Below are 121896 nucleotides of genomic sequence, written 5' to 3'. Positions count from 1 at the left end.
AGCTGCTGGCAAAGGTAAGACGTGGACATCTTACCTGGAGTTCACCTCTTTCGCTTGGTAACTTTTTCTTGGGACAAGACGCAAGAGGACTCTTTTCTGTTCTCAGACGTTTGTCTAAATAAAGATCTCTCAAATTTATTTTTGTGGTGGGATTCCTAAGCAGACAAGAAGAAAAGTCACTCTCCCACCGAGCAGCTGCCCAGCTCCCACCAGGTTTTGCTCTGGGGCAGCAGCTACGGGCACAGAAAGCAAGCCGGTGAGTGTCTCCAAGCAGGTCCGCCGGACTGCTGGGAACCAGGGCTTGGTACACGCTCCCCAAACCTGGAGGACTGGTGCTGATTTCAAAGTTTCCAGGTGGAGGAAGAGAAAGTGGATCTGCAGAGAGTAAGGGGAGAGGGAGAAGCCCCTCTCCCCCACTGCCCACGGGGGCGCCATGGGTAACATCTGCCTGAGGCTCCGGACGTACCTGGAGCCCTGTCTCCCCTGCTTGTCTCAGGAGGCAGACAAGTCGGTGGTGATTCAGAACCCGTGGACTGTCTGCCCCCCCGATCCTCCCCGGCCGCCGCATCCGGAGCCCGAGAGAAGCCAGGGCCAGTACTTTGTGGCTCTGTTTGATTACCAGGCTCGGACCGCAGAGGACCTGAGCTTCCGCGCGGGCGACAAGCTCCAAGTCTTGGACACATCGCACGAGGGTTGGTGGCTTGCCAGGCACTTGGAGAAAAGGGCAGACGGCTCCGACCAGCAGCTGCAGGGCTATATTCCTTCTAACTATGTGGCTGAGGACAGGAGCCTCCAGGCAGAGCCGTAAGTAGTACACACATTTTATTTCTCAGCTCTCTGAGGGCGGGTAATGAGGTTTCCTTCTTACCTATCTGCAAACCCACTAATTTTCAAAGAGCTGCCTGGAAAGTATAAGGAAGTACTGGCAAGAATCTTCTAATTGAAACACACCTCCCCTGCTGGGTGAGAGTGAAACTGGAAGGTAACTGTTGAAATGACTTCTATTAACAGTTTGTATACCCACAAGCCCTGGGTGCATTTTCATCAACATAAACGAATGGTGCATTTAATGATCTATCTTTTCTTTGGCTGTAAAATAAGTCATGCCTCACTTTAACATAGAACTGCATCTCATTTGCAGGTATATCATAGATCTTCCTTAAACTACACTTGCAAATCTAAAGTCCAGCTCTCTCTGTTTTTAAACTTTTGGAAGCATCAACTCCAGTTCTGATAGGCACACACAGGGGTAACTAATGTAGAAGGTCACATTTAGAAGATGCTACATTTTCCCAGTGAAATCATGACTGGATATTTTTCTTTGAGTCCCAGATATGGAGTTATGCTACCCAAATTATGATATCTTTTGGGTTTTATTATGATTAGAAACTAGCCAGCTACAGATGTTTTGGAAGTTTTAACAAGAAAAATAATGACATTATTTCTCCAGAGAAGGAGATTAAGACTTTACCCTGATATTTGAATAAATCCTATGAGTTATAGTGGAACCAAGGAAGAAAACTTTATGTACTTATGCACGTATCCATCCGTCCATCCATCCATCCATGCAAGTGTCAGGTGGAGTAGTGGCATGGGGGGAGAAGGGGCAAGGTTATGCTAGTGGTAGTTGAATATAAAGTAGATAAAGCAAGGTCTTGACACCATTGTCATACTTGGGGTCTGGTGTGCTGAGAAGCAGGCTGACTGCTACTTACCCTAAACTTCTTGCTGCCTGGTTGCAGTGAAACCTAAGACTGGGAATGTCTCTCAGGACTCATTTTATAGAGTGGGTCCTTAGTAGAGGAACCTCTGGGGATTCACTCATTTTCTCATGTGTTTTTTCTTTTGATGTGAGCTGCAGCATCCCTTACTGGCCCAGGTAATAAAATTGTAGGAAGAGCCATGGTGCATTGTTGCTGATTTCCAAACTCAAATTCAAATACAAAAGGGGGTTGGGGGGCTTTTGAGATTCTTTCCAATGCCAAGGGCCTGTAAATGTTAGGAAGTGTCTTATTTTACACCTAGATAGAAATCTCTTCCATTCCTATACACTAACAATGAAAAATCTGAAAGAGAAATTAAGGAAACACTCCCATTTACCATTGCAACAAAAAGAATAAAATACCTAGGAATAAACCTACCCAAGGAGACAAAAGACCTGTATGCAGAAAACTGTAAGACACTGATGAAAGAAATTAAAGATGATACCAACAGATGGAGAGATATACCATGTTCTTGGATTGGAAGAATCAACATTGTGAAAATGACTATACTACCCAAAGCAATCTGCAGATTCAATGCAATCCCTATCAAACTACCAATGACATTTTTCACAGAACTAGAACAAAATATTTCACAATTTGTATGGAAACACAAAAGACCCGGAATAGCCAAAGCAATCTTGAGAAAGAAAAATGGAGCTGGAGGAATCAGGCTCCCTGACTTCAGACTATACTATAAAGCTACAGTAATCAAGACAGTATGGTACTGGCACAAAAACAGAAATATAGATTAATGGAACAGGATAGACAGCCCAGAGATAAACCCACACACATATGGTCATCTTATCTTTGATAAAGGAGACAAGGATATACAATGGAGAAAAGACAGACCTTCAATAAGTGGTGCTGGGAAAACTGGACAGCTACATGTAAAAGAATGAAATTAGAACACTCCCTACACCATACACAGAAATAAACTCAAAATAGATTAAAGACCTAAATGTAAGGCAAGACACTATAAAACTGTTAGAGGAAAACATAGGCAGAGAACTCTATGACATAAATCACAGCAAGATCCTTTTTGACCCACCTCCTAGAGAAATGGAAATAAACACAAAAGTAAACAAATGGGACCTAATGAAACTTAAAAGCTTTTGCACAGCAAAGGAAAACATAAAGAAGACGAAAAGACAACCCTCACAATGGGAGAAAATATTTGCAAATGAAGCAACTGACAAAGGATTAACCTCCAGAATTTACAAGCAGCTCATGCAACTCAATATCAAAATAACAAACAACCCAATCCAAAAATGGGCAGAAGACCTAAATAGACATTTCTCCAAAGAAGATATACAGACTGCCAACAAACACATGAAAGGATGCTCAACATCACTAACCATTAGAGAAATGCAAATCAAAAGTACAGTGAGACATCACCTCACACCAGTCAGAATGGGCATTATCAAAAAAATCTAGAAACAATAAATGCTCGAGAGAGTGTGGAGAAAAGGGAACCCTCTTGCACTGTTGGTGGGAATGTAAATTGATACAGCCACTATGGAGAACAGTATGGAGTTTCCTTAAGAAACTAAAAACAGAACTAGCATAGTACCCAGCAATCCCACTACTGGGCATATACCCTGAGAAAACCATAATTCAAAAAGAGTCATGTACCACAATGTTCATTGCAGCTCTATTTACAATAGCCAGGACATGGAAGCAACCTATGTGTCCATCGACAGATGAATGGATAAAGAAGGTGTGGCACATATATGCAATGGAATATTACTCAGCCATAAAACAAAACAAAATTGAGTTATTTGTAGTGAGGTGGATGGACCTAGAGTCTGTCATACAGAGTGAAATAAGTCAGAAAGAGTAAAACAAATAACATATCCTAACACATATATATGGAATCTAAAAAAAAAAAAAAAAAGGTTCTGAAGAACCTAGGGGCAGGACAGGAATAAAGAGGCAGATGTAGAGAGTAGACTTGAGGACACGGGGAGGGGGAAGGGTAAGGTGGGACGAAGTGAGAGAGTGGCATTGACATATATACACTACCAAATGTAAAATAGATAGCTAGTGGGAAGCTGCCGCATGGCACAGGGAGATCAGCTCGGTGCTTTGTCACCACCTAGAGGGGTGGGATGGGGAGGGTGGGAGGGAGACGCAAGAGGGAGGGGATATGGGGATACACGTATATGTATAGCTGATTCACTTTGTTATGCAGCAGAAACTAACATAACATTGTAAAGCAATTATACTCCAGTAAAGATGTTAAAAAAAAAAAAAAAAAAGAGAATCCGATCTTGTTTTTGTCCTGATCCGTCGTGGTCACAGAGTGGCCTTTTCTGATGTTGGTATTCTGTGACGTTGTTTGTGTTCAAGAGGAGAACACCCAGGCCTAGTCGTAAGTGCCAGGCAAACTCCTGGACTCTAGGGTCTGCTTTTCTCTTTTTCAGCCAGCATAATACAGATGCTGCTAAATGCTGTAGAGTCACACAACTGTCTGTGATGTAGCATGCACTTAAAAATAATATCTTGGGCTTCCCTGGTGGTGCCGTGGTTGAGAGTCCGCCTGCCGATGCAGGGGACACGGGTTCGTGCCCCGGTCCGGGAGGATCCCACATGTCGTGGAGCAGCTGGGCCTGTGAGCCATGGCCGCTGAGCCTGCGCGTCCTGAGCCTGTGCTTCTCAACGGGAGAGGCCACAACAGTGAGAGGCCCGTGTACCGCAAAAAAAAAAAAAAAAAAAAAACTTAATGGATGAATGAGGAAACAAATACGTGGCTGAATGTATGCAGACGTAGAAGAGACAAGTCCTGCTTTGGGGAGAATCACACCTTTCTTTCTTTCAGGGTTCAGCTCTCATGACCCCCTTCCAGCCAGCCTCTGGAGCTTGTACTTTTATCGTATAATGGCTAGTTGTACAACTTCTCTCTTTCATATAAGACTGTGAAGTCTTTGAGGGCAGGATACTTGTGTTTCCTGTATCATGCCTGGAAAACTATTTAAGGCAGTGCTTGTGCTCCAGCGAATTTATAATCTCAGGAGGTGAGACTCTCTATTTCCTCTTGAAGTTGTAGATTCTGTGTAGTAGAAGCACTGTCCCATTCAGTTTTACTCAATGCTTATTGACGGGACAATTCAGTACAAATTGTTGAACATGGCAGAAGGGAAGTAAAAGTATATTCAGGGAATGGGAAGTTGTACAGTTTAGTTGAAGCATTTACGGAGAGAGCAATGAGAAATCTGGAAAAAGAGGTTGGGACTAGGTTTTGGAAAAGACCATGTGTGCCACGTTAAAGAGTTTGGGTTTTGTCTGATAGGAAATAGATGGAACTAAGAACTTTGAAAAGGCAGTGATGATGTGAGAATGGAATGGAGAAGAGAGAGGCTAGGCAGGAGTAGGGAAGTTGTACCAAATGTCTCCAGCATGAGGTTGTCAGGGTTTAATTTCTAATTGTGGTACTGTTAAAAAAAAAAGAAGAGTAGGAATATGAATAATCTCATGAATGAAAAATCGAGAGGACTTAGGGGAAGGGAAATAATTAGCACTTTTAAGTACCTTTGATGTGCTGAGCACACAAAACCATATATATGAGCTAATTTAATCTTTATAATAGCCCTGCAAGGCAGGTTTTCTTATCACTGTTTTTAGGATGAGAAAATTGAAGCTTAAATTTAAATAAATCCAAGAGCATTCTTATCTGGTAAATAGTTGAGGCAAAACTACAAATTAGATGTAGAAGAGAAAGAGAGAGAATTAAAAATGTTATTTGGGACCATGTGAAATAGTAAGAGAAATATACATTTCATAAAGTACTTCTTATTAGGGGGTGTGGTTGAAACAGAAAAGCTGACAACACATTCGCTTTTAGGCATGTTGAATGTGAAGTACTAATAAGTCATCTCAATGACAATGTCCAGGAGAAATGTAGAAATACAAAACTGTGGGCAAAAAGAAAAGTCTATTCTGTGAAGATAGATTTTTGAAGGCATTCACACCGAGGTGTTATAGATATTACAGGAATATAAGAACTGCAGGGCATTGTAGGCTTTGCAAGGATTATGAGAACCATAGTGTGAGACTTTAAGAAACAGAAGGGGCCAAAGATTAACTCTTTAGAAATTCCCGTCATTTATGTGAGTAGATGCAGTGAGTAGATTGTAGTAACGGCCCGGTTTTTTATACCTCCTTACTACACACCCTCGGGTAGTCTCCTCCCACACAAAATCTCGTTGACCACGGAACTTGCTTTGGCCAATGGGACGATAGTAAACGTGACAAAAATAGAGATTGAAAAGGGCTTGCATGTTGGGGCTTGCTTTCTTATTGCTCTTGGAGTTCTGTAACTACTATGAAAAAACTCAAGCAAACCTCCTGGAGGAGGGAAGACCATGTGAAGAGAAACCCTATTTTGTCCCAGCTGACTTACCAGCTGAGTGGAGACTCATGAGCCCAGCTAAGGTCAGTGGAGCCCATCCCAAATTGCGCACCTTTAGATTCCTGAGTTAACCAAACACAGTCAGTTCTTCATATCTATAGGTTTTGTATCTGTGTATTCAGCTAAATGTGATAAAAACTAGTTGGAAAAAAAAATCCAAAAAGTTCCAAAAAGTGAAACTTGAATTCACCACATGTTGGCAATGGTTTACATAGCATTTATGTTGTATTAGGTATTATAAGTAATCGAGAGATGATTTAAAGTATCTTTAAGGGATGTGCATAGGTTATATGCAAATAGTACACCATTTTATATAGGGGCCTTGAGCCTCCACAGATATCAGTATCCTGGAACCAATCCCCCTCAGATAAGGATGGAAGACTGTAGTTGTTATGAAGCAAAACCTAACTCATACAGGGAAGAAGAGCCCCTGAAGGAAACAATGAACATCTTTCTCAAAATAAGAAGATAAAATGTCAAGAAGGATGTTTAAGTCAAATGCTAAACAAAGGTCAGAGTAATGAGGAAGAGGTAAAGACCATTAGATTTGCTGGAAGATTACTGGTGACACTAAAAAGCAGTTTTATAATGTAAATACAGATGATGTCATTCAGTAAAGAGAGTGAGCGAGTTATAACAAGGAACTTCATGCTGTGTCTGGGACTCTGAACTGGGAGGTTTAGGCTGGGTTGAGCCATAGAAAAAGTATTGTATGATAGGGCTCTACACGTGGGACTTGGGTCCATCCTGAGAACCTGAGCTGAGGAAAAGCAAAATTAAAAGAGGCAGTGGAACTTAGCTGCCTCCGTCTCTGAGCAGAGTATGCAGGGTCCTAAGGACTATGTCTGTTTGGTTGGGATTTACCAAAAATTTCACCTTCTCTAGGGCATCAAAGTTGGTAGCTTTTAAACATCCTCTGATAAGTTTAGATATTTAGATTTAGAAGTTGGGGCAGAGTGAGGATAAGTCAAGGGTTTATCTTTAGTGAAGTTGGGCCTTCCCAAAATTGTTGGCAAAATTAAAGAATTTTTCTCTTGAGTGCTATCCTCCCCAGTTTTGGGGTCATGTGGAAAGACTGAGCTTAGTTCAAGGTCTTAAAGTACAGGCAGCAAATATATGTAACTTTTAAAGAAGATTGTCTGTGAAGGTAAGCCCTGTTGTCTTCTATGATATACTATAGTTATAAGATATTCCTCGCTTTAACTTCAGGCTATTATCATGCAGAGAATACAATGATGTTTCAGATAAAAACAATAGAAGAGTGACTCAATATCTTGTATCTGTGTTAGGCAGTAGTTTATAGGAATCAGGCACATATTGGTGTTGATGCTGAATCACTCTGAACTCTGTACTACCTCTTATTAAAAGCCTCACTTTAAAAAGCAGTAGTTTAGGAAAATGGAAAGTCATGCTATTAATTTAGCAGGTCCTGGTAAAATGGTAGAAAACAAAATAGTTACATGATAATTAATGGAGATCAAAGGATCCCAATAGACGATTTTTCTCTTATGATAATTTTGGTGCTTACTGAAACCCCTGATATCTTTTAAGGCATAATTGTCCATTTTCTGAAAATTTTAATGTTAGAAAATATTCTAGTTTACCGATGGTTTTTTAAAAACAACAACTTTATTTTTTAAAAAAACATGTTTGATAAATACAAAACAATATGTGCAACTTTAAGGTAAGATTTAAAGCATGATGATTAATGAACATCCATTTAACCAGCTAGCCTATGACCTAGACTATAACTAACAATGAGCCTATGAGTTCTTCCCCTCCCCCATCTCTATAGTAAAACCTTTTCCTAGGCAATGTTGATAGCAATTCAATTTCTAATAGCGAAAGGCTGGAATCAACCCAAATGTCCATTAATAGGAGAGGGATAAATTGTGGTTTATTTATTCAATGAAATATTATACAATAGTGAAAACGATGAAGTGAGTGGCATGCAACAGCATGGGTATGTTTTTGAAATATGTTGAGTGGAAAGTAAATTTCAAGAGATGGCATATAATATGATTCTAGTTTATGAAGTCTGCAAATAAAACCAAATAATATATTGTTTAGGCATGTATATTAGTAAACTATAAAATAAAGTAGGGGAATGATAAACAGCTATTTGATTTATTTATCTGAGTATTGTAGATTCTATGCTTCTGTTGAACATTTAAAGAAATGATTAAAAGAATGATTTTCATGATTCAATCATGAAAAGTAAAGGTAACAAATATTCTGGCCAAAAGTTCAAATGTAGATATTGTGATTGATCAGATATTGTTTATGACTCTGCCCTCCTCACAATACTATTTTCACTGAATTATCCTTTAATATTATCCTCCTAATATAAGAAAGACATAAAAAATTATAGCTTTGGGGACTTCCCTGGTGGCACAGTGGTTAAGAATCTACCCGCCAATGCAGGAGACATGGGTTCGAGCCCTGGTCCGGGAATATCCCACATGCCGCGGAGCAACTAAGCCCGTGAGCAACTACTGAGCCTGCGCTCTAGAGCCCGTGCTTTGCAACAAGAGAAGCCACTGCAATGAGAAGCCCGCACACCTCAAAGAAGAGCAGCCCCCGCTCGCAACAACTAGAAAAAGCCCGTGCACAGCAACGAAGACCCAACGCAGCCAAAAATAAATAAATAAATTTATTAAAAAAAACACAAAAACATAGCTTTTGCAATTACTGTTGTCATTATCCACTCTGACTTTTAAGATACTCCTTCCCCAAATTCCAGTGACAAGAATTCTTAACCTTAGACCATGGACTCCTAAAGGTTACAGAGAGGGGCTTGAGACAGTCTATGAGCCCTCTGAAATTGCATATAAAATTTGTGTGATGTATATTTGTGCATTTTTTAGGATAAGGGGTTATAGGTTTTATGATATTCTAAAAGGAATGGTGTTTAAAAAGTGTAAGAACCTGTTGTAAAATTAGCATAGGCAAAGTTTGTTTGTTTCTCTTGAAAAATTGATTTACTTCCTTATAGCAGATAATAAATCCTTAATTTATTATACATCACATTTTTATTCTTAGCTACGAGGAAGCTCAGAGTCCAGTTAAATGCTTGTTCACAATAACTGTATTTGACCTTAATTCTGGTTTATTTTCTTCCTTCTCTCTTTATTTTTTTGAATTCTTTTTTATTTCTATTTTCTAGAACATAATATTGAGTTTTGTAGGGGTCTGTTGTTATAACCTACTTTAATACGTAAATACTGATGATTAGGCTAGACATGTTTTATGTTTTAGGATCTTAAATTATAAATAAAAATAATTTTATATCTCTATATACTAATTAAAGCGTACTTAAAAAAATTGTCTTTCTGAGCTTTGTTGAGCGACTAGTTCTAAGCCAAACTGACAGCTTGTTTGATTGAATACAATTAAAGACTGTTGGCCAAAAACCTACCTCGCTACTCCCTTATTTCGCTCCCACTTTGCTTTTCTGGCTCTAACACTGGTTGGTGCTGTTTCCCCTGCCTCTTACTTGTTTGTTTCATTTCTTTTCAATTTCAACCAAGGGCACACATCTTTGTGTGCTGGAGAATTTGATACAACCTCCCGCCATTTCTCCTTGTTTCCGGGGTTGCAGTCAGCTTGTGTTTGTGCACATGTGTAGGATTCATTCTGGTTATCTCTTGATCTGCAGAGTGAGGCAGAAAAGTGCCCTCACTAGGGGCTTCAGCCCTGTGTAAGACCCACATGCATTAGAGGAGAAACACACAAGGAGCCAAGAAAAAAAAAATAGAGACAAAGGGAAGGAAGGGACATAGTAGTTTAAAATGTCGGTAAAAAAGGCAGATGAATTTTTAATAAACATCAGAAAAGGAGATGTAAGGAACAAACCGAAGATCCCATAAGCTAAAATAAAATAAAATAAAATAAAATAAAGTAAAGCTAATGTTTAAGGAATACAAAGCGAGAGTATGTGAGAAATTAGAATAGGAAAGAGGATTGAGGAGCAGACAGACAATGTGGCTTGGTTTGTAGTTGAGGGAAGACTAGGTAAGGATACTTAGCATTTCCATGCTAAGAATGGAAGTATGTCAGACAAATGTGTTCGGTAGGGAAGTTCATGATTCTAGGCTTATAATATTTAACTGTATTAAAATAAATATCCCTGGAGCTTTTGCTTTTGTGTTACATAAGCATTTATACTAAGGAGACTATAGCCAACGTAACTTTTCAAAGGCAGACTTTCTTTTGGGTCCATCCATAGTGAAGAAAATAAAATGCTAATCATTGTCACTGAAAGTGAGTTAAACCCTTTTCTTCCCTCATTCTGTACCCTCTTTCTACCACCCAAAAGATATGTTATATTTTAGGGTTCATCATCTTTCACAATGTAAAAAGAAAAGAACCCACAAAAATATGCGTATTCATCATACAGAGAATGAAACCAAGTGACTTCATGGACCTAACAATGAATTGGCCTCCTGCCTGGACTGTGGGCAATTTGGACGAAAGCAAATTGATAGGGATATAAGAAGTCTTTTACATTCACTAATGGAAAATTGGCTGTATAGGCAAAGTGGTAAAACAGAAGACTTCTGTAGGGAATTAGAGGAAGTTAACAGCCTTGCTTGCTCCCACTGGTTGAGAAGGTCTCACAAAGAAAGTACTCCATTAGGGCAAACAAGAAGGATTTATTATTTGCTGATTTAATTGTCAAAGAAATACTATGTTCATAATAGTAAAACCAACTGTTGTTCTGCTGACATGTTCACATGTAGACTATGAAATCTCTTTTTGAGAAAATAAAAGAATAGATAGCTGAACATTTATCAGGGAAGGTTTACATAAGCTTCTGCACAGTTCCAATGATGACTTTTCCTAGGACAGAGGTCACTTACTTTGCTTACCTTATCTATACATTTACATTTGCAGTTAAGAAGACTAATATTTTTCTTGTAAAGCTATTTCATTTATTTAATGCACAAAATACTATTTTTTTCCTTTTCAAAGGAACATTTTCAGTTTGACTTTGAAATTAATTTAATAGAAGCTAATCTTCTTCAAATGCAAAGAAAGAACATCTCCCAGGAATCTTTGCTTAACAGTTCTAGGAAGATAAAATATTTCAAAAAGCATTTCATTTTAACATTCTAAGTGCATTGTTGCAGCTGACAGAGATCACCGAACATGCTTAGTGGTTTAGTTTTGTATAGGGGTTGTTATGAGAAAAATGATGGAAAGTAACAAGTGTCAAACAATCACTGAGCATGTTCTTCTCTACTGTAAATAGAAACCACAGAAACAGACATTCACCCTGCTCACTATTTATTTGTGAGAATTTGTTGCAACACAAAAATTCATTACCTGTTAGCTTAGCCACTAATATTGAAAAAAGAAAATCAGTACAGTGGAGTATTAAGGAAAACCTTTAATAATAGCTTGATTAAGAGGTCAATGAGTTGGAAAGCTTGATTTTAACGAGTGGCTACACAATTTACATGACAATTTCTCTTGCTTCTACCTTTTTCAATTCAGTCATTTTGTTACATTTAGTTCAAATGTATTGACTATCATGCACAATACTTTGTTAATCAAATATGTTAGCAGATTATAACTTTGAAACAGAATTTTTCAATCAATGTTATTAGGTGAAAAGTTTCTGGTAGTAAGTATTTGGTGGGTGCATAGGAGTGAATAACGGCTGAGGGGGCATATTGAAAAAGAATTAGCAAGTTTAGAATGTGCCTGAATCTTAAGCATTCTGTAGGTTCAACTGAAATTGAATCTATGGATACTCACTTCTTATAAAAATTCTTGACCTCTCTTAAGGTCACCACTATAATTTAAATTCCAGTTAGTAAAGAATTAGATTATTTTTCAGAAATAATTTCCTCTTGGAAAGCTATGCAGCAGCTAGCAAATAAAATCAACATTCTTAACTCTTAAAAACAACCCTTAACTCCTCTCCCCCTCGGGCTATTGCACATAATCTCTTCTCTACAGCAAACCTTTGAAAAAGTTGCCTTTACTTGGGGTCTTTTTCATTTTTTTTTTCCCTCTATCTCTCTCTCAACCACACTCCTTCTTTAAATGTTTTTACTATATAAATTTTCCAACATTTACAAAACTGTAGAAAACAGTACTCCGTGTCTCATCACTCAACTTCCACAAATATCCTTATACTCCTTTTTCCCACCTCTACTCCCACCCCACCATGGGTTATTTTGAAGCAAATCCTAGACATCATATAATTCTATCTGTAAATTCATTTGTAAGTATCTCTAAAATACATGAAATACTCTTAAACAAACAAACAAACATAGAGTATAATGATCACTCCTAAATATATAAAGTAACCCTAATATCATCAAATATCTGGTCAGTGTGAAACTTCCCATAGTTTTATAAACCTTTTCTTAATATTTGATTTGAATCTAAATTTTTGTGGATTTATTTTGTGATTTGTTTGTGGATCCAAGTAAAGCCCATACATTACAGTTGGTTTATTTGTACCTTTTAATCTCTCTTAACTTGGATTCCTCTTCTATGTTCATCCTTGGTACATTCCTTGAAATGTATTTCCTTTGCTTCCCAAGCTGGATTTTGTGGACTGATTCTCTCTTGAATTGACTGCAATTAGACTTTATCACTCCAGGAAGCTGCTCTTATTAAAGATCACCAAGAAACTCCACATTGCAAAATCCATTAGTCAGTTCTTAGTCTTCATCTTAGTTATCTTACCAATACTATAATATTTAACACACTTGATAACTCCACCATCCTTAATACACTTCTTTTAATTGATCTCCAGGATACCCAGTCACCTGGTTTACTCCCGCATAACTGAGACATTTGAGCTGGCACCCTCTCTTCTCCCAGACCATTAAATATCGGAGTGCCCAGTCCTCTGACCTTGATCCTCTTCTCTATCTGGCCTCATTTTCTTGGTCATCTCGTTCAACTTGAGACATGTATACTTGACATCACTATATCCTAATGGAAGTTTCCAAATTCCAGACATTTCCAACACTTCCAAAACTGAGCTCCTACATTCCTCCTATGAACCTGTCCCACTGTCTTCCCCAGCTCTGTCAATAGCAACTATGCCTCCATTTGCTCAGGCCAAATATCTTGGAATCACCAACTGCCATTTTCCTTTCAGACCTCACTTCTCATCAGTCAGAACATCATTTTGCCTCTATCCTCAATAAATATCCACAAATCAGTACCTTACCAGCCCCTGCCATTGTCTGGTCCAACTCATCTTGATCTTTCAATCTGGCTTAGTGTGATAGCATCCTAACTGGCCTCTCTGATTTGACTGTTGCCTTAAAATATAATCTATACCCAACCCAGTAGGCAGAGTGACTCTGTTAAAATGCCAAAAAATTAAAATTACTTCTCTGCTTGAAACTCTCCAGCAGCTTCCTGTCTCACTCAGAGCTAACTCCCAAGTCTCCTTGCAGTGACCCCCCCCCCCATTTCTACCATTACCTCTCTGACTTCACTCCTCATTTCTTTCCCTTCTACCTCTGCCACATGACTTTTTTGTGGGGGAGGGGGAGTGTGGATCTAGCTGAAAATGATTTTGTAAAATTTTGTTTAGAGTCTGGAATTTGAATTATTATTGCTCATTAAACTTGTAAGACATAGGGAGAAATAAAGAACTTTGTAGGTGTTCTCATAGATGCAATAACTTGCTCTACCCTGAACCGTTGATATACAAGGTGTGGCCAAATTACTCCTAAATCATTAATTTTGATATTAAGGGAGAAGAAGTCTTTCTTGGTCCATGAATATGTACATTCATCCTAAGAATATTGGAGAACATAACCAGTTTCAGGTCTATTGATCGGGTATGAAAGACTATTATTTTCACTTAGATTTTGGAATTGAAGAGTGGCCTTTTAATTAGCTTGTGCTGATGTTTCATCTGTGTTTGGCATTTCAAACTGATTCTCTTTAATAAGGGACAGCCTATATGCCACTGTATAGTTTTGAGAACACAGTCCTTCTTGCTCATTGATGCTGAGGGCAAAAGGGGAAAATCTGGGAGTTGAACAAATTGGTCTCTTGTACTAACATCAGCAAAAGGCTGTGTTATTACTAAACAGGTATTTAGATTTCAGTCCCAGGCATTTTAAGATCCTTGACATTGCATTTGCTTTTCTCTTATTTATGTCTTTATAGGAGAATTTTTCTTAATGAATTCAATGCAATGTATGCACATCTAAAAATAGCTCTAAACACAAAAATAATGAGTAATTCTGTTGTCATCATGTAAAATTACCTTCTGCATCTCAAATGTTTCTCCTTCCCGTAAGAAATTAAACACAAACATGAAAATATAAATAAATATGTTCTTGCTGTAATGCTACTTGACATTTTAACTATAATTAAAAGGATTTCGAATATTAACCAACATTAATTAACAATGTAAAGTGCCTTAAGCATGAAGTGTAATAACAATGCTGAGTAGATTAGGCACATTCATCAGTACACTTCGTGCTTATTAAAGATTTGTTTTTGAATGCTGCATTATTAAACAGGTTTATTATGCCTACTATATGAATCTTGAGTTTCTGCTATATTTGTTCTGTAGATATTACTCCTTCCTGAGGCTGTTGTGGTGTTGAGGACAGGCTCCATGGTCTGAGTATGCAGGGTGAGAGGCTGATTGGAGGTGTGGTTCTGGGAGAAGCAAAGCTGCCTTCTGTTTTTGATTTTGGTTATGCTAGTATTTTATTTTTCTTAAGTCCCAAAGTGCACGGGGGAGTTGAGGGGGGAAGCAGAAAGGAGGGAGAAGAATACCTCAGGAATCCCACAAAATGCTATTTCTTTTGGTGTGGTATGCCTGGCTCTCTATGATATTGCTAACTTACTTCCAGTGAATCCAAGAACTTAGCAAAAAAGCATTCCCCCAGGTGGTGCTATTTGTGGATTCTGTTCACTTATAATGTCTATGCTGGTAGTTTTCATTCAAGCAGCTTGTGGCTAGAATGGCTTTGTGCCTTAGCCACCCAACCTCTCATGACATTATGTTGCACAGTCCCTGCCTTGGACACTTTTTATGAATATTATAATGATTTTCAGTTTTCCTTTCTTGTAGATACTGGCAGGCTTCTCCCTCGACCCCTGATCCTACCTCTGAATAGTTCTTTTTGACCAGTGTCTCTAACTACCCTGACTCACTCCTGTACATTAGCATTAAACGAAAAAAAAAAAACCCTCAAAAGTTCTTGTTTCACTTTGAAGTTTTCTTCTAATTTTTGAAAATCTTAATCTTTTTAATCATATTTTTTCTTCTTTAAGCCATTAACATTTTTTTGTTTACTGAATCTGTTGTAGACCTATAATACTGGATTAAAAATCTTCTGTTTTCTCTTTTAATTTCAAGTACTTCTTGCTTTATGTTATTTTGATTTATAATATTTTATACATATTAACATATTTTAATTTTTAATTATGATTATCAATTACAATGACCTTTTTATTCTGATGCTTTCAAAAACCTCCAAAGTCTACTTCTTCTAAATTAATATTGTTTTTTCAAGATTAAAAAAATTAAGTGGGGCTTCCCTGGTGGTGCAGTGGTTGAGAGTCCGCCTGCCGATGCAGGGCACATGGGTTAGTGCCCCGGTCTGGGAAGATCCCACATGCCGCGGAGCGGCTGGGCCCATGAGCCTGCGCATCCGGAGCCTGTGCTCCCCAAGGGGAGAGGCCCACGTACCGCAAAAAAAAAAAAAAAAAATTAAGTGGATAAGCGTCTATCTAACAATCTACTGTTATTATTTCTGTATCTTTTTACCTTTGGTGCCCCAAATAGTAAAACATGCAGTTATATTTGGTCTTTTAAACCAGTCTTAAATTCTATGACTTGATGGACCATTTAGGCTGCTTATATCCATTATTCATTATATAATATTCATTTGCTTACATAATATTTATTGTTATAAGTATTGTCATTTATCATCCTATTTGACACTTTAAAAATTATAGCTCCTTGTCTCTTTTCTATCGAGGGTCTTTCTTTGGGACTGTTTTTATTTTGCTCTACTAATATGACGGATGGAAGTTATTTCATCTTAAAGAGTAGAAGTGTTTAAACAGTGCTAGATGATTTAAACATGTTTTCTTATTAGTCCTTTCATCATGTAATTAGTAATTATCTTTGACACATCAGTCAGTTTAGGATGGTCCATGGCCAACTCTTTAAGGCCTGATCCTAACCCTGTGGGAGCACATCACTGTACATAAAGCAAACACGATGGCTGTGTCCAATACTTTTTGAGATTTATTATGAACTCCTTATCATCTCTTCCCTACTCCATACCCTTTTTTCTTGCCCCATATTGCTACCTTTCTCTGTTTCTCCAGGTCCCAAGTCATGGCATCCTTTACTTACAGGCTGCATTTCCCTTCTTCTGGTAAATCATTTTTGAGGATTATCTCTTTAATAGCTCACCTTTTGTCTTCTCAAGATCTTTCCTTTTCTGATTGTTCTTGTGGGAAGAGTAGCCAGTTTTCTCTAACTTGAATCCCTAAGAACTTGGCTCCTTGAAGGACCCATTATTCACATACCTGACCCTTTTTCATCAGTGAAAACAAATCTTTATCTATCTATCTATCATCTATTGTTTTCTTATGGTAACTGATGTTTGATCTACTCTGGCCCCTTTATTGTCCCTATTATGCTATGACCATGAATGTGGGAACTACTTAAACGACAACAGCGACGACATCAAATTTCTGGGCACTATTACTCTAGGTGCATCTCTTCTTCAGTCACTTAGAATTTCCTTACTAATTAGTATGTCTTGTTTGTCATCTCACTGACTTCAAACATTTTACTGGAAAACTGGGGCACAGGAACTGGTGCCCTGTGGGTTTTTCTCTGTCATCTTTCTAGAAGTGGATGTTTATCTCCTCCGTGTTCTTTTTCTTTATCTTTTTTTTTTTTTACTTTATCAATATATGTTATTTTTGCTTGCTGTTCAAATTTGGTTCCTTGAAAAGAGTAGCAGCTCAATTTCAACTAATAATTTGGATACCTTTAAATATATCACACAGTTGATATTTTGACGTTTGTGCCACAGTAATTTATGATTGCTACAACCATTAATGCCTGCAGCATAGATAAAATAAACCTCAGTTTCTTCTTTCTAGGTCTTTTATTTATTAAACAAGAAAGCATATTAAATTATAGGCAAGTGGGATAACTGATTCTACTCTGAGCTTTAAGAGACTGGGCAATTTATAAACATCAGTTTTATTTATTTATTTTATTTTTTTAACATCTTTATTGGAGTATAATTGCTTTACAATGGTGTGTTAGTTTCTGCTTTATAACAAAGTGAATCAGTTATACATATACATAAGTTCCCATATCTCTTCCCTCTTGCGTCTCCCTCCCTCCCACCCTCCCTATCCCACCCCTCTAGGTGGTCACAAACCACCGAGCTGATCTCCCTGTGCTATGCGGCTGCTTCCCACTAGCTATTTATTTTACGTTTGGTAGTGTATAATCAGTTTTATTTTAATTGAAGTAGAGTTGATGCTGTGCCAATCTCTGCTGTACAGCAAAGTGACTCAGTTATACACCTAGAGACATTTTTTTAAAATATTCTTTTCCATTATGGTTTCTCCCAGAAGATTGTATGTAGTTCCCTGTGCTGTATAGTAGGACCTTGTTGTTTATCCATTCTAAATGTAATAGTTGTAAACATCAGTTTTTAAGTTAAACATTTTATTTTGAGATAATGGTAGGTTCACATGGCATTGATAGAAATAATACAGAGAGATTCAGTATATCGTTTCCCCTCTTTTCCCTAATGGTAATATCCTTCAAAACTATACTGCAATATCAGAACCAAAATATTGATATCGATGTAGTCAAGATTCAGGCAGTTCCATCACCACAAGAATCCCTCTTCTTACTCTTTTGTAGTCAGCCACTGCCCTGCTTCTCACCACCCCACTCCTGTTCCCTCCAGCTCCTGGCCCCGTCCCCTGAAAACTACTAATCTCCATTTCTTTAGTTTTATTTCAAGAATGTTACATAAATGGAATTATACATTTTGAGATTGGATTTTTTTCCCACCCAGTGTAGTGCCCTGGCAATTCATGTAGGTTGTTGTGGGTATCAGTAGTTTGTTCCTTTTCATTGCTGAATAGTATTCCATGATGTGGATGCACACAGTTTGTTTAACCATTCACCCACTGAAGAGCATTTGAGTTATTTACATGTTTTGGGTATTATAAGTAAAGCTTCTATAAATATTCTTACTCAGGTTTTTGTGTGAACATAAGTTTTCATTCCTCTAGGATGAATGCACAAGAGTACAATTGCTAAGCATATGGTAGTTGCATTTCAGTTTTATAAAAATTAGTCAAACCGTTATCCAGAGTGGCTGCAGCATTTTATATTCCCACCAGCAATGTATGAGTGATCCAGCTGCTCTGCATCCTTACCAACATTTAGTATTGTCATTTTTTATTTTAGCCATTCTGATAAGGGGTAATGATATCTTTTGATTTTAATTTGCATTTCCCTAGTGGCTAATGATATTGAAGATCTTTTTATGTGTTTATTTGCCCTTTGTATGTCCTCTTCCATGAAGTGTCTCTTTATGTCTTTTGCTCATTTTCTTAAAGGATTTTTTTTTCTACTGTTGAGTTTTAAGAATTCTTTATATATTCTAGACACTAACCCTTTGTCATATATGTGGTTTGCATATAATATACATATTTTCTTTCAGTCTGTAGGTTGTCTTTTTATCTCCTTAATGGGATCTTTCACAGAGCAAAAGTTTTTAATTTTGCTGAGGTTCATTTTATCATGTTTCCCTATTATGTATCATACTTCTGGTGAAAAGTTTAAGATCTCTTTGCATAGCCCTAGATTCTGAAGATTTTTTTTTATTTTACATTAGTGCATTTTAATTGGAGACTTACTTGCTGCACTCTTCTGAAGTGAAATCAGTAGTCTTGATTCCAAAGTCAAAAACTATGTAAATGAATAAATGTATGAATTAGCCATAGTCTATATCGCTGGAGTCTTTAAAAAATATTTTTGATGGTTTTAGCATTGTGAAGAAACACAAAGTGCCTCTACTCTAGGTACTGTCATGAAGGAAGAAGAGCATGGAATGATAGGACTCCTGCTCTCTGTGCCTTATAGAGTTATTGGTAGATTACCAGAATAAGAGGCATCCAATAGAAATGTTGAGAAGGAAGCTAAGGTCAGAGATCATGCAGCATGTAAAGCATATTCATTTCCAGAGAGTAAATGGCAGACTTTGGACTCAAGCATAAACCGAGAACTTTTAGCTTGTTCTCCTAAGTGTGTTTACTGTCCTGTATTACAGAATCAATGTAACATGACTCATAACAATAAAAGATTATAACCCATGAAAGGTTAGTAATAGGTGAGAACATTGCTGAAAAATAGACTATCAGAGAAAGATATAATCACATACCTTGGGTGTTTGGGCCTTCTAATAAGTCTGGTCTTTTAAAAAGGTCAAAATTATAAGGGTGTGGCTTCAAGCTTTATTATTTCTGAAAAGGGCTTGATTACTTTGAAAATATGTTCAAGGTTCAGGCAGAAGTTCACAATGCTTTCATCAGTAGTGGTAGTTTCCTTTTAGAACTGAAAATTAAAATAATTTTTTACAGTTAAATAAGCGTAGAGTTCATATATAGATTTTAAGATGAAGTTTATAGTCATTTTTCAAATAAAAGTGAAAGCAAACAATGTATTTTTGTTTAATTCTTGGTCTTAATATTTCCTTCCTAAAAAAACTAGCTAACCAGAAGCATAGCTTTGTATGACATATTGAAGATTAGATATTTACTTTCTTGACTTCAGGCTTTGAGCACCAGTTAGTCCCCTGAAAATGTGAGTATGTCTATACTGTCATAATCAAAGAAGCAGTGGCAGCCTATGTGGTATCATTTGACAGAGGTTATGAGGCTGCACTAATCCCAGCTTCTCCTTTTCATGGAGCCTGGAATTTTTGCTGCCCTTTGAGTTAAAGCCTTCTATGCAGAAGATCTTTTTTAAAAAGGTAAATATCTTACCAGGGAAGTAGATATTAATATCCTCAAGAGACTCACATTTCCATACCCCATCCCTTACCTGAGAATAGAATCCTAAAGAAGCAGAAGCCAGGACAGTTATATTCATATGGGGCATCTAAAAAGGGAGGGTGGACATTTGTAGGTGCCCAAGGCAGCACAGATACATTTTATTAAAGGGAGATTTCTGAGGAGGTCAAGCTTTCCAAGTGAATCTTTTTTGCAAATGCCAACCTACTTATTTTCAAGTATAACTAAGGAAATACTGGCATTATAAAAACTACATAGTATGTTTTTTTTAAAAAGTAAGTTTTATGAAGTACAGATTACACACAGCAAAATGCATGGATCCTAAACTTACATTTCGAAGAAGTTTGATAACTGTATACATACGCCCATATAAACGACACAACAATTAAGGTGTAGAACATTCCCATTACCTCAGAAAGTTCCCTCACTGTCCTTTTCCAGACACTCCCTCTTCCCTTGCCCCTGGACAAACACTGTTGTGATTTCTTAGTTTTGCCCATTCTGGCACTTCACATAAGTGCAGTCCTACATTTATTTTTTTGTGTCTTGCTTCTTTTGCTCAATATAATGGTTTTGGGACTCAACCATGTTGTTGTATTACCATTAGTTTGATTTTTAGTGTTAAGTCCTAGTTCATTGTATGCTGTACCACGATTTGCCTTTTCATTTTCGCTTTGATGGATATTTGGGCTGTTTCCCATTTTTGCCCATCATGAGTAAAACTGCTATCAGTATTTTTTTCTTTTTGCGGTACGCGGGCCTCTCACTGTTGTGGCCTCTCCCGTTGCAGAGCACAGGCTCCGGACGCGCAGGCTCAGCGGCCATGGCTCACAGACCTAGCCGCGCGGCATGTGGGATCTTCCCGGACCGGGGCACGAACCCGTGTTCCCTGCATCGGCAGGCGGACTCTCAACCACTGCGCCACCAGGGAAGCCCTGCTATCAGTATTTTTGTGCAAGTCTATCTGTGGACATGATTTCATTTTTCTTAAGTAAATACCCAAGAGTGGAATGGCTGTGTCATAGGGTCAATGTATGGGTAACTTTATAAGATATTGCCAAATAGTTCTTCAAAGTGTTGTACTATTTTACATTCTTACAACAACATATGAGGGATGCTTTGTATCTTGCCAGTGTTTGATATTCTTGGTCTTTTTAATGTTAGCCCTTCTACTGGGTATAAATATCTCACTGTGGTTTAAATTTGCACTTCCTTAATGACTAATGAACTTGAGCACCGTTTCCTGTGGGTGTTGGCTAGTCTTATACCTCCTTTTGTGAAGTGTCTGTCCAAGTCTTTTGCCCATTTTTAAACCCAATATCTGGGCCTACTTGGAGTTAATTTCTATTGACTGCATTTTTTTCTTGAGTGTGGATCACACTTTCCTGTTTCTTTGCAATCTAATTTTTGGTTGAATACAGGACATTCTTGCAGCTACTCTAGATTCTGTCACATTCTTCTGAGAATTAGTGGCATTCTATCTTAGTAGATAGTTAAACTTACTGGGCTTTAGCTGCACACTTTGCCTCTTACAAGGTATATAACTACTTGTATCTCTATCCTGTTCTTATTTCACCATTGACTGTGATGTTAGGTTAGGTTATGTAGTTTTTATTTTTAGTCCATTAACATGGTCAGTTGCATTGAATTTTAAATATAAATCAACTTTCTTTATCCCCAAGTGGGAATAAGCCCCACTTGATTTGTGAGAGATAGATATATATATATTTGGATCTAATTTACTAATATATTTTAAAGGTTTTGCATCTGGGCTAATGAGAGATATTTATCTGTAGTTTTCTTTTCTTGCAGTATCTGATTTTGATATCACAGTAATTCTGGCTTTATAAAATAAATTGGAAAATATCCTTTCTTCTTGTATTTTCTGAAATGGTTTGTATGTAAGATTGATATTATTTCTTCCTTAAATTTTGGTAGAATTCACCTGTAAAGCCTCGAGGACATGAAGTTTACTTTGTGGGAAGGTTTTAAATTATGAATACCATTTCTTTAATGAATGTAAGGTTATTAAAAGTTTATATTTCTCCTTGTGTTAGTTGGGTAAGACGTATTTATCAAGGGACATGTCTATTTCATCCAAGTTGTCAGATTTATTGACATATAATTGTTAACAGTAGTCCGTTATTGTTATTTTAATGTCTGTGGGAATCTGTGATGGTCCCTTTAACTGCAGATGTTGATAATTTGTTTTTTCCTTGAACAATATTGCTAGAGGTTTATACCTTTTATTAATCTTTGAAAAAAATCAATTTTTGTCTTGTGGATTTTTTTCTATTTTTTGTTTTTTCCACTGTTGTTTTTATTATTTCTTTCCACTGTCTCTTAGGTTCAATTTGTTCTTCTTTTTTCTATTATTTTTAAAGGGGCTCTCTGGCACGGTTTTGAAAAAGCACTAGGAAGATATGTATACGTTTGCTTAGAAAATTTATGTTAGACAGTTTTGCAATCTTATTTTTGTTATCAGGGATTTCTTTTCAAGTGACATGATTACTGCTGTAATTTAATTTCAGTTAATTACATACAATGGACATGAAGATTATAGGCGGCATAGAGAAATTATAAGGCAGAAAAATCCTTGTTTTTCATTTGTCAAATCAAACTCCTAAAAATAGCACTTTAATTTGAAAGTAGAAGTATAGTTATATATTTTAGGCAATATACAGCACTAGTCCTTTTTTTTTTTCATAGTCTCTGCCTTATCAGCCACTATATGTGAAATTTTTTCTGCACCATTGACATATTGATCATACATGTCAATTATGAAACACTTCACAATACATTTCTCTTAAAATGTGTTTCTCCAATTATCTGACATCAAAATGATGTATGATATGGTTAGGTATTGTAAATGTTTTGACTTTTTTTTCTTTTTATACTGATCTACATGTATGTTTTTCCAATTATAGTGTAAATTTGTAAAAGCAAGCATAGTCTCAGAGTAGGCCTCAGTAAATGTTTATTTATTTTAATGTTTTTCCTTTAGATATTTCTCAGCATTTAAAACATTTTAAAATTTATTTTTTTAGTTTCTAAAGAATATAAAGAATCTGATTTTAAAAGTTAGTTGATTATAAAATATCATTTTAAAAAACAACATAAAACCATTGAAATTTTTGTAGTTCTTTTTTTTTTACTCCAATTTTCCCACCAAATATTGGAAACCCTGTGTTGAGTAAGTCTATTGGTGCCATTTTTCCAATAGCATTTGCTCACTTCGTGTCTCTGTGTCACATTTTTGTAATTCATGCTGCATTTCAAACTTTATTGTTATTAATACATTATTACAGTGATCTGTGATCAGTGATCTTTGATGTTACTATTGTAATTGTTGGGGGCTCCACGTACCACATATAAAACAGAGAACTTGATAAACGTTGTGTGTGTTCTGACTACTCCACCAACCGGCTGTTCCCTCATTTCTCTCCCTCTCCTCCAACAAGCATCCCTATTCCTTGAGACACAACTATATTGAAGTTAGGCCAGTTAATAACCCCATAATAACCTCTATGTGTTCAAGTGAAAGGAAGAGTTGCATGTCTCTTGCTTTAAATAAAAAGCTAGAAATGATTAAGCTCAGTGAGGAAGGCATGTTGAAAGCCAAGATAGTCTGAAAGCTGGGCCTCTTGTGCCAGTTAGCCAAATTGTGAACAGAGAGAAAAAGTTCTTGAAGGGAATTAAAAGTACTGCTTCAGTGAACACACAAATGATAAGAAAGCAAAACCACCTTACTGTTCATATGGAGAAAGTTTTAGTGGTCTAGACAGAGATCAAACCAGCCACAACATTTCCTTAAACCAAAGCCTAATCCAGAGCAAAGTTCTAACTCTCTTCAGTTCTACGAAGACTGAGAGAGGTGAGGAAGCTGCAGAAGAAAACTTTGAAGCTAATACAGGTTGATTCATGAGGCTTAAAGAAAGAAGCCATCTCCATAACCTAAAAATGCAAGGGGAAGCAGCAAGTGCTGATGTAGAAGCTGTAGCAAGTTGTCCAGAAGATGTAGCTAAGATAATTAATGAAGGTGGCTGCACTAAACAAGAAATTTTCAATGAAGATTAAGTAGTCTTAGGTGGGAAGAAGATGCCATCTAGGACTTTCATAGCTAGATAGGAGAAATGGTTTGAAAGGATGGGCTGACTCTCTTGTTAGGTAGGGGCTAATGTAGCTGGTGACTTTAAGTTGAAGCCAGCGCTCATTTTCCATTCCAAATATCCTAGGGCCCTTAAGAAGTATGCTAAATCTACTCTGCCTGTGCTTTATAAGTGAAACAACAAAGCCTGGATGACAGCACATCTGTTTCCAACATGGTTTACAGAATATTTAAAGCTCACTTTAGAGACCTGCTGCTCAGAAAAAAAAGATTGTTTTCAAAATATTACTGCTCATTGACAATGCACCTGGTCACCCAAGAGCTCTGATGGAGATGTACAATGAGATTTCATTTTGTTTTCATGTCTGCTAATACAACATCAATTCTGCAGCCCATGGATCAAGGAGTAATTTCTACTTTCAAGTCTTATTATTTAAGAACTACATTTCATAGGGCAATAGCTGCCGTAGACAGTGGTTCCTCTGATGGATCTGGGCACAGTAAACTGAAAACCTGGAAAGGATTCACCATTTTAGATGCCGTCAAGAACATTTGTGATTCATGGGAAGAGATCAAGATATCAACATTAAAGGAGTTGGAAAGAAGTTGATTCCAACCCTCATAGATGACTTTGAGGGGTTCAAGGCTTCAGTGGAGGAAGGAACTGCAGATGTGGTAGAAATAACAAGAGAACCAGAATTAGAAGTGGGGCCTGAAGGTGTGATTTAATTGCTACAATCTCATGATAAAACATTAATGGATGAGGAGTTGCTTCCTAAGGATGAGCAAAGAAAGTGGAATCTACTTCTGGTGAGGATGCTATAAAGATTGTTGAAATGACAACAAAAGATTTGGAGTATTACATAAACCTAGTTGATAAAGCAGCAGCAGAATTTGAGAGGGTTGACTCCAAATTTGAAAGCAATTCTGTGGGTAAAATGCTATCAAACAGCATTGCATGCTACAGAGAAATCGTTCATGAAAGGAAGAGTCCATCGATGCGGCAAACTTCACTGTTGTCTTATGTTAAGAAATTGCTACAACTGCCCCAACCTTCAGTAACCACCACCCTGATCAGTCAGCAGCAATTAACATGGGAGCAAGACTCTCGCCTAGCAAAAAGATTACAACTCACTGAAGGCTCAGATGATGGTTAGGATTTTAAATCAATAAAGTATTTTTTAATTAAGGTATTACATTGTTTTTGTACACATAATGCTATCGCATACTTAATATGCTACAATGTGTAAACATAACTTTTATATGTACTGGGAAACCAAAAAATTCATGTGACTCGCTTTATTATTGTGATATTCACTTTATTTCAGTGGTCTGGAACCAAACCCTCAATATCTCCAAGGTATGCCTGTGCTACAAGAAATAAGATTTAAAAAATGTTGGTAATTATTAAAGTTGGCTATTGGGTAAAAGTGGGTCATTAAACTATTCTCTGCACTTTGGACTGTGTTTGAAAATTACTATAATGCAAAGTTTAAAAATGTTATGAGTACGTACATGGAAACTAAAGGAGGTGGGAAACGTGTCTTGTCATTGAGATTTTCTGTCTAAGAAAATATTTCTGAACATAGGTGGATCTAGGTTTCATGGGCCTATAGCTCATATAGTCTGGAAGGGGAGGTTCTCTTTAAAAAAAGAATTCAAAAATTATGTAGACAAAATTTGGTAAGAAGGGGAATATTTATCAAGAACAGAAGGTGAAATCACTACAAATTATTTAAAGTAGCTGACAAATAATAAACATTATAACTATAGTAAGATATTAATGTACTACACTCTCTATAAAGTTTTCCCCTGCTTTTTTTTAACTTCATTTTCTTTGATTGGCTCTTCATGTGAAAATGATTTTGTAATATCATTTTCTATAGAAAGAATAAGTGATAATTTGGTTTTATTTTTGAGATGTTTAATCAATTTTTTGGTTGATAGTGTAGAAAAGCTGCTTTAAGCTTCATAATTCATTATTTGCAATCTCATCTATAATTTTAGGATTGTTTTACTTATTTAAATATGTATTTGAATCTTATTTTGCTTTCCATTTTCAAGTTTTGATCCTTATGCAACCGAGTCTACCTCTGAACAACAAACAGGAATTAGTGTTTAACTTTAAAAAAGTATACTCTGTTATTCTGTGGGAACATTTTTTTAAAAGATTTTTTTGATGTGGACCATTTTTAAAGTCTTTCATTGAATTTGTTACAATATTTTTTCTGTTTTCTGTTTTGGTTTTTTGGCCGCAAGCCATGTGGCATCTTAGTTCCCTGACCAGGTATCGAACCTGCACACCCTGCATTGGAAGACAAAGTCTCAACCACTAGACCACCAGGGGAGTCCCTGTGGGAACATTTTTAATAAGTTGGCTCTTAGTAAGTCAAAACTATTGAAAGTGAACAATACTTTGTGTTGTATATAATATTTTTTTAGGCAGAATGTCAAAGAAAATGAAGGGTAAATATCCTCATATGATTTTCTTTTTTTTTTGGTGGGAAATCAGTGAAGTTGAAGGGAAATTTAAAAAATGCAAAAAGTATATGATTTGTTACAATAGTCCAAAGCAATGGTTCACTCTGTTTAGCATTCTCTCTGGGAGATAGCTAAAAGAGAACTTATCTATTCACAATGAAAGGGATGTGTCCCCAAACATCCTGTTTTCTACTAAGACCACCTTGTGGGGCAGTTTTCTAAGAATTTAGGTAAAATTTTTTAAATGTCTTTTTATAATAGTTTCAACCTGATGCTCCTCTTTATGCAACCGTTTCTTTATATTTCTGACCCACTCTGTAGAGTAAAATTTTGATTTGAGGACAAGTCCACATTTCCTACTCCACATTCTGCACAGTTTTAGAGAGGTCATACCTAACTGCTTTGGACATCTACCAACACACTGGCACTGGTTGCTCTCTGCATGACCTGATCAGGTTATGCAATTTCTCCCGGCTCTAGTTTCCTCCTCCACAAAATGGGGATAGTGAAGTGCCTGCTCTGACGACCCCAAGATTTGCCGTGAGAATGAGTGCCCTGACGTAGGTGATGACACTGTGAATTGTGAAGTGAAATCCAAATGTTATCCTTATGGTGATTGTTGTTATTGTCACCTTTTTTATAGGACTGTGATCATCTGATTGGCTATGAGGATATTCATGACTGATAAAATCTGACTTATTCTTTTGCTCTCTGTTCCAAACCTTCAGACAATTCTCACTATAATAATGATCTATTTTTTGAAGTTATTTGGTCAGCTTTAACTTTGTAAGACTCACTTTAACTTGGTAAGACTCATATCCCCAAATAATAATTTGTTCATTCATTCATGGTATTTATTGAGAGTATATATATTTATTTATTTATTTATTTTGAGGTACGCGGGCCTCTCACTGCTGTGGCCTCTCCCGTTGCGGAGCACAGGCTCTGGACGCGCAGGCTCAGTGGCCATGGCTCACGGGCCCAGCCGCTCCGCGGCATGTGGGATCTTCCTGGACCGGGGCACGAACCCGTGTCCCCTGCATCGGCAGGCGGACTTATTGAGAGTATATTCAATACCAGGTGTTGTGCTAGGCTCTGAGCATTGCAATGATGACCAGAAAGATAGGGTTTTGCTCTCTTGGCACTTACAAGTATTGTAAGGAGACAAGGATTTCCTAACCCAAGAGGCTTGAGCTGCAATCCAAAGGAGGAGTAGGAATTAAATGAGAAGGAGGTGTCTCATATAATAAATCTACTATCACTCAGTGTCGCCAAAACCTGCCCCTCATTCTTATTGAGGGCCCCAATCCTGAAGCTCTAGGGTATTCCTGTCCTGTGCTCTCATTCCAACAGCAAGACTTTTCAAATGTGTAAGATTTAAAAATGTCTTTTCTGGGACACAACTGGCAGGTCAGAGTTTAGTGTACTCTGTATTTCACTGAGTTCTTCAATTAATCCCAGGCCAAGAAGTTAGCATAGTGTTTTAGTAGCTGGAAAAGTCTTTGTATCATCCAAATTATGAAATGATACCTTATTGAATTGCAATTGGCTAATTAGTAAGGTGGCCATCCACGCAGGGCATATTTCAGCTTCTTAGAACACATACTTGTGTACAAATAGCTTATGTGCTATTTATAAGTAATATTTACATTGTGTATCATTGGAGTTTATCCCCTTATGAAGATACTTTGAGACAGCAAATATTTTAACCTAATTCAAGAAATTCATTATTTTAATAAAGTTGCATTATTTAAAGCATAAATTGTAACTGGACGAAACTTTGCCCCTTCACCCTTATGCTTGGGTGTGTCTTTGTCAGCAAGAGAATGCATAACTACATCGCCACCCTCTGATATGGGCTATGGTGTGAGAGATGCTCTGCCTAAGGATTTGATGTGCTGAAAAAAATTCTATTTTCAAAACTCTGACTGTTGGTGCTGATGAGAATCAAGACCTGGAGTGGATGGGCCTTTATAGGACAGAATAATTTAATGTCTATTGGAGTATCCAGAAGGAGGCCCAGAACCAAATTGCTTTGCATACAAAAGCAGAGGGTATTTTGTTGTAAAAGCAGGTGGCCCTGGACCTGAGGGAAAAGAGGTGATGGGAAATTTTCTCCTCAGGGGAGAGGATATAAATTTCTAAGAACAGAGATTTCTGACACGTTTGAACTTGTTTTCTATTCTAGATTGTACTCAAATCTTTGCTCTTCACAAATTTTGCATAAAGTTTGGACTGAATTTATAACTTGTTGGATGGGTTGAAAATGAGAGAGTGAAGTCCAGTGTGGGGCAGAGTAGACCCGAGAGAACAAAGGTTTGGGGTCGATGATACAGACATAAGAGAAAGGCTTTCCACTCAGAAAACAGGGCTGTACTTCTCAGACCATGGTACCTGGTTCCAAGCCTCTGAATTGTGGGCTGGGCTTTGGAACCTGCAGCATCCTGAACTCCACCTCAGGCCTGGGGACATTTGCCTTGTACACATTCTTCCTGGCATTCTTAGGCAAACTGGGGTTGGAAACAGGCCCTGGAGGAAGTTAAGTGGCCCTGGCGTGTGTGTGGCAGGTGAGGGACAGTTTTGCTTTTCTCAGCAACCTTTCCTCATAACAGTTCCCAGGAGTGAAGCTTTAATATACTTGTGCAACTGTCTTTTCCTCTAACTCTGAGCAAAAACAAGCAGAAAACCAATTTTCACGTTCAGAAAAATCCTCCAGGACTGGCAGAGCCTTCCTTTTGTTTCCTGACAAATAGCTTGTTGACACTGAAAACAAAAGGTGTATTTTCTGCCGCTGCTTCTGGCTTTCCTTTTGACAAGAACCAGCTGATTTGTGGACGTGTTCAGCTTCTACCATTTCAAAGTCCAGTGGGTGGCATTTACATAGGTTATAAACTTCGGTTATTTATGCTACAATTATTATTGGTAATTATTAATGATATCATCTTTAGTGGGTAGCTGGGTGCACAGGGTCAAATTATTAAAAAAGAAAAAAACTGTTTTTTCTGAACTTTAGTGAACTCTTTGTCTCACTCTTTGTCTGCTTGGGAACACCTGCTTCATTTAAACCCCTAAAAAGGCAGTGAAATTAGTGCACATCTGTGATGGTAGCTGCAGGCATACACACACACACACACACTTACACATCCATATCCACATATATGTGTGTGTCTCTGTGCCACATATGGATAAAGATTAGTAGAGATTTTGTTTTTCATTGTATGTTTGCCAAATGTGAAAGACAATTTCATTTAAACATTTTGATTTTTATATGGATTTAAGAGATATCTATGAACAAATCCTACATTATTCTATTAGAATCAAAAATATTATTTCTGTTCTGTGTATAGTTATTTTTCATAAAATGGTGCTCTTGCCTTTAAACAGATTGCTCACTTTTCTTTGGCTAACGAGCCATTGCTTCCAAGAAGACCCTTGGAAGATACTCATAGCTCCTGGTGTTTTGCATTTCCATAAACATCAGTGATAGAAATGAGTGGAATTGATGGACACTGTTTATTCCTTAATTAGAAAAAAAAACTGCTGATAGATCTTGGCCAAACTGCAGTTGAAAAACCTGGATATTGGCTTCAATCCTAGAGTGGATTATAATCCTCACTCATTTACTTCTCTCAAAGATTCAGTTCAGTTTTTCTCCACAGCTCTATTTATTCCGATTACTTTGACTTTAGGAACACACAGGAAAACCCTCTGGAATTACTGCCGCCTACTAAGAGTGATTTTAAAAATGCACTCTCCCTCTTCCTTCTTTTGCTTCTTTTTTCTTTCTCCTTTGCACTTTTCACCTTCGAACACACTATATAGTTACTCATTTATTTTGTTTATTGCTGTCTTTCCCCATTAGTACGTGAGCTCCACAGAGGCAGCACTTTTTGTTTCTTTCATCGACTGCTGTAATTCTACCAATTAGAACTGTGCCTGGCGCAGTGTAGGTGCTTGAATGAATGGTTGCAATTGTTGAATGAAAAATGAATGAGTGAATGAATTTTATGGTGGTAGACTCTGGTTATAGCTTTGTCACCAGCTCTTGTGTGAACCTGGAAAAAACACTTAGCCTTACTGAGGAAGATGAGTATTTTCTGTCACAGGCATCACTGAGAATTTAATGAAATGATGGATTCTTTTCCCAGAAAAGTGCATGTACTCTTTCAAACACATTTACAGTGAGTTTCAAAGATTTACCCATGGGCCCAGATAAAAATTTCTTTCCAGCTCTAAACTTCTGATCAACTCTCCTGTGTTCCTCCCACAGAAGAATTCTTCCTTGTTCCCACCCTCCATACTGTCATCTCTTAAATTTATTGTTTAAATAATTTTTAAAGAACAAGTCAAAATTTTCTATCATTTTTGCTGGTGTGCCCCAAACTTAATATTCTCTACCATGCTAAATCTTAAATGCAATATCTTATCCTCGTAATGAACTTTTTGAATTTTGCTGAAGATCTACTTCTTCCATGGAGTTAGTAGTTTCCACATGGAATTACCTATAAACATCAAAGAAATGGTTTTCTTGTTTCTTCCTTTAATGGACCCTTCTCCCCCACTGTTGCCCACCCAACCAATCTGCTCACAGACACCTTGTTGGTTCTTTACTTGTGCACATGCCCTTGCCCTTCATTTCTTTGGATTTCTCATCTTTTCCAAATCCGTATTCACTTAAGAAAATACACTTAAAGTGTATTTTCTTTAAGAAGGCTTCCATAGTTGACTCACTGTTAGTTGTTCATATCTCTGGCGGTACACCCTTGGTGATTAAATGTTCTTTTTGTTTTATCACTTTCTTTTTGAGTTATTACTCAGTTAAAAAGGTCTTTTATCCCTCCCTTGATACTCTAAGATTCTCAAAGGAAAGGAAATACACCCTTCTTTTCCTCTTTTGCTTTTTCACCTGTTCTCCATATAGGTATTATGAAGTAAATATTACTGATATATTTCAGCTTATAAAGCACATAGAAAATTATATCAATATTACCCTGTAGGGTAATAAGAAGCTTAAGATATTTTAAAGATGTTTACTATCTTTTATTTGGATAAAGGATTTAATGAAAGTAAGGGATGACACAGTGCATCCTTTAGTGTTAAAATGATAAGTGCCACGGCTGAAACGTGGACGTGAACCTCTGGTTTTGCTGGTGTCTGTTCTAATAGTGGGCACCTGTGCTGTATCAGTCATAAAATACTTTGAATATCACCTCCGATATTGGCAAAAAAGAAGACAGATACTCCTCATTTTTTCTTTTTGTATGAGAAACCTGTATCCAGTAAATGCAGACTGGGCTGCAAGTCCAAAGCATAGCATTATTAACCCATCCAGAGCAGGTGCACACAGGGACTGCCAGCTGATTAGAGTCAAATGTTTGGTCTTGTTTATTCCATGAAAGTAGTTCCCAAAGAACAAGTTATTTTGTAGCTTTTTAAAGGATACTCAGTGGCTTAAATAAAGTGGGATGAGATAATATCATTCATGACACCAGAAATTAAAATTCTTTAAAGTTAAGTGAATTTAAAAGTTCCTTTTATTTTTGTCTTGGAGTGAGAAAGGAAATGATTCATGGAAGTAGATAACTATTTTTTTGGTAGGAAACTAAGTGGGGCTGTCACTCTGAAATTAGTGACCCATATAACTATTAAAAAGAAACGCTACTACCCCAAAGCTTATTGATATAAGGAATCTGAATGAACATTTGTGGTGTTTTGTGAAGTAAAGCATTTCCCTAGGAATTATAAAATCAACTGCATATACTTTCTTTGGATGGGACAAAGGTAGAAACTATTTAATGGTTAATGCTTTCAACTCTAACCCATATTCCTCTAGTTTCTAGGACAAACATTATCACAAATGTTGTACAAAAACAAAGCAGACAGATTAAAATTTACACTTTTATCTCAGGCTTAATGATTGGAAATACCATAATGTATGTGCACATCTTGTTTTTTATTTTAAAAGAGACATCAATATTAGCTTTTACTTCCTTTTACACAGTCGGGAATTGTTGTGAAGCAAAAACACTGCCTTGAAATTAAATGCCCATCTGAACTTTGCTGTATTCTTTGTAAACCTTTTGTGAGGAATTGCATACTTTTGATGACTAGACTCAGGGAAGTGGATTCAGGTTACAATCAGATTCTTTCATAAACACACGGTACACACCTTCCTCAGTGGGGAAAGTACCAATTAGTTCACCTTACTTCCTCCCTAAGAAAATTCCTTCAAAAGTCCCCTTTTGTGATGACTATAAAGGTGAATAATAGCAACAAAAAAGCTTTATCAAATGACCCACGCAAGGAATTTCCTGTTTCCTCTGTGACTGCAAGTCGTACTTCAGATACTGGATGTGACATTGTCAGTTTATCACACACGGTTTTCATGTGTGCAGACCTGACATGCTTGGGTTTTGGAGAACAGAAGAGTCAGCCTCATTTTTGGTCTCTACATTCATGTGGAAGTGTTTTTCCTCTTTGGGAGAAGAGAGCGGTCAGATTGGAATCTGTGGTCTGAGGCCAATTAACATTCGAATCTGTGCTGCAACTGGCCCAGAGCAGATAAGGCTTCTCTCTTAAGTGCTTTACCCTCCATGCACTGTGGCAAGCGCAGATAAAAGGTTACGTGAAAACACACGTGTTATCTAAAGTCCAACATTCAGTATAAACCAAAAGACTATATAAGATGCCCACATTGAGGTACAATGTGTTAACTGTTCATCAACAAGTATTTATTTAACTGCTCCAAAAGGCATATGTGGTGTTATCAGGCTCAGTCTCTGTGCCAGGAAAGTCTGCAGCCTCAGGTGAACACAGGGAATAACCTAAAAATAAAAAGTAAAACTGTGCAGCACTAGCTTTTGTGTACTCCATTCCAAACCAGAGGGGTAGAGGCTGAGAACTGTGGGAATCGTGGGTAGGCAGGTTTAAGTAATGCTACCACCGACAGCGGTGAGAGGATGTGTTTAGCTGGAGCACAGTTGATGTAGGGAAGATAAGATTGAAGAAATGGATGGCATCTAGATGGAGGTGGGCTTGGAATTCCAGGTTAATAAAGATTTTCGTCCATAAGCAAAGGGAACCCTTAAAACTTTTTTTTTTTTTTTTTGCCGTACGCAGGCCTCTCACTGTTGTGGCCTCTCCCGTTGCGGAGCACAGGCTCCGGTCGCGCAGGCTCAGCGGCCATGTCTAACGGGCCCAGCCACTCTGCGGCATGGCATGTGGGATCTTCCCAGATCGGGGCACGGACCTGTGTCCCTTGCATCGGCAGGCAGACTCTCAACCACTGCGCCACCTTAAGGGGAAGCCCACCTTAAAACTTTTTTAATGTGTATGTACCAGTGAGATGTAGCAGGTCATATTTTCAGATGATTAATCTAGTGGTGGCGGTGTAAGCAAGGGGGAGAGAGACTGAGGTGATGTACATACAACTTGTAGCAACAGTGCCTGGCTCCTTGTGTGTGATCTGGAAGTGAAAGCTATTAAGATTAAAGATAAGAGATAGCAAAATATTACCAGAGTCCAAATAGTGATGATGCATTGGACAAAGTTTGTGGTGGGGGAAATGGAAAGGAAGGAAAGAATAAGAAAATACACGGAGCAGTATTATTATTATTATTATTTTGTCCTTATCATGGTAGGGGAGCGGGGAAAAGTGACAGTGTTCATTTACTGCAAGCCAAGGGGGATGCTGAGCCTAAGGAGATTTTTATAGAGGGGAAGGGACATGATTACCTGGACCATAAGGAACTTCGATAGAGGCTTTCCTGGCAATGTTGCTGAAACACAGATCAATGCAGGTGAGCCATATAGAACTTCCATAGCTCGAGGGGTCATGATTCCAAGCCTTACATTTAGGTACCATAAATGGCTAAATGTGATTATGAGCGTACCCTGCAAACTGTAGTTATTTTGCAAAAATGTTAGTGTCACTGATCCTCCCAAACCACATTGGTGAGGACAACAGGTGGGTTTATCCCTGATAACGTGTGTAACTGTGATGACAACAATAAAAACACCCCTAGCCTGCATTCCACCAGGGGAGGCGCCCAGGGCACTTTCCCCATGGTGGCTATGGGTCAAGTTTATCTACCCACTTTCCCACATGGAAGATCCATGTGTTTTTCTGGGACTGGTTTTAGGAGTTTATTTTTTTAGGGTCTGTCTACTGTGGTTTAAGGCCAGCTGTCCTGGATTTTAGGGAGACATTGGGGAAAGAAATTGTTTGTTAAATTTTGTAAACCTTAGCCAGCAGTTACTAAGGATGGGTTTTCCCTTTTAAAAAATGTAGGAGGAAATTACCTCTATCTGATTGGAATTATGAGTGTCCTACTGCATGCCAGTCAGTGAGGCAGCAGAGTGGATAGAATAAGACTCCAGTAAATGAAATGAGGAAACATTCGTGGAGATACCACATCTATTAACAGGTTGATTTCCCTCAATTTTGATTGATATCTATATTATTTAAATGTTTTTTTCTTTAGGAAAAATGTAATACATACACACAATCAAAAAATAAACTGTACAGAACAGTGTTGGGTAACCTTCCACAAATGTTTTATAAATATTCAAGAGTGTGTATAAACACATCCTGCTTTTCTTTTCTTTACTTAATTTATTTATTGTTTTATACAGCAGGTTCTTATTAGTCATCCATTTTATACACGTCAGTGTATACATGTCAATCCCAATCTCCCAATTCATCACACCACCACCCCCCCGCCCCCCCGCTGCTTTCCCTGCTTGGTGTCCATACGTCTGTTCTCTACATCTGTGTCTCAATTTCTGCCCTGAAAACCGGTTCATCTGTACCATTTTTCTAGGTTCCACATATATGTGTTAATATGCGATATTTGTTTTTCTCTTTCTGACTTACTTCACTCTGTATGACAATCTCTAGATCCATCCACGTCTCTACAAATGACCCAGTTTCGTTCCTTTTTATGGCTGAGTAAAACTCCATTGTATATATGTACGACATCTTCTCTACCCATTCGTCTGTCGATGGGCATTTAGGTTGCTTCCATGACCTGGCTATTGTAAATAGTGCTGCAATGAACGTTGGGGTGCATGTGTCTTTTTGAATTATGGTGTTCTCTGGGTATATGCCAAGTAGTGGGATTGCTGGGTTACAGGGTAATTCTATTTTTAGTTTTTTAAGGAACCTCCATAAAGTTCTCCATAGTGGCTGTATCAATTTACATTCCCACCAACAGTGGAAGAGGGTGCCCTTTTCTCCACACCCTCTCCAGCGTTTGTTGTTTGTAGATTTTCTGATGATGCCCATTCTAACTACTGTGAGGTGATACCTCATTGTAGTTTTGATTTGCATTTCTCTAATAATTAGTGATGTTGAGCAGCTTTTCATGTACTTCTTGGCCATCTGTATGTCTTCTTTGGAGAAATGTCTATTTAGGTCTTCTGCCCATTTTTGGATTGGGTTGTTTGTTTCTTTAATATTGAGCTGCATGAGCTATTTATATATTTTGGAGATTAATCCATTGTCCGTTGATTCGTTTGCAAATATTTTGTCCCATTCTGAGGGTTATCTTTTCGTCTTGCTTATGGTTTCCTTCGCTGTGCAAAAGCTTTTAAGTTTCATTAGGTCCCATTTGTTTATTTTTGTTTTTATTTCCATTACTCTAGGAGGTGGATCAAAAAAGATCTTGCTGTGATTTATGTCAAAGAGTGTTCTTCCTAGGTTTTCCTCTAAGAGTTTTATAGTGTCCGGTCTTATATTTAGGTCTCTAATCCATTTTGAGTTTATTTTTGTGTATGGTGTTAGGGTGTGTTCTAATTTTATTCTTTTACATGTAGCTGTCCAGTTTTCCCAGCACCACTTATTGAAGAGACTGTCTTTTCTCCATTGTATATCCTTGCCTCCTTTGTCATAGATTAGTTGACCATAGATGCGTGGGTTTATCTCTGGGCTTTCTATCTTGTTCCATTGATCTATATTTCTGTTTTTGTGCCAGTACCATATTGTCTTGATTATTATAGCTTTGTAGTATAGTCTGAAGTCAGGGAGTCTGATTCTTCCAGCTCCTTTTTTTTCCCTCAAGACTGCTTTGGCTATTCGGGGTCTTTTGTGTCTCCATACAAATTTTAAGATTTTTTGTTCTATTTCTGTAAAAACTGCCATTGGTAATTTGATAGGGATTGCATTGAATCTGTAGATTGCTTTGCATAGTATAGTCATTTTCACAACATTGATTCTTCCAATCCAAGAACATGGTATATCTCTCCATCTCTTGCTATCATCTTTAATTTTTTTATCAGTATCTTATAGTTTTCTGCATGCAGGTCTTTTGTCTCCCTAGGTAGGTTTATTCCTAGGTATTTTATTCTTTTTGTTGCAATGGTAAATGGGCATGCTTCCTTAATTTCTCTTTCAGATTTTTCATTGTTAATGTATAGGAATGGAAGAGATTTCTGTGCATTAATTTTGTATCCTGCAACGTTACCAGATTCATTGATTAGCTCTAGTAGTTTTCTGCTGGCATCTTTAGGATTCTCTATGTATAGTATCATGTCATCTGCAAACAGTGACAGTTTTACTTCTTCTTCTCCAATTTGTATTCCTTTTATTTCTTTTTCTTCTCTGATTGCCATGGCTAGGACTTCCAAATCTATGTTGAATAATAGTGGTGAGGGTGGATATCCTTGTCTTTTTCCTGATCTTAGAGGAAATGCTTTCAGTTTTTTACCATTGAGAATGATGTTTGCTGTGGGTTTGTCATATATGGCCTTTATTATGTTGAGGTAGGTTCCCTCTATGCCCACTTTCTGGAGAATTTTTATCATAAATAGGTGTTGAATTTTGTCAGAAGCTTTTTTTGCATCTATTGAGATGATCATATGGTTTTGATTCTTCAATTTGTTAATATGGTGTATCACATTGATTGATTTGTGTATACTGAAGAATCCTTGCATCCCTGGGATAAATCCCACTTGATCATGGCATATGATCCTTTTAATGTGTTGTTGGATTCTGTTTGCTAGTACTCTTTTTTTTGTTTTTTGGCTGCCTTCGGTCTTCGTTGCTGCGCGCGGGCTTCTCTCTAGTTGCGGCGAACAGGGGCTACTCTTCGTTGCGGTGCACGGGCTTCTCATTGCGGTGGCTTCTCTTGTTGTGGAGCACGGGCTCTAGGCACGCAGGCTTCAGTAGTTGCAGCACGCAGGCTCAGTAGTTGTGGCCCATGGGCTTAGTTGCTCCGCAGCATGTGGGATCTTCCCGGATCAGGGCTCAAACCTGTGTCCCCTGCACTGGCAGGCAGATTCTTAACCACTGCGCCACCAGGGAAGCCCTGTTTGCTAGTATTTTGTTAAGGATTTTTGCATCTATATTCATTAGTGATATTGGTCTATAATTTTCTTTTTTAGTAGTACCTTTTCTGGTTTTGGTATCAGGGTGATGGTGGCATCATAGAATGAGTTTGGGAGTGTTCCCTCCTCTGCATGTTTTTGGAAGAGTCTGAGAAGGATGGGTGTTAGCTCTTCTCTAAATGTTTGATAGAATACACCTGTGAAGCCATCTGGTCCTGGACTTTTGTTTGTTGGAAGATTTTTTTTTTTTTTTTTTTTTGTGGTACGTGGGCCTCTCACTGTTGTGGCCCCTCCCGTTGCAGAGCACAGGCTCCGGACGCTCAGGCCCAGCGGCCATGGCTCACGGGCCCAGCCGCTCCGCGGCATGTGGGATCCTCCCAGACCGGGGCACGAACCCGTGTCCCCTGCATCGGCAGGCGGACTCCCAACCACTGCGCCACCAGGGAAGCCCTGTTGGAAGATTTTTAATCACAGTTTCAATTTCATTACTTGTGATTGGTCTGTTCATATTTTCTATTTCTTCCTGGTTCAGCCTTGGAAGGTTATACCTCTCTAAGAATTTGTCCATTTCTTCCAGGTTGTCCATTTTATTGGCATAGAGTGCTTAGGATGTTTTGTATTTCTGCAGTGTCTGTTGTAACTTTTCCTTTTTCATTTCTACTTTTATTGATTTGAGTCCTCTCCCTCTTTTTCTTGATGAGTCTGGCTAATGGTTTGGCAATTTTGTTTATCTTCTCAAAGAACCAGTATTTAGTTTTATTGATCTTTGCTATTGTTTTCTTTGTTTCAATTTCTTTTGTTTCTGCTCTGATCTTTATGATTTCTTTCCTTCTGCTAACTTTGGGTTTTGTTTGTTCTTCTTTCTCTAGTTCCTTTAGGTGTAAGGTTAGATTGTTTAGTTCACATTTTTCTTGTTTCTTGAGATAGGCTTGTATAGCTATAAACTTCCTTCTTAGAACTGCTTTTGCTGCATCCCATAGATTTTGGACCGTTGTGTTTTCATTGTCATTTGTCTCTAGATATTTCTTGATTTCCTCTCTGGTTTCTTCAGTGATCTCTTGGTTATTTAGTAACGTATTGTTTGGGCTCCATGTGTTTGTGTTTTTTACATTTTTTTCCCCGTAGTTCATTTCTAATCTCATAGCGTTGTGGTCAGAAAAGATGCTTGGTAAGATTTCAGTTTTCTTAAATTTACTAAGGCTTGATTTGTGACCCAAGATGTGATCTATCCTGGAGAATGTTCTGTGCACACTTGAGAAGAAAGTGTAATCTGCTCTTTTTGGATGGAATGTCCTATAAATATCAACTAAATCTATCTGGTCTATTGTGTCATTTAAGCTTGTGTTTCCTTATTAATTTTCTGTTTGGATGATCTGTCCATTGGTGTAAGTGAGGTGTTAAAGTCCCCCACTATTATTGTGTTACTGTCCATTTCCTCTTTTTTTTTTTTTTTTTTTGCGGTACGTGGGCCTCTCACTGCTGTGGCCTCTCCCGTTGCGGAGCACAGGCTCTGGACGTACAGGCTCAGCGGCCATGGCTCACAGGCCCAGCCGCTCTGTGGCATGTGGGATCTTCCCAGACCAGGGCACAAACCCGTGTCCCCTGCATCGGCAGGCAGACTCTCAACCACTGTGCCACCAGGGAAGCCCCATTTCCTCTTTTATAGCTGTTAGCAGTTGCCTTATGTATTGAGGTGCTCCTATGTGGGGTGCATATATATATATATATAATTGTTATATCTTCTTCTTGGATTGATCCCTTGATCATTATGTAGTGTCCTTCCTTGCCTCTTGTAACATTCTTTATTTTAAAGTCTATTTTATCTATGAGTATTGCTACTCCAGCTTTCTTTTGATTTCCATTTGCATGGAATATCTTTTTCTGTCCCCTTGCTTTCAGTCTGTGTGTGTCCCTAGGTCTGAAGTGGGTCTCTTGTAGACAGCATATATATGAGTCTTGTTTTTGTATCCATTCAGCAAGCCTGTGTCTTTTGGTTGGAGCATTTAATCCATTCACGTTTAAGGTAATTATCGATATGTATGTTCCTATGACCATTTTCTTAATTGTTTTGGGTTTGTTTTTGTAGGTCCTTCTCTTCTCTTGTGTTTCTCATTTAGAGAAGTTTTTTTAGCATTTGTTGTAGAGCTGGTTTGCTGGTGCTCAATTCTCTTAGCTTTTGCTTTTCTGTAAAGCTTTTGATTTCTCCTTCGAATCTGAATGAGATCCTTGCCAGGTAGAGTAATCTTTGTTGTAGGTTCTTCCCTTTCATCACTTTAAGTATCATGCCGCTCCCTTCTGGTTTGTAGAGTTTCTGCTGAGAAATCAGCTGTTAACCTTATGGGAGTTCCCTTGTATGTGATTTATCGTTTTTCCCTTGCTGCTTTCAATAATTTTTCTTTGTCTTTAACTTTTGCCAATTTGATTACTATGTGTCTCGGCATGTTTCTCCTTGGGTTTATCCTGTATGGGACTCTCTGAGCTTCCTGGACTTGGGTGGCTATTTCCTTTCCCATGTTAAGGAAGTTTTTGACTATAATCTCTTCAAATATTTTCTCGGGTCCTTTCTCTCTCTCTTCTCCTTCTGGAACCCCTATAATGCGAATGTTATTGTGTTTAATGTTGTCCCAGAGGTCTCTTAGGCTGTCTTTATTTCTTTGCATACTTTTTTCTTTATTCTGTTCTGCAGCAGTGAATTCCACCATTCTGTCTTCCAGGTCACTTATCCATTCTTCTGCCTCAGTTATTTTGCTATTGATTCCTTCTAGTGTATTTTTCATTTCAGTTATTATATTGTTCATCTCTGTTTGTTCTTTAATTCTTCTAGATCTTTGTTAAACATTTCTTGCATCTTCTCGATCTTTGCCTCCTTTCTTTTTCCAAGGTCCTGGATCATCTTCACTATCATTATTCTGAATTATTTTTCTGGAAGGTTGCCTATGTCTACCGCATTTACTTGTTTTGGGGGGTTTTATCTTGTTCCTTCATCTGATACAAAGCCCTCTGCCTTTTCATCTTGTCTATCTTTCTGTGAATGTGGTTTTTGTTCCACAGGCTGCAGGATTGTAGTTCTTGCTTCTGGTGTTTGCCCTCTGGTGGATCTATATTATTTAAATGTTGATATTCAGTAACACTGCATAAATTCTCATTTTTGTTTTTAAAAGACACATTGTGACTTTTTTTGTAAAATAACGTCCAGTTAATCACCTTATAGCTTTCGTTAGCCTTTTTGCTTTAGTAAAATGGTCTACTGCCACCTGGTGGCAGCATGACCTAGTCAAGACTGGGCAGGCAGAACAGCAAAGTTAGTACAAATGCAGTTAGAGAAGTGAGTTCATGTTCACATATTCACTCATGTTCTGTCTTTACCTCAAATCCATCGTGTCTAAAACCAAATATATAATTTCTCCCTTAAATCAGTTCTCTTAAAATAGGTGCTATTTATTAAGTGTGAATGTGGCCAGGCATCAAGCACTTTACACACATTATTTTTCTTCATCTCAAAAGAAGCCTACAGGGTAATGATTATTAGTCCCACTTACAAGTGAGGAAATCCAGGGATAACTTTCCCAGTGAGATGCTGTAACTCTTACTTGTTGTTACACTCTGCCTTCTGATGTGCTGCTGAGTACATTGTCCTCCAGTCATGCAGATTTGAAACCCTGGTGTCATGTTTGATCTTCCATCTGTTTCACTGCTCATCTATAATCACCCATCCCATATTCCTTTGAGATTTTTCTTGTAACTATCAATTCTAGCTGCCAAAATCTCTAGTCCAGATCTTTATGACATGTAGGTTTTTGTAGCATATACCTGATTGACTTCTTTCATTTTTTTGTGTATAAATAAATTGTGAAATGATATAACTACATCTTATCGTAAACATCCAATTATAGAGAAGAATGCAGAGTAAAAAGTGAAAGTCTTTTGTCATCTCTCCCTAATCTCTGGAGAAGTAAGCACATATAATTTTTGGTTTGTTGGTTTTTAAAATATAAATAAAACTATAATATTCCTAATACTCTGCAATTTACCCTTTTTCATTCAGCAGTATGTCTTGCAGATCTTTCTGTGTCCATGCTACAGAATTTACACACCATAGACACTCAAATGTTTGCAGAATGAATCTTAGATTTCAATTACATACTCCTTTCATCTAAAACAGGCAGTGTACTTTTTGCTCCATTTTCACCTAACTGAAGCATTTTTCTCCAAAGTTGTAGGTTATTATGGATCTCCTCTCCTTTTTGGTTATTCTTAATCAAGATCTCTTTCATGGCAGGTATGGCATAGTAATAAAGATTATTTTCATTAAATATCAATAAAATGTGTATGTGAGAGTGTGTGTAGTATCATTTTATTGGATAATTTTTACATGTAAGTGCCAAATCTAACTTATTTTCAGATGTCTTGTGTAAATTTCCAACTTCTTTACTATTTCTGTACCTCAGTAGTTCTCAGTCTTTGGTGTGCATAAGATTTACTGGGGAACTAATTATTAAAACCCAGATTTCCGGGCCCTACCTTCAGAGTTTCTGATTCACTTGGTATGACGTGAAGCCTGCAAATTTCCAACAAGTTTCCGTGTGATGCTGTTGCTGATCCACATTTCGAGGATCACGATCTATAAGACTCTCCCCTGATGCTTTCTGCCTCCTAGGATATCCTGATCTCTTCTCAGCACTCACTGTTTACTGCACATAAGAACTACAGCTTAAAGAGAGCGTTGAAAATGGCTGTGGCCTGTGGACAACGAGGCTTGGGGTGTACGTGCCCTTCCAGAGTGGGACCAGCAGGGACTCTAAAGAAAGAACTGAGGAGAATGACAGTTCTGCCCATGGCTCAAACCACAAATTAAGGAACGGTTTTCACCTGTGCAGAGGGTGGACCGAACTATCGGTTGCCCACTAGTCTGTACAGCAGCACATGCTCTAGCGATCACAGTCTATAGCAGACGCGTCATCTTTGAGTATGAAAGATGGCATTATAATGCCACTACATCCAGAAAACAACGATTTATTTTCTTCACTTCTTGATGGCAGCTCAGCCAAGTAAAATTCCAGGTATTAAGTGAGCTGATGCATCCATTCAAATAGTTACATGTATTTCATTCTTATTATCAATTCATTACTGGTGTGATTTGCCTTGTAAAGTGATAGTACAAGAATCGAGAATTCGGGGGAGTGGGGGGGTGGTGTGATGCATTGGGCAATTGGGATTGACATGTATACACTGATGTGTATAAAGTAGATGACTAATAAGAACCTGCTGTAAAAATAAATAAATTAAATTTAATTTAAAAAAAAAGAATCCAGAATTGGTGAGACAGAAGAGAATTTAAGGAAAAAAATTCATCACACAGTTCCTCTCTACAAATGTAGTAAAATTATTATATCTTTAATCATTTGATTTACAAAACCTGCTTGCTTATACATATATTAGGCAGAGAAAAGACATCATTTTATAAACTTGATTATCCAAAATACAAATGTAATGTATATATGTAAAGCTTATCTAATGGAGTATTTATTCTTTAGAATTATGAGATATATGAGATATAATTGTACTTCTAAGAATTTAATCTGTTAGATAAATTGTAATTCTTGTAAAGGTTTACATATTTATATTTGGACCAAACATTTTAATGATGCTGCATAATTAATGCACTAGAAATCAGGAAAATGCATGGGGTTGATAAGTATATTCGATCCATGTTGCTCCTTTGCTTGAAATATTTGTGTGAAGAAATTTTGCCATTGCTGGAAATGGAGTCTAAAAAAAAATTGCCTGAGTATTTTAACTATTAGCTTTCACTAAGCATGCTATCCATAATAATATCTAATGTTTTTCATGTGTTTGTTTAAACTTTATATAAATAGTATTATAAAGGTATGTATCATTCTTCAACTTCCTTTTGTCCCTCAACAATTTATTTGGTTTAACTGCCAGATAGTATTCCATTTTATATCCATAATTAAGTTTACTTATTCCCCTACAATGGGCCTTTAGGTTGTTTCCAACTTTCCATGCTAGAATTCTTCAGTGAATGTGCTTGTCATATATTTCCTTGAGCACACAGAGTATACAATCTAGAAGTGAAATTAAGTAGCATACAAATATTCAGCTTTACTAGATATTGCCAAATGTTCTCTGAATTAGTTGTATCAAATTGCATTGCCACTAGTATTATGTAAAGGTTCTTGTTTCATGTTTTTTCCAGTGCCTGAAAATGAGAGTTTTAAATTTTGTCCAGCCTGAAAAGTGTGAAAGTGCATTTCATTTTTTAATATTTAATATTCTTAATATTTCTAATTACTGGCAATAGACAGAGGCTGCACTTCTTTCCTTATTTTTATTAGTTATTGGGTTTTTCTTTTCTGTCATCTATCCAGTTATATACTGTGTCAGTTTTTCTACTGTGTTGTCTTTTTTTTTAGTGATTATAGGTCTCTATATAACCTGAATACTAATCTTATCCTTGTTTATATGCTCTGCAAATACCTCCTCCAGGTCTGTGGCTTATAGTTTAATTTTATTTCATGGTAATCTTGGTGTTGCAAGTTTTTAATTATGGTGTAATAAATATTATTAATCTTTTCCCTTAAGGCTCGTATGTCTTCTTTTTCTTTTTGTCTTGTGGAAGAAAACTTCCTTAGTCTAATAGTCTCAGAAAGTTTTAGAATGTGCCTTTTACATTAGGTTTTTTTGTTTTTTTGTTTTTTTTTCCGGTACGTGGGCCTCTCACTGTTGTGGCCTCTCCCCTTGCGGAGCACAGGCTCCAGACGCGCAGGCTCAGCGGCCATGGCTCACGGGCCAGCCGCTCTGCAGCATGTGGGATCTTCCCGGACCAGGGCACGAACCCGTGTCCCCTGCATTGGCAGGCGGACTCTCAACCACTGCGCCACCAGGGAAGCCCTTACGTTAGGTTTTTAATCTATGTAAAATTGTTGTGTATGCTATAGGTAGCAGCAATTAATTTTTTTATATGGATTATGATTGGTACCAGCATCATTTATTGAGTAACCCATCCTTTCATCACTAATTTGTATGTTTGGGTCTGTTTGAGTTTTTTATTATGTTCCATTATTCTATTGATATTTACTTATTTCTGCAATAGTGGAAAACGTACGTTTCTATTTTTCTGTGAATTCATTCCATGGCCACCTTGGAATGTTTCCAAGCCTTTTAAAATTTCATTTGGACAAACAATAGCCTATGGACATTAATTTGGTTCCTGATATTGAATCAATATGGTAGTCATTAGTGTAGTCTACCAAATGTTTCCAGTTTTCTGCCTTCAGGGAAATAATAGGATTGCATTTTCTACTCTCTTTGGATTTAGTATGAACATACAACGTATTTCTCAGTAGGCTCATTCTTGAGCAGAAGCTTTAAATAGAAACTCCAGGAACCAGCCTGTGATTTGCCACATTTTCCAATCCAGCCTGCCTAGTCAATCGTGGAAGCATGACGATGGAAATTCTTTGGTGGACATAGAGATGGACATGGCACTGATGACCTTCAGTGGACGTGCAGTTGAGTGAAAAACAAATCTTTGTTGTCTTAAACCACTGAGGTTTTTGGAGTTGTTCATTGTTCCAACATAATCTGGCATTTCCTGGATAATATAGTTAATATTGTGTAATTTGCAATTTGACGATTGGGAAAATGGTAAACAAACATCTTACTTTTGTTAGAAGGTAATTATATTTTAATGTCTCTTTTTTTTCAATTTCTTCCCCTCTTCCTTCCAATTGTGTCACCCTTAGTGCACTCATATTCCCCCATACCCATGACCTGTCAAACCAATTGGAACCAATTTTTGAGGGCCTCTCCCAGCCTGCAATTTCTCACCTGGCCTGTATTTCTTCCCTCAAGCCTACATTTCTTCTCTTTGAGTGTTTACATTTTTAAAAATGATGCCTAGAAAGATAAATGTTTTACCTGAAGTCTTTAATGATAAAGATCGACGTTATGACCCTAGAGTGAAAGGTCATTAATGCAAAGCTGGCTGTCTCAGTTTCCTCTTATTATCACATTAGTGTCTGCTGACTTGATATATGTTTTAAACTGGTTCTGATATTAAAATCCATAATTCTTTGTTGGGGTTGATCACATTCACATTTACTGACTCTTTTAGTTCTGGAATGTTAAGGATAAGAGTGTAAAGATGAGAAGTGGAGGGGACACTAAGAAGATACATCCCAGGCAGAAGTATCTTTTTCACATAATCTCTCCACCGATGAAAATTTCCTTTTAAACATGCAAAACCATCTTATATTATGGGGGTCAGGGGAGTTGGGCAGTGATGGAGGGGAGAAAGATGGGAATTAAAACCCAGAGAACTACATTTTTACTGTTCACACTTTGATGTGAAATATATGAATCCCTGGATTGGAATGTTTGCCTCCTAACACCTAGAAGGTGTTAGGAGAGGCAGTGGACAGTCTGAAGGTGATGTGAATAGCTTTAGAGCGTGCAACATGGCAAACTTACCGTGTGGTGGGCCTGCCCTAGAAGCTTTGGATTTGACAGGAGAACACAGGGTTTCTCAGACAGAATGCAGGTGTGAGAAGACATGTGGTAGCAGAGGCATCAGCTAAATTCCTATTTTGTAATATATTAAAGACTCCTGGTGAGTGTTGCAGACATCCAGAAAAATCATGTCAAGTATCAAAAACTACCGTTTATACCTGTTATAATTTCACTAAAGAGTATAAGCCCTTCTGATATTGGAACTTTCTTGCCAAACTTCTTGCTCCTTAAAAAAAATGAATGTTGACTGGTTAATTAAAGTTTATATCTCTCTCTTTTTAGGTGGTTCTTTGGAGCAATCAAGAGGGCAGATGCTGAAAAACAACTATTATATTCAGAAAATCAGACAGGTGCTTTTCTAATCAGAGAAAGTGAAAGTCAGAAAGGCAACTTCTCCCTTTCAGGTATGGGCATTGTTCTGTGTGATTTAAATGTGGACTTGAGAGTCTGTAGTCATGAACCTTCTGTGTGAACATGGACATGTTAATTTTAAATTTGCCTTATCTGTTATCTTCACAATAGTACCAAAATTAAATCTATTGAACTACTCAAGAGTAATGTAAAAATTAGCAAAACAATTTCTGTCTGTGGCTAGATGTGACTATAAATGTTTCAAATACACACACTCTAGGTATGAGATGAAAAATATATGGATCTGCCTGTGTTTTCTCACTTTTGCATTATCTAGGAGCCTGTCCATTTAGGGAAATGATAAGCAAGAAGCAAAGTCTAAACTGTTGTCAAAATTGATCTTTCCATAATACCCATTTTTTTTTTCTTTTTGCATTTCATTTGTCTTTGCCTGGTAAATAGAAAATGAATTGAAATGCTGAATGCAAATGTGCTTAATTAACCAATGACATGTAACATTTGGTCAAATGTAGTTTTCCAGCTGAGAGTCAAGTGCATGTTTACAATACCCTAGGAAAGAAAAAGCACAGGAGACCTGAGAATTATCTTTAAGTGTTACAGGTGCTTCTATATTAGGTAGTCATTAGTTAGCCAAAAACTAGATTAAATGTTTTTGATTCTAGCATTAAAAATATAGAAGTAGAATATTTCCATGAGGAAAACAAAGAAAAAGTAGAATTAACTGAGTCATATCTTTGAATAATTCCCAGGCTACAGTGACTATGCTGAACACTTTCTTAGTAGAATATTATGGAGCAAAACAGCTTTACAGGCTTAGAACAAAATTACAAGGATATTGGCTGTTATGTGCCGAGAATACTGTAATGCTTGCTTATGGGTTTAGCAAGCTTTGTAGGCCCTACTTGGAGACTAGCATAACATTATAGATTCCTTTTCAATGAAGTCAGACCATTTAGAGTCTTTCAAACAAATTATCTGATTGCTGTGTATTCACTAGGGGACAAAGTAAATGCAGACCATTATGTCCTACTGAAAGGATAATTTTCTTATTAGCCAGAAGGAGGACTATACAGGAGAAAAATGGAAAGAAAAGGGTCTTCGATATAATCTGCATTAAAATGAACAAACAAGTGTACAGCCCAATTGCTGACTGTTGATTACCACGAAGGATCTTCAGGTATACCAGTCATGGATTTATTTCTCAGGGCAGTTGTCTCCTAATCAGTCGGAATTGATGGTCTTCAATTTTGCTGACAGCTATGCTGCTAAAGGAAGGCAAATAATATCCCTTTTCTACCTCTGTCTTTCCCACGTGAGTTTTCCTTAGAAGTATTGTCTTTATTCCTCAGGCGACAGTGGCTTGCAGCTGTCAGAGAAGCGCTTCATGAGGGGGGCATGATTTATTGATGCTGCGGCAGGCTGCCGAGAAACAGCAGCCCAAGGTTGGGGTGGGTGCTAATTGGCTTGTTGTGATCCTTGCCTGGCTGTCAGCTCTTGTGAGGTCTGAGTAGAGAGTTGGGGAGAGAGTTAGGGCTATGACACCTCTCATAACGGCAAGACACTAATTAGCTGTGAATTACAGCAGTGCTTTTGGATATTATGTATTATACGTGGTAGCCAGAGAATCCATCTTCATTAGATGCGTGACAGGTAGTTTTAGGGGCTTTACTGTTATTTGTCATTGGTAGAGAATTGTTTTTCTGATGAAAAATATAAAATTCTGACTGCATGTCAACTAGTTTGGCTATTTCTTGACTTCAGTCAATTACTTTAAAGGAAATTATTATTGTTATTGCCATTAATATAAATTTGATGTTTGGCATTCCATAAGCATTTATATTGTTGCTTAAAGTACACTTTCGGAAAAATACACCTTGAGGGATAAAACTGAATTTCAGGCGAGTTTTTTCAGAAAGGATTTTGCATTGCACATTGTAATTTTACTTTAGGCAGCTCTGCATAGGAAAGTCTCTAGAGTAGTAGAGGGAATTCCAGATTCATCCTCAGCGAAAGCTTTTTAAGAGCGAATGATAATAGATTGAAGATAGTTGAAAAATGACAGGACATGAGGCAAAAAAGTTCATCAGCAGTGTTCAGGGTGATGCATCTAGTAGCTGATATCATTTATATACTGTCTATTTCTTGAACAAATATTTGAGTGCCTAGTCTGTGCCAGGCTTCTGCTAGGTCTAGGGCAGCAAGGAGAGTGAGGCACAGTCCCTGGCCCCAGTCTCCAGGAGGGTGATAACACAGCTGTCTAGTGAGACAAGAGGGGGCAGGGGCCAAGTCTCAGAGAGGAGTTAGGAAGGTTTCACAGAGGAGGCAGCACTTGTGTTCAGTGTGTGTCACAAGGTAGCCGCGTGGGAAGGTTTATTCCCGGCAAAGCAAATGCACAGAGTGGAGGGTAGGGAGTGGGGAGGACAGTGCAGGTGTGTGTGTGTGTGTGCACGTGTGTGTAGATGGGGAGCAGAGGTGGAGGAGAGGAGGAATGGCCAAAAATGAGTCTGGAAAGGAAAGTTGGAACTAGACTGTTCAGGGCCTTGTATACCATGCTGAGGAATTTGGAGCTCTTTCTACAGGTCCAAATATAGAGGGAAGTTTTAGGCAGAAAGTGACTCGGTCTGACCTTTGATGACAGAGTGGAGAACAGAACGGATGAAAGATTTATAGGTAATAGTCTGGGGAGAAGTGACGGGGCAAACACAGAGGCGTCACTTGCTGCTGTCTGAAATCACAGGTGTGAGACAGAAGTCAGTCAGCGTTCCGCGGAGTAGGGCCAGGGAACCTACACTCAGCTGGCTGCACTAATGCTCCTCAGTCCCCAGAAGCCTCACGGCCCCTCTGTTGCTCTCCTTTTTTTATGGGGCAAGTGTGGGAATGGCCTTAGGACTCTCGATAGCAGTCTTTGCTTTGGTGCTAAGAAGTGAGTTTGGACATCAACTATTTGCAGGGTGGTTTGAAAAGCCCAGCACCTCTGGACTTTGGCACCATGCGAAATTGCAGCTTCTCTTTTGTAGAAAAGGAAACCATAGGGCCTGTTGGCAGTTGAATTCAGCTGCAGTCCTTCTTGCTGGCCATAGGGGGCGATGGTGGGACAAGCCCAGTGGACCCATTACCATGCCATCTAGAAAGAGCTCCTGGGGCTCTTTGCTAGAGAGTCTTGTTTATCTCCACAGGTGATGGCTTGATCCAGGGCAGTTTTGGCAAATAGAGGGTAGGGCATGGAGGTGAGAAATATTTAGAAGATAGAGCCAACAGGAATTGGTAGTTGATCAGAAATGGGGTAAAATAAGAGAGAATGCAGAATCTAGGATGACTTGCAGATCTCTGACTTGAGTGATTGGGAGATAGTGGTCAATTGAGCCAAGATGAGGTCCATGGGAGGAGATACTTACAGGAAGAGAGAAGAGGGGACCAGAGGAATTAAGTTCAGAGGTGTTTGAAGTAATTGCAGGAGGACATACAAGGGGCCATTATCTCTTTTTTGACTTTTGTCTGCTGATTTTGAGCTGAGAACTCACTGTGATACATCTCCATTACAGTGAACATGTAGGTCCCATGGAACGTGCAGAACTTTTATAATAGTACTTTGTGATTGCTATGAAGTCTGTTCTTGAGAATATAGGTAGGTCTCTGTAGCAACATAATTTAATTTTAAAATAAATATACTAGAATTTTTAGAACCAAATAAATGTTTTATCCTTCAAAAGAATAGACTGCTGTTCAAAGTATTGCACAAATGGTAGAACTCCCTTTACAGAAAGGATATCACTTTATGTTAAAGTCCTTAGCTGGGCAATTATATGTTCATTAAGTGCAGCTTTGATACTTGGAATTGACCAGAATTATCTGAAGCCACTTTCCGAATAATATGGATGATTAACCCGAGCGAAACCATGGACTTGTAGCTTTGTAAATATTTCTGCATGCCTTATAAGTTAATTCTGAAGGCAATTCAAAAAGTAATGAGAATAACAGCAGCTTCATTAGGGAAGATGTGTATCTGTTCATGTTGACCTTGTGTGTATCCTTCATGTTGAATTTACATATTCAAAGAGTCTTTTATATTTATGAGTAACTCTTTCACTGTAGGTAAAAGTGTGCTCCTCAAACTAGGTTATACAGTCCTTGAGCCGAAGCAACATACTTTTATTGCTTCTGTTTCATGCTTCTTCTCTATCTCCATAGTTTCTAGTACAGTTTGTAAAGACAGTAGATGCTCAAACACTCACCTCTTTACCCTGTCATCTACCAAGAGCAAAGATAAGCAAGGCCATTGTCATATTCTTAAACCTCTGAAGTCTGGACCATGTAAGATCACAAATAATCCTCTTCATTGCTGTGTTTCAGACTTATTTTAGAAAGACAATTTCTCACCTTAACAGGTTAGTTGTTTCCAGGTGACAAGACTTTTGTAGAGGAGACAAGATTGGAAAAGGATGTCACTTGCATTGTGGCCCTGTCTCTCTCCGCCTGGCACAGGGTTCAGACCCAAACTCACTTTCCACCAGCCACTGAGATACCATTATTGCTCCCAAACTTTTTTAAGACCTGCTGATTCATTCTAATCTGATGCTGACCAATGGCAAAAGGCTGTGTGTTTCATTGTCAGTCCTCTGAGCCTCCATGTATTCTTCATTTAAAATTAATGTGGACATAGTGGCCATAAGAGTGTGTCAGGAATTCTATTACTATTAACCATGGATGTAAATACAATTGTATATACCAAGGAGGGGCAAGTATTAAGTGGTTGGAAAAAATTGCCCCTTGAATTTATTATGCAATGAAATGTCTATGGATTCTGGGAGCATTTTGATATTGGTTAGAGATGATGTTTTGCTTTTTAAAAAATACACAAGCTGCAGAAAGAAATTTTTGTTAATAACTCCAGTACCTCATATAAAATGTATTGAATTTTAAACATGTCGGTGCCATCTTAGAAAATGCCTTTTAATTAAAGTCATAATTTAGTTGTGTTCAACTTAATTACAAATGTAATTGCCTATAATAGCAAGTGACTTTTTGGGTCAGTTATCGTATATTCTGCCTTTTCTTAATGTTACTACTGATAAATTATATTCAGATGTTTTAAATACTCTATAAAGTTAAATTAACATTTTATTATGTAGTACATATATCTGTGTTTGTGTGTGTACACAAACATACACACACAGATGCACAGGCAAAGAACTTTTTTCTCCAGGGCCCTGCTCATGGAGAAATCTTCTATTTTATTGAAAATCCATGGCTAGCACTTCTAGAAGTTGCAGTATTCTTTAGGGTGCTTGCATTGTTTTTTCTTTTGTTTCTCTGTGAACACCACATGTTGACTCATCTAAGTTTTCTCTTCTCTTCTGCTTACCTTATTTTGTTTATTAAAAATATCTTTTCTGTATGAGTAGTTTGAGCTGTTTGGAGGCAAAAGCACAACAAAGAGCTGATGCATATTATTGCCCTTTGAATGTAACTGTATAGTAATCAATTCCAGATATTAAATAAATGAGAAGTTGATAAGTCATGTGGAGGTTGGTGAAATTGCTACCTTTTCATACTTCATGACATATTCCATTCTCTTAGTTTTTTTCATTTTATTGGCTGCCAAATTAAATTGATCCTTTATTTACATTTTGTCCAATGTTGTACTTCAGATGAAGATAGCAGCTAGCTAACAATCATTTAAGTTAGCATCCCCTTGAAGAGAAATTCAAGAATATACATAAGAGATACAGAATCAGAGTGGCCCTGTAAACTGAGTCTATCAATCAGTGATTTGTTAGACTCTAGGTAAATATTCTCCCAACTTCAGTGTGAATACAGGTGAACTGACATATAGGAGCAGACTTTGACTTTTGCATCGGTCAGGGCTAGTCATAAAGAAGGTGCGAGGATGCTTTGACCCCTGCTCAGTGTGTGCCCCTATCTTAGAAAGGCAGGACATGCAGATACCAGGAAACCAGGTAACCACTGTTTTGGAACCGACTTAGTGATTTTGGTCTTCCCTGGGCATCTGTGCATAGCCTCCCCCCACCCTGCCTTTTCTACATCCAGGTGGAACAGAAGCTTCCAGCACAGTAAATGTTACAAGGGCAGAAGATGACAGATGATGACTGTGTGTTGCAAATTAGGTGACGTTAACCTTAAAGAAAGAAGGAAATAAGAACTCTGTTCTCCTGTGATTGTGTTTTTCATACATTCTTCTGGTTAAACAAACAACTCAGCATTGCTGCCTTAGTTTGGGCTGCTATAACAAAATACCACAGACTGGGTGGCTTAAACAACAAATATTTATTTCTCACAGTTCTGGAGTCTGCAAGTCCTAGATCAAGGTGCCAGCAGATTTGATATCGGTGAGGGCTCTCTTCCTGATCTGCCTTCTTGTTGTATCCTCACATGGCAGAGAGAGAGAGAGAAAGAGCGCTCTGGTCTCTTTCTCTTCTTATATGGGCACTAATCCCATGATGAGGATTTCACCCCCATGACCTCATCTTAATTACCTCCCAAAGACCCACCTCTTAATGCCATCACATGGGAGATTAGGGCTTCAACATATGAATTTGAAGGGAAAACATTCAGTCCATACCAATTACAAAGGACTGGATTCTATTTCTTATGGCAGGCATGCCAAGTGAGTAGGAGAATATCCACCATTCCTCCAGCAAAGCCACAGGAGCTGAACATTTGCTAGACATCGGAAGTATGTTTAGAGGCTTGGTGTGTTAGCAGCCCTGCTGTGCGTGTGCTAAGAGAAGGAAATGTACACTCACCTAAGTGGATGGAAAGGAGGACCAGTTGCATATGTTTTTCTCCTGAGCATCAAATTTCTTTGCATTCAAGGATGAGTATAATAAAAACAAAAGCCATGAGATTCTGGATGCTCAATAACAAAACTTTCCAACTTATGTTCTAGAACAGGAATTCTTTGGTAAGTCAAAAGCGTTCCATAGGACAGAGGGTTCAGGAGTTAAATACATTTGAAGAACACCTCATATTATATCTTCTCTGCCCTGACTCAACAAAAGCACATTAAAGTCTCAGAAGTCCTACAGCTAAGAAAGTTAGCTTTTCAACCCAGAGTTTTCCAAATTACTTGATCATAGAACCATTTCTTCTTCTCTCATACATGATTTGGGAAAAAATAATTGTATAACAGATGATAAACAATAACCTGAAGATGTAGAGAAAACTCATTTTTGAGACATATTCACTAAAAGGAACAGAAGAAAAAAATTGAAAGCATTTGATTTGAAACTATAAAATACAAGAAAACACAAACTCTATAAAATTAGGCATCAAAAGGGGCATGAAAAGGCAATAGATGGGAGATAGGCAGCAGAAAAATTGTCACTTTAGGGATGTAAAGAGCAGACTTGAGATGCTCTCTAGAGAGAGAAGAGAAATCAATGAAAATATGTAAGGGTAGATCATGCACAAACAGGAGACATTTCTTTGACATTTACTAGAATAATTAAATGGAAGCAACAGCTAAATATGTAGCAGAAGAACACTTTCCTGAGTTAAAAAAAAATCTGTGCTTGTAGATTAAAAGTACTCCTAGTTGTTCTAAGTAGCATAAATGAGAAGATACATACCTAGGGTATCTTTTCAAAATACTTTAATATCAGGCATAAAAGAAAAATTCTCTGAGCATCCAGGAAAAAAAAAAAATTACAAAACAATTCCACACCATTAAATACCAAAACTCAATATAAACATATAGAGTCTTTGTTTCTCCCTAACTTTATTGATAAAGTTGAAAAGATAACTATGTCCTTTCACCAAAATTCATCAATTGTTAACACATGGTGACACTTTCCATCATTCACATATCTATATATGTCTCATATATGTAACATATATGTAAGTTGCAGGTATTATGTCACTTCACCTTTAAAAGCTTTAGTATTAGTATGTATGTCCCAGGAATAAGGACCCTCTCTTACATTATTACAACCCCATTATTAACCCCCCAAATTTTCACACTAATGCAATAATATTATCTACCATAGAGTACATACTCAAATGTCTCCAAATGTCCTTGCTAGCCCTTTGTTTATTTATTTGCTTTTTGATACAATAAAGGATTATGCATTGCATTTGGCTCTGTACATAAAAAGTCAATTTTCAAAAATATTGGCAAGAATATTTTGAATTATTTTTTAACCATTCATGTATTCATTGATTCATTCATTCACCCGTTCATCATAGAACTTTCATTTGTGTTTGCTATATGGCATAATTGTGTAAACAGCTAAGCAGTTCACACTGTACATGCACTTGATTATTATGCATATAAGGCACTAATATGCAAAGTGCTTTAAGAATCCAGAAAAGAGAACAGTTAATTTCTGAAAGGGATTAAAAAAGGAGGGCATTACAGGGAAATGAGACAACAGTCAACACTATACCAAATAGTGAGTAAGAGTAAATGGGAAATAGCATGCATAAAACTTATTTTTCTCTTTAGATAATGTTCATTCTTAAGAATCTTTCTTCCTTTGAAAAATCAGGTGATGCTCCTTAGATTAAAAATAAATCATTTTCTGTGATGCACTTTTGAACCCTTTAAAAAATAAAATGGAGATCTGTAAATTGTTCATCCATTGCCACCAGTATGCTTTAATAACTAACAAGGTGCTAGATTGTATGTATTATAAGTGCAATCATGATAAATTCAATGTGGGTTATATTTTTGGATAGCAAGACATTGCCAGACCTGAGGTACCCGACCAGTTCTCTCTGGGTCTTGGGCTTTGATAATATATAAATTTAATGATCTCAAACCGGGAAAAGGGGGAAGGATTAAAAGCAGAGTTGAGCAGTGGAATACAAAAGGAGGCATAGATAAGGAAGAACATTTGAGGCATGGTGCTGAATTTTGGGTTGAACAGAAAACTAAGACATCTCCGCTCTGGAAATGAAAGTCAGAGACCAGCAGGCCTTCCAATTCCTCCTCCTTACCACCAGGCTTGAGCAATTTAGTCCTTTTTATACTTCAGGGAAATAATAACTAAATAAACGTTTATATTTCAAGGTTACCTGATTCTTAAAGTATCTAAGCAATTTCTTTTTGTTACTCTAAGTGGCAAATACGTGTTATTGAAAAAAAATTGTAAAATTAAGCTTAACCAGAATATTTCACATGGTGTTTATACAAACAGGGACATTGTCTGCAATGCTGAATGCTATATGTGTACCTTTATTTTAAAACCAAAACACCATACTGGCTTCTGCTTTCTGCTCCCCACTCTACAACTGCAGCTACCGAGGGCTTTCAGTCAAACATGTGCCCCCTCTTGTGGCGTGTCAAGAAATAGCATGCCATCATGGAAACAATACAGTAGTTTAGATTGTCTGTTTTCATGACCCATTAATTTATAGGAAGGGGAAGAATATCTGATTTTAGTTGAAAAGAAGTTTATAATTTTAAAATACCTCTAGCAACTTGCACTGTAAATATTAAAAACATCTGACTGGCAGTAATCTTACTTTATTAATGTCAAAAAATTGACCAGGGTTTACATTTTTCTTAATGATTCAGGTATCTAGTTTCTTTGTAGTGAAAGTTACATAAGATGTGTTCATAATGTAAAAAGTGAATGAAATAAATACAGTCCAATTTAATAAAAGAGTAGCTCTAATTTTAAGCTGTGTATTTAAAATGATATATGTATATTAGCTACTTTCTATTTGTCAGCATTGCATCTATCATGAAGTCATTTCTAATGCATTTTAGAAATGTGCTTTGCATTAAGCTATTAGGCGCTTTGGCACAGGGATTACAATTTAAGAAAGTATTCTGTTGTCTTAAAAGCCTATGCATGGCAGAGACTAAATTTATTTCCTTATTTGTTTCAGCAGGGCAGGGACTTTCCTTAAATCCTCTCTCATAGCTATCTCCCTTTCACCTGCAGATGCTTTAAAAACGGTTTTGCTAGAAATAAAATATGCAGGAAGCAAAAACATAAAAGGAAAGAAGCAAAAATTATTTTCCTATTTTCATATAATTTTAGTAAGCATCATTTTCTGTGTATCCCTTATGTGTATAATCCTGAACAAAATGATGATCCAGGCCTTAAAGAACTTGGGATTCATTCATTCATTCATCAAATACTTATCTAATGCATACTATGTGCAGTTGGTATTCAGAAGGCTGGGCTACAGTGGTAAACAAGACAGTCCCTGACCTCATGAAGTGTATATTCTAGTTGGCAGTGGAGGGGAGATGCCAACTAAATAGAAAAGACACACTCGTATAGGAAAGATATCTACTTATTTGTTGTGTCTCTGGTTTTTACAAGACTAAGCAAATAGTGGAAATCAAGGAAAGCATTTTGATTTTCTTTATTTTTTTTTTATTTATTTTTTGGCTGCATTGGGTCGTCTTTGCTACGCACGGGCTTTCTCTACTTGCGACGAGCGGGGACTACTCTTCGTTGAGGTGCGCAGCCTTCTTTCTCACTGTGGTGTCTTCTCTTGTTGTGGAGCACGGGGTCTAGGTGCACGGGCTTCAGTAGTTGTGGCACTCGGGCTCAGTAGTTGTGGTTCATGGGCTCTAGAGCACAGGCTCAGTAGTTGTGGCGCACAGGCTTTGTTGCTCCGTGACATGTGGGATCTTCCTGGACCAGGGATCGAACCTGTGTCCCCTTCATTGGCAGGCAGATTCTTACCCAATGCGCCACCAGAGAAGTCCCACACTTTAATTTTCTATACAGACTAATGATAGGTTGGAGTAGAAATGAGGATTGCTTTCTTACATTGGAAATTTGAGAGAAATCTGGAAGCAGAATATTATGCTAAGATGATCTCGGTTGGGAAGATGAGGTCATCAGAGTGTCAGTTGGATTCTCCCATTAAACAGTAATAAACTCTGCAGCCTGGGTATGGCACTCTCCTTGGAAGGGCGAGGGGGGAAGGGGAGGACGTACTGTTCAGACTCTTTAAAGCTTCTGCTAGGATGTGCCATATATTGTGTTTGCCCACACTCCAAAGCAAGTCACAAAGCTGCATCCTAAGTTCATGTGATGCGGAATGATGCTCCACCTATTGCAAGCCATTGCAAAGGCCAAGAGAGAATGATTCACTGACCTCATGTCTCATATACAAGTAAATGCAATCAAAGGGCTCAAAATCCGGTAGGAGAGGTACAGTATAAATTACAGGAGCAATACTGTGAATGAATTCAATAGCAGAAGTCGATGTGCAGTGGGATATGAAGGGCCAAGTGAGCTGCTCTGCTTGCTTGAGTCTAGGGGCTTAATGGAGGAGGAGACGCCTGAAATGGGCCTTGAAAAATGAACTTGTCTGTAGCACATAAATAGAGTGACATCGTAGTTGGAGTAAATAGTCTGTGCAAATGCACAGAAACAGAAAACACCATGGTGCATTCAGGAAACTACAAGATAAGTGTTTAAACGTTGAGGGTAGGGTGCAGGAGAGAATTCCGTTAAGGCGTGTGAACTTTAGGCAATGGGGTGCCCTTGAAGAGCTTTAGAAAGGAGAATAACAAATTCAGATTGTGCTTTAGAAGATGACTCTGGTGACTGTGGAAGCTGGATAGTGATGCAGGACACAGGGAAAACAGTGAGCTTACTGCAGTGGTCCAGAAGAGGGACTTTAAGGGGCACGCCACAAGGTGATGGCAGTGGAGAGTACGGGCTGACAGGACATAATGCTCGGTCAGAGATGAGAAGTCAGGGAGAGAGAGGATTCGGCGTGACCCTCAAATCTCTAGCTTTACTGTCTGGGTTTCAGGATGGCAGTGCCATTCACTGAGACAGAATATTCAAGCTGGGGAGGAAACTTGGGGAATAAGATAATGTGAATTAAGATTTTGACTTGGTACATTTGAGGTGCTGGCAGGAGTTGAGTGAGCAGCTTAGCAGAGAGAGACTGGGGGGTCATTACACATTCAGTACAGTCATCAGAAGCCAAATGTCTGCAATATTACTAAGAATGGTTGTGAGAGCTGATATGCTGGCCCAGGTGAGAACCAGTATAGAAGGAGAAGATGGAGGCAGAGAAGCCTGAGAACCAGTAAGAATAAGAAAAGGAGAATCACTGTGTTAGATGGAGGAATGTTCAACCTGTGTTTCCCTTTAAAGGTGTCAGTTGCAGAAATAGACCTTCTCTGCAGCATTATCCTCATCTCAAGATTAAATAGTACCAATAAGCCTCCTTGCTCCCGGAGCTGTGAGCAGTGTCTTGTGAGAGTTGCCTAAAAATACTTGCTGTTTGGCAATAGAAGGAGACAGTTGGTGGAGGGATTAAGAATGTGGTGTGGGATTCAGAGTCTCGTTCCCTGGTTTTGACTCACAGAATGAATGTTTACCTGCTTTGTATCCAGGGGAAAAGTACTTAATCTCCCTCGACTTTAGTTTCTCCTCTGTAAAATGATGAAAATAATATCCATATCCCTTAGGGTTGGTATGAGAATTAAATAAAATACTTCACAAAAAAGCACTTAGCACAGGGCTTGCTTAAGGCAGGCACTCAATAAAAATCCAGTTGCCTTTATGTTTATGTGTCAAGAACACTACCTTTTGCACAGAAAGATGGAGGTGTTGGCCCACCTTGCATTGGAACGTGTGCTTTGAACTGTTTTTCTGGGGTAGTGATGAATCATCCTGAGTACCCACGGTTGTTTACCTGGTTCACCCCTGAACTAGTGAGAGTCATTAGGAAGATGGTTGGCCAGCCTTCAAAGTGTAGCCTGTGACTAGGAGATGGTTTGTCTTTATATGAAGTGTTACCTGAACATGACCTGAACTGTGTAGGCCGGAAGTTATGACAAATGAAACCAAATCTAAACAGACTTATGTAAACTTTGTCTAATACTTGTCTGAAATAAATAACAGGAATATATCTTATATCAAGGGTCCTCATTTAATATGAAGAAATTTCCAAGAATGAGAGCTCTCTGCTTTTGGAAACGTGAAGGAATAATGAGCAAACTACCAAAAGCTGTCTTGCATATGTAAAAACAATGAAAAAATGGAAGGACACAGTATTCTGCTGTGAAAATCAATTAGCTAATACACGAGAAGGTCCTTTGTATTTTCACAAGAAGATAAAAATTGATTTCAAGGTATTTCAATTATCATCCATTACATATCTCCAGGACTTTCATGTTCACTCTGTTTAGCATGTCTCCTCATTACCGAAATGGGGTGCAGAGAAGAAGAGAGATTCAGGGACTGAGTTCTCCTTCATAATAGAAAAGGCTTCCCAAGAGTTTGGGGAGAGTTTGATAGGGACAGGAAAGATGGCATTCTAAAAGTCCTAAAACATTCTCCTGAGAAATTAGTAAATTATTACTTGAAAAAAAAGAAAACAACTAAACAAAACAGGAAACAAGAAATAAACAGTTAAAGGTTTCTACTATTTCTACTGTCATTCACAGGACACCCTAGAAGACTAGACTTGGATTCCAACCCTGCGAACAAATAGTAGTTTATTTTGAAACTCTAGACTCATCAGTAAAAGAGGAATTTAGACTAAATCATCTTTAAAATTTCTTGTCATTCATATATCATATTCTCCTTCCGTTGATAGAATAGTAGGACTTGCAAAAACTGTCTAGTCTCATATTGCTCTTTCTGAGATCTCTTATAATTTGAAACTTCTAAGGGGAGCATCAAACCTCCCATGAACAGAAGAGAGAACCAGCCTATTCTGGTGTTGGACAGTTCATTTCATTAGAAATTCTTTCTTATGTTTAGTAGATGTGCCATTTTATTTGATTATTTATCACTTCATTTGTGAATGTGTTTATTTACTTCTATGAAAGGATTTAAGTTGGCTTACATTGCTGAAACACAGTGCAAAATACAGCTAAACATAAAAAAGGCAAATCAATGAAAAAGAACAGAGAAATAGATCTTGCTGAGCCTCAAATGGGAGAAAAGTATCACAGTTTAGAAATCAGTTTAGCTGGGAGTTCTCTGGCAGTTAAGGCAGAAAGGGAACCATATTGTGCTTCTCACTGGGTTATGTAAGAAGAGATGCACTATATTTTAAGTGTTAAGTTCAAAGAGAAATGAGTTCATGGGGGTCTTTATATAAAGAATATCAAGTATCATTATAGTCAGTGTCTTGAGACGTATATGTGGACATTGTCTTAGGTAGTTAATTCTTATGTTGCCTCTCTAACAAAGTGGGAAGCATTATGTATATATTTTTATTTTAAATTCACTATACCTTCATTATAGTTGGTTTGGAAAAACAGAGTAAAATACTCACAAATCTGCCAGTCTAACTCAGCTGTTCCCATGTTGGCAAATTGAATCATCTTGGCACTCATGCAATTATGGTTTTCACAAGGAACCTCAGCTGGGTTCCTTCAGCAGGAAAGGGCTCCAGGATGTGTGAGCAGCCAGATGTATCCTCATGTTTAAAATAATACTATTCTCTTAATTTTGTATCCCAATTATTTCACTTAACACATTTTATTTCACTTAACACATTATCTATTTTTTTCTTGTTACTACATAATTTTTATGATTATAGTTTTAACTCTTAATTTTCAGATTTGCTACAATTTTCCAGTCATTTAATGCTGTAAAAATGCTGCAGTGAACATTCTTATACGTATTGCTTTCCCTGTTTTGGCTGATGAACAGTAGTTAGTTTCCTATACAAATGTTTTCATTGAATTTCATGTTGGAAATGGGCCCACGTTAGTGGACATTATAAGAACCAGCCCTTTGCAATGTGTTAGTGTATTTACTATTAAGAATCTTGATGATGATATTGCTTATTACATTTTCTGTGTGTGTGTGTGTGTGTGTGTGTGTGTGTGTGTGTGTGTTTTATGAAGACCTATGTGAGAAGTTTCTCTCTCATTTCAGTACCAGCAATAGTGTTTTGGGTTTTTTTTTTGAATAACAGTTTATTACTATTTTATTCAGGGAATCAGGTAACTGAATGAGTTTCTCTCATGGTTTTGAGCTGTCAAAAATGCGGAGAGCCAAATCTTTGGTCCACATCTAGCAAACATGGACGGAAATCTAAAGAATACCTTACATAAAGCATACCAGCCTTGTTCCTGAAGTCATCGTCCTTTCCTTTCCTTTTTGTCCACTTATCTTAAATTTCATTTTATTTTGATAATTTATGCAAGGCTTTGGATCTTTCTGGAACAAAGCAGATATATAACTAAATGAATGCGTGTAAATACTTGGATTATTTCCTTAGGGTAAGTTTTGAAAAGTAGAAGCACTGGCTTTCATGTCACATTAAATTTTAATCCAGTGAAAGACTTTCTGTAGGAAACTGAGATAATATAATCCACGGATGTAAATTCCTGATGATTTATTGCAGAAATAATACTGAATGAGAAGTTAAGAGTCCCCAGAGGAATAAAGAGTCAAGTTGTTTCCCAGAGACTTTCTGTGCAATATCAGATGCTGCAAATGCTATTTTCATGTAAAACTGTGGTAGATGCTTTTTAATTAAATTATATGACAAAATATTGAATGTTATAATTATGTATTAATTAAAGTGATGCTCATCTTCATAAGATATCATATGTATAAACAGCAAAACTGACATTTTGTTCTGAAAATTTAAGAGCCAGCTTTGATTGGGGATTGGCCTGTTTTAATAAGGAGTTAGACCATAGGGGTCTTGAGGATAAGACCAACAGTTTTCTCAAACATATCCTAAGTATTTGCACAGATATGTGGTTCAGGCTCATGGATTTCCATGCTATATAATATGGAAGAGATAGTTGATTTTTGCACGTAAAGGTAGTTGATTATGTTGTCTTTGACTATAAAAGTACTAGTAACAATGCTGAAGACCTCAGGACATGAGAGCTATCAGATGTATCTTCAAATACATTTTTTAAGTTTTTTGAGTCGCCTAATGTAGACATTCTCTTAATGAGTCTTCACTTAACCTAGCAGTTTAGTAGTCAAACTTGCTGACTGATGTCCACAGCACACTGAATATGCCTGGCTGGGAGACAGGTGCCCTTGGGGACCCAGTAGTTGAGTTTTATGCATGAAGAGAGTCAAATCTGTTTGTTCCTTTTGGTTTAGTGGATTTTTTTTCATCAGAAAAGAAGAAGTCTTCTACATGATACCACTTTAATATTTTGAGACAGGTGTAATTTCTTGTTTCAAAACTACTCATAAAGGAATTCTATTCTGTTTGCTGTAGAACAAAACACAGTGTAAAATGGGTGTGTGTGTGTTAGATTCTGTTTTAATGGGGGATACAGTGTAATAACTCAATTTAATGTTATTTACTTACTGGTGTAGAACTATCTTAACATGATTTCTAAAGCAATGGTATAGGAGGTGTTATCATGATTATAATAGTTCTGAAAAGTACAAGCCACCCTTCCAAAGAGAAATCAAATAAACAGGAGTTTGCATATGCAGGAGTTCTCTCACAGAATTAATGGCAGTTTCTTCACTTAATATGTTTGGTAGCCACTATGTTATGTAGCCTTTATTGTGCAAAGAGTGGAAACTTACTTTGGAAGTGGCTTTCTTGTTGACAATGCTATTTGATAATACTGATATTCTAGTATAGTACTCACATTGCACATTTAGAAATGTCTATCATCCTTTGTGAATAATGACACTCAAACCATCCCTGTGAGAGTATATAGATAAGATCATTATTTTCATTTTCTAGATAAGGAAACTGAAATGAAATTCCTTGCCAAAGGTCAAAGAACAAATCACTGGGAGAATTAGATTAGGGCAGTGAGTTCTTGATTTTCAATCCTTTGCTTAATCATCTAAGTCATATTGTTTTACCCAGAATGCGAACAGATTATTTTCAGTCAGTAAGAATAAGGCTGTGCCCAGATGATGCCAGAAGACTAGCTGAAAAATGAAAATCTGCTCAATCATTTATCTGTAAAATGCCAAACTACTTGTTATACTGATATCTTTCACTAAGCCTAATAGGTTGTCTCATGTTTGGCAGACATAGCCTCTAACTTAATGTTTATATTGTACTAAAATTAACTTTAGTTAATTTCTGGAGGTTCTGTCTTTTAAAAACTTAATTTTGGAATATTATAATTATTTAATATGTTCTGAATAATATGTTAGTCGTGTGGTAAATTGAGGAAAAAAACTCTTTGAAAGTGTTTTTTGATGAAATCTCACACCTTTGTGCAGTGGTAGACAAACTCTTTTCTATCATCAGAGACTATACGATAAGATCTCACCATTAGGAGAAAGCTGGGCTTCTACGTCTGCCACCAACTCCTTCTAAATTCATTTAGGCCTGGCATTTAGGACTGAAATCATAAGACTCCATCTATATCACATGCGTTCCTGCAGAATCAGTTACCCTGGATGTGAAGGTGGCCAAATAATCAGGTGACCAGTGCCATGGTCCTTATAGAAGGTCATGGGCAGAAATAGCTGAATTCTTTCAATGTTCAACAAACCTTTATTGTACTCCTCATACATACTTACCTGCATCTCTGCAATATATCCTAATTCTTGGACATGTTCTGGCAGATTAAGCAGTTGACAGGTGAAACATTCTCCCCTAGGTCAAACAGCATCAATGAGAGTCAAGATGTAAACTCAGGATGCCTGGCTTTCAGTAGCTCAGTTCATTCAACTGTGATGCTACTGAGTTTGTTGAGGGATGATTCCATTATATTTTATATAACGTTTACATGTTTTGCAGTTAAACTACTAAAATGCTTAACTAATCTGAACTCACAGTAATTCACAATAAGAATAGCACAAGCATTATCATTCACTTATAGCCTGTAGAATTTGGAATAGGTTTGGTTCAATAATAAAGATCAAAGCAAACCAGAAAAGGAATAGAACATTCATTTCTCCTTAGTTCTGAGACCTTCCGAATTCAATCTTTATTAAGAATGACAGTTTGCAAATGTGTGGACTCACTACTATCAAATTTAAATCACTTTAAAAAACCCACTGAATTTGGATTTGATTACTCAGGAATACAATATTAAAAGTGCCTTCATCCTGACTATGGTGTATTGAATTTCCCTGATGTAGCTTCTGTGATCTAATTTTTAAATTATATATATATATATATATATATTTCGGTCTTGGCTAGACTGAAAACTTAAATGAACTGCATATAAGTAATCTATGATGCTGGTCAGAGATGGAGTACTTATTCCTGTGTTACGTTGCAAAGCTCAAGAAATTAGATATAAACATGAATGACTGTCCTCTAATAGTATTTATATGCTGGGGCTAAGTTTGTCTTCCTCTATTTAAAAATAAAATTCCAGGGAAGACTTGACTTAAAAGTATTTGTATAATTACCTGTTTAATTTTGCAGCAGACACTTCAGAAGCTTACATTTCTCTTCAAATCCAAGAGTTAGTGACATCATTCATTCATCTAGCAGATGTTTATGTTAGTTGTTACTCTGTGTCAGGCTCTGAGTAGGTATTAGTTCAAGACACAGAGTCCCTTGCCCTTCACAGAGCCGCCTCCACTGAGATAAATCCACCATCACAATTAAACTGGGTAATGTGATAGAAAGGAGCTGGGAGGAGTACATGCAACAGGGTGATGGGGAAGGCTGGTTCTGAGGATTTAAATTGAGACCTGAAGAGGGGCTGGCTACTAGAAAATTCATAGAAAAAGCATTCAAGTGGTGTTCAAGGCTCCAAGGTGAGAATTACTTTTTTTTTGGTAATGTGTAGTTTTCACAATTTGTAGTTTTCTGAAAGCACTACAGAAAGAAATGAGAATTCAGAGAGAGAAAGCAACAGCCAATAGAAATGTTTGAACATTAGAGTGGAAACATTTGGAAATTTGGAGATTTCTTAAAGCCTGCTCTTTTAATGATGAAGAAATGGAGGCCCAGTGACATTGCCATGTTTTGGTCACATACTAGTTAAATTGTAACCTGGGTCTCCGATCTTCCTGTCTATAGCTTTTTTCTATTAAACAAAATTACCTTTATTGTGCTTGACAACTCCAGATGTATTGAAAGTATTGGTTTTTACAGTTGAGAGTTTAAACCTTTATCTACAAATAGATGGCAAACATTTATTTAGGCTTTCTTTATGATCAGTGGCAATTGCCAAAGCCATATCAATCATTGGGATTTGCATCCCTTATTAAGAAAATCACAAAGAGTATTTTAACCTTTCAGTCGTCTATTGACTTTAGTTTCTAGCTTAGAAATCATTAAGTCTTTTGTGATGCATTAAAAGGGAACTCCTAAGTTTAATTTCCATGTAGTTCACTTCAGTTTGGAACTAGATATGGTCCATCTTGATTAAAAAAGGAGAATTTTTTTATTGCTTCCCATCATTTCCAATTATAGATCTGTTGGCTTGCTAGACATCTCAGTCATACTTTATGCACTTTTCTTTTTGATAAATGGCAAACGAATTTTCAGGCCAACAATTTATATAAATTGCAGGTATAATTTATACTTAGCTACCTTTCTACTTCTAATATTTTTATTACTTTGTGGAGAAATGAATTGGGGCTAATATTGTTTACATCTCTCTTTGATTTTTTTTGTTAGCCTTTTAATCCATAAACGGAATCTGTAATGAGCTTAGCTCTGTATCCTAATAAAGCCCCTCTTTTTGGTGATGATTATATAAAGCAATTAACATTGCCCCAAGAGTTATAGTCAGTGGGAATGGTAATTTGACAGATCAGAGTACAACGATGTGTTCCAGACACTTAAAAAATTGTAATTTAAGAACCTTATATTACTTTTGGAGGAGCTAAATGTTTGCCTGTTCTCTGCATTTTATTATAAAGAACCGAAAAAAAATATTCTCCTCTATGCAGATGAAATGCTTTTTTTCAGTTTTATTGAGGTATAATTGACAAATAAAATAAAAAGGTATTTAAAATGTACAACATGATGATTTGAAATATATATACATTGTGAAAGGATTCCCCCTTCCCACATAGAGTTAATTAACATATCTATCACCTCACATATTTCTCTCCGTTTTTGGTGAGACCATGTAAGTTTTACTCTCTTAGCAAATTTCAACTATATCATACAGTGTTATCAACTTTAGTCACCATGTTATATACTAGATGCTTAGAACTTACTCATCTTATAGCTGAAGTTTTATGCCCTTTTACCAACTTCTCCCTTATCCTGCTCTCCCCAACCCCATTCCCAGGCAACAATTTTTCTACTGTTTCTATGAGTTTAATTTTTTTTTAAAAAAAGATTCCACATATAAGTGATACTACACAGTATTTGTCTTCCTCTGTCTTATCTCACTTAGCACAATAGCCTCAAGGTTCATCCATGTTGTTGCAAATGACAGGATTTCCTTCCTTTTTTAAGGCTCAATAATATTTCTCTCTCCCTTCCTCCCTCTCTCCATCTCTACCTGTATTTATATCTATATCTACACATAGATTTTGCTTTCTGAGAACACTTTATTTTATTTTAGTGTCCATGTTATAGAATGTCATGGGAGGAAATTCTCCCTTGTCTCTGTACCAGAAAGAACTGTTTCTAAACATCTTTTGTGATTTTATCTTATGAACACTGTGGTTTCTGAAACTGTTTCCTTCTTTACATTGCTAGAATGACAGAGTCCATTTTATAGCTTGTTTTAAACAAGTATACTAGGCCTCAAATCAAAGTTTATTTTTGGTGCTAACTGTACTCTTTTATTTTTATATTTCCTTTAAAATATGATTCCACATTCTTTTTTCCTTTTTAGTCTGCTGTATGTCCTTTATAAGCTTCCTGAAGTCTTTTCTGAAACAAAGTTGAGAAATAAATAGAATTTGTTAAAATTTTATTCCATGCATTGAAACTCTCGTCACAAAATAAGCAAATCTCCTTTGCTTTGGCAAGAGGTTTATTAAAAGGACTTATTTTGGGTTCCAGTTTTAGACAAAGGGGTTGTGAAACACTACAGAATCAGAAGACTGGATGAAGGGGGCTTTTTCCTTACCCGGAGAAGAACCTTTTCGACACTGAATGAATTCGTGAGTCACTACACCAAGACAAGCGATGGCCTGTGTGTCCAGCTGGACAAACCATGCTTAAAGGTGAAATGCTTTCAAGCTGTGTTCCTTTATTTTTGAAGTTAATTTTATTTCCCTCAGGTGTTGGAGTTATTTGTCATGTGATATGTCAGCTCAGAAAAAAAGGTCATTGAATACCCAAATCATGGATAGGCAAACTGTGGCCCCTGAGCCAATATGGCCCCACACTTATTGTTATACATAAGCTTTATTGGAGCATAGACATGCTCATTCATTTACAGATTGTCGTTGCTTTTTTGCTATAATAGCAGAGTTTAATAGTTGAAACAGAGACTATATGGCTCACAAAGCCTAAAATATTTACCGTCTCATTCTTTTCAGAAGAAGTTTGCCAAGTCCCGACCTCAAGCAACCACTGAACACAGAAAATATTCATTCTTTGCACTAAGAAACTAATCTGGTATCTTGTTATTGCAGCATTTAATGATACGGCTGGAGGGAAAGAAAATTCTGGAATACAATTCTTACTTAGATGATCTGTATTCAAGATTATTAACATGAAATGACCAGGTTCATTATCTGGTTGTCTGCATATAGATATCATTTAACTGTTCTAACATTTTGATTGTTTGGCCTGGCTGTTTAGTGGGAGGAGGTAACATTTATAGAATTAATCTATATCTATCATTAAATTCTGTTGTTGCATGTTTTACCCAAATGTGTTTAAAGTTAAGTGGTGGTCATACACCTCAGTGGGGCAAGCCTTCAGCTCCACATCAGAGTTCAGGTCTCATGTACTGTCAGTGGTATAGCCAACCCTGTGGTTTATACCTGGATGACCAGTGAAAGCTTCCTTGTGATGCCTGATTAGAATTCTACAGACAAGTAGAAGCTGAAGAATTCTGTCCCGTATGCAGGGAATTTATGAGTTAAATCCTGAGACGTGAATAGGCAATTTTGGTATAAGTATGTACATCTTAGATGGTACAGGAATGACCTCACAAGAGTATCTAAGCTTATGCTAAGAAATAGTTCAACTGATAGAAAGATATGACTTAAAAATTCTTAGTTTAACCAATATTGTTGAATTCTGGTAGGGGAAAGGGTTTACAAAGCATAGGTGACCTTCTGGGCACTCGAGATGCTGATGACTTAGTGGAGGAGATAAGAAAAATTTCTAAAGGCAGATGACAAACTAGACTATGCACTCTAGGAGAGCAGAAACCTTGCCTATTTTGTTGACAGAATGGAACCTAGTTGGTGCTTGAAAAATATTTATTTATTAACTAAATGAGTGAACAAATAAGTAAATGAATTTGAAAAAAGATGAAATTAATTTTGAGAAATTTTGTGATACATGTGGTAAATGCTATAGGCCAAAGAGTTGGGGAGATAATTGTGGATGAGATGGAACTTCAGTTTAGCCTTCAAACTTGATTTATGTAGGCAAGGAGGCAAAGAGAACTCCCACCACGTAGGTGAGAGGGAGGTATTTGGGAGTCATGTGGGACAGATGGACAGCAAGGTGCCCGACTTAGCAGGATTTGGGAGATCAGCTGGAAGAGGCAAAGATACAGATTCTACCACAATTGCTTTCCATTTAAAAGTAATTAGAATAAAATTTACAATATTTTGTTTTTAAAAATGATGTCTCTTTTTAAAAGTACCTAGACTTATTTTCAACCAAAAAATTGTTGAATATAACTTTTTTCTTACCAGTATTCTAATTATTCTGTGACGCAGATACAAGTCCCAGCTCCCTTTGATTTGTCATATAAAACCGTGGACCAATGGGAGATCGGCCGCAGCTCCATACAACTTCTGAAGAGATTAGGATCTGGTCAGTTCGGCGAAGTGTGGGAGGGCCTATGGAACAATACCACTCCGGTAGCAGTGAAAACATTAAAACCAGGTACGAGAACAAGAATGGCAAGGGTTAAATGGCATATGTTGATACTTATAAGCTCAACTTGCCACTGTAAATGTCCAAGAGGTCATGGGACAGCCAGTGTGGGCACCAAGCAAGTGTTATAATCACTTCCTGTAGTGACCACAGTGATCTAGCCCAGCACCTGAGATTTTCAGAATTACTGCAGGTATGATTATGATTTTGAATCCTAATCTTATCAACAACTGAGACTAAACTTTATTGTCCAATCTGATCATTTTTTTCCAAAAAAGAAGCAGCTAGCTATCCATCTTAACACTGCTCTCTAAGGAAGGCCTTTTGGAGGTCAAAAGAGAACAAAAAATCAGATTTCTTATATTAAAAAATAGCGCCATGATAGTTTTCTTTCCAAGAGGAATAATTATTATTGATTTACAGTGTAATAGCAGCAAACAGCTTTGGTGATTGCTTAAATGTCTTCACTTCACTGGGGCCATTAATCAATCTTCTCAGCTATTTATTGCTTAGCAGACTACCGCGCAATAAAGACGAGCCTGAAATCAACTCCCACAGTAGCTCTGACAGGCAAAAATTAATATTTAATGTTGCATTACTAGCTGAGTTGAGATTGGGTCTCTTTCGCTGTGCAGCTGGTCAGCTGTAACCAGCGTAGCCAAGGAGTGCTCTGAGCAGGCTTCCCCTGCAGAGGCTCCTGACGTACCATGGTTTCAGCTCTGGCGGATGGTGTGATCTGGCAATGATTTAAGTGTCCTGCATTCCATGAATCTGACGGCCACCCAAAGCATCAACATAGAAACATATTGTAGATAAATCGTCTGAATGGAGATCATAATTGCTGCTATCACTGGAAACTTCATCAATCAGATTGTATGGGGGTGGGGGAATGATCCTACTATATCGGTAACTAACCATAGGCCAAACTAATTATAACAACCAAAAGCGGTCCTTTATTATGGTTTGGATGCCTCTTTTATTCTTAGCTCCATTTTGCCACAGTGATTCAAGACTTTAATCCTATTTGATTATGTGGCACAGATGGAAGTGAGGGAGCTCAGCAAAAATTGATGGAGAACAGAATAGGCCATTTCCCCCCATTCTCCCTCTGTAAGTCCTTGCCTCTTCCCCTCAGCCTGTGAAGAAATGCTTACAGTTGATCTGTCTGGTTTTCCTAAGAATATGCCTATTTTTAATAATAATACAAATATAGTCAACACTCATTGAACACTTATGTACCAGACAATGCTATTATCCTGACAATGATTTTATGTCAGTAGGATTATTAGCCATGTTTTAGAGATGAAGAAACTGAAGTTCAGAGACATTTGGTAACTTGTTCAAGATCACACAGTGAGCTAGGATTTGATGGAGCCTGGGTAGTGAACTTCTAGACTCTCAAAAGGCATACCAAAGGATAGATTGCCTAAATGCTTTATGTGAAATGATCTGCAGGTCACATGTAACTCTTTCTAACTGCATATTAATAAACAGTCAGAGTGTTAGCTTGGAATGCCAAAGCTTATCCATACCTGGGGTTCAAATATTAGCTGTGAAGTCTTCTATATGAGAGAATGAGGAACGAAACAGACTCTTTAAGCATCAGTGAAAATGATATTTGCACTATCCATAGTGAATACTGAGATGTGAAACGACAGTATTCCTTCAGTTACAACAATGGCTCTGAAACATCATATCCTAAAAGAAATAAAAGATCTTTAAATGACTAATGAAAGGTAACTCCAGGTATTCTTCTTTCTCTTAGGTTTTATTTGATGTTAACTGTTGATTCTTGGCACTTTGCATGGTGAGTCAGAGTTGAGCCATTTAAGTGCAATTTAATTGTAGATGAGTCTTCAGAATAGGCTCCAATATCTCCCTTAACATTTGGTCAAGCTATTAAAACCAACTGTGGAGATATTAATACAGGAGAAAATGTTGAATATCAGCTTCAAGAGGAGGAAAAAAACGCTAAGTTTTGGGAGTGGCCCTTGAATGTTTTCTACTGGGCCTACACTATGGATATATGTCCTTGCAGAATTAAAGACATAAATATGGCAGAATATCACTGCTTTTTAGAAAAGTTATCCAGCTCTTCCCACAGTGGGTACCAAGGACAGGGCAACTATTAGTCTTCTCTGCATCCTGGACAGAAAAACTCGCTGCAGTAATTAAACATTCAGTGTCTTCCAGTGTTCATGTTAATAGAATGTCTTCTCTTTGTGTTCCTAAGATGCCTGCCTTGTTTTATCAATTAGACTGTCAGTGTTTCCTTTTTCCTTCATTTTTCACATGGACCTGAATCAACCTCTCTTCACCTACAGGTCATAATACATAAGCTGCACAGCCCTGATGCACCAACACATCAGTTATTAGGTTGCCCTGGTTGAACTGATTCTCTTCCTTGATAAATCTGAAGATTTGTGACACTCATGCTCTTACTTTACTGAGAGGCAGGAAGCAATCTTGGTGATTCCCACCAGGCTTCTGTGAGGATAGGAATGCCTCAGTAACATAAAGTGATTTCCCCTCTTCTTGTTTCAGGTTCAATGGATCCAAATGACTTCCTGAGGGAGGCACAGATAATGAAGAACCTAAGACATCCAAAGCTTATCCAGCTTTATGCTGTTTGCACTTTAGAAGATCCTATTTATATTATTACAGAGTTGATGAGACATGGAAGTCTGCAAGAATATCTCCAAAGTAAGCTAAAGACTTAATAAAAGGAAAAAAGAGGAATTTAGTTTAGCTAGTCCTATAAATGTCAATTTAGCAAGGCTTCTATAACCCAAAGGATATCTACTATGGTATATCTGTGACAATGAATGTCTTACCATTGAATTGCTCAACTACTCTTTAATAGAATATATACTGTGTACTCAAAGGGAGGAAAAATATTTATGTAGTGGAAGAACAAATTGTTCACCGTAGACATATCAGAGTACTTAAATGTCATGTGGAAAATTGAAGAATTGATGTTTTTCACGATGCTTTGTTTCCTACAATAACTAATTGAACATTATCAGTCATGGACCAGTATTTTCTATGGCCCAGAATTAAGGGACATGGAATGCTTTCAGGGGAAGGGAGGGAAAGGTACCCTCATTTTTCTCTTTGCCAGTTTTGGACAACATTGTGCTTGTTGGAATTTAAAATACTTCCAACCGCTAGGCAACATTAGAATATTCAGACTAAAAAGCAGAAATATACTATTACTTTATTTTTACATCTGCTTCCTGTAGTCTGAGAAGACTTAAGGGCACTGTAGAATTTTGATGTTTATTACAAATTAATAATTTAATAAGCAACAATATTATAAGCATTAAAATGAGATGTTCAAAGAAGTGGAGATCAAGTACTGAGAGAATAATTCATGCTTTAAAAAGAGGCATTTTCTATACTTTCTTGGAATGTCAGAGTGGGACTGATAGAATGTATAGAGGTAAAGGGAGGTGAGAATAATGGAACAAAGATGTCAGAAAGATAGGAGTATTCTCTCATCTCAGGGTGACTTGTGAAGCTGGTGATATTAAATTGCAAGACTAGATAGGAACAAAGAACATAAGACTTGCTAAGTGCTGTTAAAAACAAAAATATACCTAGCTCCCTTGCATAAAGATATCAAATTTAACAGTATTAGATTGTGTTACCCACCATAGAGAGACTAACCTCAGCCATTGACTCCTTTTGCTTTATTCCCAGGGACAAAAGTACAGGAGCCCTTTCAGGTCATCTCTAACAAAAATGCTTTGTCAAATTAGAAACATTCGCGCTGTTAAATCTCACAGTCAATGCTCAATCCTCAGATCTATCAGCAGTATTCAATTCAATGGACACTGTCTCCTTCTGGTAACACTACCTTCTGGAAACACTACCTTCATTTGGCTTCTGGGACACTTCACCCAATGTCCTTTTCTCTTCCTTTCTTGCCAGTTCTTCTCAATCTATGTGATTTCTCTCATCTCCCACACTTCTCAATATCTTGGAATTTTCCAAGACTCTTTTGCAACATCACCAGATTCCTTGTTAATCTCAACCAGTCTTATTGTTTAATAACATTTATGTATTAACCAATTGCCTAAATCATATCCCTCCATTACTTCAGAATCATATATACAACTGCCTTCTTAGCTTCTCCACGTGAACACTGTATCAGTCTGGATAATATGGGTATGATGCAGTAACAAACCCTTCCAAGTCTCAGAGTCTTAACACAGGTGTTTATTCTTGCTCTTGCTACATGTGAGATATAGATTGGCTGGTGGCTCAGGTCTTTTGATCACCTTGGCAGCAGCAGGGGATATGACTATTCTCATTTTGGCTCTTAAAGCTTCTGACCAGGAGTGACAGAGGTAATTTCTATGCCCTTTTCATTTGGTTAAATCAAGTCAAAGGGAGTAGAGGAGTACAGCCCTCTAAAGTGCTTAAAAGCAGGAAAAAACAAAAGTTTGCAAACAGCCCTCATTTCTACTGCATATGTCTATTAGACATCTCAAAATAATTTGTCCAAAAACCGATCTCTGATATTATCCTCAGTAATCTGCACCTCTTGTGGTCTTTCCTTCTCTGGCAATGTCAACACACAGGCCTACCATCTTGGAGTCACCTCTACTTCTCACATCCTATATCTGACCAACCAGCAAATCCCACTGGCTTGCTTTCCAAATATATCCAGCATTTTACCACTTTTCAACACTCCTACTCCAGTCTGAGTCATCATCAACTCTCTCCTGGATTCTGCAGTAGCCTTCTAATTTGTCTCCCTCTTTTGGTTCTTGACCCCTTCAGTCTCTTCTCAACACAGCAGCTGGAGAGATCCTGTTAAGATGTAAATCAGGTCACGTCCCTCCTCAGCCCCAAACCTTCAGTGACTCCTTGGTTCTCTCTGTGTAACCCATAAAGTCCTGCCTGACCCGACTCTCCATTACCTCTCCAACCCCATCTCCCACAGGTTTGCCCTGGTTCACTCTGTCAACTACACTGCCCTTCTTTGCTACTCTTTGTATCTTCCAGATGTGCTCCGCTGCAGGCCCTGCGCACTTGCCGTTTCCTCTACCTGAAAATTTTTCCCGTTACTTATCCGCACAGCTCATTTTCTCACGTCCTGAAGTCTTTACTCAGGTATTCCCATTATAGCGAGTCCTTCCTGGGTCACCCTCTAAATTCTAAGATTTAATCTCCCTTTGCTGACTCTTCGTATTCCTCTTTCCTGCTTTTTGTTTTCTCTTCCTAGCTGTTAGTCGTCATATAATGCATGACATATTTATGTAGCTTATTTTTAGCGTCTTCTAAAATACAACTTGGAGAGGACAGAGATTTATCTTTGTTTTAGTGCTAGAACGGTGTCAGGCACACAGAAGGTGTGCACTAATTGTGTGTTGATTAAGTGAATGAATAAATTAATGGATAGATTAAGTCAGGGCTATCCTGAACCTAATACAGTTGGGACTTGTTTTGTTGTGCTTGGTATCAGCTAGCAAAGATACGCTTAGTATATTGTAAACTCCTTTGACATTGAGGATTTCTGTGGTTTGTTGATGTCTTTTACTCAGGGTTGAGCACGAACTCTGTCATCTTCTGGGTTGAACTATCAGGGTCAAGTTTACAGAGGCCTTCATTTGCCCGGATACTTAGCAGCCAGGGGGAGTAATGAAGGCATGCTCATTACAGACAATCCCTTCCCAATCAAGAGGATTTGATTTCAACAAAGTGATCTTAAAATGTATCTGCCAGTCTTAAACATCCCATAATGATAAATATTATTAAGCTGAAATGCTCTTGAATAGTGGAACATAACTGAAAATATTGCCTTGCTGCAGATGTAAATTGTCACAGGTCTATGAACGTTTATATCAGTTTTGACATCTGGCTGCTGTATTAGAAGTGTGCTCTGAGGTTGTATGCAGTTCCTAGGCCACTGTACTTTTCAGGGCAGGAAATATGTTACTACTCAGTTTCCTTCACTATTGTGCCTGTCAGTGAAAACCTTTTTATATCCACTGTGATAGGATTAGATGTTGTATTTGATAGCTGAAATAACACACATTTTTCTACAGAACCATCTTTGTAGTCCCTAAGCTTGGCTGAATTTTTTTTTGTAATACATTTCGCCAAAATGGAAAAGGCTTGTCAAAAAACTTTAGCACTAAGGGTAACTGATGCCTGGTGTTTCTTACTGAAGTTTAAAGAGGATAAATATCTGCCTTTTTTACTTTAGCTGGGCTTGTTTTCTTTCCAGTAAATACTTATAGAGCATCTAGTATATGTCAGTATATTCTCTTTGTTTTACAAATCAAGTCCTAGCATGTTGTTCATCACTCTCACAGACAGTTCAGTTAAGTGGATTGAAGCAGACAGGAATGTTTTCACTGAGATACCCTTTAACTGAACACAACTCCATAACTATTTGCTGTCTGCATGAATGGAAGTCTCTTCATAGCCCCTGACTTTGGGTGCTCAGGAGTGTAAGGTGGATTTTAGGGAGGCAGTACAGAATAAATTTATGACGCATGAGATTTCAGCCTCCAACATATCCTGGATTGGAATCTCTACTCTATAAATTATTACCTGTTCCTCTGAGTGGTAGGAACACCTATCAAACAGGGCAAAATACTTCCTATAGTTGTTCTGAGTATTAAATGAGGTGATTTACTGGAAAATCAACCATATGGGATAGTGGTAGGAGAGGAGCATATATATTTTAATTTTTTTTTCCTCTAAAAAACACTATATAGCACTTACTGTGTGCCAGGAATTTTTCTAAGTCCTATACAAGTATTATTTTAGTTCATTCTTCTAACAACCTCATGAACTAAGTATTATTATTACCATCCCCATTTTACAGTTGAAGAAGCTGAGGTATGGAGAGATTAAGTAACTTATTCAAGGTGGTTGAACAAGAATTCAAACCCAGGAAATCTGGCTCCATAGTCCATGCTTTTAACCATATACATAGCACTGATATTATTCTCCTAATATCCACCTATTATTTATTGCTGCACGACAAATTACCCCAAAACTTAGTGGCTTACAGCAGCAAACACTTATTTTCTCACAGTTTCTGTGGTCAGGAATTCACGTGCTGCTGAGCTGGGTCTTCTGGGTCAGGGTTTCTCACAAGGCTGCAGTCACAGTGCCAGCCGGGGTTCCAATCATCTTTATCCATTCATTTGTTGACGGACACTTAGGTTGCTTCATGGTTATTGTAAATAATGCTGCTATGAACTTTGAGGTGCATATATCTTTTGAATTAGTGTTTTTATTTTCTTCAGGTAAATATTCAGGAGTAGAATTGGTGGATCATGTGGCAGTTTTATTTTTAATTTTTTGAGGAATCTTTATACTGTCTTCCGTAGTGGCTGCACTAATTTAAATTCCCACCAACAAAGCACTAGGGTTCCCTTTTATCCACATCCTTGCTAACACTGGTTATTTCTTGTCTTTTTTGTTTTTGTTTTTGGCTGCGTTGGGTCTTTGTTGCTGTGCGCGGGCTTTCTCTAGCTGCGGCGAGTGGGGGCTATTCTTTGTTGTGATGCGTGGGCTTCTCATTGTGGTGGCTTCTCTTGTTGAGGAGCACGGGCTCCAGGCACCAGGCTTCAGGACTTATGGCTCGCGGTCTCAGTGGCTGTGGCTCACGGGCTCTGGAGCACAGGCTCAGTAGTTGTGACGCATGGGCTTAGTTGCTCCGCGGCATGTGGGATCTTCCTGGACCAGGGCTCGAACCCGTGTCCCCTGCATTGGCAGGCGGATTCCCAACCACTGCGCCACCAGGGAAGCCCCTATTTCTTGTCTTTTTGACGATAGCCATTCTTACAGGTGTGAGGTAATAGCTCATGGTTTTGATTTGCATTTCTCTGATGATTAGTGATTTGAGCATCTTTTCATGTGCCTGTTGGCCATCTGTTATGTCCTCTTTGGAAAAATGCCTATTCACGTCCTCTGCCCATTTTTTGATCAGATTGTTTATCTGTTTTTGATGTTGAGTTGTATGAGTTCTTTATGTATTTTGGATATTAACCCCTGATTGGATATATCATTTGCAAATATCTTCTCCCTTTCAGTAGACGGTCTTTCCATTTTATTGATGGTTTCCTTCATCGTTTGAAAGCCTTTTAGTTTGATTTGGTCCCATTTGTTTATTTTTGCTTTTGTTGCCCTTGACTGAGGAGACAGATCCAAAAAAATATTGCTAAGACCAGTGTCAAAGAGATAACTGCCTATGTTTTCTTCTAGGAGTTTTGTGGTTTCAGGTCTTACATTTAAGTCTCTAACCCATTTTGAATTTATTTTTGTATATGAGAAAATGGTCTAGTTTCATTCTTTTACATGTAGTTGTCCAGTTTTCCTAATGCTACTTATTGAAGAGACTTTCTTTTCCCTGTTATATATTCTTTGTTGTAGATAATTGACCATGTGAGTGTGAGTTTATTTATGGGCTCTTTATTCTGTTCCATTGAGCTATGTGTCTGTTTTTATGCCAGTATCATACTGCTTTGATCACTATAGCTTTGTCTGAAGTCAGGGAATGTGATACCTCCAGTTTTATTTTTCTTTCTCAAGATTGCTTTGACTATTCAGGGTCCTTTGTGGTTCCCTACACATTTTAGGATTATTTATTCTAGCTCTGTCGGTATTTTGTGAGTATTTTGATAGGGATTTCATTGAATGAAATGAAAAATGGACATTTTAACAATATTAGTTCTTCCAATCCATGAACACATAACATCTTCCATTCATTTGTATTCATTTGTATCATCTTCAATTTTTTTCATCAATGTCTTATAGTTTTCAGAGTACAGGTCTTTTACCTCCTCGGTTAAATTTATTTCTAGGTATTTTATTCTTTTTATTTGCTTGTATATGGGATTGTTTTATTGTTTTCTCTTTCTGATAGTTCATTATTAGTGTATAGAAATACAACAGATTTCTGTATATTAATTATGTATCCTAAAATTTTACTGAATTCATTTATTAGTTCTAATAATAAATGAATCTTATTTATTATTGGGATTTTCTGTATATGGTATCATGTCATCTGCCAATAGTAAAAGTTTGACTTCTTCTCTTCCAATCTGAATACCTTTTATTTCTTTCTCTTGTTGGTTGCTGTGGCTAGGACTTCCAATACTATGTTAAATAAAAGTGGTGAGAGTGGGCATCCTTGCCTTATTCTGGATCTTAGAGGAAAAGCTTTCAGCTTTTCACTATTGAGTATGATGTTACCTGCAAGTTTGTCATAAATGGCCTTTATTACTCAGAGCCTATTTAAATATGCTGCTTGCATTAAAAAATCACACACAAACTGTGCTTAGGTCTTTCCCATTTGAAAACTTCCCTTGACTCCATTTATTTCATTTTTTTAATTGCAAAAGATGACATACATGTAGAAAGGACATGCATGACTTACGTCCTTTCTACATATATATTTATAATGTAATTATAAAGCGAGCAAGTAAACAGCTGTGTAGCCACTATGCAAATCAAGAATGAGAACATAGCCAGCAGCCCAGAAACTCCTCTACTACCTTATCAATGACAATCCCTCACTATCAGGAACTTCATGATAATTGCTTTCCTTCCTTGACTTACATTTTTCTCTGCTAGCTTCTTCTTGTCTTCCCTTCTTGACTAGGTTTTTGGAAATTGACATCTCCTCTTGCCATCTCCACATCCTCAGCTCCCCTTCAGCCCTTAACCCCTTATACTCCATCTCCAGCGAGACTCTCTTCCTGCAACCAATGTTTCCAGTGACTTCTTAATTATTATATTTTAGAAATGCATTTTAGTTCTTATCTTGCTGGACTTATTTGACAATGGTAGTGATTTTCTCTTCTCAAACCTTTGACTGTTATGATGTTCTCTTCTGGTTCTTCTCTCATTCTTTAGGCTGATTCCTCTCAGTTTTCTTGCAGGTTTATTTTTATATGCCCACTCTAAGTGTTGGCATTTCTCATGATTCTATCACTTTTTAGCAATCTCACCCACTTTTAATGTTTAACTCTTGCTCCTAGACAATGACTGTTAAATCCATATTTCTAGCTGCATGCTTTCCTCTGAGCTTCAGAACCATATGCTTGTCTTCTTTTAGACATTTCCTCTTGGGTAATCCATATGCATCTCTAGCTTAACAAATCTTAAACTGTTTAATTCTGATCAGGCAGCAGCAATGATAGATAATAAGAACAGGTAGGCTTTACTAAGTTCTTCCTAGGTGCCAGGTACTGTTTTAAGTGCTTTACATGTATTATCTCATTTTAACAAATAATACCACAAGGTTATGATAATTATTGCTGTATATATGGAGAAACTGAGACACAGGAGTGTTAAGCAGCTTGCCCAAAGTCAGGAAGAAATGTAAGGTAGAGCCCTGATTCAAATTCTGGCACTCTAGCTTCAAACCAATCTTCTTCACTCCTGTACTGTAGTTGCTCAAGTCAGGAATTGTGTCTGGGACTCTTGACCATAAATTCAATACATTTTTGGTAATATTTGGCTTATTCAGATAGGGATAATGATAATTTGGATTTATATGAGACCTTTTCAGTTCTCCAGAAATTTGAAGACCTCTACTAACAGTATGGCATCTAAACACTTATCCAGGGATGGCTGACCCCATTTCACAAAGTCACCACAAAATAACACTAATCTCTCTAGCAATGATCAAACTGACTCAACTACATAAATTTCCTATACTTAGTTATATAGAATCAGCAGGAGGAGAAACTATGTCTACGAAAGGTATATCATGCCTATACCTTCTCTTCATAGAGAGATGAGCAACCTGTTCTAAGAATAACAGGCTAAGAAAGGAAAATGTAGTGCATGCATCAAGCTTAATGGAGTACAAATGTAATATACTCAGCTTATAACTATGTAACATATATAGAGCCTTCATTATTTTGTGAGCTAGTTTTTAAGAACAATGTGATGGAAGAATGAGAACTTTTCATTGGTTCAGCCATGCAAATTAGTATTATTTTTAAGTTTAAAGACTAAAACAACTAAGAAATGTTTCAAAGAAATCCAGAGGCAACCAAGTAACAGTTTCCATGAAGAGATGAGTCAGTGATGTGTGGTATTAAAAATGGCAATACCTGGACTCTTCCGGATATTTATAGCTGTGTTTGGATCATGTGGTACTGTTGCTCCTTTCTCCCAATAATGCTCATTTAGGGAAGGCAGGGCCTCAGCTTTGAAATGTGTTTGAGCTCTGAAACTTGTTGCCTCATTAACCCTTCACAGGAAATGGAATGGTTTGTACCTGTTATATTTATTTTCTCTCAGTGCTATGGCACTTAATCCCACTGATAGCTCATTCATCAAAATTCTTAGAATTTGCTTCAATAGTTCAAATGTTCTCCAAAGTGAATCTCTTATTTTCTCTTTTTACCTAGATGATGCTGGATCAAATATCCATCTGATGCAGCAGGTAGACATGGCAGCCCAGGTTGCTTCTGGAATGGCCTATCTGGAGTCCCAGAACTACATCCATAGAGATCTGGCTGCCAGAAATGTCCTTGTTGGTGAACATAGTATCTACAAAGTGGCAGATTTTGGACTTGCAAGAGTTTTTAAGGTAGATTTGGCTTTGTTTTAATTAGTTGGTAATGGGTCAAAAGGCTAGACCAGTATACTAATAGATTTACTGTTACTTTCGATATATTTCTCCAAGTTCTATTGGTCCATAGACCATTTCAGGATCCCAGGGCTCTACAGACAAACTACTTCCTATTTCTATTTCTTCACCAAAGAGAAAGAAACAGAAAAAACAATGATCAACCAGATGGGAAAGTATGTAATTAAGTTTGCAGTTGAATAAATGATCAGTTGTTCAGTACCAGTAGCCTCTGTTTGTCTGCCTCTATTTCTCTTTAAAAAGGCAGCACACTTTGTACAGAGTTACCCTATCCATTGTTGCTCACTTTATGCCAGACCAATATGCATGCCGCCAGGCATGCTGCCAAAATTCTTCAGCAAACCTTGGCTTTTAAAATCCTGCCACCCCCGCTCCCATTTTATGACATTAGGCCAAAAGACACTAATATAGGAGATATAATATTTGGTGTTTTTTTCTGAATTTCATTTTTTATTTCTACATTGCATCGTAAAAATATGAGTGTGGGGCATGACACATAAGTAAATGATTCTCTTTTGATCTTTATGAATTTATCATCTTTTCTCTTTGTAAATTAATTAGATCCCCAGTGAGTTGATACATTAATTTAAATCATTTGGACCCTACTTTTCAGTATTAGAAAATGGTTACATGGTAATTATCAATGTCAGTGACTCTTCAATACCAGCAGTAAATCAGAAAACAGGCTTTGCTTTCACTTTCTATATTTGCTAAAGACCAGGTGTAAAGCCAGTGTTATCACAGATGAATTTCCCATATGTATTACAGTACTCCTTCCATTGCTACTTTTAGCACATAGTAGGCTCTCAAATAATATTTCATTAATGAAGTCCCGCAGATTATTCAGTCTTGTGTGTCAGATTTGGAATTTGCTACCGTAATTATCCTTTCAACTACACTCATTTTGAATCTTGTCCCTCTAAATTTTAATGCAAAGCAAGTTACAGACGAATGAGGGTGACCAAAAAAAAACCCCACTTTAACCTAGCTTGATTCCTTAATGCATTATCAGGTAGATAATGAAGACATCTATGAATCTAAACACGAAATAAAGCTGCCGGTGAAGTGGACTGCGCCTGAAGCCATTCGTACTAATAAATTCAGCATTAAGTCTGATGTGTGGTCATTTGGAATCCTTCTTTATGAAATCATTACTTATGGCAAAATGCCTTATAGTGGTGAGTAATTAATTCTAAGGTGGGCCTTTCTGCTGCAGGTCACTTACTTAGGTGTGACTTTAACTGCTTTGCCCAGACTTAGAGGGCAGAGTTCTGAGGCTGACCACACCATGTGCCTGTGGGAGCATAACAGGTAAAATTTGATGATGATGATTTGCCTTAATGAGTTGGTTTATTGCCTCCTTCTCCTTTGCTCTTGAATTGCAGTCTTACAGACATTACTTGCTGTAGGATTTAGTTTAGTCTCTGCAGCCTGGGAAGGGGATGGTAGACTTCATAGTTTCTCCGGGGAAGTCAGTTGGCTTTGTCCTCTAGAGTGTCAGTATCTATGAATTTAAGACTCTGATTTCCAACTTGTTTTTTGTTGGTTCCATTTTATATTTTTTAGGTATGACGGGTGCTCAGGTAATTAAGATGTTGGGTCAAAACTATAGACTCCCTCAACCATCTAACTGTCCATTGCAATTCTACAACATCATGTTGGAGTGCTGGAATGCAGAGCCTAAGGACCGGCCAACATTTGAGACACTGCATTGGAAATTTGAGGATTATTTTGAAACAGGCCCTTCATATTCAGATACAAATAACTTTGCATGATGAACACTGAAGAACATCAAATAATGAAGTAGCAACAGAGTTCAATAATCAGTTCAGAAATACAATCATATTAACCAACTGTAAAAATGAATTTATCTTGACATATTCAAGTGATAAGGTACATTTGGCCATATAATACAAAAAAGATTATATGTGTATTTTATCAACTGGGCAATACTGCAGGACAGCCTAAGATGAAATATCATCTCCCCACTGCCTGGCAAAATCAAATGCACTAAACAAAGTTATTTTTCTTCTTAAAAGAGACACATTTCTATTTATTGTTTGAAATGCTGTTCAAGAGGATCAACAGATGATAAAGAATTTTTACTCAGTGACTGTTGTAGCATTTTCCTGTTTACTGATTAAGGTGGCTCTTCATTATTCCTCGGATTGCTGAATCCCATCAGGCTGTTATTATGAAGGAATTTGATTGCTTTGCTGCACAGCAGGACCTGTGCTTTGAGGTTTTTTTTCTCTTTTAAAATATCCTGTAACTACAATGATGGCAAAGACATGTTAAATGACTTGATTGTACTTGGAGTAATTGCACATATTTTTTTCCTATGCATAAAAAAATGAAGCAGCTGTTGAGAAAAAGAATTAAAATCTCTCTCATTTTGTAGAAGGAAATGATGGAATTTTTCTCTACCTCGGTATGTGTCATCTGAGATTCATCTACATTAGTTTTAATCTCTTAATGCTAAGAATCAGCTTGCAAAGTTGATGAGTTATTATCTTGGAAATATGCAAGAAACATCTAATAGCCTGCCAGATCTGAGAAATAAGTATCAAAATAGTTTAGGAAAATGAGAGGAGAGCAGTAGGATTGCTAAGGCCTGGGATTTCTGAATAATTAAAAAAATGTACCTTTGCTATATAGGCTACAAAACAGGCCAAACTCTGTTTCAGATCTAGAGAGTAGGAATAAGGAATAATAAGGTTTCATAACGTTGGTTATGAAACTGTATTTTTTGTCTGATAGGACAAGAGGGTTTTTACTCATCTTAAGTTTTCTTTAACCTTTGTAAGAATGTTATTTCTTCTTAAGCAATGGGTGTATCAGTTCTGTGCCTCATTAGATGATTAGGGAGAGCTCTCAAAGGGGGTTTAAAAATCAAATATATATTCAAAGATCTTCTAATGTAAAGCAATATGAATGAAAAAATTCATAAGAAAATTTTGAGTATACTGAGAATATTTTGAGTATCTTCTTTCATCTTTCTTTAAAGGAGAAGAAGAGCAGTTTTAAGTGGTTACGGAAACCCCAACACAAAGTAGATTAAGCACTAAGTAAATCTGTATACTCTGTAACTGGAGGACAGAAGTTGTTAAAAAGGAGACAGCAGGCCCCAAATGGAGTCACTTGTGCTAAGCCCCATATCAGCAAACCAAGACTTAATACTTAAACTAATTGCAGTTTCAGCATTTCCCAGAAATGTAATCTTTAACCAGTCAACCTGGAATTACCTGGCCAGCATGATAGACCCCTTCCATCCCACTTAGGAGGGCAGGAGGGCGACCTTGTCAGAAACAATGCATTCTTTGCTAATGATGTTCTTTTCCCACCCCCTTTCTCCTTTTAAAAACCCTTGCTTTTCTACAGCATGGCCGAGCTCCTTTCTATTTGTTAAATGGAATGCTGCCCAATTCACGAATCACTGAATAAAGCCAATTTGATCTTTAAATTTACTCCGTTGAATTTTTGTTATTTAACAAGATAGAGAGGACTCCATGCACAATACCATTAACAATTCAATGATGTTAACAAAGACCCAAGTCCTTTCCCAACCTTCCCTCTGCCATCAGCATTGTCCTCATTCCTATGGTCATAGATAGCTCTCAAAACCAACTGGGGTTCCCTCTTCTCTTCACCCAGCAGGAGAAAATGGGAAGCCTCTCTCTTTGCATTTTCAGCTTACATAAAAATCATTCTTTTTCAGGCTTCCCTGGTGGCGCGGTGGTTGAGAGTCTGTCTGCCAATGCAGGGGACATGGGTTCGTGCCCCAGTCTGGGAAGATCCCACATGCTGCGGAGCGGCTACGCCCGTGAGCCATGGCCACTGAGCCTGCGCGTCCGGAGCCTGTGCTCCGCAATGGGAGAGGCCACAACAGTGAGAGGCCCGCATACCGCCAAAAAAAAAAAAATCATTCTTTTTCTGTTCAGGCAAACTGGGGTCATGTGCCTAACCCTAGACCAATAATAGACTCTTATGTGCTGGCTGAGAATAAATTCTGCCACACTGAAGCTGGGAATATGGTTACCTTTTCTGGAGACAGGTTGGGAGTTTGGCTTATCTGAATAAAATTAGAGCAGATTGGATCCTGGGTAGGTGTCCATTAAGGAGAAAGTCCCCTGAGATGAAGTATCTATACTGTACATATAAAATAGGTGTATGTATGTGTATATACACTTAAACTTTTTTGAAACTAAAATGGGTCATATGGAGCTAACAATTATAGAGCCCCTTGATTCCTTTATGAACAGCAAATATTTATAAGGGAAGGTCAACACTAATCTTTCTAATTAGTTGACTATGTATAGGACAAATTCAATTATTTATTTAAAGTCATAGAATCTAATGCAAAGAGGAAATTATAAATAACCAGTTATTAAAAATTAAAAGAGAATAGCTCATTTTCTTTGAGTTTATTTCTTGGAGTTCAATCCTGCTTGAACATATACAGAAATGAATTAAAATATTCCCATTTCATTGTGAAAATTCAACTACTATATAATTTACTTTTTTGGGTAGCAGCTAATAACAACAAATTTTTTAGTAAGATCTGATTTTGAAATGTAAAAAGAAGGTTATCCTGTCTTGTTTTTATACTACCTGAAACCTGTTTGACTTACCACATTTGATTCTTGGAGACATTTATGTTCAAGTTGCTGTCAAAGCAATCTATTATTCTTGTTTTCACCTGATGGATCACAGAGAAAAATAATGGATTCAGTTAGGAGAAGCAGGAATAGGTTTTTTTTTTTAACTGACATAAATTTCTTTCCCTGTATAGAATAAAAGGATCAAGAAAAGGTAAGTTGAATTTTCCTACAACGAGCCAGCTCTTGTTAAATTTACGTCTCCTAAATTGTAGCAAAGCACTTTCTATGTAATGTTTTATTTATGTAATTCAGTTATTTGGAGGTGGTGGTGAGGGATGTGAGTACATCATTTCCTGTGGTATTTCAAATCTCTTTTGACAAAAACCTAAGAATTTTTACAATAGAAAAGAATTCAAAATTCCATTAAGGCTCTTCTAAGAAGGTTATGAAGGAAATAGCTTTACATTGTCTAAGGTCAAAAGAGACACAGAGTACAACTTCTAATAGTTTTGAAAACTGAATATTGTGTCATTAAAAACAAAGATAAAGTCTAAGTGACCAGCAACCTGCAAAATGGGCTGTGGCAATGGGTCATCTTAAAGGACACCGAAGAACAAGACATTGGGAAATATCAGGCTGGGCGCATTCACTCACACATTTTTCTCACAATGTGTGTCTGCATGGTGACTGCATGGATGACTGAACTATAGGGGGCCCAAACTCTTTCCATTCTCTGATGGCCCAATGGGAACCATTGCCCCTGGAAGGATGCCAACTGTCACCCAGCTGGTGTTTCCTGGAGGAAGCAGGGCTCAGCTGGTGACCCAAGGCTTTGCCAAGCATCTGCCCTACCTGAAATACTGTTTTTCATGGTGTACTTGAGCATATGGTTTCTGGTCCAAATGGCCTGGTTGGTAGTGTGTTTTGTGCTGACTTTTCAGGACTCTTTGCAAAGATATATTATGTGAATTACAATGGTGATACTTGGGATACTTATTCAGATTGTGTGAAAGGCCACTTTAAAAGAAGTAAATGAGGCTTTTATACATGGGTATTGGAATTGCCAGTGGGTCATCTGGAAATGTTCAGTTCTTGTAATTTCTGGCATCATTACAGAGAAGTTTTGATCTATAATCTTCAACATGATCCCCAAATTCCATGGAGTAGGCTAAAAAAAAAGAAAAGAAAAAGCTGGAAAGTTTGATGGAGAATACTTACAAATCTTTTAAATCCATGACCCTTGAAATATTTTAGTTTTCACAGTGTCATCTTTTCACTGCTTACATTGCCCCATTAAACTCCTTCAGATTTTCCTTTTTTATATTAAGGAACTGATAGTAAAACTCTTAAATTATTTATTATATTTAGAAATGAACTGGAGAATAAAAATAGTGTACAACCCTGAATCTCAGAGACTTTAACAAGTTTAGCTTCAATCTGCACTCAGATGACACTATCTACATAGGAGTTATAAGATTAAGTTATAAGGAAAGAGACACCCAATTATTTCCATTTACACTTCTTGCTTGGGTAGTTAATCTATCAGTCATCTAAAGCAGCTGACTGGAATGTAACATCTTTTTCGTCCTCATAGAAAATAATCAGCTCTTCCAGAAAAGGGTAGCAAATCTCGAACATGCCTTAAGTATCTAGTTAAATGTATTGCTGTACAGGAGATTCAAATCATATAATATAATAACCATGGACTCGTATGTTAGGGGAAAATGGTTAAAAGCAACTAAAATTACTTGGTTTGGAAGAAGCTAAATATTGTCTTGTAATAATTTCTTGAAATTTTAGAATAGAGGCTTTAATTGTACTATTTGTGAAGGATAAAATTACTTGATATTAGCCAAATTATGTTTAATTTTTATGGCCTACACAATTTCAGGATAAAAGATATGATAGCTTTTAATCATTTTTCAAAATCTACATTTAATTATAGATTCAGAAAGTGGGAAACAAAGCAGATTAGCCAGATTAATATATTTTAAAGATACCTCTGAGATTTTTGTCTCTAAAAAATGTGTATTTCTATATTGTACTCTTTAATAATATTTATTAAGTACAATTACATGTGAATGTATTACACGTGCTTAATTTGTATGTGTAACAAAAAGGATAAAAAAGACCTCTTTTAATTGTACCACTTGTTATACTGCTATTACTTACTTTGGTTCAAATGCAAGTATTTAATTAAAAAAATTTTATTTCTGTGTTCTTTAAAATACTAAGGTAAAGGCTTTTCTTGAAAATATATTTTACCCTAAGTGTTCTCTTTTCATTCACACTGGGTTTGTTTATTATGCTAGTTATTTCAAACTGATTATTTTTAACTTGACTTTTAAAAGTTGACTTTATTGTTTCAGAGGTCAAGTTAGTTGTGAATCCACTACATGAATTTAATGTATTTCATAGCAAGTAAAATGTTTCCTCAGTTGACTATATTAAAAGAATTTACATTTGTATGATGGGGAAAGTCTGTGAATCTTAGGAATATGGTCTTGCTTATGTCACATATTCACTAAAGGTTGGCTGCTTTATATCACCTTTCTCAGAAACCCAAGCAAATGGAGAAACTACCAGCTCTTAAGTTGTTGGTTGCTCTGGCAGTGGGAATGAGAGTGCAGGTGGGTCTCATGTTGGCAGTTAAATCCTTGGGCTTACAACTCATTGGCCACAATCACAGGGCTTCACCCAGACTCAAGGAGCGCTGGATGTGCAATCCTACCATGTACCCAGATACAGGGCACAAGAGATTCTTGGTAAATAGCACTAACACTATCATACTGCATTAAAATGTCAAGTAAGTTTTAAGAGATATTGTGTGGTGGAAGGTCATGTATACTCATGTATCCATTTCTTTTCCTTAATTATTTTATTCATTTGTTCAGCAAACATATATTGAGTAGCAGACATTGGGCTAGATGCTTAGATAAAATTGTGAACACGAGAGAAATAGACCCTGCTTTCCTAAGTTTACAATCTATCAAGAGAGGCAGATCGGGGTGTGTGAATCTCAACTCATAAACATATAAGCACAATTTTACTTTCTCATTTTCTTCCTAAGAATTAACTTATTGTCTGCAAGCTGCTACCCAGTATCCATTCTCTCCTTGCTCCTTAATAGCAGAACCTGTTTTCTTGGATCCCAGCTAAAAGATCACATTTCTTAGCCTCTTTTGCAGCTAGGGGTGCCTAGGAGATGTAAGAGAAAGTTGTTTGGCAAGACTTCTAGGAGTGTGTGAAGTGAGGGGGAAAGGCACAAATTAGGGCTAGCCAGGCAGGTCCTGCCCCAATCATGGGGGGCTGTGTAGTCCTGGTTAGTAATCTTAATCTTCCTGGACAGACATTGATAGCCTTTAAATTGGTAGCATAATAGAATTTGAACTTTTAAAATATTATTTTCATAATGTATGGAGAATGGATGTGGGGAGACAATCTAGGAAGACTGATTGGGGGAGCGATGATAGTGGGTCAGGTGAGTGGATGGCAGGAGACAGAGCAAACAATGAACACACGTGAGACACTGGAGGTAGAACCAGCAGCACCTGATAACTGTTTGGTTATGTGGATGAGGAATGGTTAGGTATCAAGGATGACCTCACATGTCCTCTAGGGGAAACTAGATATGACATAACAGAAAAGAAGCAGGCAAGGGAGACGATGAGACGTTGGAGCTAATTAGCTGATCAGTTGTCATGACATCCAACTTGAGATGTTAAGGAGTTGAGTATTTGTACCTGGAGCCTAGAAGTGAAGTACAAAGCCAACTGTAAATTTGGGAGGAGTTGGCATAAGAAAATCACGTAAGGGAAGGGGACCACTGAAGGAGAGAATGGAGAATGAGGAACAAGAACGGTTCAGCATTAGTCCCTGAGGAGATGGGACATTTAAATTTAGGTGGAGAAGAAGCAGCCAGAGAAGTGGGTGAAAAATCAGGAGTGTTTTCACAGAAGCTAAGAATTAAGGAACAGACAATTTTATTGCATGTTAATGAGAGGTCAAAGACCTTGGAAAGTGAAGGTTTTCCATTAGCTTTTAGCAACTTGGCGGTCCTGAGGAAGTGCATTTTCGCTGGAGAAATGGGATCAAAAGTGAGACTGTAGTAGGCTGAGGCAGAAGCGAGAGATGAGTGGGGACAACGCCTATGGCCCTGGCAGTCTTTCCCCATGTGTGGTCGCGAATGTAAGAGAGAGGCAGCAGCTCACCGTAAATATGGGATTCGGGAGGCGGGAGTGTGTGTTTCTAAGAATCAGGAAGACAACACCTTGTTTGCATGCCGTTAGGATGGTTGTTGGAATTTATCTTAGCAGGAGTAGAGTACATAGTGTAGAAACATTTTCCAATTCAAAGAAATCTGAAAGAACAACTGCTGTCTTGCTCACTGAATTTGTATGAATTTTATAATATGAATATTTCGTTGTTAAACGAAATATCTTTGCCATAGGGGAACTAAGGCCTGGAACCTACAAAAACATGTTTTGAACGAATACGTCTCTGTTCCAGGACCATTTATTTTAATGAAAATTTCATGGTGAAGTTTTCTTACCTGTTTCTTCAAGATTGATCTAGTTTCCTAATATTCTGTGAGTAGATAGGTGGCTTTTCTTTGGAAATGTAAGTTTTATCTGGATTAGAGAAACAGGGCAAAGAAAAAAAAAAACGAATTCAAGTAATTCCAACTAAAGTATCTATTCATTTTCCTTCAATATGGATGTCAGGTCTAATTGTTCAAAATGAAACAATATGGCTTATTGCAGATGAATTATGAAATCCATTTAAGAGCATGTTAAAATAGTGTCAAAGGGGTGATAAGAAAGCTGGAGTTTTAATATTTCAGGGAGAAGACATATGAACCACCCCAAAGAATATAATTATAAGAAAGAATAAGAGGGAAAAAGAAAGGAAAATAAAGCAAAGAAAGGCAAAGCTATTTTAAGAAAACATATCGTCAAAGTCTTAGGAGAAATTGTTCTTCCTTTTTTGGTTAATTGGCTTATGAATAATGCAGAAACATTCTTATTTGGCTTTAAAATATCCTTAGTTCAAACTCTAAGTTTTAGGACCTAAGTCAGACAGAAGTGATTTTGTAGTAAAATCTTTCCTGGGCATTATCAGCATCAATCTATTTTCATAGAACTGCAGAATGTTAGAGCTGGTAGAAACCTTGGAGATCATTTGTCAGTCTCTCAGGAGTTCTTCTCCATCTTTTGGAATAAAAACTCAGAAGCAAAAATAATAAAAAGAGGTATTTAGTCATTTGAGAGAGATTTTCCTTCAAGTAAAACTGCTTCATAGACTCCTTAAATCCTTGCAGAATTATTTGCAAATCTTCAGGAAAAGACTTGGCATAAACAAAATTGTTTCAAGTTAATTGTCTCTTCCCTGTATTTTGGAGAAACTTACGGCACTTAATTTAGAGAACAGCAAAGATAAACTTCAAGAGTTGATTTTGTGGCTGCACATTAAAAATATTTTAAAGCATGCAAGTTGTGCTATGTTGTGCAAATGGGAATGGGTGCCAATCTTAAGTAACAGCCAAAGCAGCAGGATAAATTAATTCCATAAGTTCTCAAGCTGACCAACAGGTGGGGGCCCAGATTGCTGCCAAAGAGCTTTTGATTGGAAGAAAAAAAGAAAAGGGACCTTAAAATAATCTAAAATTCTCATATAATATTCAGTCCATGTGAAAAAAATTACTGGAAGTAAACTCACTTGATCGTAGGTAACTATGCTCAGACCTGCAATGAAGACATTGATTACAGATTACAGCACAGTGCTCCCAGTTTTGGAGAAATGCAAAATTACATAGTTCACTTCTCACCAAACTGTAATTATCAAAGTAACTGAGTGGTCCTCACCAAAGTAGAGTTACTGGTACATAGCCCTCATGAATGTTTCTTTTTCTATATATAGGTTCTAATATTTCAGCTCTTATTTTTATATGTATTTTTATGATGCACTCAATATCTTCCCACATGCCCAATTATATTTCAAAAGCACTGAAATCTTTTTTATATATCTTTGCTTGCTTTCTTTGCTTATTCACTCTTTTAACAAAGAAGTATGAATAGACTTCTGTAAAATTAATTTTTAAAAATTACTGGCATTTGGATTTTGTTATTAATACAAAAAGTAAAACATTTTCAGTACCAACTTGCAAAACTGACAACTAATCATAGTTCATTTTTTCAACCATAGGAGAGTTAAATTATTATTATACCAGTGAAAAATTGTGCAATTTTTCCTACTGTGGTTTAGAACTTTTAGTTCACAAAACAGTGAAAATGATATCCTGTTTGTGGCATTAACTCTACTTAATTTGGAACCTTAGAATAATTTTATTTTCTTCCATTAAATCTTTAATGCATTTTCAGCATAAAATTTAAATGTATTAATATGTCAAATATTGATTCTGTGTTAACCTTTTAAGGCTATCTAAATTACATAGATACTTTTTGGTGGATCCGAAAACCAGTTGATCCGTACTTTATTATCTACTCAATAGTATGATTTTAAGTTAATTTGTTGACTAAAGAAGAATTACATCCTTCAGGTTCATTGTATTATGATAATAACATTTTTAATACTGTGTAAAAGACTTAGGAAGATTCACGTACTTTTTCTGAATAAGTGATACAATTGTATTTTCTTTCTCATTTTTGACATTACATGGTTAAATTCTGGCAGTCTCTTCCATGATGAGAAGGTTTTAAGAAAGGGAGACACTACTTGATTAATGCTGGAAAAATGCCAATGGAAGGTTGACTTTACATCTTGTTGGTCTTATATTGTTTCTCTGGTAAGACGGATGAGAAGACATAGAATGTTAGAACCCCAGTCTGGTTCTGACAGAATGCTGTGCTAAGAGAAAATTTGCCTTTGGGCCCATTTAAGAGAACATTTGATTTCCCTATGGAAGAAGCTTTCAGTAATACCTTTATAACTACTAAGTTGTTTCAGGAAAAGACAAAGCTTCCTGAAAGGGCAAGGGTGGGTGCTTTCTGAGGAATTCAGGGATTTTTTTCTTTATGGATTCCACAGGAGTTGTCCTATTTTCCCTACAACATACTTCCTGTGTTTGGCCCAGGGTAGGAATGAGATAAGAGAGAAAAGGAGAAAAAGGGAACTAAGAAGAAGAAAAAATGTAGTTAGCAGCAAGATGGTGAGCTGGTGGGAGAAAACTAGTTCTTTCCTCTTGAGACTTAGTAGTTAGATTTATAGTATCTATTTCAGTCTCAGCCAGAGATTTACTGACAGATCTTTGCCAAATCAAATCACTTAATTCTATAAGCCTTTTTTTTTTGCTCTTGGTAAAATATTATTGTTAGTATTTATGAATTGCAATGAGGATTTCATAAATATAAAGCCATGAATATTTCATGACGATCTTGAGATATTTGGATCTAAGTATGTGTTATCAAATACAGCCAACTCTCAAATATCACTTAGTGGGTAATGCGTGGAGAACTTAGTTCGGGACTGATATCCCCTTGCCACATAATATATTTCTGAGCTGTCGCCCTTCACAAGTTAGTCAGTGTGTAGTTAAGGAAAGCAATCTAATTTAATTTTAGTCTGGGCAGTAAATCTCCTGCAATGAAGGTTGAGATATAAGGAGGTTGGGGAGTGGTGGAGGAGGAACTGATCTGGGCTTTCATTCAATCATCAGTCCAACATGTAATGAGCATCTGCTCCACGTGAGGGACTCGGTTAGTGTTTGGGAGTAAAAGTATGAACAATAGAGGAAGCCTGGTGTGGTTATGAGCTAAGGCTTTGGAGCTAGATTTATAGAATTCTGGATTTGGGTTACTAGTCCTTAGCCTTGAGCATGGTACTGAATCTCTTCTACCTGTTATCTGTAAAATGAGGATAGTACCTAGGTCAGAGAGTTGTTTTGAAAATTAAGTGAGAAAAGCACTTGTAGTGAGTGGTGTCTGGCACATGCCTATGCACTCAATACATACTCAATACATGTTAGCTGTCAAGATCAGGTCTCTGTCCTCCAAGATAGTCATCTATGGGGAATTTGGGTAACTGATGACTATATAACATAGTGTGGTAAGTGGTGTCACCCAGACATGCATGGGCTATTAGGAAGGCTCAGGAGACACACTGAAATCGGACTAGAGGGTTAATACAGGTTGGAAGAGGATGTCAACATCAGGTTTTGAAGGGAATTGCATGGTAAGCTAAGGACCTATATTCTAGTCTGAAAAAATATGGTATAGAATTTACAAGCTTCTAGTGTGAGTTTCAAGCTCAGGTGATATTTGAAAACCGACTAGGTTTTCAACCTGTGACCTCTCTCTTAAGACATGAGAGAACTTAGTTTTATATCTTTGGCTGTTGACCCTTTTAGTCCATCAAATATTTCATTTAATTTTTAGGGATCCCTTTATCTGATCAAAATTTTAAAAATTAGTTTTATGTTTGACCTATTTTTATCTACCTTTATTAGCCGTATTTTTCAATTTATTCTTTACATTTTATTCCTATTTAAAAAATGTAATCTCTTTCTTTAGAGGATTTTGGAATTTCTTGGCCCTCATAAAATATGTTTATTTGCCTCACATTTTCCTTCCAGTCTGGAATATATTGTGGAAGAGGAAACACTGATTTAGGACAGGTGGCTCCAGGGTAGCAGTGCAGCACGTAATGAGGTTTGGTAGAGAGAACTCAGTATGTGGAGGAGAAGGCCTGTTCCCTAACTCTGTGACCTTGAGCTGACTAATTAATGACTCTCAGTCCCATTTTTAAAACTCTTAAAAAATATGTGTATCACATGGAATAATGAATATGAAAATGGCCAGCCCACCAAAGATACTGAACAATCTGAGTTGCATCTAGTTTGTGTTCATGAATAGAACCCCACCTTGCAGTTTACAATTATTTTCTTGTCCTAGAGGAAGCTGGCCTCACACTACAAATGACCAAATCTTAGCATAGCACTGGCACACAGTAGGCAACCGATATATAATATTTGCTTGAATAAATTAAAAAGTGAGACAGCCAAAATCTCCACAACTAAAGCACAGCTTCTGTCTTCTCAGCAGGTTGCAGGTATACCCCAAGAGCATATTGGAGATGGTGTGGTTTGCTTACACCTGGATCAGCTGGTGCCTGGTGGTCAAGTGGTGAAACTTTCTGCTTCCAGTTAAGATATCATGCAGTTGGTACCATAGAGTAAATGTGAATAATGGAGACTAAAAGCTCCATGTCAAAAGACATTTTCCAGTATTCACCTACTCACAATTCTGTTTCTACAAAAAATCAGGTGATAATAGATCTTTTTATTATTATTATTATTTTTTGCGGTACGCGGGCCTCTCACTGTGGTGGCCTCTCCTGTTGCGGAGCACAGGCTCCGGATGCGCAGGCTCAGCGACCATGGCTCACGGGCCTAGCCACTCCGCGGCATGTGGGATCCCCATGGACCGGGACACGAACCCGTGTCCCCTGCATTAGAAGGCGGATTATCAACCACTGTACCACCAGGGAAGCTCGGTAGTAAGTCTTTTCTTCAAAGGTTTCTACAGAGAGTCACAGGATAGGGTTCCTGATACATTTATTAGAATACCTGCTTGCAGGATAATAGAAACAATGGATTAAATTCATTTTCGAACTGGGCTAAATTTTACAAGGATTCTTTATCTCCATTCCCTTCTCTCAAACAAGTTACCTGTTGTTGGGATCAGTAGAATCCAAATTTAGTATAAAGATGGATCATCTCATTTACATAAACTAGCTAAAAGAAGTACTTTTGTTGTTTCTATTTTCATCCATGCTAAGAATGAAAACTAAGTACACATGGAACCTGATGTGGGTGATATCTGTTTGTCAGGTTTGTGACCTAATAATCTGAAACGACTTGAAAGTCAGGATAGGAAATGATCTATCAAATCTTAGACTGAGAAGTTTCCACACTATGGGCTGGTTCTTACAAAGAGCCTCCTAAATCATAAAGGAAAATTTCAGGTGAAACAAATGTACCATTATAATCTAATTCAGGTACACTCAGGCTAAGTCTTTACTCAAGTTCCCAGGATGATTCACTATTAGTGCTTTTCTCCATTCTGAAGATACATGTTTTAGATCAGGTTAAAGTGATCATTCTTTCATTCATTTTCATCCAGCAACTATTTATTGAATGCTTATTTTGTGTCAGGTATTTTCTAGGGATAATGGGTCAAATAAAACAGAGCAAGTCTCTGCCCCATATTCTAAGGAGGATTTCATGCTTAACCTTACTATGACCCAGTATTCCTGCCTGAATCCTGCAGCTTACATAATCAGTAGGGTGGTATTATGGGTATATAAGGGTGAAATGGAGCTAAAATGCTTCTGATTATGTAGCTAATCATCAAAGTTCTAAAAGACTAATTATCTACTCACACTGCCATATATGTTTGAGTTTTCCCCCAAACCAAATTCCAAGGCCTTGGTGATTGAAATTGGTCTCAACTGCCCTATGCTTGGAAAACAGAGAATTGACAATCCCATCTCCTGGTTAAATAAAGATTATCAGATTTTTTTTATCCTCTAAAATTTCTAGACACATTTCCGGTAGAACTCATATGAAATGATTTAAGTGCTTACATTAAATTTTTTTGTTTGTTTTTGCAAAAATTGTAACATTTCAAGCTTAGATTATCATAGTTTACATTAGGGGAGCTACAGCAGGGCACTGTTGGCAATTATAGGTCTTTTAAAAGAGAAACTGAGAATACAAATACTACTGATACAAATACAAGCATTTCACTCAGTTCTTCTATGAGGGTCCATCTGAGTTTTGTCAGTTGCAGTGTTTCTGTAGCCGTAACAAAAACAACAATATCTCTGTGTTCTTTTAATCATCTGATCAGTAGACGAAAGCTTAAAAGGGCCTTATATCTTTTTTCATGAATCTTTGCTCCCCTGCTTTTCAGACTTCTCTGATAAAGCAGGACATTTTGATATCTACTTACTTCACCTTTTCCAAGTTTGCTTTTAAGGTTAGTGAGAGTAATTTGCTTAGTGATATGATGACTGCAATCAATTGATTTTCTCCCTCTTTTTACTATTTATCATTTTTCCTCACCAGTGGACTCAAAGGCAGAACTCTACATTCTAATAAAGTCAAATAAACACCACAAGCTTCATGATGGATGAGAAATTTGTCTCAGTTGAAATGTGGGATGGGACAGTTTGTTATTGAAAATATTCATGGGTAAAATTATAGAATCAGCATATGAAAAAATGGGTGACCAGCAGCAAATATCATGCATGTTCCTTCCTTTAAACACCCTTTCTTGGTCCCTAAATATGGGCATTTCTTAAGATTTGCTCCTGGATTTTCTTTTCATTTCTAAATGTACTTCTGCTAGAATTCTGGTCTACACTTTCGGCTTTAACTGTTATCTCTACGTAGATTGAGCAACTACTAGGTCTCACTGGACACTGTGCTGGTTATTCTCTGCTTGCCCTTGAGTTCTTCTCTGCTCTGCTTTGTTCCATGAGAGGCTGATTGCCATAGACTGCATTACCCTAGCTCCTTGCCCTGCCCTCTGGTTGTATGTAGACAATGGAAGGATGGGAGGAAAGTGAATTAGGGTTATTATTTATCTTCCCTCCTCACTGCTGAACCTCGATTCTGGCTTCAGCTCTTGTTGGCAGTCCCCTTCTGTACCACCAGCTCTCAGTGGGCTCAGTGTAACATCATTTCCTCCGCTTTCTCCTTTGTACCTGGAGTTAAGGGCAGTTTCCTTCCATTGCTAGTTTATGTGACTATCTCTTTTGAGTCCCTTAACCCTGCCACACTTTGTATCCTGACAGAGGCAGCCGCTCACTGGGTACCTGGAATCATGGTAAGTGGTTAACAAAACAGGTACTGTTTTTGTCTTTGTGGAATTTAATGTCCTAGTCTGTGGGCATAGTCGATAAATTAGCAAACTAAAAGTAAAAACGACAACTACCATTTATAGTAAAATTTATGGAAGGGGCTTCCCTGGTGGCTCAGTGGTTGGGAGTCCGCCTGCCGATGTGGGGGACACGGGTTCGTGCCCTGGTCCGGGAAGATCCCACATGCCGCGGAGCGGCTAGGCCCGTGAGCCATGGCCGCTGAGCCTGCGCGTCCAGAGCCTGTGCTCCGCAACGGGAGAGGCCACAACAGTGAGAGGCCCGCGTACTGCAAGACAAAAAAAAAATTATGGTAAGAGCAAAGTGGTGTAAAAAACAGACAGATGTGGGGATTTGGAGGGTGAGCTAATTTAGACATGGAAATGTGTTCCCGTGGGGCTAACACATGAGGTAAGACATCAGTGATTAGAGGTAAGCTAGCCATTTGAAAGGCAGGAGAAACAAATCAGCAAATACAAAGAACCTGAGGCAGAAAAGAGGTTAGTGATACTTTAATCAATATCTAAGTAGAGGACCTCATATTTAAAATCTCTTCTTACATCTTAAGCTGTTTATAGATGTATATTTATATACTAAACAAAGACTTAGATTGTACTTGCCAAGTGCCAGACACTGTTCTAAGTGCTTTATATTACCTCATTTAATCTTCATTAATATCTTAAAAACAGATGCTATTTCCTCCACATTATAGAGGTGGAAACTGTAACACAGAGAAAATATGTCCTATTGTCATCTCAGATTTGGCAGATCCAGGACCAATTTTATTATTTCTCATTTTTTCAGACTTATTTATATCAATGGAATTCTCATTATTTCAATCCCACGGGGTACAAACTTTGATATTGGACTTCTCTTTTTTTTTCCATTCCTCTCATTCCCTTTATCAGGCATGAGCCCTTGTCAATTATTCCTTCAACACATCTCTTATATGTGTCACTGTCTTTCCATTATCACCAGCAATGCCCTAATGCAAGCCCACTTCCCCCCTAGATCACTGGATTACTGTAGCATCCTCTGATTGTCCCCCCACCTCAGAAGGGGAGGGTCTGAAGAAGCTACCAGATTATTTCTTCCTAGAAAAATCAATTCATCATGTTAGTCCCCTTTAAAAAAAAAAACTGCTAAAGTCCTCCCAATTCCAAGCAAAAGGACCCATCATTAGAGCGTGTGGCAATCTAACTTGGTTCTCTTTATCCTTAATCCCCTGTTCTTTCATCGTGGGTCTTCTGTACCTGCTTTTCTGATTTCTCTACTCTTTTCTGAACATGAAGGAAACAGAAATTCCATGTGTACCTCTGTCTTCAAGCACAAATCAGGTGAACATGTTAGTTGTAGGGGAAAAACGTGTTAATCTGGGAATCTATTAATATTTGGAAGATTCAATTAATATATATTACAAAAAGATTACACACATGTGACTGAGAACACATTTATAAATATGAGAAATGACTCCCTCTTCCTGCATCCACCATGCTGATTAAATAACAAGGTAGTGTGTTTTAATTGTTTTTGTGTGTGTGCATGTAATTATCACAATTTCATTTTCTTTAGTCAGCAGTGCTTTTGCTAACTTGAATGTTGTATTTAGCTATGAGGAATGTATTTAAGGAAATTAAATCAATTCATTTAATATAGTATATTTACTGAGCCATTATTATGTGAAAATTCTGTTTTAGGAGCCATAGGGAATAGAAGAATAGGATATGCTTTTCCCCCTAAAGGACCTTAGAGACCACCAGAGTTCAAAATGAAACTTATACAAGTTCACCTGGAGGGTTACTAGCGAACAGTGGAAGGAGCTGTTAGAGGAACCCAGGCACCAGGTAGGTAGAAATCACTCATTAATTGACACGGTACTTGGATTCACCACTTTGTAATGGAGTTTGAATTTCTTTCCCTTTAGCCCAAAGCTGCTCTCTGGTTCAGTGCTTAATCTTCACTTATACCTTTTAGCATTAAGAAACTGCCAATATTTGTCTGAAATTAAGAACTGAAAAATCAGTGTTTTTAAAAAGTCCATAATAACCAATCTCCTAGGGTATTTACTCACTTTCAGAATCACTTCTATTTCAATCAATGCAAAAGCTCTGGATTTATTATCCTGCCTCAAGAGCTAGTCCCTTTTCCCCAACATGATATGTTCTTGTGTCTGCATAACTCGGTCTAGAATAACGCCCCAGGAGTTCCAGTCTGTAGTGGCTTTTGTCGTTCTCTGTACCTCAGGGTAGTTAGGGGACAGGAGAAGGAATCTCAGTATTTCAAATCCTTTAGAACTCTTTGGGGTGGCCATGTGCACCCCGATTTCAGTTCTCCTTTGAAATCTCCCCATTAATATAAGTGGTATATATGCCTCTTAGTTTTTCTTATTGTCTAAAACAATAACTATAGGAACATACACACTTGTCACTCCCAAAGACAAACATTAGCTCTCACAGACAATACAGGTTAAACTAGGGGGGTCTAAATTCAACTGTGTGCTGAGGCCAGCTAGGAAAACCAGGTGAGAGTGGGGACACAGTGTCACAGGGAGAGATGGGGACTGTGACAACCTCTGCTTGCGTCCATCTTTTTGTTGCTACACGGGAATGAGAGTCTTCAGTGTTGCCATGCAATCTGAATTATGTCAAGAGGAGCTAGAAATCCATATTTTTAAAATAAAAAGACAATGGACATATCACTGGAATAAATGCATATTATGCAAAGATGGCTGCTCCGAAGGGGTCCCATGGAAGGGCTTTGGTGCATTTTATTAGAACTCAGTCTTGTTACTCAAAGCAAGTGTTGCAAACTCATTGAGTGACTTGGGTTGGGAATAAGACAGCAGGAAATGTGGTGAGTTTAGGAACGAGGCTCTGGCAAGAGCAGGCAGCTGCTCTTCAGCAACACCAGGTGTTGTCAGGGAGGCTTTGAGCCATGTGTTCTCAAACTGCTGGTATTTCAACATCTGTGGAGAATGCAGAGGAGTCTGGTGACGTGGGACTGACTGGTACCATTGGTGGGCATGTTTCAGTCATGTGGTGGCCAGAACAAGAGCGGGGGGAAGTAGAAACCCTGAGTACAGATTGTGCATTTGCATTTACCTGTGAAAGGAAGAAAATAAATTAGGATAGTAGCAAGGTCCAGTGGATTTTCCTTAAGGTGTATGTAAGTGGGAAGGAAGGATTCTGAGCGTAGGATATGAGTAATGTGAGTGGAAAGGGAAGGGTGAAAATGTTGTGGAGAGCAGGACTGAGGAACATGGAACCAGGGAACTTGAAAAGGGTTAAGCCAAGGGTCCAGGATGAAGGGAAGGTTATGGGAATGAGGAAGGAGATCTCATCCTCTGAAAAAGAGATTGATTGTGGTAGAGTGAGATGATCAATTACTTGGATAAAAATAGAAAACACACTTATCAAATCTGTGCATTCTACCAATCTGTGAGGAATAGCTAATGTGATTAATAATAGAGTTAAGGTTCAAGAAGTCATGTTGGAATGTGGGAATGATGAATTGAAACAAAATTAAGTTTAGTGATGATAAATGCAAAATTTTCCCTTTATACTGAAATAAATCATTTAAAGTAATGAAAGGAGAATAAATGACTTTATACCATTTCACGTGGAAAAGATTAGCATTTTACTTGATAAAAAGCTTACATATTAGTAATACCAGAAGGGTAACATAATTGCTTCAGAGCTAATGCAAACCTAAGTTTAATGAATTGGGAGCGTACAGGGTCCACCTCAGGAGAGTCTATAATTATGATATGTGAAAGGTCTAAAATTGGGGCAGAAGGAGCAGTCTATAACTGGGGCACTAATTAAACAAACTATGGTATATCCTTATAATGGAATACTCTGTAGTTATGAAAAAGAATAAGGAGGCTCTCTGTGTACCAATTAGGAAAAATTTTCAGAATATATTGTTAAGCAAAAGGTGAGGGTGCATGACAATATATATAGCTCCTACTTCTTGTCTATGAAATGGAGAAAATAAGAATATGTAATCATATTTTTAAAGTTTACATAACAGAATTCCAAAATAATAAAAAAAGGAATTAAAAAATGTGGTTACACATAGCAGGCTGAGTGGGAATACAGTAGACAATGACAGGGTAGGAACCGTCACTGTCCAAATTGGAGAGGGACCCTATCCAAAATTATATTCTTCCTAATGATGGGGTTTGCACTACATTTATCTGTTCTTCTTCTGTAGTGTCTTTAATAATATTTGTCAGGTAGAAGGCTATCAACTAAATATTTGCCAATCAAATGAATGAGTACATGAATGATATGACATGAGATGACAACTCTCCTCAAACGTACAAATGACTTGTGTCAAATAAGAATTAGCCCTGTTTTTAGTTCTATGTGATCAAACTAGAACGAATGAATGAGAGTTATGGGACGAGGAAAAAAAAAACAGTTTGTTCTTTCAATAACCATTTTTGAGAGACTATTTTGTAGTGGGTACTAGAACTATCAAGCAGAATAAGACATGGTTTAAGCTTTCAAGAGGGTCACAGTTTAGAATCAGGGTGTCAGGCTCAGAGATAAGTACATTATAACAAAACAGACACAATGCTAGAAGCAGGCATAGAAAGTGTGGAGAGTGCTGAATAAACCTGGGATGAAGGGGTATGTGTGAGTTTGGGGTGGTCATAATTAGTTTCCTGGAGCATGGCATGGCTGAGCTCGATCTTAAAATAAAGAAGGGGAGGGAGAGGAAAGGGGAAAGAAGGGATAATCCAGGGAGAGGGAAGGCACGCGCAGAGGCTCAGGGCAGAGGAAAGTGGAGTGTGTTGTGAGGAACATCAACCAGTTCATCTTGGTGGGAGCATAGAGCTCAGAGCAGGGAGGGCAGGAGATGTGACAAGAAAGAGACGCAAACAACCTTGAACTCGGTATATTAAAGAGATTTCTAGCAGGCTGCGTCATCTAAAAGCGGGAAATGGTCCTCAGTGGAGGTTTTCACGTTCAAGACCAGGCAGGCTACATGACCTCTTGCTAGTGCTGTAGAAAATAAAAGAGCAGGGGCTCAGAATTTAAAGTAGACTTTTGTCTTTTAAAAGAACTGCACTGCAGGAAGAAAGGAGGGTGGGGATGATGACATTTGAGTTCCCTGACACATCAGAATTGCAGGTTTTCTTTTACACAAGTGCTACTTGCGATCACATCTACCATTGCCTGCTGGTTAGCAGGAGAGGAGGGTGTCATGACACTCAGGGAAAGGAGAGGAGATCTCATGGTACTAAGCAGTGGGGAGAAGGTGGATCTTGAAGTGAGTAAACTTGAAAAAGGTTGTTTGCAAAGGGTGTTGATAACATGCATTTGAAAAAACCTTGTAACCAGTAAAGCATTAAGCAGCTATCATTTTGTTGAGGCTTAACTTTCTCTAAGGACTCTCATATAGAGCGGCCTTATTATGGAGAAGCTGATTTTTTTTCTTCAGAAAAGACAGTAAAGAGAAGAAATCTAAGCATAGTGTAAGGGGTTGGACTGGATCGTCATTTATGATACTTTACAGTCCTGAGTTCAGAATGTGAAAGATCGCTGTTAAAACCTGCCTTAGGACTATCTGGCCTCATATCATTCTGAGAAAAAATCTTTTTGAGAGCAAGGAAGGTTTTTTGTTTGCCTTTGCTTCCCACGACTTACTACAGAAGCTTGCTACCTAGTAGGGACATGTGCTAAGTAGCTTCTATAAATCTTCTAATACACAAACACACACGCACACCTTTTACAGATGCAAAAGCTGAGGAGCAGCAATGTTAGGTAACCTGCCTGAGATCACACAACCAGTCAATGATGGAACACACAAGGTTTTCTAACTCCCAAGCTCATGGTCAGAGACTACTGTACTGGCAGATTTATTTGGCTTCTTCTATTATTCATTCTTTTTCTGTGTATTTTAGATTTTTAAAAAAATTTTATTTATTTTATACAGCAGGTTCTTATTAGTTATCTATTTTATACTTATTAGTGTATACATGTCAATCCCAATCTCCCAGTTCATCTCACCACTACCCCCTCCCTCGCTTCCCCCCTTGGTGTCCATACTTTTGTTCTCTACATCTGTGTCTCTATTTCTGCCTTGCAAACCAGTTCATCTGTACCATTTTCTAGATTCCACATATATGCGTTAATATATGATATTTGTTTTCCTCTTTCTGACTTACTTTACTCTGTATGACAGTCTCTAGGTCCATCCATGTCTCTACAAATGACCCAATTTCATTCCTCTTTATGGCTGAGTAATATTCCATTGTATATATGTACCACATCTTCTTTATCCATTTGTCTGTCGATGGGCATTTAGGTTGCTTCCATGTCCTGGCTATTGTAAATAGTGCTGCAATGAATATTGGGGTGCGTGTGTCTTTTTGAATTATGGTTTTCTCTGGGTATATGCCCAGTAGTGGGATTGCTGGATCATATGGTAATTCTATTCTTAGTTTTTTAAGGAACCTCCATACTGTTCTCCATAGTGGCTGTATCAATTTACATTCCCACCAGTGCAAGAGGGTTCGCTTTTCTCCACATCCTCTCCAGCATCTGTTGTTTGTAGATTTTCTAATGATGCCCATTCTAACTGGTGTGAGGTGATACCTCATTGTAGTTTGATTTGCATTTCTTTAATAATTAGTGATGTTGAGCAGCTTTTCATGTGCTTCTTGGCCATCTGTATGTCTTCTTTGGAGAAATGTCTATTTAGGTCTTCTGCCTGTTTTTGGATTTGGTTGTTTGTTTTTTTTAATATTGAGCTGCATGGGCTGTTTATAAACTTTGGAGATTAATCCTTTGTCTGTTGATTCGTTTGCAAATGTTTTGTCCCATTCTGAGGGTTGTCTTTTCATGTTGTTTATAGTTTCCTTAGATTTTAAATAATTTTCAAAAGCTACACAAAGGAAACAGGGTGGGATTCTTTCCCCTTAAATTAAACCACAAGGTCCTCATGCTTGTTAAGAAGGAATCCCAGGGTAGCAGCCTGCATCCCACAGGGAGCCCGTGTCTGCTTTAAAGATTTGTCTTGTAATTTGGAGAATGGTTGAAGCTGACAGTGTAGTGAAAAGGGTACAGTCAGCTTCCTGACGTGGGAAGAAAGCCTGCTAAGAGGTAGTCTCCCTGGAGCCCCTGGGTGCCAAGTGTGGGACAGAGCTAACAACTTCCAGAGGGATTTGGGGCCAGCCCTTCCTCTCCAGATGGCTCATTGCAGGATGGACGGTCCCACAGTGGGGGGCTGTGGAAGGGGCTGTCCTGGAGGCAGGAGCAAGTGATAACAATGAGGAACCCTTCCGATACCAACTGGGGCACGCTATCCCTGAAAAAGAAGGATCTGAACTACTGTCGCCTCACAGCAGGAAGCTGCCTCTCACACTGCTCAGCTGGACTCACCCGGGCACTCCTTTTGATGTGAATAATTATAAAAGCACTAGATACAATCTTGCATATGTTTCATTCTTTGGCAAAAGTGTTTATACTAATTACTAGCATTTTTAGGGTGTGTCATTGTAGCCAAACACTTGAGGTGAATGCGTTTTTTTTAACCTCATAAGAGAAGCTACAACACCCTACACATGTGGTCCTGTATTAATGAGTTACCGAGAATATAATTTAACTAATTTTGGCTGTTTTCCTCTTCTGTATGTTATTTCCTTCCTACTTCCCTGAGCGATTGGGCTTGCAAAGTCTGCAGCAAATGGAACCCTGTAGCCATCATTTCTCTAACAAACAGAAGAAAAATCAAATATAAAACCCACAAAGTTGGTTTCCCTTCACATAGCTATGATTTTCTGTTTTCTACCTTCCTCCTACAAATAAAATCTAAGAGAAACATAATACTTTCCAAGAGCTTTTTTAGTTTTTCTAAGATTGTAATTATGATAACATTCAGTTTTACCTTCTGTTGTACGTCTAACCTCAAAGACCTACACTTGCTAAGACATTAAATTTAACACATCTGGAAACCATTGTTTGACTCCTTGTTTCACTGTTGCTCGTTCGGCAAACTGCTGCAACACTTTACATTTTTTTTGCTACTGGGCGGGGCCAGCCCGCCTCCCGCCTACCCCTCCCCCACCCTTCCGGTGGCGGACCTGGCGTCCCAGGCTTGAAGGCCCCGGCGAGCAGGCCGCCTGGAGACGCGGGGCGAGCGCGGTCGTGTGGCCCGCCCTCCTGCCGCAGACACGGTGACCCTTGTCCAGCTTCCCGACGCTAAGCCCTAACGCCACCACACTGCCGGCGCCCGCCGGGCCTGCGCCCACCTTGCTCCTTACGCCTCAAGACCTGCGGAGGAAGAAACGACCCTCCATTTTTGCAGGTGGAAACCCAGGGACCGGACAGGTCACATGACTAGCCAAGGTCACACTGAACGGGGACAAGGGCAGCGGGGACGAGCCGGGCTGGCCACCTCCGAAGCCAGACGGTTCGTCGAGGCCCAAGCGGCAGCCCGCCTCCCCGCAGAGGCCGCAGGGGACGCATTGGGGCCGCGCTGGGCCGCACGCGGGCGAGAGCTCCCAGCTGCAGAACTCGGAGTTGCAGGGTGACGACTCAACGCCAAGGCCAACCGAGTGCAGGCGGCGGAGGCGTCAGGTAGGCGAATCCGAACGAGGGGCTCGGAAGCGACACCTCTCACCTCCATAGCAATGTCCTTCCAGACTGAGGGAGAAACGGACCGATAGTGTATACTTTTAAAGAGCTTTTAAGACATACGTTATGTGCTCATTAAAATAATTAGTCCTATTTTGTAGGAAGTTGAGTGACTTGCAGGTTGGCAGATGGTAGGTGGAAGCTGGTCTCTGATTTGTAATTTAGGGCTTCGATCATTGCGTTTTCTTGTTTTTCTGAGAGAGAAAATTTATCTCAGCTACTAGGAACCCTTAGGCCATTTTCCTCTCAATTTATGGCTGCTTCATGTACAGCTATTTAATACAGGGGGAAGAAGCGGAGGGTGGAATTAGACGAGTATCTCTGGAAGGGTTGGTCCTTGACTGATTTCTTCTGCCTCCCAGGAATATTGCTCTGGTCACTGTTGTTCAGTTGGAAGTACCATTTCTCTCAGAGTTGGTTTTTTTGGGTTACTCCACAGGAAATAAAAAGGATCAGGAGAAACTGAAAGGTCAAACAACCCGCTCCTAAAAGAAGTGGGGAGTGTGACAAGAAGACATTACTCAATCCTCCCGAATTTCCTGGGTCTCTTCTGCCGTCTTCTCTTCTACATCTTCTCTCATCCCTTTCCTAATTCTCTTTCCCCTTTCCTTCGGTGTTGATATCCATTTCTCACCTTCATCGGCTCTGTGAATCTCTTGCCCTTTCCCTTTCCCTTTCAGTCTTTCTGTGGTATCTAGAGAGGGTATGACATTGGCTCTAGGTAGAACAAAGGATCTCAGTCTGTTTAACAAATAGTTAAGGAGTCAAGAGCTTAGTGGCCACAGTGTCAGGCCATGCTTGTCTGTGTCAAACTTTAATGAACAGTAGTATCTCCTCCTTTTACCAACAGCTCGTTTAGCTAGAGTGGGCAGTGTAGTCAAGATATAGCTCTCTATCTCCATCTCCAACTCTATTTGCATCTGCATCTCCACCTCTCCTCTATTTCTGTATCTTCATCTATGTATCTATGTATCCATGGCTCTCTCTCTTTCACTCACTCACTTGCTTTCTCTCTCCTTCCTCCAAAATGAAAAGGAGAAAACTATCAGTTATATTTTGATTTTACACATTTAAGTAAAAATTTATTTTCTTATTTGTCCCAAGGATTTGTAAAATAAGAGTAATGTAATGATACCTATAACCAGTATGTTGATATAAAAAAGTAACATTTAATAAGAAAATTAGGAAGTGTTACAGTTCGGCTGGGGATGCTGAGAGATGTCTCCTGCTAGACGAAATTCATCTGAGGAGATTCTTAATTATAAAGGTCCAGATATCTGGGAGTCACTGAACTTGAGACTTTGTCCCCTTTTAACAAATTTTATGCTGAAATTTATGGAAAATTTCCATACTACATAGTGATATTTGTTGTTAAAAGTCAGTTATCAATTTAGAAGGCAGTAATATGACAGCTTTTCCTATTTTTTTAATTAAAGGAAAATATCAAACATTTGTGGTAGTCAAGCAATTAGGAAAGACTGGGAGCAAAATGCTGAGAGTGGAGAAAACTTCAACAAGAAGTAAACTGTCTATATGAGTGGGAAAAAGGACTATTCACGTTCTTTGTGTGAAAGTTTAAGGCAATAACTGGAGGGAAAAACCCTAAGTACTTAATACTAAAATTTATACTATTAGTTTAAGACTCTCAGAGAGACTGGAGGTCTAAGATTAATTACAACTTTATATTAAAACTATTGTGGCAGAATTGTTAGTTGCCTACCCAATATCCACTTGTCCTTTTCTTTATGCACTAAAAGAAATTTTATATCAATGGGTGACTATCTACCCAGCTGAAAACCATTTCTCAGCCTCCCTTTAGATATAGGTGTTAATGAGCTATAAGCAGGAATCTTTATGAAGGGTACTTACTCAGTGACAAGTGCCTTTTTTGTGCCTCTTTATCTTTACTTTTACCTGTGTGTAGACATGATAGATGGAGAACAGTGGCTATCTTGTGACCACAAGGTGACCTTCAGAATTGGGGCCATGGGACTGGCAGGCTGATAGAAGAGCCTAGGGTATCAGTTATACCTTGGAGCTTCCATACTAGCTTTAGTCTGCAGTACATCAGAAAAATTATCCCATTTATACCTATGTGTGTATGTATAGTTTGTGTATTTCATGTGTGTATATATATACACACATATATCATAATCAAACTGGTTGATTCCCTCAGTGTTTCTTCTCCAACTTTCAGCAGTCTCAGTCACATTACACTGTTCTACCTTTTCTTTTTTTCTGTGCGCTTACCACTTTTTCACTGCTCTACAGTTTCTTTTGTATTATGTGTATTGTCTGTCTCTCTTAGATAAAATATCAGCTCTACTAAGGCAGGGATCACTGTCTGTTTTGCTCGCTGAAGTACCCAGAGTGCTTAGAACAAGGTCTGGCACACGGTAGGTGCTTAGGAAATATTTACTGGATGAATGGATGTGCTGCTAAATACAAATAATGTCAATGAAATACTTGGCAACATCGAAGAATAAATTGTAAATAATAGATAACATAATCTTCCATGCATATGTGGGTTATTTGTCCCTGGATTTTGTGTGTAATGTTGGTTATTAAAACTTGAGAAAGCATAAGGGGTTGGTGAAGGACTACAAAAGGACAGCTAGAGAGGGCTGGATATGAAGGTGGAGTTTAAAAGATTAAGATCGCTTAGTTTGGTCAGCCAAGCTGAAAGGAAAGTTAACCAAAGTTCAAGAATTCTGTATGGAAGTGAAGTGCCTTGTCCATCCCATCCTATCCACCTCCACCAGGCAGAGTTAGAGGCCCCTCCTCTGTCCTTCCCTTCTCTACTTTCATGAGATCTGCCTTATAGAACTTCTGAATGCTTCACTTTCTAAGGCGCTCCCTGTGAAGCTGGTGTATTAATAGGTGTTATGCAAAGAAAAATCATGTAAATAACTTTACATAAAGTCTAAGTAAATAATTTTGGATTCTTAGTAAGTAATTTAAAAGAGCTAAGGCTACTTGGAGTATACAGATGACTTTTTGGAAGTTAATATCTATGGAATAATCCCACGTCCCATGAACCTATTTTGGGGTCATTCTCAGAAAAGTGTGCTAAAATGGAGAAGCCATGAATCTAATTGAGTTTATCAATTTATGTTTTAAATTAATGAGTTAAACTACAAAAGAGAAAATAAAACATTTCCCTATAGAACGTTGGTTTTTAGTATCGTAACCATCACTAACCCGCTTATTTGTAATCTTTCTCCTTTGGCTTACTTTTCATATTTGCATGAGGAGAGAATTTGAAAAATCACATTGCCCTTTTTTTTAATGCCAGTATGCCAAAACATTTATCTGTAAAATTATTTCACCACATGTCTTGAAGTTTGTTTCTATAAATGCCCTGATTTTGCATTTTTATAGGCAGTATTCTAAAGGAAGATATTGTGGCATTAATTAACCTTTTTTTGAGAAAGTATAACATGGCTGGGTTTGTATATATGTGCAAAGATTATGTATATAGAAATGGGCTTAGGGAATAATGAATTCATATCGGAGCGTTGTGGTATGTTTATCAAAACAAATATGCTATTATTAAAGTTGGGGACTTTTTGGATCCTCACTGGCTACAACCAAGGAATGATTCTGGTTTCTAGGGGTGATTCTGGTTTCGACAGGTGGTTCTTTGCCAGTATTCTTCATGATGGCCTTCACGCAAGGAAGTTGGGCCCTACCTATAAGGCAGTGCTCTGAAAAGTCATTATTAGAAAAAGGAATGGCCCTTTTGCCAGCTAAGGAAACTAATACTTTTTATCCTTTATTCCCCTCTAGTCACGATGGATAAACACACTAATTCACTGTGTACAAAGGGCATGCAGCTCAATTATTTACTAGAGGCATAAATTAAATGCTGAGCATAGTTCAGGAGGCAGAGCATCTTTCTTTCTTGAAAAAGTAAAAGGAGAGAGAAAAGCTTTAGATGCTTCTAATCTTGCCTGTTCGTATTATAGTGAACAAATCAGGTTTAATCCATTTCACTGTTGGGCTTTAAATTTTCATGTTTTCTCTCTGTTTTTCAGTAGAAGCTGGCATGCAGACCAGCCATAGTGCTTGTTTGTTTTTATCAGAACAAATGTCTCCATTCCCACCAAAGGGCTTGTGTATTCTTTACCCTTTTTCTTCCAAATGACCTGTCAAAACTCAGAAATGTCATGTTAATGTTTTATGGACAGACTATCCCAGCTGCTTCAGGAAATGGCAGCATCCCTTCAATAATTTACATGGCATTTCTGCTCTACTTCTTCTTGTGTCTGTGAAGTTTCAGCAGTGAAAAAGCAGACAGCAGTAGGGCTTCTAGGTAGCGTATCTATCTCTAGAGCTTTGTCCACTTCTAGTCCTACTTTTTCCTTCTTAAATAAAAAAGTCAAACAGTTTCCATTTTCCAGGCCAGTAGGAACCATCAGTCCATTCTCACACAGGGGCTGTGTTTCAAGTTCATTTTGTGGTTCAGGTTTCACACTTGTTTTTACCTGTTGGATTTATTAACTGTACTTTGTAATTAGCAACTTATTTTACCTTAACTTGTTCATAAAGGGTTCCATCCATAAATATCTTGGTTCCTTATCTTGAAGAAAATGTCCTGGCTAAGAAGGGAGTGCATATTTCTTCTGTGCCAATTTGATTTATTCATCTAAACTCTGGCACGTTATACTCAAGTATTTTTCAAGTGTAAAAAATATTATCATGAACAAAGTTTGCCTTTGGTTTAAATATGGTGTGGTGGAAAGAACAAAGGCTTTGCAGCCAGGAGGCCTCAAATCAAGTTCTAGTTTTGCCCCTAACCTAACCTTTTTGGAATCATAGTCAAGGATCTCTGTTTCTTCATCTGTGAGGTGGGAATTCTAATACTTGTCTGACATGTCACAGGACCTGTGTGAGGACAAAATGAGATGCTGTATTTACAATGTTTCATAAATAGAGGATCTTTAATCAGATCCTTTCACTCTGTGAGTCTGGAGCTCTCACACATATTGACCTTTGTATCAACCTTTCCAGGCCTTGGTGCTCTGAGTCAACACAAGCCCAAGTGGGCAGGGCTTATTAGAAGTAACATAACCTCGTGGCTTCTGGAAGTGTGAAAACGCCTCCCAAACAAGAAAGCTGTAGCAGGGCGAGTGCAGTTTGGTGCAATCTTGTGTCAGAGAGTGTGAAATATGTTAGATAAGAGAAAACCATTTCTGCTAATTTCCTTCCAATTAAAGGATGCCCTACACCAAGGCCTGGTCATCTTTTTCTAAACTCTCATTCTGAGGCATTAAAAGGCCTATACTTTTCTGAAGAACCTTAAACTTATAGGTCTTTGGTAGATATTTTTTAAATAAAAGGGCATGCACTTTTGTTTAGGGATTAATTTCCAGGGCAGGTTAGCTTCTATGCATAATTTAAAGTCTTGGTTTATAAAACAAAAATCTAGCATCCACCAAGAGGTACATATTTTCCATCTTGAAAATGTATATTTGGAATTTTACTTTACATGTAGATTCTTTTTATACATAGCACTAAGTATCTATTATGGCAACTGTATATAAATTTGAATGCATTATCTTATGTTCTGGTATGTTTAATTGCCCTGCATCTAAATGGTTTGTACATAGTTTCAGAGATTTCCCAACTTTATTTCTTATATTATAATATCTCCCTTACCAAAATGGGTTATTGCCTTGAGGTGGGGCTAGTAAGTAGAGAGGCTTAACTTACATACACAGCATTTATAGTCTGCCTTATAGTTACTTTTGAGCTTATCTTTTCGTTCTTTTTTTTTTTGGCCGTGTGTGCACCATGTGGGATCTTAGTTCCCCGAACAGGGATCAAACCCGCACCCCCTGCATTGTAAGTGCGGAGTCTTAGCCACTGGACCACTAGGGAAGTCCCTTCTGAGCTTATCTTATCTTTCCTTTGGTGCAGGGGATTCAATCATGTTTTCATAAGTCACATAATTACTTGAAAATATTAGTTGCTGAATAGATACTTGTAGAAGGAATAAATTACTGTACTTTGTACTGTCTTGACAGAATGATTTCCTAAATGATTTTCATAATCTTTTCCTTTCAGCACTTTACTATGGCAGACTTAAACCATCTAAACTCTTGGGCCTGTTCAGTGTGAATTCATGAGGCAAGTGATTTCATGTCTCCAGGTATCAGTTTCCTCACCTGTAGAGTGAAGATGCTGACATGGGCAATTCCCAAGTTACCAGAAGATGATTCCATTGTTTTTCTTATCACTCAACTCAATGCCAGCTCCCTGATATAGATGCTGTTACTCCTACCTGGAGTTTCTCATGTGCATTAGGGCACACATGTAACCGTATGGAATTAATGACTTTATCATTCTATCTGTGTCAGATTTCCCTAGAACTTCCTTGCACTTTTGAAGTAGAAATTAGGTGGAAGCAGGAGTGTGAGTGTATGTGTACAGAAATTGGAAAATGTTTGCAAAAATAGGTATTTGTTGTCTGTAGGTGGACTGATTTTTCTTAACTAACTGAAGAAAAGGAAATCAGTTTGTTGAACCAGCAAAGGATGATTTGCAGCTCTTGAGAATTCTCCAGCTGTCTGCAGGTTAGGACACAGACATGGGAGATCCCCCACATCTTGGAGAAGATAGTTGCAGAGAGTAGGGAACCTATGTACAATTTGGTGGGGGGGGTGGTGGTGGTGTGGACATCCTTCTTAAAAATATGTGATGCAGGGACTTCCCTGGTGGTCCAGTGGCTAAGACTCTGTGCTCGCAATGCAAGAGGCCCGGGTTTGATCCCTGGTCAGGGAACTAGATCCCACATGCTGCAACTAAAGATTCTGCATGCCACAACTAAAAGATCCCACGTGCTGCAACTAAGACCCTGCACAGCCAATAAATAAATATTATAAAAGAAAAGAAGAGGTCACAGGGGAGCATGTTGCTGTAGAGCTCTAGTACCTATAAGTCCCTCCAGAGCACTCCTGGACCTCTTCCTAAAAAAAAAAAAAAAAAAATGTGATGCAAATAACATTATTTATTCCAAGGAAATTACATTTACCAGTTAACCTAAATATATTGCTAAGTGATGCAAGCGCCATAACTTAAGTTTAACGTTTTTATAATGGAATATATACTTATAAATACAGTTTATTATTTCTCACTCATAGTTATTTTTCACTCAAATAGTCCATGGTGGTGTCTTACTGCAGCACCCTCCTGCTCACCATTACGATGGAGAGGAAAGCATCCCTGGGGGTCATCATAAGGATGTTTATCCTGCATTGTGTGGGTGCGAAGGCTCTTGTGTTGCAGAGTTCCAACTGTTAACTCTCAATTTTGATCTTGGCTTAAAGAAGGACCACCCCCCATCTGCTACTTGCAGAAAAAAATAAACCAGTTTCCATTGCTGCATGTCACCAGTCAGCAGATGTTACCACTGTCTTTAACTGGGCATGATCCATAAAAATTATTTAATGTACCAACTAACATTGTAAAATAACCTATTATTTGATTTTTTGTATTATGATTTATTAAAGAAACAAGCAAACAAGAGACTTTGCCTTTCCAGAGGGAAATAAAGTGGATACAGCTACCAATTTAGGTATCTGTTGAAATAATAAAATAATAATGAAAAAAGTTAAACCTAGGTGAAGAATATTATCGGTCACAGTTACAGAAAGTGAGGCATAAATATTAGGTATTAAGGACTTCTTGAATGCTAAAACACGTAGTTGTGACATCTCCCCCTTGAAGGAAGCTGGGCACTAAGAAATGTGCTACGCTTTTGGCAGAAAGTTGCTGGCTCAGTTACTGAGTGGTTTGGTCCCAGCTGTGGGTTGATTGATGGCACTGCATCGGAGAGCACTCTTAGGGGAGCTGTTTACCTCCATCTTCCATCTGGAGCTGCTGGGATATAGTTCACTGTGATGATGGCTACTGAATGAGCTGCACTGGCAGGACCTCGGCAACAAGGAAGGATGGTGGCTGGGGAGCGGGCCCAGAATCAAAGGATGTCAGGGTAATGAATGGAGCTAAGCACAGAACCGCCAACGCTTCTCAAACATGATGGGGTGGCAATTCAAAAAGAAGGATGGTGCACAGCTTTTAAAACTACAAATTGGGGAAATATCACGTTCCTTTGTTCTGTTACTTAGAGACGTTACTTTCTAGAGATTTATTTCAAATCAAGGAAACATTGTACTTATGACTGAAATACGGTGACTTTGTTGACAACTACCTATTTAAAATTCATTTGACCACATTAGATTATAAACTTCTTTTAAGGAAGGTATTTAATATTTATCTGGGCACATTGACAACCAGTAGAAGAGGTGCGTTCTTGACCCACAGGTTCTCTAGGAATCTGTAATTATTATGTATTAGGAAAATGACAAGAAGTAAATGTCATATATATATTTATTTAATGGGAGACAGTACAGAAAAGTCCATAAAAATAGTACAGAAATGATAGTACAGAAAAGCATTTGCAAGAGGTGGATGCACGCAAACACTCCACCAACCACAGGTGTAGGTGGAGTGAGTGCTAAGTATTACAGGGATTTGAGAGGCTATTGTAGAGGTGAGGGCATGTCTGGGAATGAAGCCAGCAGGAGAGTGTCTAGAAAACCTCTGTGGAAGGGAGTTGTAAGGAGAGATTGCAAGGAAGGAGAGATGTGAGTGTCTGGGGTTTTTTTTGCGGGGGGGGGTAGTTTACTCTTCTGCTTGTGGCTATGTATTATCACTCTGGCACTCTAGTTTTGCACAGTGTTACTAATATCCTTTCCTTTTCATAATAAAATCCATTTCCTAAACTATGCTGAGAGTTACTGAGCATGGCATGTAAAATATCCCAGAGATGAAAAATGTAAGACTTTTAAGAAGAGTGAATACTTAGGCTAGATCCTGAGTCGGGTTTGAATTGGGGCAGTTTGGTTGGTGGAATAAAATTTGTGAGCATTACTTGTAATTTGATAAGAGATTATTGCAGTGATGAGATCAAAATGGTAGTTGAGGGAGGTAGAGTTAGCTGCATTGAGTTCCCTAGGATTATTTTCTGGAAGGAAGTTTGAAGGAAGGAAAGATGGAGTAATGAGAACATAGCTGAAGTGTCTACACATCATGGTTCTCACGCAAACAAGGAAGGTCCAATCAGAGAGTTATATCTGTTTGTCAGCACTTTCTTTTATGAAAGTTTTGTTCATTTTGCTATCTGGAGTTCATGGATTGATTCTGTGATTCTCACTATCCTGGCTATGCCATGTATTATCACTTTGTTCCCCATTTTTGCACAAAGTTAATATAATACTTCTGTTTTTTTGCGATAAAATCCATTTCTTAAACTATGCTTATTAGGTAAAAGAATGTGCTTTTTGGAAGCAAAATTGCATTGTGTATTCTTTTGCTTTGTAGGCAATATTTTTTTAAGACCTGCGCTCATAGACACTAAGATTCTCATTAACTGAGGCAAGTACAAACAGGCGCAAAATAATTAACACTTGAAAATCAGTAAAATTACCAACTAGGCACCTAATTTGTGTCCACTGCTTTGTATTTGACTGCTTTTTAATCTCTCCACAACAGTACCATGATGTAGGCATTAAAATGGATTGAGTAATTTGCCTGGGGTTATGTGGTTAATGAAAGGATGAGCAGAGATTTGCACTCAGCTCTCTGAGTGGACGCCCACCTTTTACCCATTACTCAATTTTGCTTGGATTTTTCTTTTTTTTTTTTTTAATTTATTTATTTATGGCTGTGTTGGGTCTTCGTTTCTGTGCGAGGGCTTTCTCCTGTTGCGGCAAGCGGGGGCTCTTCATCGCGGTGCGCGGGCCTCTCACTATCGCGGCCTCTCCTGTTACGGAGCACAGGCTCCAGACGCGCAGGCTCAGCAGTTGTGGCTCACGGGCCCAGCCGCTCCGCGGCATGTGGAATCTTCCCAGACCAGGGCCCGAACCCGTGTCCCCTGCATTGGCAGGCAGACCCTCAACCACTGCGCCACCAGGGAAGCCCCTTGCTTGGATTTTTCTATGCTTGATTATCTAGATGTTGAGTTTCTCAAATTTTTGACATCCTACATGCTGCTTTGTAGCTAGCTGCCCCAGGGAAAATGAAAAAAGGTAGAATATAAAATTCATCAATCTTGTTACTTAGTATAGCTCATAAAAAGTTTTGCTGAAGAAGAAATGGAAACAAATGCCTCAAATTAGAAGTGTATAATTGTGTAACTATAATTTAAATTTTTAAATTCTGTCTCTGATGTAGAAAATAGTGACTCAAAAACAGGAGTTACGATGTAAAACCTTTGCATCTAAAGTCAACATTTTAAGGGAATGAAAGTTTCCCATTCTTCCTTATGTTCCCATAAAGTGTGATTGACACTTTTATTAGCTATAAGTATTGCTAGATATACTAAACATTATTCTAAAGCATATAGCTCAAGTTACAATGCTTTTTTTAAAAAGAGATTTTCCTTTTTAAATGTGCTTGCTGTTTCTGTTTACTGTTAACTTCTGAAAAATTTATGGAAAATTATTTTCTGAAAAGAATTATGAAAAAGTTTAAATTTGGATCTGTTTAGTGTATTTGAGTCAGACATTTGTTGTGGGCTGGATTGTATCATCCTAAAATATATGTTCAGTTCCTAACCTTTGAATGTGACTTTATTTGGAAATAGGGTTATTGCGGATGAAATGAAATTAAGATGAGGTCATACTGGATTACAATGGACCTTAATACAGTGACTGTGTGTTTATAAAGAAAAGAAAATTTGGACACAGACACAGAAAGACACATAGGGGAGAGTGCCATGTGAAGATAGAGGCAGAGATTAGAGTGATGTGTCTGTAAGGTAAGAGACACCAAGGATTGCCAGCAACTACTACAGTCTAGGAGAGAAACATGGAACAGATTCTCCCTTAGAGCCTCCAGCAGAAATCAACATTGCTGACACCTTGATTTTGAAATTCCAGCCTCAGAACTATAAAAGAATAAATTTCTGTTGTTTTATGCCACCCAGTTTGTGGTACTTTGTTCCAGAAGCCCTTGGAAACAGATACAAAAAAATCAACAACAAAGTGCATTTTTCTCCTCTAGCGGGTATTTTCTTTTTCCAGTTTTACACTTTTTCTGTAATGATATCAATAAACTCCTAATAGGGAACAACCAAGAAGTATACATATATTCCTTAAAAAATTTTTATTGAAGGCAAAACATTTCCTAGTATAAAGGCATTTCTAACTTCATAGCACTGAGTGCATCTGGACTACATTTTGTTTTTAATATAGCTACAGTGCTTTTTGGGAGGAAGACTTTTAAGACTGTCAGCAAATTTCAAATATGCAATACAGTATTATTAACTGTTTTCACCATGCTGTGCGTTACGGTTTTATTTAGGAATGGCAAAGGAAGACTTCCTGGTTCAAGATAAAAGGATTCAAACCATTTATGTGAATTCTTAGGCATCAAATAACATCTACACAATAAGATGTAGCAGATGTGCTACTGTTAGGAATCAATGTGTGATCCTATCTCTGAGAAAAGAGGAATGTGTTGGGCAAAAGGATGGTGGGCACACGCCAGCAAGGAGACACTCAGTTTGAAAAGTTTGAGTCCCTGCACTTGACCAACCTCGCTTATATTTTGTCATTTATAATTGGGAAAAATATCCTTCACTTTAACATCTGTTTGTTAAATAAAAAATGACTAAAAGTAAAACTCAAGATAACTATAACTATTATAAAGGATAAAGTCATAAAAATGATTTAGAAAACCCAATACTAATTGGGTACTGTATACTTTGTGCTTTTGCATATGTGGTCTTGTTAATCCTTTGGTAAACCCCATGATATACAAATATCATGGACAATTTCCCCTGTTTTTTCAGTCAAGGAAACAGCATCAGGGATGTTTAATGACTCAGCTGTGGCTGCAAAGGTTGTTATTTGCAGGGTCAGGGTCCTAACTTGTAATCCAAATCTTCTGACTCACATAGTCACCAGTTGCCTCTTTTATGCTAAACTGCATTGAGATGACCTTCTGTCTACTAATCTAGAATATAGAATGTTTATGAAACATCCTGGCTGAAAGAAGGCTCAGTGAAAGAGATGCAGAAATGATTTCTTACCTGGGGACCAGAGGCTTGATCTGAAGGATCAGATCAGGTCTATGTAATTCAAACATTTATATGAACTTGAGCATTTTACAAAAGGATCTTTTTTTGAGTGCCTTCATCTGCACTAACTAAGGAGAAGTAGAAATAATCAGCAGACATAAAATGAACAACATGCAGTGGGTTCCGATATCATTTTTCAGTTTTTACTCATGAAGGGGTTGCTGAAAATGCGTCACCCGCGGCTGAGATTTGTCTGCAGCTGGTCCTGTGGGATCCTCCACAGTGTACGTCAGGGAATTCCACTCCTGGCAGGGCAGTTTGCAAGGCTTCAGGCATTTTACTAAGCCTCAGTATTGACATTTGCAGTGGACCCAACTGCAGAGAATTGAGTACTGGGTCTTGACCAGTTGACACCCACGATGGTGGCATAATGGCAAAATGCACTTATTATCCACCATGTCCTAAATAGTGTAGGCGCATGTTCACAAATGCCCTTTTAACCCTCTACCCAAGATAGAATGATTTACAGACCCTTTTCTGTCCTCAGCTTGTCTGTATATTCTCTTATTTCCTAACCAAAGAAAGCTCACCTGAGATTTTTGCCCCAGCAAAGATGTATTGACATACAAAAATACCTTCCTTTTTTCTCTTCTTTCTCTTTCTCACATAGCCTCTTTTTGGCTTTGTTGTGCTTATAATAGACTTTTCCTTACTTTTGCTTTGGATATGTCTCTGCAGGAAGGATGTTTCTGGTCATTGCAGTCAGGCTGAATTAACAAAACCATCTTCTGGGGGTTCTTAGTAGGTCATTACAACTGAGTAAGAGGTTCCTTTTGCCATTCTGAAGTCAGTTTGCTTTTTTATATATTTTATATGATTCTAAGTCCATCTTAGACACGATATTTCTGTTTTTTAAATTCAGTATTCCATAAGAACATATTCACCATTAAAGAACTTCTTTTCTTACAAAACGTGCAAATTTTCAAAATGCCATATATTAAAATAGAAGATGAAGCAGAAACTAGGACATAACTTTTTTCCCTCTCCTCAAAATTGTAGCATGGAGAGTCCCCACTAGAGGGTGTCATTGAGCTGTTATGGTGTATATGACCTGCTCCCACACAGGGTTTATTGCCTGGCAGTCTTGCCTCTTGAATGGATAATGTGGATAGTCTGGCATGCAAGGGAGGAAGTACTGATGCTTCATGGTCCTAAGATTCTACGTGTCCAAATGGAAAAAAAGAGAGGTTTTGTATATATTTTTAAATTTGATGAGCAAACTCACGAGATAACCATTCTTCACAAACAGCACACATTTGTACACACATTCACACATAAAACAAAACTTCACAAAAGCCTAAAGATACATGGCTTCAGTAGAAATGTTTTCTCTAGAGTTCAATGAATCTAAGACCTGAGGTCATGCAGATTGATGCTCTTTTTTTTTTTTTTTTTTTTTGCGGTACGCGGGCCTCTCACCGTTGTGGCCTCTCCCGCTGCGGAGCACAGGCTCCGGACGCGCAGGCTCAACGGCCATGGCTCACGGGCCCAGCCGCTCTGCGGCATGTGGGATCCTCCCAGACCGGGGCACGAACCCGTGTCCCCTGCATCGGCAGGCGGACTCTCAACCACTGCGCCACCAGGGAAGCCTTGATGCATTTTTTACCAGGAAGATTAACAGAAACATTTCCTGAAGCTTTACTGTGTGTTACTTCCCGTTACCCCTAATTACTAGGTTTGACTGTAAAAATTCCCATCTAGATGCTTCTTTTTCATTTCCTATCTCAGATGCCTTCATTTTCCATGCCACTCACATCAGAAACCTAGGGGTCAGTCCCAATTTTTACTTACCTCTAACCTCTTTGGACTAATTAGTCGCTAAGTCCTATCTCTCAAGTATACTTCCTGTCCAACCTTAGCAAGATTGAGTTAGTTCAAGCCTTCAAGAACTCAGACAAGCCTATAACTAGTACCCTCTTTCCCTTAAGTCTCTCTTGTCTATTCACCCTCTACTTGCCTTCTAGAGTTAACTTTTAAAAAAACAAATCTAGATAGTGCAAAGTGACCTTGGTTTTTTGTGTTAGAGTGTTTTCATTATAAAGCATTGTAAATAATTTTTAAATAAAAATACTGCATTTGGCTGTAAAGAAAGATGGACCACATAGCCTGGCATATAGCAAGCTCTTGATAAATGTTTATTTATTTTTTATCAGTTCTCCCCCACAAAGCCTTTGCCATTTTATTGTAAGTGTTAGGTGATATGTTAACTTATTCTTCATTTTATTCCCAGGGCGTAGCATAATGTCTGAAACATGGCTGATGCTTAATAATTATTGATTGAATGAAGAAAAGTGTAATTTCAGTTATCTACAAATATAGACTTTCTCAGTTTTATTGCCTTTCATATTTTCAGTGTCTTAATTTTTGAAGATGCTATTAATTATCAGATAAAAATATACTATAATAGTTTAACAAACATTACCTAACTATATGAAAGAATTAACCCGTGAACATATTGCTCTCAAGTTGGCAAAATCCCTAGCACATTTTACAAACACATTTCTTTTGAAGTCCTAAAGGAGGAAAAGTCTTAATCTGCCTGTAGCTGGGCATGGTGAGGGGTGCGCAGAGCCCCTGAAACTCCTGAAATTCCTCCTGATACTTAGTGGCCTATGCATTGTTTTTGGTGGTAGGAGTAAGGAGGAGAGGTCCATTGCTTTTGTCAGATTCTCAAAAGAGATCTGTGACCCAGACACGTAATAACCACTGTCATAGAAGGTGGCAGGCAACAAAGTACCAGGGGTTGCGAGGTTCCATGACAGACTAGTGGGATGTATTCTTCAGCAGGGAACAATTTTGGAACATGTCAAATCACACAATGAAGGCAATTGTCACATACTTAGGACTGAACTTTGAAAATAAATTAAATGAAGTCCATGGCCTTGAACTCAAAGTCCCTGAACCCTAAGCACGAGCCAACAAATAAAACCGTTAACTCACAAGTCTTAATTTTGTTCATGCTTATTCAGAGTGCCTCTTGGGTTTATTGCCAACACTGCTGGGGTTCACACAGAGCCTGTCATGTTCATAACCTTGGGTTTTGTTTCTTTGGTGTAAGTCTCCAGACT

General features: G+C 37.8%; 1 protein-coding gene across 1 annotated transcript; it reads left to right on the top strand.

The window, feature by feature from the left end:
- Positions 1–433: 433 nt before the first annotated feature.
- On the top strand, positions 434–83377 carry FRK (fyn related Src family tyrosine kinase). The gene is made up of 8 exons (XM_029223953.1): positions 434–804; positions 46973–47094; positions 67913–68076; positions 69757–69925; positions 72461–72619; positions 81310–81491; positions 82564–82729; positions 83118–83377. The coding sequence occupies exons 1-8, from the start codon at positions 434–436 to the stop codon at positions 83324–83326; spliced, it is 1542 nt and encodes a 513-aa protein (XP_029079786.1). The 3' UTR covers positions 83327–83377.
- Positions 83378–121896: the final 38519 nt, after the last annotated feature.

Source organism: Monodon monoceros, unplaced genomic scaffold (genome assembly GCF_005190385.1).
Source record: "Monodon monoceros isolate NGI ecotype Baffin Bay Population unplaced genomic scaffold, NGI_Narwhal_1 Super_Scaffold_15, whole genome shotgun sequence".
In the NCBI taxonomy this organism is placed as follows: domain Eukaryota; kingdom Metazoa; phylum Chordata; class Mammalia; order Artiodactyla; family Monodontidae; genus Monodon; species Monodon monoceros.
Note: the sequence above shows the minus strand (reverse complement) of the source record. Positions and strands in the feature narration are given on the sequence as shown.

What these genes read in the sequence shown, in the direction of transcription:
- FRK (XM_029223953.1), top strand. Translation starts at nt 434, where the DNA reads ATGGGTAACATCTGCCTGAGGCTCCGGACGTACCTGGAGCCCTGTCTC. An exon ending in TCTGCAAGAATATCTCCAAA is followed by an intron (nt 72,620 to 81,309) that starts GTAAGCTAAAGA and finishes CTTTTTACCTAG; the next exon opens with ATGATGCTGGATCAAATATC. An exon ending in TGGCAAAATGCCTTATAGTG is followed by an intron (nt 82,730 to 83,117) that starts GTGAGTAATTAA and finishes TATATTTTTTAG; the next exon opens with GTATGACGGGTGCTCAGGTA.